This window comes from Bos grunniens, chromosome 4 (genome assembly GCF_055505025.1).
Source record: "Bos grunniens cultivar Pamir isolate PY7600 chromosome 4, Bosgru_T2T1.0, whole genome shotgun sequence".
Lineage (NCBI taxonomy): Eukaryota > Metazoa > Chordata > Mammalia > Artiodactyla > Bovidae > Bos > Bos grunniens.
The window spans coordinates 87,160,351-87,304,529 of record NC_141168.1 but is presented as its reverse complement, the minus strand read 5'-3'; the positions used below and the strand labels follow the sequence as shown (position 1 = coordinate 87,304,529).

The window sequence follows — 144,179 nt, the reverse complement described above, 5'->3', positions numbered from 1 at the left end:
GATCAAAGATGCACTTGTATATATGAGCCAGGAATTCAGGAAGGAAGTCTAGATTAGAAAAAAAAATTAGACATTGTTGGGTACAGATAGTATTTAAAGCCATGAGACCAGCTGAGATTACAGAGGGAATGAGACTAGGCAGAGAAGATTCACCGTCAGCCTTGTAGCACTCCAGTGTCAGCTGAGAGGTAGAAAGAAGAGGCACAAGCTGAAGGACACTGAGAAAGAGTGACCGGTAAAGCCGAATAAAATCCAAGAAATATGTGGCGTCCTGGAATTCAAGTGAGGAAAATGTATAAAGGAAGAGAGAAAGATAAATCTGTCAGCTGCTTGAGTTTGTTAAGTCAGATAAGGACAAAAAATTGACCTTTGGAGGTAGCACGGTAGAGGTTATCAGTGACTTAACCAGGGCAGTTTTTGTAGTGTGACAGGTCAAACTCCTGATGAGTGTGTTTCAGGGAGGACAGGAGGACAGGAAATGGAGAAAGTGATGGAACTCTTAGTAGCTTAGCTGCAAAGAGGAGGAAAAGGCAGTGGCAGTTAGTAAGAAAAGCGGGGTCAAGAGAGTGTTTTTTAAGATGAAGAAACAGGGGTGGTCCAGCAGGGACAGAGAAGTTGACAGGCAGGAGAGAGGAGGAATCATGTCTGCTGAAGAGCTCATTCCCGAGGGGCTGGGATCCACAGCATCCAAGTACAGATGAAAGGACCGGTTGCAGATAAGGGCACGCATGGGTAGTTCATTGGAGAAGCTGGTTCATTCAGGGAAGGCGGGTGCTGGGTGCAGATGCTGGGCAGTGGGTAGGTGTCACGGCGGGAGATTGTGGCAGTTCCCTTCCAAACACTGTGACTTTTATCAGTGAAATAAGAAGCATAGTACTTCAGCAGAATGTGAAGACATAAAATGACTGAAAGATACTTGAGGGAAAAGGAAGCGTGAAGCAACGGTCTGACACAGTGGAGGAGTGAATAAGGAGACAGTCGCTATTGGGCAGCAAAGGCGGGAACACGCCAGTGGATCAGACAGCAAAAACTGTTCTTATGAAGCTTGCATCCCTCAGAATGGACAATAAATAATAAGCATTGTAAATACATTACATATATAGTAAAGGATCACTTAGTTTCATGGTGGGACAAGTCAAATGGTTTTGTGTCTTTCTTTAGCCATGCTCTGTTGCATGGTGGAAGCTTGCAGTATTTGGATAATTTAAATTAGCCAGAGTTGTGGTTTTACCAAGAAACCTGATAAAGAGAGAAGGCAAGGGGTTGTGGATGTCTGCAAGATGAGTGGAAGACAGCACACCAAAATAGGAACAGTTAAAATATGCTAAGATCAATGAATTGGAGGAAGAAGATGTTTTAACCATCCACTACATTTGACCCATCTTCTCCATCCCCACTGCCCTGCACTAGTTAAAGTGGTGGCTAAGAATACAGGCAGGATTAGAATTCTGGCTCTGTCAGTTATAAGATCTGTATTCTCTTTCACTTTAATTTTGTTTATCTCTGTCCAAAATGTATTGCCTTAATCACTATCGTTTCACAATAGAACTCTTGATATCCAGTAAGGCAGATCTCAGGTGCAAAGAGCTGACTCACTGGGAAAGACCCCGATGCTGGGAAAGATTGAAGGCAGGAAGAGAAGGGGGTGACAGAGGATGAGAGGGTTGGATGGCATCACTGACTCAATGGACATAAGTTTGAGCAAACTCTAGGAGATAGTAAAGGACAGGGAAGCCTAGCGAACTGCAGTCCATGGGGTCACAGAGACTCCAACACGGCTTAGCAACTGAACAACAAAGGCAAATCTCTGAATACTTTTCCTAAATAAACGTGAAATAACTTCTCAGGAAAAAAACGTTGAGAAAAGTTATCACTGGCAAAAGGAAGCACAGAGCATTCTTTAGGTAAAAGGAAAATGATCCAAGATAGTGGCTCTGAGATGTAGGAAGAAATAAAGAGAAAGAAAAGGATAAGACATTGTATAGATAAATCTAAATGACAATGACTATAAAATAATTTCTCATAAGGGTCATAAAAGATAGAAAAAAAAATTAAAGTACATGACAGTGAGTGAGTGAAAGTCTCTCAGTCATGTCCAACTCTTTGAGACCCCATGGACTGTCCATGGAATTCTCCAGGCAAGAATACTGGAGTGGGTAGCCTTTTCCTTTTCTAGGGTATCTTCCCAACCCAGGGATTGAACCCAGGTAGTAATGTATAAGTAAGAGGTGGGTAAATGAGGTTTGAGAATTTTAAAGTCTTTGCATTGGCCTGGAAGATGAAAAAGTACCACTGTTTAGTCAAAGATAGGTCATAATCTCTAGGAAAGAGTTAACTGTTAAATAGAAAATGAAATATGTACTTATTAAATCAAGAGAAAAGAACCAAAGAATAAAAATAGTCCCCAAAAAGCAATAATTAAGATTAAAAAAGAAAGAACTAATGGAACATGTAAAAGAAGTAAGATGGAGGGAAGGACATTAACTCTACATCAATGAGAACAAAGCAGGATTATCTCAATATCCTACCAACAAAAGAAAGTTGAGATTTCTTATAGCCTGAGTGTCATGGAGAATTCTCCAGTTTATCACAGTGGCTTAAATACTGTTTTTTAATGAATAACAGATGGATGCACCAGATAAGGTTGTTTTACTGTTATTAGATAAATGTAAAAGTAGCCCTTGGAATGGGCTGTAACACAGGCAAATACATGAATACAGTCATGTGGGCGAGGCTTCTCTCTCCCCACACACAGGCCCCAGACACAAGCAACATACGATGGACGCTTTTTATAGGAACAACTTTATGAACTGACTCTGACAGGAAAATGTCATGTTCCTGTGTGTTGGTTTTTGTTTTTTTTTTTAGTTCAGAAGCTTCCTACTTTCTCACGTGTCTACCTTTTCACTCCCCCAAGATGTCTTTTATAGAAACTGAAGAGGCTACCATCTCCTTACAGGCTACTGAGCTTTATAATGTTCTCCTGTCACCACCAAGCTTTCTTTCAGCTCAACAATTTCAGTTGCTGTAATTGTAGAGTATTTTTAAAATAGTGATCTGACCACCTGTTAGACTTGTGAAGAAGAGGAATTCTGGTTGATCAAAGAAGAGAATCCTCCTGATTGTGGTAGATGGGCTAAGTCCATGAACAGAGGAGCCTGGTGGGCTACTGTCCACAGGGTCGCAAAGAGTCGGACACGACTGAGCGAGTTCACTTTCACTTTCAGGCTAAGAAGAAAAAACTTTTTTAGGAAAACCTGTAAATAAATTCATTTCTAATAATTCTAGAACATGCCACAGTTCCAATCAACTCTTAGTCATCTCTTCAAGTCAGGTTCTGCCTAGCTCAAGGTGATATGCAGAGCAGGGTAGAGATAAGTGGCATATTTTAGAGTGAGTGCTAGAGCTCCTGGCTCTTATCCCAGTCTCTCCTTATCAGCCTCTTCTGATCTTGTAACTATTAATACTAGGTACCTCTTATATGCCAAGGACTTTACACACATTATACCTAATCCCAATAACACCTCAATTTTACGGTTTCCATAAAAGTAAATTGCCTAAGGCCAGTAAGTGACACAGGTGAGATTCCAAGGTCTGCCGACAGCACCTCCTCTTGTAGGATGCTCTTTGTTAATTTTCTCTGGGAACCCGAGAAAGCCACGGGATGACTTCTGTGTTAATAAGACAGCAGGAGCAAGGCCCAGCAGGTAGCCCAGCTACCTGGTTGGGAAGAAGGGAAGCCACGTTTATGGAGTGTATTCTGTTTCAGGCTCAGTACCAGCTCCTTCTACCTTCTTAGTTCATTTATTCCTCACAGTGACCTCACAAGGGGCGTGTTTTATCCTCAAGTTACCATATGAGGAAACTGAGGCTTAGAGAAGCGAGAGTGTCCAAGGTGACATAGCTAGTAAGATAGGAAGCTCTGAGTTTGGATCCCACTGGCTTCAAAGCTATGATAACATGCTGCTCCCTGTTTTAGATTTTCCTTTAGGAAGGAGCCTGGTGGTTCATGAAAAGGGATGAGAAAACCACACAGAGGATTCCCGTGTGAATCCTACACCTAGAGCGCAAGGTGTAGAGACACCTGAGCACAGGGAGAAGTGCAGGATCAGAGCAGGATGCCAGGAGAGGACACTGGAGACTGGACCCTGGTCCTGAGGACGCAGCCACAGGCGAGACTCGACCTCTCTGGGCTTCAGTCTCCTATCGGAAAGGGAGTGGAGGAGAAGCGGTTGAATTTGGCGATTTCTAAAGCCCTAAAGTTTAGGCCGATTTCCAGCCCTAAAGTTCTGTGCCTCTAAGTGTTGAGAAGGCACCGGCTGCATTATCCTGCGAAGAGCTTAATGCGATGTTTTTGGGCGGCCCTGCCCTGTCCTCAGCATCCCAAAAGACGGGTGGCTTCGGTGCCCCCCGGGGAGCAGACCCGGGGATGCAGAAGCAGCGGGAGGCGAGCCTAGGGGTCTCTCGTGTCCCTCAGCTGCCCCATCATTGGTGAGCATGTACAAACTGTCCCCCGCAAGGCTTCAAAAAGAAAACTGCACTGAAGGAGTGTGACAGTCACTCTGGAGGGCTCGAGTGGCCCGCCAGGCGAGGCTTTCGGAACACCCAGCGGCACCAGGCTGGTCGCGGGGCTTATCGGCCGCAGCTGGCTCGGGGCTGGCTGCTCGCCGGGGGTGGGCGCAGCGGAGGGCGGCGCGCTGGGCACCCTTCCCCGCGGGGTGTGCGGAGCGAGCCTGGCGGCTGGAGCGCCTCCTCTGCCCGGGGCCGTGGCCCCGGCGGCTTCAGGAGGCGTCGCTGGGGCCGGACACTCTCGGGGAGGGGCGGGGGCGGGAGCGAGCAAAGTCCCAGGCCCCGCAGCCCCGGCGCCCAGCGGCTCGGCCGGAGACAGGCGCAGTCCCGGGTGAGGGAAGCTCGGGAAGGTGGGCTCCCGGCGGCGGGCAGCGTGGCATCCGCGCGGTCCTCCCGGGTCCCGGCGACCAGTCTCCTGGCCCCGAACCCCGGCGGGGTGGGGAGGGGGGTGTTGTGAGGAGGCTGGGCGACCTCCCCAGGCTGGGGCTGGTGCCCCTGGACCTGAGACTGGTTTCTCCCCAGGCGGAGATGGATCCAGAGGTGGGAAGGATCGCAACATTCCGGATCACCGAGACCAGGGAGGACGGATTTGAACTGGGCGTCAGCAGGTACATCACCCTCGGCCACCGCTTTTCTGCTTTTCTCGTTACACGCGAGTCAGCAGAGCCACATGGAGCCGAGCAAAGAAGTTGAGTGGATGATGCCTTTGGCCTTTGTTTTGGAGTTTCCTTAGAGTCTTTTCTGTGGTTCTGACTTTACCCAAGGAATGTCACTGAGGCTTCTTTTGCGACAGGCTGGCTTTCCTGGTGGCTCAGTGATAAAGAATCCCTCAGAGACGCGGGGATCCCTGGGTTGGGAAGATCCCCTTGAGACGGGCAAGGCAAGCCACTCCTGTATTCTTCCCTGGAGAATCCCCATGGGCAGAAGAGCCTGGTGGGCTACAGTCCTCTTGTGGCAAAGAGTCAGACACGACTTGGCCAATAAACACCACCAGGAAAGAGAGCATGGTTGAAGGCGCCCCTTCCCTTTGTGCAGGGCCCTTCCATGAGCATGTGTGGTGTAACACTCCTTGCATTATGGAGCTCACGACTTTTCCAGAAATCTCTCATAAGCATCGTCTGATCTTCCGGGCTTAAAGAGCATCAGACCCCTGCTGTTGATGGTTGTGCGTTTTAAACAAGTGTAGTGAAGCAGGCAGCTCCTTCCTCCACTCATTATTCCTCTTCCTCCTCATTTTACCCGCCTTCCTCTCAGCTCTCCGGTTCCCTCTTTCTCCCCTCTGGGGGGTGAGGGGTGAGGTGGGGAGGGGAACCTTGAGCGGCCTGGGGCGGGTTACCTGCGCTTCCAAAGAAACTGTTGCTCAAATGCCAGGGGGAAACCTCTGCCTTTCTCTGCTTGCCTGTCTTTCTCCTTGTGCTGGCTCTTTGGCCCCAAGGGCCCTTGTCACTCTCACTTCTCCACCTTAGTAGGGGCAGAAGCAATCAGTAAGTGGCATGCTGGCTTTGTCCCTCTTTCACTTTGAGGACAGTGAATCGTTTTTGCCTTCAGCGTCAAAATTTATGAGTCTGTTGTGGTCTCTGAGTTCATGCCAAGCCACCCAGAACCAATTGACCTGTGTCATCCAGTGATCACCCAGAGGGACAAACTTATCAGGTTCTGTAGTGGGTCCTCAAGCTGCAAGTGGCCTGATTAGTTAACAGAGAACATGCCTATCTGGTGGTTAAACCGGGGCATTATTTTAGCCTGTTAATTTCTTCATACAATAATCTTGCTTTATTTCTTCTACATACCATGGTATTCATTCACAGAATATCTAGTTTGCCCTGTGAAATTGGAAAACCCATGGATGGTATTTTTTCTTCTAGAAAAATGTGGTTTTCATTCGCTGGCAATTTAGGCTGGAATTGACTGTGAATCTATAAATAGGTGGCATTTTCTCCAAGAAGTCTATTTCTCTGTTGCACAGGCTAAACATTGGTGAGTGTACAGAGGGGTTACCCCTGCAAAAGATGTAGTAACACAGCAGAACCCAAGAAGTTCTCAGAACCGGGGCTCACAGCCTTGTGTTGGGAAGAAGACAGTTTAAAGAGTGTAAAAGACTAAGAAAAAGTTAAGATTATGAACTTAAGTGTAATGAGACACACTTTTATAAAAAATGGACCAAAACTTGCATGCTAAAGAAGTTCAGCTCACTTCAGTGGTCCAGGGAAAACTGAGTTCCATGGTTGTTGCGATCACGCAGTTTCGCCTGTCACATTCTTGTGAACATATTTCATTGCAGATGTCAGTCCTTTGATTTCAGAAAATGTTCCAGATAGTTTGGGATCAAGTCCTGTGAATAAAACTTTACCTGGAAATTTAAATAAATGCCTTTAGGTAAAAAAAGTCTGCTCTCCTACAGTTAGCATTTATTTATTATTGAGAATAGATGTAAACAATACATATGCTGAATAGTAGTTGCTAAAATCTTGCAAGTAGTCTTTATATGCCATGGAATTAAAGCCCAAGATACATAAAAGAAAAATATTACATCAAATTCCATCTTCCTGCCTAAGGGGAGAACCAGATTATGTTTCATTCCATACCCAAGACTGAAGAAGCAACAGCATTTCCAACCTAAAACCAAATTAATAGCCTGTGCTTCTGAGACAAATTATCACCAAAGGGCATCAGATATCCCAGACCAGGAAACCAGGGGCACTCTTGGGCTTTAAGTAATATAAAGTTAGATCTATGCAAATATGTGATCATTTGTGAAAAAGAAGCATCCATAAACTCTTTTCCCAGGGGCACTTAGTCCTTCAAACAATTGTTAGCAGGTAATGAATGCTATGGGAACACGTTAATTAAGCCTAAAGAAATCAGGAGTGCAAAAAAGCAATTTTAAATAGGGTAGTTAAGGTAGGTCATATTGAGAAGGCAATATTTAAGCAAGAACTTGAAAAAAAAAAAAAAAAAGAGAGAGCTGTGTGGCATATATGTACCCCTCCCAGCAGAGGTAATGCAGACCCTGTGGGGGGACGTGTTTGGAGTGTTCACAGGACAGCGGAGGCAGAGAGACCTGGGTGTCTGGAGCAGAGCTGGCAGGAGTGGGAGTGGGCACTGTGCTCAGAGAGGCAACAAAGAATATCATGTGGGGCCGGAGAGGCCAGTGTAAGGATCTGGCTTTTACTCTGAGAAAAGTGGAAGCCACTTGTAAGCCTTTGAGCAGAGTAGCAGCATAATATGACCTGAGAGTTTTTTTTTTAATTTATTGAAGTAGAGTTGATTTCCAATGCTGTGTTAATTTCTGCTATACAGCAAAATGATCCACTATTCATATATATATGTATATATTTGCACACACATTTTTTCATGTTCTTTTCCATTATGATTTATTACAGGATGTTGATATAGTTCCCTGTGTTCTTCAGGAGGACCTTGTTGTTCATCCATCTTATGTGTAATAGCTGGCATCTGCTAATCCCAAACTCCCAATCCGTCCCTTGCCTCTTCCTCCTCTTTAGCAAGCCTGTGACTTGTGTTTTTAAATGATGACTCTGAGTATCGTGTTGTGGATAGACTGAAGTGGGCATAAGCGGAAGTGGAGAAACAAGGCAGGAGTTCTCTGGGCTGTTAGGATAGTTATGAAAGTGGCGAAGAGTGAGTGAACTCCAGATGTATTTTGAATGTAGAGCTGACAGGATTTCCTGACAGCACTCCCTGTAATCATTCAGAAGAGTGGCCTTTACTAATTTTAGATCAATATGTACCTTTTTAGCACATGAAGCATTAACTGATCTTGCAGACGTTGTTGACATGGTCATCTTCCTTCTGTGCATGCGTGCTGCAAGGCAGGTGACCATTCCCCGGTTATCCAGAGATTCCTATAGTGCCTTGGACAGTTACCTTTGCACTTGGTCATTGCCTTACACTGCGTGTTAAACTGGATAATTTCGACAGTTTGTGGACATCACTCTTTTACATTTGAAAATATAATATTCAAATATGGCAACTACTTAAATTTATATTCAGTTGACTGTGAAATATTTTGTAAGAGTTTTTAAATTCAAAAATTTAAATTTTTTATATATAAAAAATATATATATATTTTTTTACAGCAGCCAAGCTAAGGAAAAAATGAAGAAAGTAAATTTGATTGGACCATTAACATTGGTAAGCTGTGAAATACTAAGTTTGAATCAGTTCTGCCTTCATTTATGTTTGATGTCTTGGATCTGTGGTGAGAAGTGCTTTAAGCTTGTCTGTAGGCAGCAGCAGATGTCCTGGATTGGCTCATTGTATTTAATGGCCCACATTCTCAAGGTGGATGATAAAGCAGGTAGGGATAGGCTGGCTGGGAGAGCAGAGCTAACTGGTGTACCGCGAAATTGAAGTTAGGACTGGTGTTTGAAGCACCATACAAACCAATTAATTTCAGAAAAATACATCTCTGCATCTTGTTTCTCACACACACACACAAATTTACCTTAAAATAAACTTGTGTACAAGGAGATTGTTAACTACAGAAAATTGTAAATGCTTAAAAAATCTATGTTCACATTGGACTCCAGGGAAACTGATTAAATATGAAGTTAATATTACAGATTCAGATATGTTTATGATAATTCTCAGTGGTTTTCCACCAGTCCAGGGCAAGCCAACATATTTTTGGAAGAAGTCAAATCTGTTTTTCATTTGTAATATGTCTTAGAGAGGGGACCCAAGAAAATGTTTGCCCACTTTTGGTGAATAGGATATGTTTTAAACTATGACAGCCATTATTTGATAACAAAGAAGTTGGAAAAAAAAAAAAAAAAAAGCATGTCATCTGAAATCTCCAGTTTATTAAGTTTCATTCTCTTCTCCCTTATGCTTGTGACTTTTGTGTTTAAAAATCTCAGTAAGGGTAACATCTTTTCAATTCAGTACTTTAGAGACTAAATTGTTTGTAAAACTAAATCTGGTTTTAATGCAAAGGTTTTAAATCTGCCTCTTTCAGAAAACAAAATGTCACAAACCTTAAAGTAGAAACAGAAATTTTCATTTGAATTTGGAAGTTTAACCTTAAATATAAATGTAATCTTTTTCACTCTCAATAGATTTTTTTTGCTGCTGTTCTGATTGAGGTTCAGAATAAAACTGCATTTTAATAGGAGTTAGGCATTCAGGCTTCTCTGATGGCTCAGATGGTAAAGAATCTACCTGCAAAGCGGGAGATCTGGGTTTGATCTCTGGGTTGGGAAGATCCCCTGGAGTAGGGCATGGAGTAACCCACTCCAGTATTCTTGCCTGGAGAATCCCCATGGACAGAGGAGCCTGGCGGGCCACAGTCCATAGGGTCGCAAAGAGTCGGACACGACTGAGTGACTAAGCACAGCACAACACAGAAAGGCCTTCTTTTGTTGAAAAACCACTGAGAACAGATCTAGGTTACTTAGGATATTACTGTGAAATTCCTGGAATTTTCACTGAAGCTTGGTGACAATAAAATTTTGTTTCATTAATATGAGAAACTTTTTAATTGAGGTGCAGTGAATATATTACATTACATGAGTTTCAAATGTACTATGAAGAGCATTTAAAACTTTCCTCAGTGGGCGGTTCAGCTGCTCCCGGCGCTGTTGTTTGGGCTTCTGGAGGGGCGTTCTCTGGAGGGCCGCCGGTGCAGGCCGCAGTGACAGGGCCGCTCACCGGCGGCCCTTTTAAAAAAAAAAAATAAAATAAAATAAAAAAAAAAATAAAACTTTCCTCAGTTTTACGTGGAGAAGGAAATGGCAACCCACTCCAGTGTTCTTGCCTGGAGAATCCCAGGGACGGAGGAGCCTGGTGGGCTGCTGTCTATAGGGTCGCACAGAGTCAGACACGACTGAAGCGACTTAGCAGCAGCAGCAGAAGTTTCCCATAAATATTTGAAGACAACACTGCATGTCAACTTGCTCCTGTGCTTGAGCTGTGGCCCAGAAACTCAAGTGCTCTATCTCCCTTCCCCTCCGGCCACTAAGGTGAACCCTGGGGACACTTTTGTGCCAATTTAAGGGGCCCTTCCCCACCCGCTCTGGACTTTACCTGCCCGCCTTGTTTCATTCCAAGCTCCACCTGGCTTCCCACCCTTTGTCTCTCTCAACACTCTTGCTTGCCCTGTGTTTAATGATGGAATTTGGTCTCCCAGACTGAACTTCTGGAAATCCCTGAGAGCAGTTGGCACACCGCCCCCCGACTTTATGCTTTAACCTCAGGGTGCCCCTGCATGGTGACTCCCTCTAACTCAGCCTCCACTCTCAAGGACCATCTGCCAGCCTGACTCATCACCCATTCTCTTGATGATTGTTCCTTCTTTGTCCCCCAAAGGGAGTGGGGTGGGGAAATGGGCAGAGATAAGGGTTAAAAAGATGAGAGAGATGTGAGGGACAGAGGGGAGAGTATAGAAATGGAAAACTGAGAGACGGGAGATGTAGTCTGGAAGGCAGAGGACGAAAGAAGAACAGAGAGAGAGGCATAGTTTCAGTCAATCAGAAATGGGGAGAAAAAGTGGGAATTTGGAGAGAACTCAAAAAGGTGGTGAAGGACAAAGGGTTTTTGGAGTATTATGACACTGATTGGCTGGTTAGTTCTTCAGTGTTGTGCACTTTACTGATATAACTACTTCCCTCTATAAGTGATAAGTTGAAGTTGCTCAGTCGTGTCTGACTCTTTGTGACACCATGGACTATTCAGTCCATGGAATTCTCCAGGCCAGAATACTGGAGTGGGTAGCCTTACCCTTCTCCAGGGGATCTTCCCAACCCAAGGATCGACCCTGGGTCTCCCACATTGCAGGCAGATTCTTTACCAGCTGAGCCACCAGGGAAGCCCTCTATGCTGCTGCTGCTAAGTCACTTCAGTCGTGTCCGACTCTGTACGACCCCATAGACGTCTGGCAGCCCACCAGGCTCCCCTATCCCTGGGATTCTCCAGGCAAGAACACTGGAGTGGGTTACCATTTCCTTCTCCAGTGCATGAAAGTGAAAAGTGAAAGTGAAGTCGCTCAGTTGTGTCCGACTCTCAGCGACCCCATGGACTGCAGCCTACCAGGCTCCTCCATCCATGGGATTTTCCAGGCAAGAGTACTGGAGTGGGGTGCCATTGCCTTCTCCGGGAAGCCCTCTATAGATGGTACTAAATCCAAGATAGTTGGTGTGGCCACCAGGCCTTTTAGACCTCTCTCTAATATGCTCTGTACTGTGTGCTTAGAAATTCCACCAATTGGAGTTCCCTGAGGACTCATGTAGTTTCCAGTCATGCTGCTGTTCTAAGCCCCCACCTCCCCCACTTTCTCTGCACTCCCCAGTTCTTCTTCGATAATTCCCCCTTGTCCTTCAAGATTCTACAATGAGTATCATCTCCATAAGCAAGACTTCCCTAAAGCACACACCCAGGCACTCCTTAAGTTTCTTGCCCTTCACTATTGATCTGTCTTCCAAAAAGCTAACTTAAGCCTCTTAAAGGGGCCTTATCCTCAAAACCCAGAATATCCATTCCCTCTCCACCCTTTATAATTCTCTGTCTGAAATATTCTGAATGTCTTTTTAAAGGATGTATTATGTGTGTGTATGTAACTGAGATCAACCCCTAGCTGTTTCTAATTCACTACCTCAGGAGCTCTGGAAGAGCAAACAGTATTTCTTAATGAAACCAAATCTTAGTCCCTTCTGATTATATTGCAATCACTTACCCAAATAAGACACTGATTAAATGAAATTAGAATTTTTTCCACACAGATACAAAATGAATAGAATCTTGAAATTACTCTGTCAATGATTTGAATTGAAATTCTCTTTCTTCCCTAATACATTTATTTGGAATGGTTACTGACCTTAAAGAAAAATCCAAAGAACATACACTGTGAAAAAAGAGAAATTCTGTTATACAAACTAAGTATTCTTATCTTTTCTTTCTTTCTTTCTTTTTTTAGTTTCGATACTCTGATTGGCAGGATAAATTATTTATGTCTTTTGGCACTATCATGGCCATAACTCATGGATCAGGTCTGCCCCTCATGATGATAGTATTTGGAGAAATGACTGACAGATTTGTTAATACTGGAGGAAATTTCTCCCTTCCAGGTAAGCATTTCTTTAATTAAGATATGTAGATGTATAGATATATTCCTGGCGTGCTGCGATTCATGGGGTCGCAAAGAGTCAGACACGACTGTGCAACTGATCTGATCTGATAGATGTATTCATTTATTTAACTGAGTGAAAGATTAGAAATTGATTTTTCTATTCATCATCTGCTTGCTTCATGGTTTGGACATCTGGGTAGCTTCAGATATCACAGAAGGAGTTTTAAAATTCTCAGTAAAATTCCTCAAATAATCAGTTAAATTTCAACAAATAAGTGTATGCTATTGGACTTTAAGTATAGAATAAGGAAATTTCCAGAAAGCTTTGTATTTCAATAAAGTAAGGAAGTCACTCTGCTTGAGGATGGTGGAACCATAGCAGAGCATGTCTGCACAGTGTCCATTCAGTTAATGACTATTGATGAGCTAGCTTCAAAATAGGAGAAGGCAATGGCAACCCACTCCAGTACTCTTGCCTGGAACATCCCACGGACGGAGGAGCCTGGTAAGCTGCAGTCCATGGAGTCGCTAAGAGTCGGACACAACTGAGCGACTTCACTTTCACTTTTTACTTAAGGCAATGGCACCCCACTCCAGTACTCTTGCCTGGAAAATCCCATGGATGGAGCAGCCTGATGGGCTGCAGTCCATGGGGTCACTACAAGTTGGACACGACTGAGCGACTTCACTTTCACCTTTCACTTGCATGCACTGGAGAAGGAAATGGCAACCCACTCCAGTGTTCTTGCCTGGAGAATCCCAGGGATGGCAGAGCCTCGTCGGCTGCCATCTATGGGGTCGCACAGAGTCGGACACGACTGAAGCGACTTAGCAGCAGCAGCTTCAAAATGCATCAGTTGGCATGGCAATACTTCTTAGCTGTCCTCAGCTTGTGAGTCTGTTTTTTATTTTTTCTTCTTCCCCTCCCCCTCCCCCTCTCTCCTATTCTTCTTGCTAAAATGACACCTACTTTCTGTCTCTAGTATTTGGATCAACAAGTTTGAGTGTTCCTTAACAGAGCACTTTACTAAAGAGTGAATGGATTCAGTATGAGAATGATGTGCTTTGAAACTCTCCCAAAGGACTAAAATTACTGGAGTGCCAAAGGAGTCACATAAGTTCATGCCATCTGTACGAGGGGCTATGTCAGCAGCATTGGAGTGAGGTTCCAATGGACAAAGTTATTTTCATATTAGACAGACTTAGCATAGAAAGGAAGATAGCCATGCTTTCTACCCAGCACGATGGCTCAGTTCCTCCCTAGAGACCTACGGGCACTAGCTGGAGACCGAGTGGAGCCCTGCTGCTTGCAGATGGGGGATGTGAAGGAGACGGCTAATAAAGGAGAGGCAGCTTCCACAGTAGAGACACCCGAGAGGCAGTAGACTGTATTTAGATGACACTCAGGAAGAGTTTCCAGTGTTCACTGTTGAGAGCTACATATTTGGTTAGCATTGCAGGGCTTAGTTGTAATTACCTAAGAACATGATTGCTTAGTTTATACAATAGGATCTCTCTACATGAATATTGATGAATACTAATACCTTTTAGATGTCTAGTAGAAGCATCCTTTGAATAGTTAAAGCACACTCCTACAAAAATAGTTTATTTATTCTCTAGTACTACTGTCTCTGAGAAGAACCTCTTTATAACAAAAATAATAGAAATCTTTCATAGTGTGTATCATGTGCTAGGTCTTATTCTCAGTGACACATGAAGACAACTGAGGCTTGGAGAGAATAAATAACCTCCCCAAATTTTACAGCGTTAGGGCAGAATTCACTCAGGTCTTTCTACATCCATACCACGCTCATGACTGTACACATTATACTGCCAATGTAAGTGCTGTACATTCTCCTTTAAAAATTGTGTCTGGGAAAGTTTTAACTGGATTACTTGTATTTGACCAGTGGCCAAAACTTTAACACAAATATTGTAAAGAGTAAGATAGGATAGTTTAAAAAGTCTTTAAGGAAACTAGGAATTTTTATTTTCCTTTTACTTCTTATAAGCTTTATAGATGTATAATACACACACACAGAACAGGAGGATGCCCATATTAGAATCTATCAATCAAAACTGGCTTCAATTTAGGATTTTAAAAACTCAGCTGAATGACTGGATAAACAAAAGTTGTTACATACATACAATGGAGTGTTAAAAAGCCTAAAAAAGGAAGGAAATTTTGACACCTGCTGTAACATGGATGAATCTTGAGGACATTACGCTAAGTGAAAGAAGACAAATATCAAATTATTCTGCTTATAGGAGGTGTCTAGAGTAGCCAAATTCATAGAAACAGAAAAGAAGATAGTGGTAGCTGGGGGTGGAGGATAAGGAAATGGGGAGTTGTTTAATGGGCATAGTTTCAGTTGGGGAAGCTGAAAAAGTTCTGGAGATTGATTTTACCATAGTGTAAATATATTTAGCACTACTTAACTATACACTTTAAATGGTTACGATGGTAATGTATATCTTATCACAGTTAATTTTTTTTAACTGGATGCAATGTACTTATCCCAGGCAGGTTGACATTTGGTCCAGTTTTATTAGTCCCGTTTTGGTTTTTGCTAACACCAGAGTAATTCCACAGCTTCCTTATTTGGAGAAGTCTGCTTATTTTTAATGTGTTTCTAATTATGCAACCAAATTGCTTTGAAGCTGGAATGGCAGACAGGTGCCACGTATTGTGCCCAGGGCCAAATTCAAGGTCTTTCTGGGGAATGGCACGAGCGAGTCCCCTGCAGACCTGTGACCGCTGGAGTGATATACTCACCAGAGTTGCCAGCTGTTTCGGTGACCTCCGAATTAAATGACACTTGGTTCCCTACAGCCACGTTTGTCGTTAGGCAACTTGATTGTCTTGGAGGGTTTGGAATGAGAAGTCCCTCAAATGTTATTATGCCAGTGTCCACTCTTCAGGTTTGTACAAATAATATTCCCATGGCTCTTAGGAGAAAACGAATTGTTGCATTTCATGCTCACTCTGAATCCAGACAGCTCTTTGATATGTTTAGGTTTGTAGAGTTTAGCCAAAGTCATGGGGGTTGAGAGCTGGTAGAGCCCTCAGGTGTCCCTAGCTGAGCTCGCTAGCTCGTCTCACCGAGATGATGTTTGTTTAGAGTCTGTTCTTTAGAATTGTTGGATTCTTGGACAGCAAGACTCAATGGGAGCCAAATGAGACGAGAATGTTAGAAGAAAAAAAAAATGGTTTAAATCACAAGAGGGTCTGACAATGAGTTATTGTGAACAGACTCCATCCTTGTCAACAGAATAAAGTCTCCGTGGCAAGGTTGTTCCCTCACAATGACTCAGTTGTGCAGAAACTATGCGTAAAACATTCCACATCCAAACCTTAAGAATGGAGTCATAGGAAACAGGGTTTCTACAGAGTATTAGGAACTTGATGTTTTATGCCAAGTCTGTGTGGCTGTAATAATGTAGGAGGTTGTGTGGAGAAATTGATACACCCTGCGTGCCCTTGCATTGCCACGTAGATGAAAGGAAAAGACATTTTTGAGCCCCAGTTACCTTGACTTATTACCCATACTGCTAAAACTGCCTGGACATCCACCAATTCTGTCTTGTGCTGAGTGTTTCTGTGTAATATTAATAAAAGAAGTCCTGGACCGAATCAAGGGAGGCAGACATCGATTTACTCTGAGACTCAAAGTGACAGCACTCCTTATTTAGTGTCTCTTTGAGTGTTCCTTAAGGGATGCATTTATTATTTAGGCCTGTACCTGAGCTGGGGGCAAATTACTTAACCTCTATAATCCCTACTGTTATCACCTTTGAAAGGTAGGCTTGCTGATGGAATGGAATGAGATGACTTATGTCAAGTGTCTGGAACATAAACACTGAGGGGAAACTAGCTGTAAGAACTTGAAAATGCAACAACCACTCTTAGATTCTGTTTCCTCATCTATAAAATGTATGGAATATATGGGAACTCTCTAAAATTAAAAAGCAGCTTTAGAATTTCCCATTTCTTTGCTATGGGAGGCATTTAGGCAGAATAGAGAAGGAGTTCTCCATCCTGGTATATTAAAGTCAATTGGAAGCAATTTTTAGATTATCATCTAGACTCAGCTAGAGGTTCTGATTCAGCTGGTCTTGGATGGAGCCTCAGTTCAGTTGCTCAGTCATATCTGACTCTTTGCAACCCCATGGACTGCAGCACACCAGGCTTCCCTGTCTATCACCAACTCCTGGAGCTTACTCAAACACGTCCATCAAGTCGGTGATGCCATCCAACCATCTTCTGTCGTCCCCATTGGACACCTATATATTTTTCCACCCACCCCACGTGATTCTAACAGGCAGACAGTGCTGTGAGCCACTCAACCAGGTAACTCCTTGAAGATTGTTTGTGAGGCTGAAGCCCAATATGTAGCATCTGGAAGACCAGATAGCGGCCTTCTCCAGATCGAATCCCGTGAGATTTCTAGATCTAGCATTCCAGATTTCATCACATGACTCTTCAAGGAACACATTCATACACATTTGTCACACCTTGGTCCTCTGGCAGCAGAAACTTGGTTTCCTAGGGGCTTTAGGGCTTCTAGGGTTGCTCACCCAGAATTAGATTGCCATTCTTGGCCTGGGACTCTGAGAAAGGAGCAGGTCAAGTTTGTAATGTATGTAGATTTTTATTTCTTAGGAGGGAAGATCAGTTTGAGTTATAATATTGGTGTTGGAGGAGAGAAAAAGTCACTTTAAGATTTCACCTGTTTTCTAAGTTCAGGGGGAAAATAGCCCTGCACTCATAATCTGTAGGTTTCCTGTGGTTTTGAACAATGATTTCTGCACATACTTCAGCTTTTGCACAGCTTGTCTGCCTCTCATTCCAAAGACACTTCCAACGTAGCTATCGAAGGTGCCAGATTTATGAACTCAGGAAGCAAATGAGCACACAGAACTGAATGGATGAGAACAGAAGTGAAATAGAGTCTGCTTCCTCAAGGACCTAGTAGCTGATAACGAGCTAGATCAATAAGCAGAAACACTTTGCTATGAACATCTACAGAAAGAGCAATCCTGAGGGAGAAATTATGCCACCATTGGGGCTACAGGCCTGGTAATTGATCCTGACGGTAGGTTAAATTTAAAATAAATTTCTACCTCATCGCCCTTTGGAAGAAGATAAGCGTGATAACACAGCACCCAGAAAATGTGACCTCAGGGCTGTTTGCCCGTGATAAAGGAGCAAAGCCTAGTTTCTCTCCGGGCATCATGGTAAATGTGCTTTTCCCATCAGTGCTGTGGTAACACTGTATCCTGTTACTCTGCGAATGCAGTAGGTATGGGCTGTTTTCTTTTTATGTTTTACTCTGTGTCTGTTAAAGAAGTGAAAATAAGCCATTGCCACGTGACTCAGTCGGTGTGGTATAGTGTCGGGTGCTGTATGAGGAGCGTTAGGACTCTCAGCCTACTTACTATCATAACTGAGTGACTTTAAGTGAGTTACCTTATATCCCTGTGCTTCAGTTTCCTCATCTGTAAAACAGGAATTTATGATATAGCCCTACCGGTATAGTCCTACCTATGGAATTGTGAAAATTAGACCATGTGATGCGTGTATAGTATTCAGAACAGTGCCCAGCATATAATAAATGCTCACTGGATCCTAGCTGTTACTAAAACATGTGAACCAGAAAAGGCACATTGACACTTTTATCAAAATTAGTTCAAAGTAAAAGACCATTTCCTTCCAGTTAATACTGCTTTAAACATACCAGTTTACAGGACAGCTAGTAACCAAGACAAGGAATGCAGGACCCTGACGGATCACCAGTGATCCACTGACTTATCTTTGAGCAACTCAGTGATCTTTCTTGTCTTAATTTTTCTCCCTTTGCCATGAATGTAATTCAGACTTTCCATTATTTATGTTGTGAGGAAGCATGTAAGGGAAACACACACATATAGTAATGTAGAATCAAAAGAAGCAAGTATGTAAAGCACTTTGCACCACTAAGAAAAAAGCGCCTATTAAATCCTGTGTTTCTATGTGGACCATTTCTTTTTTCTTCCTCTGCCTTCTGTATACCCTTCATCAGCTCCTCTCTGCTGCTCTAGGAAGCTGTGTTGCTAAAGGCCCGAGGCCTCTGGTAGGGGGGCAGCACCTGGGAGGGAGGGCTTTACTTCCCCAACTGGACCCGCGATGGACCTAAACCCCAGGGCCCTTTACGTGGGCCAGAGGGTAAGAGTGACTTGAGAGTGAGGGAAAGAGAAAAAGATTTTAAAAACCTGGCAGTGCCTTTCAAAAATGTCTTATTTTTTTTATTTTTATTTTTTAGTGAATTTTTCACTGGCAATGCTAAATCCAGGCAGAATTCTGGAAGAAGAAATGACTAGGTAATTGGCTAATATATGTATATATCATATGTACTTCTTTATACTGTGCTTTTAAAAAATATTTTATTTGAAAATAATTTCAACCTTATGAAGAGTTATAAGCATGTACAAAGAATCCCTGGATATTCTTTAGCTTTTGTTAGACTCTTTATCCTATTGTTTCCATTTATACCCCCTCCCCTGCCATTTAAAGTAAGCTGCGCAGGGGCCTTCCCTGGTGGTCCAGCAGTTAAGACTCTGTCCTCCCAATGCAGGAGGCCTGGGTTTGATCCCTGGTCAAGGAAATAGATCCCACATGCTCTTACGAAGACCCAGGGCAGCCAAAAGAATAAATAATTTTTTTAAAAAGTAAGTTGCCCAGAGCATGTTCCTTTACTTATAAATACTTGATTGGTTCCAAGAACAGGGCATTCTCTTCATAACCACAGTACAGCTATCAACCTCAGTACATTTCATATTGATACAGTACTTTGACCCAGTCTACCATCTGAATTCCAGTTTTGTCTGTTGATCTAATACTGTCATTTACGGCATTTTCCCCCTTTCTTCACCTTCTTAATAGAAATCCCCAAAGCCTGTCACATAATGTTTGTGTTTACTTTTCAATTAATGTTGCCGACTTAAGTGAGTGCTGTCTGTTGCCGTAGCGGCCTGAAACGAAAATATATTTGAGAGTAATGAAATTGAATTTATATTTCTAAAGATACTAACCTCCCTCCAATTTAGTTACGACTACACTCTGAGTTGATTTGAATTCATAACATTTTAGCATTGTTTTTAAAAAGTCTTTCAACTTCTGCCAATCAGGAAGAGGGCTTTTTGTTCTCTGTGTAAACAACATGGGAAAAACTTACACTCAGAGCCATTTTGCATGTTCAGCCTGTTTATTCCTGTATTTGCAATGTGGTGAAGCTTTTCAGACAGTAAGACATGCAAGTCTAGAATGTGAATTATGGAAGAGTCAAATTGTGTCTACAGATGATCAGTGTAGGTTTAAAAGTGACTCATGAACACCACTGTATGTTTGCAGTTAAGCACACAACTTTATTTTACCTTCGGCTGATAATTCAAGTGGACAGATTGGCCACTGTTCTATTATAATGTCAGAAAAGAGAAAAAAAATTGTATGTGTTATAATGTCCTACATGGTCTTTGTGATCTGTCAGTAAGTTTATTAATTTCCAATTCTGCATATTTCTCTTGCAAGCATAAAGACTCTATTTAAAAGAAACTTTTGAATTGTTTTCCAGATATGCATATTATTATTCAGGATTAGGTGCTGGAGTTCTTGTTGCTGCCTATATACAGGTTTCATTTTGGACTTTGGCAGCTGGCCGGCAGATTAAGAAAATTAGGCAAGAGTTTTTTCATGCTATTCTACGACAAGAAATAGGCTGGTTTGACATCAGTGACATCACTGAACTCAATACACGGCTAACAGAGTAAGTATGTTGTTACCTACACGTCCGTAAAGAAATTAACTACTAGCTATGTGCAAACTTGTCAAGGGAAGATTTTAAATGAAAAAAAGGTTTGCTCAATTAAACATTTGGTGTGTATTGGGAATAGATGATCTGATAGCCATCTCTAGCAGTTACAGCCTATGCCACAGTGCATTTTCCTTACCTGATAGGTTTTTTTTTTTTTTTTTCTGGCCTCAATTATATAAGTAGGTGTATTTGAGTACTGAGCTTACATCCTTTGGGGCTTCCTGGTAGCTCAGACAGTAAAGAATCTGCCTGCAAATGCAGGAGACCCGGGTTCTATCCCTGGGTTGGGAAGATCCCCTGGAGAAGGAGATGGCAACCCACTCTAGTATTCTGGCCTGGAGAATCCCATGGACAGAGGAGCCTAGCAGGATACAGCCCATGGGGTCCCAAAGAGTCGGATGGGACTAACACACACACTCACATCCTTTACTTGTTTCTCTCTCATGGACCTTATCACAGGCCTGACAGATATTAAGATGGCACTCCAGTAAGATGGATGAATGAGTGAATCAGGAATTGAATGAATTCATAAAGAGACTTCTCTTAGTTCTTGTTGACTCTTCACTTATTCAACAAACAATTGAAGGCTTGTTAAACACTGTTCTAGATGTTTGTGATTTAACAGTGAATGAGGCAAAGATCTCTGGCCTCTTGTTGCTTATGTTCCAGCAGTGGGTGATAGATGATTAGCGTTTTCTGGCTGGAGATCCTGGCGAGAGGGTAGTGAGCAAATGTCCAAGAGGAAGGAGGATCAGGGCATTTTGGGCCTGGTTGACCTCCATAGGGACTTCAGATCTGCCACTGGACATTTTTGACCTGAGAAGTAGCATGTTCAGACTTCCATTTCCAAAGGATCACTCTGGCTGCTGTACTGAGAACAGAGTGGGTTAACAGTAGCACCACGGGTAGAAGGAAGGAGCCCTTCCTTATTCCTGCTGCTGCTGCTAAGTCGCTTCAGTCTCTGCGACCCCATAGATGGCACCCCACCAGGCTCCCTGGGATTCTCTGGGCAAGAACACTGGAGTGGGTTGCCATTTCCTTCTCCAATGCGTGAAAGTGAAAAGTGAAAGTGAAGTCACTCAGTCGTGTCCAACTCTTCGTGACGCCATGGACTGCAGCCCACCAGGCTCCTCCGCCCATGGGATTTTCCAGGCAAGAGTACTGGAGTGGGTTGCCACTGCCTCCTTATTCCTACTTTCAAACAAATTGAGACATATGTGCAAAATGCTAATCCTTCTCTAATAGGATTAACTAACTGAACAGCATCAACTTTTAATGATACTAACTTCCCAGAAGTGTGAACTAATCCTGAATTTCTTCCTTTGTACAGTTTTTAGGTGGGGAAAGTGTCATTCAAAAGGCTAAGACTGCGAGAGGGGCTTGCGGGCATCTGAACGAGCTTTGCCTGTGTCTGTGTTGGTTAGATGTTTGCTTCACGTTTCTGACTGAAGACCTCCTGCCTGTAACCACTTAGGTGTGATCTTTTTTAGTGACATCTCCAAAATCAGTGAAGGAATTGGTGACAAGGTTGGAATGTTCTTTCAAGCAATAGCCACGTTTTTTGCAGGATTCATAGTGGGGTTTATCAGAGGATGGAAGCTCACTCTTGTGATAATGGCCATCAGCCCTATCCTGGGACTCTCTACAGCTGTTTGGGCAAAGGTATGTGAAACATGGGCATGACCATATGTGTTAACTGACACAGATAGAGTTATCTTCAAGATGCAGGATTCTGGTTACATGTTGTGCAGATCTATGTTAAATGTCATTCGAAACTGCGTGCAGAAGGTTGTGGTTAATATGGTGCTCTAATAGGGAAGATTATTTTTAATGTGATTCAAAATGTCAGATACGGGACTTATCTAGTAGTCCAGTAGTTGAGACTCTGAGTTTCCAATGCAAGGGATGTGGGTGTGATCCCTGGCTAGGGAACTAATATCCCACATGCTGCATGGCCAAAAAACGAAAGCATCACAGTTATTGCCTCAATTACAGTTTTTGCACTCTTATTTTTTTTTTTACTTGTTTTAAAATCAATAAAATATTATTGATTATTTTTATTTTGTATGATTATTTATTGGCTGCGTCAGGTCTTAGTGGTGGCACATGGGGTTTTTGTTGTGCTGCACGGGTTTCTCTAGTTGCGGTGCACAGACTTTTTTTTATAATTGTGGTGGGTAGGCTCAGTTGCTCAGTGGTATGTGAGATCTTAGTTCCCTGATGAGGGGTTGAACCCCTGTTCCCTGCATTGGAAGGCAGATTCTTAACCTCTGGACCATCAGGGAAGTCCCTGCACTGTTGTTATTACTTTGGGTAAATCTCCTGGCATAGTAATTTAAATTACATAAATCTTTATGTCCCTATTTAAGGAAACATAATTTAAAAGTTACATCGCTCAGTTAGTCACTCAGTCGTGTCTGACTCTTTGCGACCCCATGGACTGCAGCCTGCCAGGATCCTCTGTCCTTGGGATTTTCCAGGCAAGAATACTGGAGTGAGTTGCCATTCCCTTCTCCAGGGGATCTTCCTGATCCGGGGATCAAGCCTGGGTCTCTTGCATTGCAGACAGATTCTTTACCATCTGAGCCACTAGGGAAGCCCAATTTAAAAATATAACATAACTTCAAACTATTGCATGAATATCGAACATTTAACTAAGTTTGGATTTTCTGTTTAATTGTGATGGTTACATGGCACTCTGCCAATTTTGTCTTGCAGTAAAATCCACATAACCTGTTCCATTTCAGCCAACACTCCAGGGTTGAGAAATTTTACTGGCAATTTTTGCTCATTTTGGGGTTGATTATTTACTTAATAGACGACTGGCGTCTCTTGTGTTTCGATTCTTCCTTTAGCTTTCTCCTGCAGCGTCTTGTTTAGCCATCTTATCATTCAGTAGACTATCCGTGAGTAGTATCTGGAAATGTGGTTTTCAAAGTGATTAAAAATCATTACACAATAATAATAAGGATGGTGAATCCTTTCCAAGCAGTAAGATTTTAGTTTAGTTTGCAATCAACAGAGAAAAAAAGGTAGTAGATGTGGAACTCAACACTATTACCCAAAACACTATCTAGTGAATTATATGTGCCTTTCTTTTCCTCACTCTGTTACTGAATCAAGTCTAGCTGCTTGAAAAAAATCATTACTTGCAAAAGCTGGTAGAAAGGAAAGTTGCTTTTAATCAGAATGCTGGCAATCTGGGGGAGGTGGTGGACTCAGTGTCCACCAGAAACCTCCAAAGATTCCAAGATCTCCAAAGATTCTGTTACTCATGAAATATTTTAAAGGGGCAAAGGAAAGCATCTCAGTTAATCATCGTAACAGAGGGTCAGAGTCTACAGTACTCCCCATCATGCATACCAATGAGTAGGTGCAACTTCTTGTGATTTTTCTTTAAATGCTATCTCTTTACACAGTTTATTCATGAGATTACTGAAGGGGAAGCTAGGGAAGAGATCTGGTCATTTGTTAATGACTTACTCTTTATTTCTACATCTTTGATCTATGAAAAGAACCAACAAGTTAGGTGAAGTATTGTGTGATCAAAAGATTTGAAAGGGGGACTTCCCCGGTGGTCCAGTGGCTAATGCCTTCCATTACAAGGGGTGCCATTTCAATCCCTGTTCGGGGAACTAAGGTTCTACATGTGGCCAAAAATTTTTTTTAAAAAGAAATTGTGCTAGGGCTGGAGACAAGCAGAGCATGGGGATGATTTGTTTAAGGTTAGTGGCATGACAGATGAAGACAGAGAAATCAATAGAGAGAAAATAGTAGTAGATGTAGACAGCTTTTTCCTGCCCAGAGCTATTTACAACTTCCCTGGGGAGGAGTTCATTAAGGCAGATCACACCTAGCCTTTGTAGGGGAATGGAAGAAGCTGTTGGATGTGGTACACTGAGTGATGTTTGCTTCATATCTACAGTGTTTGGTAAAGGGCAGTGTTTGGGAAGAAAAAGTAAGTTGAAGAGTTGATCAGAGTGTCTTTTAACTTTTTTTCCCTATTTGAAAGTCATGTGTTTGTCTTCTTTCCAGATACTCTCAGCGTTTAGTGACAAAGAACTGGCTGCATACGCAAAAGCAGGTGCCGTGGCGGAAGAAGCTCTGGGGGCCATCAGGACTGTGATCGCTTTTGGGGGCCAGAAGAGAGAGCTGGAGAGGTCAGGAAGGTCCTTTGTCCACTGGCTCAAAGAACTCACTTTTATTACATTTTGCTACTTATTCTTTTGTGGTATGAGGCTACAGTCCATACGGTCACAAAGAGTCAGACACAACTGAAGACACTTACAGCACACAGGCATGCACACGTGTCTACGGCTTTCCTTTGCCTAATATAAACCCCTTACCCACAAAACATATTCACCCTTTATTGATGGCTGGAGGTTGTCAGACTTTACAGCAGGGTTCTGACCATTTTTGGCTACCCTGGCGGCTCAGATGGTAAAGAATCCGCCTACAATGTGGGAGACCTGGGTTCCATCCCTGGGTTGGGAAGATCCCCTGGAGAAGGGAATGGTAACCCACTCCAGTATTCTTGCCTGGAGAATCCCATGGATAGAGGAGCCTGGTGGGCTACGGTCCATGGGGTCGCAAAGAGTTGGATGTGAGTGAGTGACTAACACTTATACTTTCTGAACTTTTTATAGTCCATGGACTTCTTTGAAAGTCTGATGAAATCTATGGACTTCTTCTTAGAATAATGATTTTAAATGCCTAAAACAAAATACGTAGGCTTACACAGGAAACCAGTTATAGTGAGGCACAATCATCAAAACATTTTTAAAGTTGTGATACAATAAATCCATGCAAATAGATGGGGAAACAGTGGCTGACTTTATTTTTCTGGGCCCCAAAATCACTGCAGATGGTGATTGCAGCCATGAAATTAAAAGACGCTTACTCCTTGGAAGGAAAGTTATAACCAACCTAGACAGCATATTAAAAAGCAGAGACATTACTTTGCCAACAAAGGTCCGTCTAGTCAAGGCTATGGTTTTCCCAGTGGTCATGTATGGATGTGAGAGGTGGACTATAAAGAAAGCTGAGTGCCGAAGAATTGATGCTTTTGAACTGTGGTGTTGGAGAAGACTCTTGAGAGTCCCTTGGACTGCAAGGAGATCCAACCAGTCCATCCTAAACGAGATCAGTCCTGAGTGTTCATTGGAAGGACTGATGGTGAAGCTGAAACTCCAATACGTTGACCACCTGATGCGAAGAGCTGACTCATTTGAAAAGACCCTGATGCTGGGAAAGATTGAGGGCAGGAGGAGAAGGGGACGACAGAGGATGAGGTGGTTGGATGGCATTCCCGACTCAATGGACATGGGTTTGGGTGGACTCCGGGAGTTGGTGATGGACAGGGAGGCCTGGTGTGCTGCTATTCATGGGATCACAAAGAGTCGGACATGAATGAGCAACTGAACTGAACTGAACTGAAATCCATGCCTCTATTTTTAACCTATTGAATATCAAGAACTAACTATAGGTCTAATACCTACTGTAATTCCAAGTAGGTCTGTGGGTAAAATGTATTTCAAGATATCTGTAAAAAGTAGAACATGATATGAAAATGATCTGGGATTTCTATTGGCAACACATTCACAGTTACTGCTGACCCTACAGAGGCTTGTTGCCTGCACTGATAATCGAAGGAAATGCTGAATTTTGGTTAGGGGTTAGCAAAGTTAAAAGTGTAAGTTTTTCCCTGGTCAAATTCCTTAACCAGGGATTCCAGGTCGAGTGCCTCTGCTCTAAGGGGAGTTGATAGACAAAAATGTATGGGCCAGAACAAACCCCCTAATAAAGGCTATTCAATTCTCCAACCAGTTTTCTTTAAATAATAACATACCCTAATATAACTGAAGTATGACTCCATGTAAAATATTTTCTTTTGCCATTCTGCGGGACTCCTGATACCCCCGACTCTATGAAAGGGAAATTCTCTGGAAATTCTCCAGCCTTGAAAGCAAAGGTTCCCCACTCCCCTCTTTTTCATTTTCTGTTTTTCTATTCCTTAAGTCCTCTTGACAGCCAACCTGTGCCTGGTTCTCTAACCTCTTCCTTTTTCTCTCTCACTGCTGCTTCCTGCACACAATAGCCCACACACCTCAGGATGTGAGTGTAATCAGTGCCGCTTCATTAGCTACAAAAGGCAAGCCATCTAAGCGAAGGTAATTACAGCATGTCCATCCTTGTCCCCAGAATCCATGTCATGTTGGGGCTGATATAAACCTCCCTGCCTGCACCTTGCAGCCGGGCCACCTGGGATTCAGCACAGCACTGGGCATGGGGTGCCAGCTGTCTCCCCAGGGATGCAGCTCTGCTAAGTCAGTGCGTGGCTGAACACTGAGGAAAGAACACTGGAGAGTTAGGTGCTTTAAGTAATTAAAAGATATAATTTTGGGTGGCTGGATGCATTTTAAAAAATGAATAAATTCTCAGCATCTTATTTGGTTAAACTAAAAAAGATATGATGTTGTTTGTTTTTGTTAGAAACATTCTAATGGATGTGATATAAGTTTCATTGTACATCCAGTGCATTTTTTCTTTTGTGACTTTAAGGAGCCAAAATTAAATGTTATACACTCTCTGCATCTAGCATGGGATGAAAGGCTTAACTGAAATTGATGGAAAAATCATTGTTATTTAACAGAACCATTCTAGACATGTGTACCTGTATGTCAAATCCCAGAAGCCAGTAATAATAGATTTTACTTAATATTTAAAATTATGGTTACAATAGAATGAGTGGTATCTAGGAAGAGATTAAATTCTAAAACAAAAGCAATAATAAAAATAGGATTTATCAGATTTTGCCAACTATGTGCCAGCACGGTTCTAACAACTTTCTGACATTGTCTGTCAACCTCACAGTCATCTAGCAAGGTAGGCATTAGTAACTCCATTTTATAATACCATTTGCAGCAATATGGATTGACTTAGAGCATGTCATCCTAAGTGAAGTAAGCCGGACAAAGACAAATATCCTATGATAATACAGAGCCTGGAAAAAATGATACAAGTGAACTTATTTCAAAACAGAAACAGACTCACAGACATAGAAAACAGACTTACGGTTACCAAAAGGAAAAGGAGGGGAGGGGAAATTAGGAGTTTAGGATTAACATATACTCGCTACTCTATAAAACAGGTAAGCAACAAGGACCTACTGTATAGCACAGGGAACTACACTCAATATATTGTAATAATCTGTAAGGTGAAAGAATCTGAAAAAGAATACATGTGTGTGTGTGTGTGTGTGTAGCTGCATCCCTTTGTACATCTGAAACTAACACAACACTGTAAATCAACTGTACTTCAATTTTTAAAAAGTAATTCCATTTTACAAGTGATGCAAGTAAAATCTAAAAAAGTAGAGTAAGAAACTATATCCCATAAGTAGTGACCTCTTTATACCCTATACCCTGGCTTAATCAAAAACAGAACAAAACAGAAACCAAAGCGAAGCAAAAAGGCAAAGACTGGAGTATAAGTACACAAACAGATAGAATTCCCATCCCTTTCCCAATGGGGTAAGGCTTCCCTGGTGGCTCAGATGGTAAAGAATCCGCCTGCAGTGCAGGAGACCCAGGTTCAGTCCTTGGGTCAGGAAGCTCCCCTGGAGGAGGAAATGGCAACCCACTCCAGTACTCTTGCCTGGAGAATCCCACGGACAGAGGAGCCTGGTGGGCTGCAGTCCGTGGGATGGAAAAGAGTCAGACACTACTGAGTGACTAACACTTTCGCTTTCACCCAGTGGGACAGCAGAGAAGATAAATTAGCCTGTCTTGAGAATATAACTGCTTTAAGAGTCCCAAATAGTGTTTGCAGTTTACATTTTGGTGTCACTCCTGGTGGGCTTGGTTTCTCTTCTTCCTCCTTAACCTTGACTTGTGATGCTAGCCATGAAGGTTGATGGTGAGGTTCTCCCAGGGTTGGGAGTTCAGTCCTGGATCAGCTATGGGAACATTGCTGGGACTTGTGGGGACTGAGGGAGATGGGTCCAGGCCAGTAGAGAAAAGGCTCAGATGGGATCTGGTCCAGGCTGACCCTGCATTGGTTCAGTTCCTGGGAAGCTGGGTGTCTCCATGGGTTTCTTGGTTGATGGTTTTTGTCCCTTAAACCTCTAGCTGTCCAGGAGGGGTATATTGCTAAGATTATGTATTCTCAGGGTTCAATCCCTTGGTTGGGAAGATCTCCTGGAGAAGGAAATGACAATCCACTCCAGTATTCTTGCCTGGAGAATTCCACGGACGGTGGTACCTGGTAGGGTACAGTCCATGGGGTCACAATGAGTAAGACACGACTGAGCAACTTCACTTTCACTTTCATGGATTCTTACTATCATATTTCCCCCTTCATTTTCTGGTAGGTATCAGAAACATCTAGAAAATGCCAAAAGGATTGGAATTAAAAAAGCTATTTCAGCAAACATTTCTATGGGCACTGCCTTCCTGCTAATATATGCATCGTATGCACTGGCCTTCTGGTATGCATCCACTCTAGTTATAGCCAAAGAATACACTATTGGAAATGCAATTACAGTAAGTTGTTTTCCTAATATTTGTGACAAATCTGAAAAATTGTTTATCTATCTACCTCTTCTTTCATTTTCCTCCTTTTTGAAGGATGAACCATGGTTCTAACCTTTTTACTTATGGCATATCTTTGCTCAGTCCTGTGGGCAGAGCTGGGCTTCTAGAATACACAGAGCATCACAAGTGGTTAGACCAATTGAGAAACATATGGAGCATATAAAGAAAGATGGAAAGAATTTATTAATGAACAAATATCAATTGGTACCATCTTCATTGTGCCTGTGATTTTCATTACATAAAAAAGTAGACATTATTATACATAGGTCATACTATGAAAGAACATTGAATTTGTATCATATTGGCTATCCAAATACAAGATGAAAAGTGATTTTAGTCTTTTTTTCTTTTACAAAATGAAAATAGGTTCATTTTATGATTAGAAAAATTATACATACTAGTTATACAAAAGATTAGAATACTTTTAAAAATTAGAAATTACTTAAAATTAGAATTACTTATGATCTAAAAATCCATATACACTTAATGATAACTTTTGGTGTTTATCTTCCAGATTATTTTCTGTATATGGGTTTTTTTCTCTTGAAACCTAAATTGCATTATGCATATTTTTTTGTAAATTTTTTTATAAACTAGCAACATATTGCGACCTTCTTTCCATGTCAGTGATGGTCAGGACAACACGTAACCATTCAACTAGCCATGTTTTAAAACCTGCACTTGCCTGTCTTTCTAAACAGAGGACATGGAACACAGTTTGACCCCTTGATGATGACTTAGGGGCATTATGGAAATTTATCATTTCAGAATGTTCTCTAGAGTGGTACCTTCAGACCCCCATTGAAGTGTTGAGGGCTGTTTGGCTGGATGAGGTTTCATCACTGCAGAGTCTGTTTTTTCTCATGTTAGTCCCCTCTCCTTGTCAGCTTAGAAGCACTCCGCCTCTCTTTACGTCCTCATTTGCTAAATTTTACAAAGCGGGGAGATTGAGAATGACTCTGGCATTCATCCTCTCTGGCCTGGTCTCCCCATTTGTTGGGTGTAGACAGTGACTTCTCCCAAATAGGGGAGCAGAGTGACTCCCATGATGCAGGGAGCCCAGTGATGGCCTCTTCATAAAGACCAAGAACTCGAGTGTGTTAACTTTCTAGCATTGCTTCTGGTAGGGACTTTTTTTTTGCTCTCTTGCTGGTCCTTCTCTGTATTGCAGATAGTAGATAGATATTTGAGTTCTGGTATGTTAAGCATTATTGTTATTTGTCATCTTCTGAGAAAAGCCAAACTATAAGTAGATGTTTCACCATGCCCAGAGAGAAAGGAGTCATTTCTCTTCATTTAGGTTTTTCTCAGTTAATGTATGCTAATAACCTGGATTCCTGAAACTACAGTCTTGACTTTTCTGTATCAATTTGTTTTCCTAGTGAAAAAAAAAATGAAGGGAAATGTGTTAAGTTTGTGTGCTATAGTACAGACTAATTGTGTAAAGGAATTATTAATGCACACAGATGTGATTTATAATGCATGAACTGTTACTTTTTAATGTTAAAAATCTTATCAAAATATGTGTGTGTATATATATATACATATACATATATATATATAAAACATGGCACTTTTTAAGGAAAGTTATATGGGGCCAGAATCTACCTGTTTCATTTTGAACATTGTGTGTAATTCCATGCATAGTTAGAGAAAATAATTTAGTACTGAATAATACTGACAGAAAATATTTTCCTCTGGTGGCAATGGCTTCAGAATCAAGGCAACAGATTTGAAAAATCTTTGTCATTTTGTCTAAGCCCAGGAGAAGAACAACCAATAGTTTGACAAGATAGATGAAAAAATATTTTTGAGGTTGAAGAAACCCATTTGTGCAACAAAATTTACCTTGTAAATTTTGCTCTTGTGCTGAAAAAAATTTTCAAGGGATTGACCTAATCTTGACGCTTTGGTGGCCTGTGTTCCAAACACATGTGTGTGAGATGACAGTGGACACTGGAATGGGACATGTGACTTTCCCTTGTGTTCTTTTGCTCAGGTCTTTTTCTCAATCCTGATCGGCGCCTTCAGCATTGGACAGGCCGCTCCCTGTATTGATGCTTTTGCCAATGCGAGAGGAGCAGCATATGCAATCTTTGCTATTATTGATAGCGTGAGTCATTTATTATTTTTAATGCTGAAAAATTTTTTGAGGCCTGGATAATTAAATCTGGCTTTATGTTAAATGTCCTGTAAAAATTAAGTAACATGAAAAACTTCTGCTTATTAATGAATACAAGCAAATGCCTCTTTTGAATATTTGTGAAAGTTTGAAAAAAATACCTCTTTTTCAAGGTTAATTATTTGCATTATATTCTGAGTCTGAGAACTCACAGGATCCCAAGATCAGTAATCAAAACCAGCTCTAATTGATGAGGAAACTTTTTTTGGTTAAGCCTACACTTGACTATTTGTAACATTCACACTGGTTCCGAATTAAAGAATCAATACAAAATAATAATAAAGAATAGAAATGGGATTTCAAGTGAGGAATAAATGAGGTTAGGAGTGCTTATTACTGTGCCTGCCTCAAGTTAGGGTTTAATAAATTTAAGTTTTGAGTTAGCCAATTGGGGAATAAAAGGCAGAAAGTGCTAAGAACTTTTATAAAGGAGAACAGGTTTTTTTTTAAAAAAAAAAAAGAATTCTGTCTCCAATAAACTTTATTTTAAAGAAAAAATATTTCTGAATGCTTATCTTTAATCAAACAGCACTGATCTCATTTGGGAAAGTGCATCTGAACTAGTGTGTTATTATTAGAGTTCAAAGCAAAGATGTTTGTCTTCCTAGTTTTTCTCCTTTTCTCTTTCATTTTGTAGCCAGACTGAGAACATTATGCTTTGTAGACAGGATGAGTGGATGGAAAAATGATTGGTGGACCAAAATTGATAGTATGTTTTGCTGTGGGTTTCCCTCTCTCAAAAAAAAATGATCACTGTATATCTGATATAATTTTGAATCAATTGTATTGCATAAGTTATCCTGACTGAAGTGAAATAAAGAAAATCATTTTGACACATTAAAGGTGGTCTCTGCATTTACACAGAGAAAATGTTAACTAGCTAACTGAAATGTAATTGTCTAGTCCAAGCAATTGCTGTTTCATTAATCTAAGTCATGAGAAAATTGGTCAGCTTCTGCATATATTGAAAATTTACATCATTCCAAACTAACTTGTCCCTAACCAATTGTTCAATTTTCTCAATCTAGTCCATCACACTTATTGTTTAGGAATAAGCTAATTTTCACTAAATGCTGAAATACCTGGATATATCAATTATAGTATATTTTGTAATTGCAGTTGTAGGAATGTACATTTAGAAAATTTATGATATGCCAGAAACTTAAAGTGAAATATCATATGAAATGAAAATAATATATCCCTTATGTACTTTTTAAGAGAAACCTATTTTCAGAGAAGGAATACTTCCTTATACACATAAACACAAACATACAGACACACACACACACACACACACATACAGTCTTCAAGTTGGGTTCTGACTCACATGAAGGGAATTATGCTTTTCTGGGTCCTGTTTTTGGCATTGCTGAGGCCTATTCCTTAAAAATGCAATTGTTTGTCCTATGATGGAATAGCCATTGAATTTTGTTTTGTTTAGGATCCTAAAATTGACAGTTTTTCAGAGAGAGGACACAAACCAGACAACATCAAAGGGAATTTGGAGTTCAGAGATGTTCATTTCTCTTATCCTGCTCGGCCTGATGTCCAGGTATTATAAGTTATATTTATAGGAATTCCTAATTCAGATTGATTGTTTAATCATCTTCAGGAATCCACAGTCTCTATTATTTTGATATGTATGTGCCTTTTCCTTTGGGGGTTATAGTCCCTTATTTAATACTATTTTTCCAAATTTAAAATTGAGTCAGATTACTTCTCTTTCAGGCTTTTGATGTGAAGTGCACTCTTTTTCTCTCTTCCCTTAAAGATCTTGAAGGGCCTCAACCTGAAGGTAGAGAGCGGGCAGACGGTGGCCCTGGTTGGGAACAGCGGCTGTGGGAAGAGCACAGTAGTCCAGCTGGTGCAGAGGCTGTATGACCCTGATGTGGGGAGTGTAAGTGGGAAGAACCCCGCTCTTCAAAATGGGAAGCTGGGTATCAAATAGCCCTTAGAAATTTTTTATTCGGTAACATATTTGCATGTGAATCCAATTTTGGTTAAAAAAAGAAAAAGGCTATGGAATTGCAATGCATCTGGATAAGATCTTCAAACCCTTGGGATATTTTGACAAATGTAGTCAAGATGATAAAATTCAAAGAAGCTAGACAATGCTCTCCTCTGTTCCAACTAAGCTTTTCATAATCTACTATGTCACTGGAAAATAGTCGTCCAAACCACCGAGAGGATTATTTTTAATGACTTACTGAGTTTGGTTAAAAATGTTCCACATTAGTAATTGTCAATAAGCTTGTGTTCGGGGTCACAAGGAATCTTAGGACAGTAATTAAATTCATCAAAGACAGTTGAGTTTTCTTCAGTGTTGGAATATCTGAAGGGGAAAGTGGAACAGTCTCCATGAAACTGGGGACGTGAGAAACAGTAACGGCCTAGGGTATAGTTTTTTGATCTTTTAAAATTTTTATTATAAATTGAAACTTACCGAAAAGTTGCAAGTAAGGAACTCACATATACTCTTCACCCAGATTTATTCATTGTTTTTATTTTGACCTACTTGCCTTATTATCATCTCTTTCTTACTGCATGTTTGTGTGTATGTATAAGACACACCACAAACATACATACCGGTTATTTTCTGAACCGTTGAGAGTAAGTTAAAGATGTTATGGCCCCCTGACCCTTACATACATTAGAATATAATTTCTTTTTTTTTTTAATGTTATCGGATTATAGGTTGTTTTACAATGTTGTATTCGTTTCAGGCGTATAGCAAAGCAGAATGTATTTTCTGAGAAGACAACATTCTCTTACTTAATCACAAAACAATTATCAAAATCAGTAAATTTAACATTAATACAATAGGGGCCCACAGTAAATATTCAAATTTCCTCAGTTGTACTGACTTGAGAACATTGAGTTTACCTGACATTGAAATGTAGTATAATTATGAAAACAGAAGTTTACAAGTTACACAGAAAAACAAAAAAACACAAAAAGGCATTAATATAGGACAGAGATTCTAGGATATGTGAATTATTCACTTTCTTTAATAAAATTAACAAAATTTCTTTGAAAAATCTGATACACCAAGTAGGAACATGGGCCCCTTCTCATTTCCTAAAGCAAACTCTAGGTTGGTTGAAGTATAAACACTTTTCTTCATTTTTAAAAAAGAACCTAGTAAATACTTACATTGAGGATAAGCATTTCAAAACATCTTATTTTAAAAATTACTATTGGAGTAATACATTTTTAAAAGAAAATACATGTCAGGAAAAAAGTCTTCAGAAATTCTGTAACTCAGAGATATTCACTGTTCACATTGTGATTTAAGTTTGCTTACTGCTGAAATAATGGAAAAAATGCCCAGTGATACAGCTGATTGATTCAATTTTTCCTTAAACCTCTCTTCAATAAAAATCAGTAAAGCTATAGTTTAAGACAGAAAGAAATTGGAATGAAAAATTTATGATATATAATAAAACTATTATATTACTATTTTATAAATTAATATGAATCTATCAGAGGCTATGAACATGCACATCTTTTGAGAATAAATGTAGATTTGTAAAAATGAGTCAAGAAATGCTCAATTTCACTTATATATGAATTATATATAAGCTACACCATACAATTATTAATTAGAAAAGACAGATTAATATGATAAAAGCCAGTAAATTACAGTGAAGCAAATATATATTTATATATTCCTGCTGCCACTGTGAATTATTAAAAATCTTTTTAAAGAGTTTGTTCAACCTTTATTCAGCAAATAATAAATACCCAAAATTTGCCAGTTATTGTATGAGTTAAGCAATTATTACTGGAGAAGAAAAAATAAAACATACTCTTCAGTCTGGTAATTCTGTCCTTCTACTATGATTGTCCTTCAGTGTTCTTTGCACGAAGCCAAATATTCAGCAGGTGGGAAATGCTGAAGTACATTATGGTATTGATATATTATGTAGAGTAAAACATCATAATGCCATCAAAGTGATATGTAGACTAGGTAGGTAAATGGACAGTTAATTCAGATTTAATAACGGTAAGCAAAATTCATAGTTATGCCAAAATACATAACTCAATATATAATCATTTATGGAGAATATTCCATCCATGAAAAACAGTATACATAAGATAATAAAATCAAAAGAGAGAAAAGATTTTATTTTTAGCCTTGTACATTGCTCTTTATTTCCAATTCCCATTTCTAACCACTGCTGCTGCTGCTGCTGCTAAATCACTTCAGTCGTGTCCAACTCTGTGCGACCCCATAGATGGTAGCCACCAGGCTGCCCCGTCCCTGGGATTCTCCAGGCAAGAACACTGGAGTGGGCTGCCATTTCCTTCTCCAATGCATGAAAGTGAAAAGTGAAAGTGAAGTCACTCAGTTGTGTCCGACTCTTAGCGACCCCATGGACTGCAGCCCACCAGGCTCCTCCATCCATGGGATTTTCCAGGCAAGAGTACTGGAGTGGGGTGCCATTGCCTTCTCCGTCTAAACCACTGAAATAAGTTAAACATTAGCTAAGGTTTTTTTTTTTTTTTTTGCCTTGTCAGCAAACAGATTTTATTGAGCTATATTCTAAAAATAATATGTAAAGTTCTGATAAGGATTATTTAAAAGATGGTTTTACCAGTGTTGCTGCTGCTGCTAAGTTGCTTCTCCAATGAATGAAAGTAAAAAGTGAAAGTGAAGTCGCTCAGTAGTGTCCGACTCTTAGTGACCCCATGGACTGCAGCCTACCAGGCTCCTCCGTCCATGGGATTTTCCAGGCAAGAGTGGGGTGCCATTGCCTTCTCCGTACCAATGTTGAAAACACCCCAATTAAACTAATAGATTCCAAAGTATAAATTGAATGGTAATAATTTAAATAAAAGAATAAAGCATTCAAAATATAAGATCTTTATAAACACAGCAAGCAGAAATAGCTGATAATCCCATTAAAGTGTCTTTTAAAAGAATAAAGATATAAATTACTGCTGCTGACTTTTAATATTATGTGAGTGCTAATGAAGAAACTTTATTATCAGGAATTCCCTGGCCGTCCAGTGGTTATCACTCAGCACTTTGACTGCAGTGGGCCTGGATTTGATTCCTTGCTTGAGAACCAGGATCACGCCAGCCAAGTGGCATGGCCAAAAAAAGGAAAGAAAAACTTTTATTAGCACCATTTTATTTACATGTCATGTGGTAAAATAATAAATAGCTCACTCAGTTTGTATGGATCCATTGCATTTATTGTTATTTTTTTTTTAATTGGTGGATAATTCCTTTACAATGGTGTCTTGGTTTCTGCTGTACAACTTGAATCACATATTAGCTAAGGCTTTTTTGGTAACAAATGCTTTCAATGTCAAATGGTTTAAAATATTTAATGGAAGTATCTTGTTTCTTCAGATTATCATCGATGGGCAGGATATTAGGACATTTAATGTAAAGTATCTGAGGGAAATAATTGGAGTGGTGAGTCAGGAGCCAGTGCTCTTTGCTACCACCATTGCTGAAAATATCCGTTACGGCCGTGGAAATGTCACCATGGATGAAATAAAGCAAGCTGTGAAGGAAGCCAACGCCTATGAGTTTATCATGAGGTTACCACAGGTAAAGCCTCTGTTAATTTAAGTGCCCTCAAACTTCATGCCACCGTGTTCTTTCTTCAAAGTTTAAGCTAATAATGTTTGAGGTTCCAGGTTGTCCAACTTTGCTAGGTAAGTCCCTTGAATTATCCATTTGGAGGGTCAAGGAGTGTAGCTTGGTACACTGACTCATAGGAAATTTTACACAGAGTTTGTGTTAGTTTTTTAGAATGTGAAATGATTTATTATGATTTGTGACTGATTACGCTAGTCAAAATGAAGCGCCCTGTTGTCTTCCATGAATTCCTAGACTCCATAGCTTTTTCTATTTGAAATATTTCAAGAGCTCTACCACGCTTTCTGTTGTAGAAATTTGACACCCTGGTTGGAGAGAGAGGAGCCCAGCTGAGCGGTGGACAGAAGCAGAGAATCGCCATCGCCCGGGCCCTGGTTCGCAACCCCAAGATCCTCCTGCTGGACGAGGCCACCTCAGCGCTGGACACGGAGAGTGAAGCCGAGGTTCAGGCGGCCCTGGATAAGGTCAGTGGGTCCTCAACGCCTGAAGGACCAGCCAACTGAAACTGTATTGAAATTCTTACCAGTGCTTTGCGAGCCTAGGCTGAAAAACATGGACCTGAGAGCAGATGCAGCTCTCCCGTGGGCTTTTTTCTAACGAGTTACTCCATGTGGAGTGCAGTCGGTTAACAATGTTGTGGTAGGTTCAGGTGCGCAGCAGAGCGACTCAGCACTTACGTATCCATGCATCCATTCTCCCCCAAACTCGCCTCCCATCCAGGCTGCCACATAACACTGAGCAGAGTTCCCTGTGGGCTGGTTATCCATTTTAAATACAGCAGTGTGTACAGGTCAGTGCCATGGGGCTTTCTTTCAGGGCACTTTGCAGAGAGACGTGGGCAGCCCATTTGCTGGCTTGCTTTCTTGGACCAAGATGCAGTTATCCCCCGGTCCAGGCCTGTGCAGTGAACTGCTTAGCTTTGGGGGTTTTGTTTGTTTGCATATAGGTTAGGACTTTGATCAAAAGTTCTTGCGGTAAAATGTACAAAGAAAATTCTGATGACTTACCCAGTGGTCCATCTGAAAAGCAGTTCAAAATACTTGCCTTATTTTGTAGCAGTACATCATCTTTATCTGTTCATAAAAGTGAATGAGTGATTCTCTGGAAATAAAGTTCAATTTTTGTGTTTCTTTAAGCATATAAATAAGGAATATATTTCAAGGCCGCTGAACTCATGGGCCTGGCTCAGTGTTTCTAAATCTCTCACTATCGTCTTTACTAAGCTGAAGCTTCACAGGATGAACCTTATCTTGGGACACTTTCAAGGTTAGTGCTGATGTCATCTGTCAGAACAACACAGTATAAAAACTGGAGTCAGATGACACTATGTAAATAGATTTCAAACACATAAATATCATAAACATTTTTGACTTCAGAAAGTTTAATCATAAAATGTGCAAGTTACTTAACAGTCTATCCAAATTGCCTCTTGAAATTTTGTTTTTCTGAATTGACCTACTTTATTTTTCAGTTTTTATTGAAATATAGTTGGTTTACAATGTGGCATTAGTTTCAGGTGTACAGCAAAATGATTCAGTCGTACATATATATGTGTGTGTATATATATTATATATCAGATATATATATATATGTCCTCTTGAAATTATACAGATGAGCTGTATAACCTTATTTTCTCAGGAAAATGTATACTTGAATCCTAAGTAAACACAACTGCCTTGTGTGCTATAAACTGTAGTTAATTCAGGCTTTGTGGTTTATCATGTTAACATTTTGGCTTATTTTATATAATGGAATTTAATAATTAATGAGAAAATACAATATTCTCTCATTATGAGAGAATATGATATAAGAGAATTATGAGAGAATATGATATTCTCTCATAAATTATTCCTCATAAATTTTTGTACTGAATTACCCTGCTTTCATGTATATTAAGTCTCAAGGAACCAAAATATAATACATAGGGGACTTATATTTGGTTGGTTAATTAGAAGTGACTTAAATCAGGAAATCATAAAAACAAATACATGCATTCATTAAATAATTGATTTAAAATGTGTCAGAATAGATTTTTTTTGCATACAGTTATGTACGATAAGAGAGATTTATGGAACAAAGTCCTAGTCAGCCCTAGGACACAGGTCCTAAAACTTTCTAGGGTGTGTACATTCAGGACAGTAGCCCTTGCTGTGCTAAACAAACAGAATTACTGACAAGTTTTTTCATGATGTGAATTCTGTCAGCAAAAGTTGTATCCTTGCAAGTTTTAATTCATATTTGGATACATTACTTCTTTGAATTTTAGCAATTTGTGTTGGCAGACACAGAAGCTATAAGGCCTCTTGAAGTCTATGCTTCGGACATTGAACAAGCATTCATTCCTTTACAGCTTTTGCTCAAAACTAGTCACGTGGCCTGCCCAAATTTGAGGAGGTGGAAAAATACAGTCCATCTCTGAAGGGAATAGCCCTAAGGTGTTTGTGGCCAAGTTTTATCTACCATAGTTGCTACAGATGGTTTATAATCTACCGAATCGACTCCATACATTGCAAGATAACTGATATGTTTTTCAGACAATAAACTATGTCTTGAAGAGGGAAGTCCTTCATTATTGCGTTGTCCCCAGTGATACTGGTCAGTCAGTTGGCTGGTCCACCTGGTTAAAAACCAACTGTCTTAACAATGAAAGTTGAGTTCTGTAATTCTCTGTCCTTGAGGAGCATAAGGATGTAACACTGTTACTGTTTTTCCTCTCTGATTACCTAGCCTGGAAGCAGAACATTTTCCTTCTGTAGCCCCTTTCCACATTCATCACTGTCTCTTGTCTGGCACCATGCTGTTGTACTTAGCTATTTATTTGTATGCTTTCTCTCTCTCTCCCCTAAGAGGCAGAACTAACAAAAGGCTCATGTTTACTCTATAACACCCACTCCAGTGCCTGCACATAGTAAAGCCTGAATAAATTTTTACTGAATTGATTACCATGGTCTAGCTCATTGAATAATGCAGTTCTACATTAGAAAAAAATAATTAATGACCATATCCGCTTTTGGCTCAATAGATAGCAACTGTTCTTCAAAATAAATAATAGGTTTTTCAGTATAAAATCTTGAAGAAGACTAGAAAAGCAGACTTGATATTTTGATTTTTTAAAGAAAGTCAATAATCAAAAAGTTTTATACCTGTGTCCCTCTTCTACTCATAGTGTTTCCATACTGGAGGGGCAGGAAAAGAATGAAAATAGTGATTTAATGAAATGATCCCTGAAAGTTTCCATTTGTGCTTCTCCCCCCACCCAGAAGTCAAGAAGCCTAATAGATGAGCACTTCCTCTGTTTGGGCCTACCTTTCATTCCTGTGCTGTGAGCTTAATCACACAGTCGTGTCCAGCTCTCTGTGACCCCAGGCACTGCAGCCGCCAAGCCCCTCTGTCTTTGGGATTCTCCAGGCAGGAATACTGGAGGGGGTTGCCAAGCTGTCCTCCAGGAGATCTTCCCAACCCAGGGATCGAACCTAGGTTTCCCGCGTTGCAATGGGATTCTTCACCATCAGAGCCACCAGGGAAGCCCACCTGCACATCCAAAATTAGAAGTTTCAAATTTAATAGTTGTTCTCCTTGAATCCAGGATATTTGTTTGCCAGTGTCTTGTCATCGTGGGGGTGTTTGAAAATACCCTTTTGTGTCGAATCTCCTCTACCCTAGCCAAAATTCTTTGGTCAAGGATGACAGTGGCTAACTTTGAAATTCACAAATACATACTTTGTTTCTCCTGCACACCAGTCATGTACTCACGAGTCTGACTCCCAATTCCCTTGTTTTTAAAGTTGACATAGCATTAACCTATTGTTATCATAATGATAAACCCAGCCACTGTTAGCAGTTACTCATCACTGTTAGTATATAATTAGATTGATCAAATTATTTCCTATATACCTTATCATACATGGACAAAGCTGTGCAACTTCCTTATTAGTATATCAGTAAAGATTTATGAAGGTTTCTTTGGGGCCCAATTGCTAAAAATCAAAGAACAGTCTTAAATGTTGTCCAGTAGACTTATGCTCTAGTCTCTGTCTTTTTATGCTTTCATGTGTGTTAGTGTGTGCGCACACGTGTTAGTCACTCAGTTGTGTCTGACTCTGCAACCCCTGGTAGCTCAGATGGTAAAGGGTCTGCCTACAATGCAGGAGACCCAGGTTCGATCCCTGGGTCAGGAAGATCCCCTGCAGAAGGAAATGGCACCCCACTCCAGTACTCTGGCCTGGAAAATCCCATGGACTGAGGAGCCTGGTAGGCTACAGTCCATGGGGTTGCAATGAGTCGGACACGACTGAGTGACTTCACTTCATACTTCATACTTCGTACTTCTGCAACCCCATCAATGGTAACCCCCCAGGCTCCTCTGTCCCTGGGATTTTCCAGGCAAGAATACTGGAGGGGGTTGCCATTTCCTTCTCCAGGGCATCTTCCTAACCCAGGGATCAAACCTGGGTTTCCCCCATTGCTGGCAGATTCTTTACCATCTGAGCTACTAGGCTGTTTTATATTTTTTGAAACATAATTGATTAATCTGATTATTAGTATAAGGCCTGAAGAAGAAAGACCACATTATTTTTTTTTCCAGGTGGCTACACAATTGACTCAGTACCATTAATCACATAGTCTACTTTTTCTCAACTGAAAGACAATGCATATTTATCACACACTAATTCTTTAAAATGTATGTCTATTCTGGACTCTCTGTATGGTTCTGTTTATCAAATTTTCTGTTTATGTGATAGCTTCCCCTGGATTTTATTGTTTTAATTGCTGTAGCTTTTTATGTTTTAGTATCTAGTGGAGATATTACCCAGACACTTATTAACTTTTTCAGAATTTTTGTGAATGCTCTTTTTAAAAAGATTCATATACCATAAGTTCACCCTTTTTAAATGCACAGTTCATCAGTTTTTAGTATTAATATATTCACAAGATTTTACAACCATTTGCATGATCTCACTGCAAAATATTTTCATCATTCCAAAAAAAAAAAACAAACCCTTGTACCCCATAGTACTCACTCTCTATTCTACTCTCACCCTTGAGCTTGGCAACTGCTAATCTTTCTCTCTCTGGATTTTCCCATTCTGGACATTTCCTATAAATAGAATCATACAAGGCATGGTCTGTTTTAACTGACTTCTTTAACTTAGTGTCATATTTTTAAGGTCCATCCATATTGAAACACGTATCAGAATCTCATTTCTTTTCCTGGCCCAGTGCTATTCCATTGTATGGATATACCACCTTTTGTTTCTCTTTTGATCAACTGAACATTTGGATTGTTCTCACTTTTTGGCTATTATGAATCTAGCCTCGCATTTTTATGTTTTTAACTGCTTAGGTGATTTGGGCCACGCCCTAAATACCATCCTAACAATGTGGTTTTATTGCCTCAGAGTAGGTAGGTAGTGGTCTTAAGAAGTTGTTAGTCTAATAGGGTAATGAATATTAAAAAGAATAACTATTGTTGATGACGTAACGTGAATAATTTGATGGACATTTTCCAGCCCATTCATTAACCCATCAAGCTAATGACATGTGAGCTCACTGAACTACTTAGGGGGTGATTTGTAGATTTCAGTATCCATAAAAACCATCCAAAGTATTTGTTAAAAATCACAGTTACTGGCCCCACTCCAGAGTTTGTGACTGAGATGGTCTTTGAACCATAACTTAAACCATCCAGACCTCAGGATATGTTTTCGCCTAAGGTACCTGCACGTAGTCCATCAGAATTATAATCACAGTAATTACAGAATTTCAGGCACTTCAGAAGAAATCATACAGAAGTGCTCTGGAGAAGGCCTTATGTGGCAACAACTTCTGAACATGCTTCTGCTAAAGTCTTTAGCATATCATATAACTCAGAAGCAGGGCTCCTCACGATGGTATGAAAACATTAGAGAAACTCCAGAGTTCTCCATCTTCATCCTGGGGGATTGGCCTCCTGTCTGGTCCAGAATTTAAGTCCCTTGTGTCCATTCACATGTGAATGATGTGAGAGATGTGAGAGGCATCTCTCACATGTGAGAGATGCCTTTGTGCCCTGATCACACAGGGATGGTGAGCTGCTCTCCATCAACCACAGACACCCCCGTCTGCCTGCTTCATTGTGTGTTAATCAACAGTGCAAGGACGGTGTAACCCTGCTCCCCTTCATGCCTGTCCTTTTCCCCTCTAGGCCAGGGAAGGCCGGACCACCATAGTGATAGCTCACCGACTGTCTACAATCCGAAATGCAGATGTCATCGCTGGGTTTGACGATGGAGTCATTGTGGAGCAAGGAAGCCACGGAGAACTAATGAAGAAGGAAGGGGTATACTTCAGGCTTGTAAACACGCAGGTATCTGCTTCTTGGGAAGTTTTTGTGTTGTTTTTTCCTTAATATGATATTCTTTCTTTATTAAAATATCAAATAGCTAATGCTGTACTGAGAAATCAGAAGTATCAGAAAGATGCCACGCATACATCTGAGACTTTAATTCACAGTCGTTGAAAGAATCTTGAAAGAGAAAGGTGGGGAGGGGGGGAAATAAAAGACAAGGCCAAAAACATTTTGAACTTGTTGTTTAGGACAGTGATTCTTAATTGCCTGTTCAAACTAATGGGTCCTTCCCCCAGTAGATTAGGGATGTTCAGAGTGGTGGTCGGGGTAAGAGGCTGATGCTAGGTAGTTGGGAGAGGTCCTATGAGACCTTAAAATACTTCCCAGATCATCCTAATGAAGCCAACAGCAAGATTCATGGCTCTTGGAAGTGAATAGTTCAGTGTTTTGTTTTTTGTTTTTGGCTTGCGAGATCCTAGTTCCCTGACTGGGGATCAAACCCTGGGCCCACAGGAGTGAAAGTGCCAAGTCTTAACCTCTGGGCCTCCAGGGAATTCCTGAGTTTGGTTTTCCTTTAAAACAACAACAACAATAACAACTACTCACTCTGTTTCCTACAGCGGGTTCTATTGATAATTATTGATTTGCCTTATTATTGAAATTAGTCACGAGCAATTTTTCAAAATAAATAACCGAAAAATATTTATCCTGTAAACACAATTCTTCTATTTGTAAAAGTTTATACATTTGCTTTGATAACTATAATATGTACATATTTTTGTTATTTTTCTTCACATTTCAAATACACACACTCCAAATACTATCATTTTATATGTCCTCAGCAGTAATTACATTAATGTGTAATAAACTGCTTGATCATTTCTCTAAAATTGACTATGTGGCTTGTTTCTAGTAATTCTTTGTTCTAAATATTGCCCTTTGGGAGCACGTGGTGGGGAGGGGGGTGAGGGTGGGTTCCAAAAAAGTAAAAAATTTGTTTTGTTTTCTGACAAGTAATTAACTCCTCTGAGTTTCAGTTTCCATATTAGAAATACAAAACCTACCATGTGAGGCTGCTGCAAGGTTAAGAAATAAGCACCCATTTAGTTCAGTTCAGTCGCTCAGTAGTGTCTGACTCTTCACAACTCCATGGACTGCAGCACGCCAGACCTCCCTGTCTATCACCTACTCCCAGAGCTTATTCAAACTCATGTGCATTGAGTCAGTAATGCCATCCAACCATCTCATCCTCTGTCATCCCCTTCACCTCCCACTTTCAATCTTTCCCAGCATCAGGGTCTTTTCAAATGAGTCAGCTCTTCACATCAGGTGGCTAAAGTATTGGAGTTTCAGCTTTAGCATCAGTCCTTCCAATGATCACTCAGGACTTATTTCCTTTAGGATAGAATGGTTGGATCTCCTTGCTGTCCAAGGGACTCTCAAGAGTCTTCTCCAACACCACAGTTCAAAAGCATCAATTCTTTGGCGCTCAGCTTTCTTTATAGTCTAACTTTCACATCCATACATGACCACTGGAAAAACCATAGCATTGACTAGACGGACCTTTGTTGACAAAGTAATGTCTCTGCTTTTTAATATGCCATCTAGGTCGGTCATAACTTTTCTTCCAAGGAGGAAGAGTCTTTTAATTTCATGGCTTCAATCACCATCTGCAATGATTTTGGAGCCCCAAAATTAAAGTCAGCCACTGTTTCCACTGTTTCCCCATCTATTTCCCATGAAGTGATGGGACTGGATGCCATGCTCTTAGTTTTCTGAATGTTGAGCTTTAAGCCAACTTTTTCACTCTCTTTCACTTTCCTCAAGAATCTTTTGAGTTCCTCTTCACTTTCTGCCATAAGGGTGGTATCATCTGCATATCTGAGGTTATTGATATTTCTCCCAGCAATCTTGATTCCAGCTTGTGCTTCTTCCAGCCCAGCATTTCTCATGATGTACTCTGTATATAAGTTAAATAAGCAGGGTGACAATATACAGCCTTGACATACTCCTTTTCCTATTTGGAACCAGTCTGTTGTTCCATGTTCAGTTGTAATTGTTGCTTCCTGACCTGCATACTGGTTTCTCAGGAGGCAGTTCAGGTGGTCTGGTATTCCCATCTCTTTCAGAATTTTCCACAGTTTGTTGTGATCCACACAGTCAAAGGCTTAGCAATAGTCAATAAAGCCGAAGTAGATGTTTTTCTGAAACTCTCTTGCTTTTTCGATGATCCAACAGATGTTGGCAATTTGATCTCTGGTTCCTCTGCCTTTTCTAAAACCAGCTTGAACATCTGGACGTTCATTGTTCACATATTGTTGAAGCCTGGGTTGGAGAATTTTGAGCATTACTCTGCTAGCATGTGAGATGAGTGCAGTTGTGTAGTAGTTTGAGCATTCTTTGGCATTGCCTTTCTTTGGGATTGGAAAGAAAACTGACCTTTTCCAGTCCTGTGGCCACTGCTGAGTTTTCCAAATTTGCTGACATATTGAGTGCAGCACTTTCACAGCATCATCTTTTAGAATTTGAAATAGATCAACTGGAATTCCATCACTTCCACTAGTTTTATTTGTAGTGATGAGCACCACCTGAATATACTAGAAAAAGTACTTTAAAAGGTATGTGAATTTTGTCTCAATAAAGCTGTTAAATCATTTTTTTTAAGCACCTAACACAAAATAGCGGAGAAGGCAATGGCACCCCACTCCAGTACTCTTGCCTGGAAAATCCCATGGACGGAGGAGCCTGGTAGGCTGCAGTCCACGGGGTCGCTAAAGTCGGACACGACTGAGCGACTTCACTTTCACTTCTCACTTTCATGCACTGGAGAAGGAAATGGCAACCCACTCCAGTGTTCTTGCCTGGAGAATCCCAGGGACGGGGCAGCCTGGTGGCTACCGTCTATGGGGTCGCACAGAGTCGGACACAACTGAAGTGACTGCTTAAATTTAAGCAGTCGCAGTAACACAAAATAGACGCCTGACAAATAATAGTTACTTGTCCTAAACTTGAAGGTTACATCCATCTGGACACACAACTCAACATTTTGTTCTTCTTCTAGATTTCAGGAAGCCAGATCCAGTCAGAAGAATTTAAAGTTGCACTCGCTGATGAAAAGCCTGCCATGGGTTTGACTCATCCCATAGTTAGGCGTTCTCTTCATAAAAGCCTGAGGAGTTCCCGACAGTATCAGAATGGCTTTGATGTCGAAACCAGTGAACTTGTAAGTAGTTTTTCAATTATCTTTCATTGTTTAGTTTTGTTGGTGAAGTCCATAGCCTTGCAAGTACATTGTAGGCACAGAAGATTCCCACCATGAGCCATACTCTTCTTAAAAGAAGGAAATATCCAATATTAATTGTACTTGTCAAAAATTGAAATCAATTCCAATTAACAATGGATTTCCAATGAAAAGGGAGCCCAAAACATAGCCTTTGTGCTTAGATGCTTAAAATTAAAATAAGATATTCATTTTTGAGATCCAGAGTAATACAGGGCTCATCTAAAGTAAGAGGCCCTAATATTTGCATAATCTATTATGTAGGATTACTTTTGATTGTCTATGATAGGAAACCCAGAGTAATATCAATTTAAGAAAAATAAGGTTTTATTTCTCTTTCACATTAAAAACAAACAAACAAAAAAAAGACTTACAGGTAAGAAACCCAGGGTTACAATGGTAACTCCACCATGGTTACCATGGACTCAGGCTCGTTTCATACTTATTCTCATTATCCTGGCATGTAGCTTTCATTCTCAATAATCTAAAATGACTCCAGAAGCTCCAGCCATCACATCTATGTTCCAAGCAGCAAGAAAAAACAAAGATTTCCCAGACATCTCATACAGTACTTAAAAACAAAAAACAAAAAAAAGCCTATGTCATTGGCCATAACTTAATCACATGTCCATACTTAGCTACAACGGAGAGTAGAAAACTGAACCTTTTTGCTATATGCATTGCTACTCTGAGTAAAACTGGAATTCTTACTAGGAAAAAGGACAGAATAACCAGAAATAGCCAAAGTGTACACTCTTTAATATTTCTCACCTGAAACTTTGGGATTTTTTTTTTAGATCAACATCTTACACTTTATAATACAAATTTTTACACAAATCACATGTTTACAGTACAAAAGGCAAAGGATCTCAAGAGAAGTAACTGGGTTGATATTAATTCAAGTTAACAGAAGCTTTTATAATAGAAAGGGAACACATTCCAAGAAAAGATATTTTATGATTTTAAGAAACGATTTAGGAGTGTATTTTGATGTTATTTGGAGAAGGCAATGGCACCCCACTCCAGTGCTCTTGCCTAGAAAATCCCATGGATGGAGAAGCCTGGTAGGCTGCAGTCCATGGGGTCGCTAAGAGTTGGATACGACTGAGAGACTTCACTTTGATGTTATTCCCTGATAGCTCAGTTGGTAAAGAATCTGCCTGCAATGCAGGAGACCCTGGCTTGATTCCTGGGTCAGGAAGATCCCCTGGAGAAGGGATAGGGTACCCACTCCAGTATTTTTGTGCTTCCCTTGTGGTTCAGCTGGTAAAGAATCTGCCTGCAATGCAGGAGATGTGGGTTCGATCCCTGGGTTGGGAAGATCCCGTGGAGAAGGGAAAACGTACCCACTCCAGTATTCTTACCTGGATACTCCCATGGACAAAGGAGCCTGCTGGGCTACATCCAGTCCAGGGGGTCACAAAAGAGTTAGACTTGACTTAGCAACTAAGCAACAGTTAATAAAAGCCGAGTGTATTTTACTCTTGTGTTGGCCTGAAGAAACTGATCCTCCTGAGAGTTCATTGCGTCTGTTTTTCCTGCCCACGATGTTATTCACTGCAGAGATAAGAAGGGCTCTTTTAGCAGTCTCAATCTTGGTGTATTTATGGAAAGAGAATAACACTGTATTATTGTGGTGCAATATTATTGTAAGTAAGATAAAGAGTTTCTCCCTTTTTGGCTGTGAAGAATTTGCTTCTCATTTTCTCATTTGTCTGGATAGTTACACTGTTACATCTTTAGAGTCTGGTATTTTAGAGGAGAACTACTCTAGGAGAAATGCAAAGTGGGGTAGGCAGAAAATGCCACAATCAATATGACTGTCCTTGGTGCCATCATAGAGGGATAAATGGTGTGCCCAGGGAGAGGGGGAGATTAAATCTGATTAGAAGGACTGTTTGCTTGTGAAAAGCAGCCTGAGCTCCTTTATCAGGCTGGAGGCCAGGTCTAAAAGATAGTGCTAACTAGGGAGGGAAAAAGCCCCTAAAATACAGAGGAGGGGGGTGGTTTGAAAGCAAAGGGCTGAATAGAAACTATTCCTATGTTCTCTGTTTTATAGAGACACAAACGTGACCTATTTAAACAACTGTAAGGCCATGGGTTTCCATAGGCACTAATGGTATCAAGTTACTGTGAAACCACCTCTATAATTCAGAATATTCTCCTTTTTATTTTTATTTTTGGGCAGCCCACACAGCCTGTGCAATCTTAGTTCCCTGACTAGGGTTTGAACACGGGGCCCTTGGCAGTGAAAGTGCTGACAGAGTCTTAACCACTGGACTGCCAGGGAATTCGCTAGAATATTCTCCTTTATGTGACTTAAATCCCTCATGTTTGACCAAACATCAGGTTCAACACTTGCTGAGAAGCTGGTATGTGCCAGGCATTGGGCTGTTTCTAAGGAGATAAAGTGTTGGTCATTCAGTTAGTCTCTCAGTTGTATCCAACTCTTTGCGACCACCATGCACTGTAACCCACCAGGCTCCTCTGTCCATGGGATTTCCCAGCAAGAATACTGGAGTGGGTTGCCATTTCCTTCTGCAGGGGGATCTTCCTAATCCAGGGATCAAACCTGGGTCTCCTGCATTGCAGGCAGAGTCTTTTCCATCTGAGCCATAGTGAAAGCTAAGTCATAATGTTGGGGTCACATAAGCCAAGACATCTTAAAACAAAACAAAGTCACAGAGATGTGTAAACAAACAAACGGGGGGAAAGTCACAAAACAAGCTATGAAGCAGAAGTCTGTAGGGAATGCAGAGTAAAGTTAGTCTGCCCTACCGTTAGTAGTGGTGAAAGAAAAGCGCGTGGGTACTTTAGTTTTGTGAGTTAGGATATGACAAGGATAAGATGCAAGGCAGGGTTCTGGGCTGAGGAGACCAGGCCCAGGTCCTCAGATGAATCACGGTGTCTTGTGTTGGTGAGGACGCTTAACCGGTCTATTCGTGGGTCTTACCTTGTGTGACCCCAACATCATGACTTGAATTTTAGGGCATCTGGTGCCCAGATCCTGCTTCCGCTCACTTGCTGAGGCTGGGATAGGGAGAGGCTGGTCACACTGTGAGGACTGCTTCTCGGGTGATGGACTTCCCCAGCTCAGGCTGTACAGTCCATTTGCTGTCGTTCAGTCACTCGGTCATGTCCAGCTCTTTGCAACCCCGTGGACTCCAGCATTCTAGCCTCCCCTGTCCCTCACTATCTTCCAGAGTTTTCTCAAATGCATGTGTATTAAGTCAGCGATGCCATCCAACCATCTCATCCTCTGTCGTCCCCTTCTCCTCCTGCCTCCAATCTTTCCCAGCATCAGGGTCTTTTCCAATGAGTGTCTTTCTTCACATGAGGTGGTCAAAGTATTGGGGCTTCAGCTTCAGTCCTTCCAGTGAATATTCAGGGTTGATTTCCTTTAGGATTGACAGGGACATAGTTGACATCTTGTCACATCCTGTCTGACCCTCCCGTGGTCTGCTGTGGCCTAGTCATTCCCTCCGCCCAACTTGTAAGTTCCTGGAGGGCAGGCCAGGCCCTCTCCGGGTCCACACTCTGGTGCCTGTGGTGTTTCTGCCTGTCCGTCTTGATGTGTGTGTGTTCTAGGACGAATCTGTGCCACCGGTGTCTTTTCTGAAGATCCTGAAACTGAACAAGACAGAGTGGCCCTACTTAGTGGTGGGAACCCTGTGTGCCGTTGCCAATGGGGCGCTCCAGCCGGCCTTCTCGGTCATCTTCTCAGAAATGATAGCGGTGAGTGTGGAAACACCACTGGATGGCCTGAGTGAAATCACTCAACCACGAAATCAGTTCTCATGCCAACCCGGTCCACTCTGCAGTAAGGCAGCCTCCAATGAACCTAAGCCAAAGGCTTTAATTCTCTGTTGAGGAAAGCCGTGAGGCAAAAGAAAACGTCTGCCAGTTATGCTTTCAAGGAAATTGGAAACTGTAAGATCCCTGAAGAAGGAAATGGCAACCCATTCCAATAATCTTGCCTGGAGAATCCCATGGACAGAGGAGACTGGCAGGCTACAGTCCATGGGGTTGAAAGAGTCGGACACAACTTAGCGACTAACCCCCTCAAAAGATCCCTGAAGGAGGCATTCTGTTCACTCTCTTCATTCAGGTGAACTGGTGTCATGCTGTGATCCCCACCCTGCTTGTGGAGAGGAGATGCTCACCTCACAGGGTGGTTGGGTGGTGGGGATGGGGGAAGAGTTCACGTCTCAAGGGTTTAAGAGGCCAGGCTCTGGGCTCAGACTGGCCTCGCCATTTAATTGCTGTGCTAAGTCGCTTCAGTCATGTCTGACTCTTTGCAGCCCTTGGAGCCCAGCAGGCCCCTCTGTCCATGGGATTCCCCAGGAAAGAATACTGGAGTAGGTTGCCATGCCCTCCTCCAGGGCACCTTCCTGACCCAAGGATAGAACTTAGGTCTCTTACGTCTCCTGCCTCTTAAGTGGGTTCTTTGCCATTAGCGCCACCTGGGAAGCCCCAGATGCTGTGCAAATGCTTCACCTTGTGGCACCTCAGCTGTTCATCTGTAAAATGAACCTACTCCTGGAATGGCTGATGATTAAGAGATGATAAAAACTATAATCCAATAAAAATTTTTAAAAAGAGAGATAAGTAACGATTAATATACAGAAAGCATTTAAGAGTGTCTACCTCAAAGTGAGTATTGAAAAGTGCTATCTACTACATCATTGTTCAGTAATCCTTACAAGGCTTGGAGAGGCTGAGACACAGGAGGAAAACTCCTACAATCCAGTTGTTAAATTCCCTGAGGGATGTTTATCAGAAGTGATCAGAAATATCTAAGGCTCCATAAAATCCAACATTTATATTTTATGTCCTTAGTTAATCTCTAATGTTATTGGATAGAATTTTTGTTAGAGTTGAATTATTCCCCATCATATAAAGAATTTATTATGCTTCTGAATTGGAACGTTGGTCTACAATTAAGACCACAAATTAAAAAATAAATGAATTAGGGAGAACTCACCAACTGTTTTTACAGTACAGAATAAGGCAATCCCTGACTCTCTTGCAATTCAAAAACAGTGTGGGCTGTATTTATATGGGGGACCTCTCCTTGGTGTCAAATGGAGCTTTTGGAGATTGAGTAGAAAACAAAATAAACCAAGTCCTGCCCCTAAACAGTTTACTTTCTATTGGGACAGACGCATAACACACACACACAAAACAAGTATATTACATGTCACAGGATCGCAGGCATTTTAAAAGCACAGTCAGGCAGTGGAGGGGCCTGCAGTGGGGGTGCGGTTTCCTGCAGTTTGGTCAGGACAGACCTCTTTGGGCCAAGGGCCTGTGGGGTGGGGGGAGGCAGGTGAGGGGCGGAAGGAGTTCAGGCAGAGGGAGCAGCAGGTGCAGAAGAGGAGGAATAAACATGATGGTGTGCAGCCACACACATCCACGTGCAGTGCTCCAGCCATGGCAGTAACCACGCACAGTGAGTCCTCTACATACGAACCTTCAGGTTGTGAACTTGCAAAGATGCAAACTCACATGCCAGGTCCTGTATGCCAGCTGTTGCACTATGTACTTTACAGGGTTCTGTACTATAAGATTAAAAATATTTCCTTTATTTTTGTGTTCATTTTTTATGTATGCATTTGCGATAAGTATTAGAAACTTGTTTCTATGCAGCTGATCGTATTTGTTGGGGTATCTAGGCTAACTTTGTTGGATTTACAAAAAAAAAATTGGACTTATGAACCTGCTCTTGGAACTGAGCTCATTCATATGTAGGGCACTTACTGTGTTCCTCAAATTCATGGAGACAGGAAGTAGAATGGTGGGACTTGATGGCTAGGGGCAGGGTCGTGGAAGTCCCTGTTGAATGGGTCAGGATTTCATTATGGATGATGAAGACTTCTGGAAATGGATGGTGGCGAAGGTGGCACAACAGTCTGAATATCCTTAACACCACTGTGTAGTACACTTAAATATGTTACATATATTTCACCACAGTTAAAAAAAAAAAACCACATATTCAAAACCTAGTTTTTAAAATGGGATGCTCAAGCCATTGTTTCTGGGAGGAATATACAAGGTTCATGTAATCCAAGTGGGTATTTTAAATGTTCTCTTGTAGATTTTTGGACCAGGAGACGATGAAGTGAAGCAGCAGAAGTGCAACATGTTCTCATTGCTTTTCTTAGGCCTGGGAATTATTTCCTTTTTTACTTTCTTCCTTCAGGTAGGTATCTGTAATTTGATCTTCTTTATTGAGTCTATATTCAAGTAGAGAATATAGATTAATTATCTATTAGATTTTCATTAATTATATGTTAATATAGATTAATTATTGATTAATCAAAGTCCAATAAAAGAAACAGGTTATCCAAACTTTAGCTTTGCTGCTGTATAGCACGGGGAGCTCAGCTCGGTGCTCTGTGATGACCCAGAGGGGTGGGAAAGGGGTTGAGTAGGAGGGAGGCTCAAGAGGGAGGGGATATGTGTATCCTTATATGTATACTTATAGCTGATTAATGCTGTTGTACAGCAGAAACTAACACAACATTGTAAAGCAATTATACTCAAATTTAAATGTTAAAAAAATTTAAAAACCCTTAGCTTTGATTTGGAGTTTCCAAATCTTAGACTGAAATGAATTAGACTCAGTTGGCACAAGGCTCTTTGAGAGGGCAGAGTCCTAAGTAGTAGACATTGTGACTTCCCAGGGTGCTAAGTTACATCATGATACAGGTTGGCCCTCTGCAGACATTCATTGCCAAGAAGAAAAGAGACTTTAATTCACAGGACAACATAAGTCCCATTTAAATGCAACAAGACATAAACTGAAAAAAATCAGTACAACAGCACTCTCTTTTTGAAACCGAAAGTGTTAGTTGCTCAGTTGTGTCTGACTCTTTGCAACCCCATGGACTGTGGCCCACCAAGTTCCTCTGTCCATGAGATCATCCAGGAAAGAATACTGGAGTGAGTAGTCATTCCCTACTCCGGGGGATCTTCCCGACCCTAGGATTGAATCTGGGTCTCCCGCATTGCAGGCAGATTCTTTACTATCTAAACCACCTTACTTTTTACATAATATCAAATAACTTCTCTGATCTTTTCCTCCTTAATTGATGAACTGTTTGAAAGAATGCACATTATATTGCTTTTAGATATTTTAGATCTGGCGAAAATGAACTAGTAAACTCTGATTGTACTTGTCTACCTAGACTTTTACCAGTGGCTTTTTGTCTCTTTAACTCAGTGCCTTTCTAGTACAATCCATTAAGTCCACAAAATATTTCCTAGTCACGCCTAGTGTGTTTTTCTTTTGCTATTGTTGAGCCAGTGGTAAAAGTAAGCCAAGCTTTTTGTTTAGAGCGATTGCCTTGCTGGTGGCAACTCAGTGTCCAATGTAGCCACAAGCCCCAGTGTGTTAGGGAGTGGAGCTAGTTACAAACACGTGCTGCACCAACAGTGGACAGATGGCCAGCCCTTGAGCAATCTGCCAGCAAAGGTACTCTAGGAAATTGGCGAACTCTAGGCCTGGACTCCGGAGGCACTGACCACCCATCCTCTCGGCTTAGTGATATGTGCTCCCAAAGAGCACCCCACATGCTTCCACCAACACTCAACATGGCTGGGGACCCATCCCAGGGCCCCAGAAGCAAGCCCAACTGTGGACATCTGGGCTGCTCTCTATAATTAGAAAGAGGGACGTGTCTGGCAAGGATGCTGGGAGAAGACAAGTAGACTGACCATTGGCTGATCTGAGAGCAGGCAGAGCTGTGATGGGGAAGCAGCAAACTCACTTGGAGCCAGGACTAGAGACATCTGTCTACACCTGGGGTCCCCAGCCTCCAAGATCTAATGCTTGATGATCTGAGGTGAAGCTGATGTAATACTAATAGGAATAAAGTGCACAATAAATGTCATGCTCTTGAATCATCCCCAAACCATCTCCCCACCCCATCTGTCAAAAAATTGTCTTCCATGAAACTGGTCTCTGATGCCAAAAAGCTTGGGGACCAATTTTTGTTGTTTTTCAGCCACTCATTCATGTCTGGCTCTCATGTCTGACTCTTTGCAACCCCATGGACTGCAGCATGTCAGGCCTCCCTGTCCTTCACTGTCTCCCAGAGTTTACTCAAACCCATGTCCATTGAGTCGGTGATGCCATCCAACCATCTCATCCTCTGTCACCCCCTTCTCCTCCTGCCCTCAATCTTTCCCAGCATCAGAGTCTTTTCCAATGAGTCAGCTCTTCGCATCAGGTGGCCAAAGTATTGGAGCTTCAGCTTCAGCATCAGTCCTTCCAATGAATATTAAGGATGATTTCCTTTAGGATTGACTGGTTGGATCTCCTTGCAGTCCCTGGGACTCTCAAGAGCCTTCTCCAGCAACATAAGTCGAAAGCATCGATTCTTTGGCACTCAGCCTTCTTTATAGTCCAACTCTCACATCCATACATGACTACTAGAAAAACCATATCTTTGACTAGATGGACCTTTGTTGGCAAAGTAATGTCTCTGCTTTTCAATATGCTCTGTACTACAGGAGCCAAAATGCATCTCAACATAGAATTTTGTTACTTGCATTGAAGACCATTTTGCTTCAAGCAAAGAACACTCTGAAGGTTGTAATTAAGATGGTATTATTATGCAGATGACACCACCCTTATGGCAGAAAGTGAAGAGGAACTAAAAAGCCTCTGATGAAAATGAAAGAGGAGAGTAAAAAAGTTGGCTTAAATCTCAACATTCAGAAAACTAAGATCATGGCATCTGGTCCCATCACTTCATGGGAAATAGATGGGGAAACAGTGGAAACAGTATCAGACTTTATTTTTTTGGTCTTCAAAATCACTACAGATGGTGATTTCAGTCATGAAATTAAAAGACACTTACTCTTTGGAAGGAAAGTTATGACCAACCTAGATAGCATATTCAAAAGCAGAGACATTACTTTGCCAACAAAGGTCCATCTAGTCAAGGCTATGGTTTTTCCAGTGGTCATGTATGGATGTGAGAGTTGGACTAAAAAGAAAGCTGAGCGCCGAAGAATTGATGCTTTTGAACTGTGGTGTTGGAGAAGACTCTTGAGAGTCCCTTGAACTGCAAGGAGATCCAACCAGTCCATTCTAGAGGAGACTGGTCCTGGGTGTTCATTGGAAGGACTAAAGCTGAAACTCCAATACTTTGGCCACCTCATGCAAAGAGTTGAAGAAAAGACTCTGATGCTGGGAGAGATTGGGGGCAGGAGGAGAAGGGGATGACAGAGGATGAGATGGCTGGATGGCATCACCTACTCGACGGACGTGAGTCTGAGTGAACTCCGGGAGTTGGTGATGGACAGGGAGGCCTGGCGTGCTGCCATTCATGGGGTTGCAAAGAGTTGGATATGACTGAGTGACTGAACTGAACTGATTCTCACTGAGATATTGTCCCTGAGAATTTTGAAAAGAAGTCTCTTTAGAATAGGTCAGAAGCCAATTTCTAAGACACATTTAAGGATTTTGGTCTTAGGATTCTATTGCATACCAATGATTTACCAGTATATGAATTTTTTGTTTTCATTTTTTTATGGAAGTGGAGTTGATTTACAATGTTAATTTCTGCTGTACAGCAAAATGTTTCTGGTATACATATAAAAACATTTAAAAATATTCTTTTCCATTATGGTTTATCTTAGGATACTGAATATAGTTCTCTTTGCTGTATAGTAGGTCCTTGCTGTTTATTCCAGCTGTAATAGCATACCTCTAGCAGCACATGAATTTGAAGTTGGGAATTTGAGTTAGTATCTGATCACAGACTTTGTTATTTGAATAGTTGAGTCATATATAAATATAGAATTCCCTGTGAATACACATACTTGTGTCAGAATGCTTGTGATGATTAAGAGAGACAAGAGGCTTTCTTCTTGCCCAGGGCTTCACGTTTGGGAAGGCTGGTGAGATTCTCACCACGAGGCTTCGGTTGATGGCTTTTAAAGCGATGCTGAGACAGGTAGGTGTGTGCACCGGAGCAGCTTCTTCCTTTCCTTTTGAGCCTCGCTGTGCTGCCCTCTGTGCCGTGGCCCCGGGTGTTTGTGCAGGAACTGGTCAGATCCCCGCTAGTTGCTCTAGTCCTTCAGTATCCAAAGACCTCTTAGGGTTTTCATGGGAATAGGCTTAGCTAATGTAATAAATAGGGGCTAGTATGTCCTGACTTTGGGGGCTTATTTTGCAACTCCCTCTATCCACATGGATACTCTCACTTCAAGGATCTGTCTCTGTTTTCTGGATTCTGTGCAGGCCCTGAGGAGTCACTTGAGACTCCAGGATGCCTTTCAACAAAGGCAACAGTGGTTGGCAGGGGTTCTGCCCAACAGTTGACATGACTTACTATGGGCGTCACCAAATGTTGACCATTGAGTTTTGTTGAGCTCTTCTTCCATGTTAATTCACCTGTTGGTTCACTCAAGCGTCGCTCACTATGTACCAGATGGTGTGCTGGTCTTTGGGACTATCACATGCATTGTCGGCCCTGTCGGGAGGGTGACAGCTTAGTGCAGGACTTTGTGGGAAGATGTGCAAACATGAATTCTCTATTTTATAGAGAAGGCTTAAGAGAGGGCCAGAATACTATCCATGTAGTCGACAGGAATTGATGACACTCTGGTTCACAGGAGGGCACAGGGCTTGTATCATATTTTGTGTAAGACTTTTTTCAGTGTCTTTTAAACTGTTTCTATGTAGGGAAAATTATTTTATATGAAACTAAAAGATTCTGTGGATGAAGGGCATATAATGAAAATCACATCTAAGACTTTAAATTTTTAGAATTTATTTATTTATTTATTTTTGGTGGCACCGAGTCTTCATTGCTGTGCAGGCTTTTCTCTAGTTGCTGCAAGAGGGGCCTACTCTGTACTTGTGGTCCATGGGCTTCTCATGTTGCAGTGCACAGACTCTGGGGCACACACGGGCTTCAGTAGTTGTGACTCCCAGACTCCAGAGCACGGGCTTGATAGTTGAGGTGTGCATGCTTCACATTGACCCATGGCATGTGGGATCTTCTTGGACCAGGGATCAAACTCATCTCCTACATTGGAAGGTAGACTCTTTACCACTGAGCCACCAGGGAGGCCCTAAGACAGACTCTTTAATCCTTGCTTCAAATAAACAAAACTAAGCATGGTGAGAAACCAGGGCTGATGATCTCATGCCTAGAATTTACAAGAAAGAGCCACGTCCAGCCCAGCTCCACCACCCTTTGTGAGAGGAGTGGCCCCATCAGGGAGCGGGTGTTGGGAGCACAGGCTGTGAGGAGTGGGTGGATGGACCCGCAGGCACCACGGTCTCAGGTGAAGCTGGTAGCGAGCTTGGTTGCAATCTGCATAAGCCCTGCCCCCATTGCTGTGCTTTCCGGGCACAGATGGGAGGGGTCCTGTGGGCTCCCAGTGTGTGCTCAGGGCAGGGACCCAGGCTCCCCATCACATGGGAGGTCTCACCTAAACTCCAACACCCAAGTTCAGAGTGGGTACTTCCTCAGCATTGAGAGTTTGAGCTGTTTCATCCGATTTTTCTCTGCTTGTTTTAATCTGGAACTAATTTAAAGGTGTATTGTGTGCCTTAGGACATGAGCTGGTTTGATGATCATAAAAACAGTACTGGTGCACTTTCTACAAGACTTGCGATGGATGCCTCCCAAGTCCAAGGGGTATGTAGACCTCATTCTACTACTGGTTTTCTTTAACTTGGTTTGGGATAAACATATGGCATAGCTGCCACTGTTAAGCTGCCTCAGCTGCAAATAACAGAAAACTCAAACTTGCCTGAACAACAAAGAGGAAGGTTAGACTTCAAGGCTGATGGATCCATTGGCTCGCAAGTGTCCACAAGGACCCAGGACTCTGTCTGTTGACTCTGAGCAGCTTTCAGTCCTCAGAATTGGCTTCACCCTGAGGCTCCTTCCCTTGTGGCCACAAGGTAGCTTCTGGGAGCAACTGGAGCTATAAGCTTCCTTGTTTTCCATCCAGTGAAAGAGAAGGCATACCTGGACCTCAACCACCAAACGAACACCCTTCCTGTAAATCTAATTTAGGTTAATTTGGGTTACATACCCAACCCTGAACCAATAACTGGCTCAAGAGGGTGCTGCCTTCTCCCTGGCTTTCGCCCCCAGCCTTGGAGCTGAGGCCTGTTACACAAAGCTCATTGCTTCTGCACAATGCAAGATGTCACCTATGATGTCCCTATGACATCCCTCATTTTCTGATTGGTGGAAACAGTACTTCATCTTTATGAAGGCTTTCCAGGGTATGGTCTCTTAGGATCTGTACCCTTTGCAACTGATGGTCTCTTGGAGCTCATGAACCTCCCTCTTATACATGTGAAGCAAACAGGCTTTAAAATGACCAGAGTGTCCGAGGTGTATTTCCTCTTTAAACATTGCCTTCAGGAAAAAGTGTATGTACCCCATAGCCTCTCCCCAAAGCAGAGCAGTGATGACTTGGTTCTGTGATGCTGAATTCATGTGGTCAGGAAAGGAGTGAGAGTTGAAAGGCACAGAGAGAGAATAACCTGCAGAGCCTCCCAAGTGATGCATGAGACTACTTTGGGAACCTGATGCAAAGAGCCAACTCATTAGATGCTGGATAAGATTAAGCACAGGAGGAGAAGGGGGTGATAGAGGACTAGATGGTTGCGTGGCATCATAGACTCGATAGACATAAGTATGAGCAAATTCTGGGAGATAGTAAACGACAGGGAAGCCTGGCATGCTGCAGTCCATGTGGCCACAAGAGTTGGACATGACTGAGTGACTAAACAATAACAATCTTGGGTTTATTGTAATGAAAGAGAGCAAATGTTAGCACAGGCATAAATCCCTGTCTCATGGTTTTGAATCAGGAGGCTGAAGGCTGTAGCTCACAGGTCTGAAACTTAAAATACAGCTCCCTCTCTTCTTTTGCTCATCCAGGCCACTGGGACCAGGTTGGCTCTGATTGCACAGAATACAGCTAACCTTGGAACTGGTATTATCATAGCATTCATCTACGGTTGGCAATTAACCCTTTTGCTGTTATCGGTTGTTCCAATTATTGCTGTATCAGGAATTGTTGAAATGAAATTGCTGGCTGGAAATGCCAAAAGAGATAAAAAGGAACTGGAAACTGCTGGAAAGGTGGGTCAAATAAGGCTTCAGCTGATATAAGTATGGTTGTTAAGACATGGGTTTTATTTGATTGATTTGTTACAACATGCGTGTTTTGATAATGTTAGTGCTCTCCACAACTAATGGTGGTCAACACTGAAGATGAAATATCTTACTGTGTCAATGCCTAGAACTTGAAAATGGGATAATTAATGTAAAACTTTTAGTGTATAGAAAGTGCTATATTCAGAAAATTTCTGAGTTTTCAGAGTTCGTTTTATGTTTTACTTTGTACACTGATGCCACTGTTAGGACAAAGGTTACCCCTGTTTTACAGATGAAGAGTCCTTAAAGAAGAGAAATATACGTGTATTGTTCTAAGTAGACAGTCCTGTTCTTGGTTGTGATTTCTGTAGTTAAGCTAGGCAGCCACCAGAGGGCAGTAATGCTCAGATTTGTAATGGCAATTGGGTACATGCTTAAACTTGGACCTTACTTTGAGCCAGTTATTGTTCTAAGTATTTATATTTCCCAACTCATCCTCACAAGAATCCTATGAGTCGAGTACTAATGTTCTGCCAATTTTACAAATGCGGAACTCAAGAATGAAACAAGTTAAAGGCATGGCTGGGATTCAAGTCCTGGTCTACTTCAAAGTTCTTTACTATATAGCCTCTTCATATGGGTTTAAATGTGTCTAAACCTACATTTTATTTACACATACATGTATTTAAATGTAAACGTAGACAACAACCAGGAATTTTTTTACCCTTACTTATGTAAACATTATGCTACATTGAAACATTAAGAGGTGAAGAAATAGTGAAAATTGTGATGTAGTTTCTATAGCACAGCATTTGCAAAACCTTTTCACAGACAATACTGCCTAGGCCTTAATACAGTTATAGTTACTCGAGGTGGGGCAGATAGCATGCCTCGCTCATGGGGAAGAAGAGCAGTCAGCATGATTCCCAGCCTTCAGCTCTCAGGTATCCAGAGTCCTGGAAGACCCTCTTGGCTGCTGGCCGTGCCTCCTTTATGGCGTCATTTTCTTGTTTCGTTTGTCACCACTAAACACCACCCCACAGTGCTTGTCTCCTTTCTCCTGAACCCTACTGCTTTTCACATTTCAGAAGGGAAATTGTCAGTAGGTAGAATGCACATCATTTTTTCTTAGACCAGTTACATGGAAGAAAACATCTTGAATCTAGTTAACAGAGCCTTACTTCTGTTAAAAATGGCTAATGACATTGAGAGTTGCCAGAGTTTTCTGGCAGGAGCAGGGCTGTTAGAACAGAACAGCTCGGCAAACAAAACGCCACCCTTGATCATCCGTCCTGGCCTTGTAACCGCTCATTATATCATACTGGAGAAGATCCCCCACTTCTCTGGCCTTCAGTTTTCACTTATATAACGTGAGAAATTGTACCAGATAATGTCACAGGTTCCTTTCAGCTACTACTCTGTTGTTTCAGGGATAAGAGGATGAACAACTCACATTGACCAGTCTGAAATACTTTTAGTAGCTCCTTTAACCTAATAATGGTTTTTTTTGTTGTTATTTTTTTAATGAGAGGTTAGAAATTGTAAATGTTAATTATCAGCAATTCAATCATATTTCAATTCGGTTTACTCTGTCAACTCCTGATTAACCCAAAATGAGGGTTAGAAAGGTCTTGGAATTTCTGCCCCCACCCCTGCCTTCTGCTCTTCTGCCACATCACTGGTTTGGTTTTTTTTTAAGTTTTCATTGACCTCTGTGCAGATTAGTCATGGTTCAGGAACATGGGGACTTGGGATAATTTCCCATTTTCATTTTCCAGAAAAGGCTTAGCAATGAGGGTGTTGGTTGCTGGACTGGGAAGAGGGGAAGGAGGCTGTTTAGTCACCCTCTTGACTCAGGCTCTGCCTGCTGACTGAGATAAGGGGCCTACTGAACCAGCATGAATCCTCAAACCACTTAATCCAGGGACCAGAAAATGAGAAGTTGAGTGAAAATCCTAACATCTAGTTTCTCCTTGTGTAAATTACAAAGCAGGGAAAGTAGAAGAGCATAATGGGTTAAGAGCAGGAACTTGGCATCAAATAGCCTGGTAGGGAATCCTGTCCCACCTACTCATGAACTCTGGAGCCTTAGGCAAGTCACTTCTCTGCTCTGTGCCTTGGCTCCTCACCTGTGCAAACAGGAATAAGAACACGGACCTCACAGGGTTGTCACATGAGGTAATATCTGGCACAGAGTAAAAGCCAATCTGCATTCTCTATTCTGGAACTTCCAAGGTGGTTCAGCGGTAAAAGAATCCACCTGCAATTTGGGAGATGCAGGAGATAGGGGTTTGATCCCTGGATTGGAAAGATTCCCTGGAAGAGGAAATGGCAACCCACTCCAGTATTCTTGCCTGGGAAATCCCATGGGCAGAGGAGCCAGGCGGGCTACAGTCCATGGGGTTGCACAGAGTCAGACATGACTGAGCACATTTTCTATTCCAGCTGTGATTACTGTTAGATGTTTCATTTATAATAAAGATAAAAGGCTCTTCAGCTTGAAGTATTGAATATCTTTCTTTCATCGGGTTCCAGAAGCTGAGAACTGAGATAAAAGTCTCCAACCTAAGATTTCATTTTAGATTTTTGTCTCATGCTCCTTGTGCCAATGGTTTAAATGAATCAACTGCAGAACTCTGATTTAAGCCAAATAGCAGAGTCACAGACAATTAACTTCAGTCAGGGGTGGTTTAGCTGTCACAATCAGAAAACCGCTCTGGCGGATTTGGGTCAAAGGGTTTGCTATAAGGACATGCGAGAGTGTGGGGAACACAGACAGCTGATGGTAACTGCAGGGTCCCCAGCGGCTCCTCTCTTAGAGCCACTAGCTCTCTCATCTCTGAGTCTGTCTAGACATTTGTTCTGTTCCTCAGTCGCTGAATATTCAGGCCAGCTTCCTACGCATGCCCTGCTGACCTTAACCTCTGTATCTGCAGGGCCTCCCAAGTCACAGAGTTGCCTTCAAGTGCAGAAACTAAATCCAAGTGGCCTAAATCAGTCAGATGTCTGTCCTGGTTTCATCATTAAGGCCAGGTCATGGTGCTTACAACTGGAATGTTCTCAAATGAGGATAAGCATTTTCTTTCCTGTAGAAAGCAGTGTAAGAAGCAGTGTACCTTAGGGAAGAAATGATTGCACCTTCAGTAGGCCCTTAGAAATCACTTGGGGTTTCTCAGGTGGCTCAGTGGTAAAGAACCCGCCTGCCAACACAGGAGACTCAGTCCCTGAGTTCGGGAGATCCCCTGGAGGAGGAAATGGCAACCCCCTCCAGTATTTTTGCCTGGAGAATCCCATGGTTAGAGGAGCCTGGCAGGCTACAGTCCATGGGGTCACAGAGAGTCGGACACGACTGAAATGACTTAGCATGATTATCTCTTCTAAGATCCTTACCCTATAAAGAAAGCAAAGTCACAGAGGGGTTGGACTAAAGCCAGTCAAGTAACTGCCTGGTGGCAAGGCTGGGAAGAGAATTAGGTTTCATGTCCAGACCACTGTTCTTGCCCTAAGCTGCTCTATGTCTCAGCATAGGGCATAAGAAGGCTTGCCCACCATACATAATAGCACAACCAGTGGTGCTTTTAAGATGCCCCAGGATTCTCACAGAGCTTGTCATGAATAACACATTATGACCATGCTCTACAAACTGAAGGAATTGAAAACTCATCAATGCAAGCTTTGGAGTTCTTTGGACCTAGCCCTGAGACTTATTTATATATAATATATTATATATATAATAAATACATGTATATTTATTATTTATTTATTTCAGAAGTATTATTATTTATTATTTCAGAAGTAAAAACCCCACTTCTAATCCAGGTCTGTTCTATGTTACAGATTGCAACAGAGGCAATAGAAAATATTAGGACAGTTGTATCCTTGACCCAAGAAAGAAAATTTGAATCCATGTATGTTGAAAAATTGTATGGAGCTTACAGGTAATGAGCATATGATTGTTACTAAGAACCTTGTATTACTGATTGCAATTTTTAGGCTGAATTTTTGATTGCAGTTTTTATTGCTGCTGCAAACAATGATATGATTATAAGGATGACCTTTTTTCAATAATTATCTCACTGAAAACAAGCAATTTTTTGATGCAGTTGGACTATAGGATTGGATTTTTACATCTCTTATAAAAATAGTACAATTGGGTCTCTGAGAGCTAACAGGAACAGAGGGCTGCACAAATACATTTTGTTTTTTTTTTTAACCAGTGCAGGCAACATAAACAACCCATCTGGTGATTCAGGGTAAATATTCTTTTAGGTAGTTCCTCAAGCCTTTATTTTCTTTGGATTGTGTAAGATTAAACCAAAGATGAGACTTGCTTTGGGGTTAAAGTGTTCTCTAGATGAGGGCCAGATCCAACCTATCCTGAAAACAAAGACACACAGTCTGTTTCTCTCGTTTATTTTTGAGCAACTCAACAAACCTCCAGCATCTGTTTGCCACTTGTTTCCAACTAGGGCCCGTTCTCACGAATGGATATATTTTAGCACTAACAGAACCGAACACAAGCTGAATCACAACTTTGTGGACTAGAACAGTGGTTTTGAACACTTACATATTTGGACAGAGATAGTTGTGAATTTCTCAGTGTATCCACCTTCTTAGTTATGCATACTTCACATAGTGACATTTTTCTGTCCCTTTGATGTTTGACATACATGTCAGGAGCACTGTAAATTGTTCAGTACCATTAAGTATTGTAATACTATGCTTACAGCACATAAGTTAAACTAGCCAAATAAGTAATACTTTGAATTTTCCCTCTTGCCAAGTGCCTTCCTTCTAATCTGAAAGTAAATGAATTACTATTCTTTTGGAGGATTTATAATAATGAAGTGTAATAAAGTAACGAAACTAGTAGAGGAAAGCATGAGGTCTAATTAGAAATGGTGTAGAACAAATTGTGTTTGGGCTGGTGGGATCCAGTTCCAGGAAGAAGTTCTGGTGTGCCTGTGTGGACCTCACTGACCCTACTTTTCTGAATCCAAAACAAGAACAGACTATAATCCAAAACATAAAAGACTATAACTAGTCACAGAAGACGAGATAATAATATTAGACAATCGAATAGACAACTCAAACTTTAGTCTTAACTCTGACATCCTTTATTTTTGACACCACAATCATGTTTATATCATGTGTTGAATGTCTGAATTACTAGATATTCATGTGTAATAAGAATAGCAACTATCATTTGAACATCCTCTGTGAGCTAGGTACTGTGCTAGACATTCATATTGTCTATTTAGATCTCAAAGCAGTTTTGTATATCCTGGTCATCCCCCTCTTACAAATCAGAAAACTGATATATAGAGAGGTTAAATCACCTCCTCTGATTATAATTGGGAGCAGAATTTAATGGGTAGACTAAACTTAGAAGCTGTGCTGTTTGTATAACCCAGTGTTAAAGAGGCTGAAGAGATGGTTACAGATATATTAATTTGCTTTTCAGGAATTCTGTGCGGAAGGCACATGTCTATGGGATTAGTTTTAGTATTTCACAAGCATTTATGTATTTTTCCTATGCTGGTTGTTTTCGATTTGGTGCCTATCTCATCGTAAATGGACACATGCGCTTCAGAGATGTTATTCTGTAAGTAATCTTTTAAATTTATTGAGATTATTCCATAACAGAGCTTCAGTAGGTCTATTCAAAAGTTTGTAGTAGACTGAAAAACTAATTTATGATGAAGCCACAGAGTTGAATCTACTCTAGAAATTGGATGTTGTCAGTACTCCAAGGATAGTTTCATTTATCGAGTGGACTGAAGTCAACCAAGCTAGTGAACACAATCATAAACCAGACTTCTAGTAATACATAGGACAGGAGGATAGCCGGTATTCTCAATGTGGAAATAAAACATAGTTAGAAAACTATGAGAGGTTAAATAGCTTACCATTTATGGGCAACCAAAGATGGCCTTGCCAGTGGGATAGGAATGCATGACTGAAATCTGGGAAAGACTCTCTTCCCTAACCAGAGCTGGGATGACCCTGCCCACTTTTGCCTCTTAGCCTTCCTATTGTCTTGGTTTCCAAGGCTAACCAATGGTCTTTCAAAGTATGCCAAATACATTCAATTAGGTTGCAGTCTAGTCTTGCCAAGGGGAAGCTATTCTTTTAAGATCACTTGGGATATTTCTGGTGTGATGGGATGATTTTTAAAGCAGTAGCAAACAACTTAAAAAAAAAAACAGGGTCAAGACAGACAAAGCAAAAGAGTTTACAAGCTGTTCTTTTGTTTTCATCCAAAATTAAAATAACCATGAAAAAGGAATATGTATCTTTGCATCAGTCAGGATCCTAGCAGGGACAAATGGTCTTAACAAAGTACAGGGTCTCTCTAATTGGGAGAGTAGCATTGACATATATAAATGACCATGTATAAAATAGATAGCTAGTGGGAAGCTGCTGTATAGCACAGGGGGCTCAGCTCAGTGCTCTGTGATGACCTAGAGGGGAGGGGTGGGGTGGAGGAGGGAGCTCAAGAGGGAGGGGATATATGTATACATTGTTGTACAGCAGAAACTAACACAACATTGTAAGGCAATTATCCTCCAGTTAAAAAAATTAACGGTCTATTTTTAAAGGTGTGAGATGTATAACCCAGCAGCAGTGCCTAGCTAGGAACCACCAAGATGTTACTTAGCCTAAAGGGCAAGAAGAGGGAGGGATTTTCAGAACCCAGCATGCGGTATTGGGGGGAACACCACAACTGTCCACCACAACACATGCCCTGGCCCCTCTCCTCCAGCCTCCATCCCTGCTATGCTGGTCTTTGCTAAACGCCATCAGGAGCCAGAGGAGCAGGAAACCTTTTGATGCAGACCCTGTAGGTCAGCCTCCAAGGCACAGAGGAAGGAGGATGGCGTCAGGTAGAGATGGAGAGTGGAAAGTGGTTTCAGAGAGACAGATGCAAACAGCCAGTTGGGAATTACCACTCGGAGTATGCATACTGTCTAGAAAAATACCATCGAAGAAATTGGGCCTGCTTTTGAAAGCTGTCTTATTTTTATCTTTAAAATGTTAAATTCTGGGTAATTGAAAGATAGCCTTTAGTCTTTCATACCAAGGCTGCATTGCAGGCTCTATAGGAAGGCCAGGCAGCTAGCTATGGGTGAGCTGTTCATCTCTCTTTGAAAATTTGATTTTTGGTAATCAACCTTCTCAGGTATTTACATGAATACTCTACCCACCATCCCCAGCCTCGTGTACTTAAAACACACTTTAATAATTAGGTTTATACTTTGCTGCACAGCAATAATTAACGCAATCTTGTAAAATCAACTATACTTCAATTTTTTTAAAAGAATTTAAAAATAGAAAAAAATTAACTTACAAACCAAAACAAGAAGCCAAGTGCCACGATACCCAGTCCAGAATTATCTAATCTGTATCAGGGTACAGAAGCAAAGCAGAGAAGATTCAGTGCATGGAGTTTGATTCAATTTGATTGAGGTTTTTTCAAGCTTGTGGAACTTCAGTCTCACTTATTTGACTGTAGCTCAAAGAGACAATACAAACAGCTTAAAAAAAAAAAAACACCTTAGAAGTTTGGGGGAAATTTTTTTTTAAGTTCTCCATTATTATTAGAGATCTTCCTACACTCCTCTTTCTTTGGGGAGCTCTGATGCCAGAAGTAAATAGCTTTGTAAATGGCACTAATTGTAAAGAACCCACCTGCCAATGCAGGAGACATTAAGGTATGCAGTTTCAATCCCTGGGTCAGGAAGATCCCCTGGAGGAAGGCACAGCAATCTACTCCAGTATTCTTGCCTTGAGAATCCCATGGACAGAGGAGCCTGGTGGGCTATGGGGTCACAAAGAGTCGGACACGACTGGGCAACTGAGCATGCACACGCAGATCTCAGAATCTTTAGTTCTTCCTAGAAGTTATCGTCCATATCCATTCTTTTAACTGGAGAATAGACCTTTGGTTAAGACGATTGCTTTTTTGAGGGTTGTAGCAATAGATATTTTACTTATAAGAGAAAAGCTGTTTGTAGTAAAGGCTTATTTTGCCTAATAAGAATTCTTCAAGCATAGTGCCAATGATTATCATTTGCCCAGTGGAGAGGTGGGGAGTGGGGGTGTGGAAGCCACTGTCTGAAGGTTAGGGCTGTAGAGTCAGGAGGAAGTCTCGCTCCTGATCTGGTCCTGATCAAGTCCCTTCAGCACCCAGAGCTCCAGTTCCCTCAACTCTAAACTCAGTAGAATTACCTGAGAATTATCAGTAGAATTATCACAACTCGGATTCTCTGATCAGGAACTTCTGGAGAGAAAAGGACTTTACAAAGTTCCATGAAATCCAGGAAATGAGAAGTCCTGAAGGAAGTCAGAGCATGCTTAGTTGTGTCCAACTCTTTGTGACCCTATGGACTGCCACACGCCAGGCTTCCCTGTCCTTCAGGATCTCCCAGAGTTTGCTCAAACTCATGTCCATTGAGTCGGTGATGCCATCCAACCATCTCATCCTCTGTCATCCCCTTCTCCTCCTGCCCTCTGTCTTTGCCAGCATCAGGGTCTTTGCCAATGAGTCAGCTCTTTTATATAAACTAATTTTCAAAATCCCTCTGCTTCCATCTAGGGTGTTCTCAGCGATTGTGTTGGGCGCCGTGGCTCTAGGACATGCTAGTTCCTTTGCTCCAGACTACGCTAAAGCCAAGCTGTCTGCAGCCCACTTATTCAAGCTGTTTGAAAGACAACCTCTGATTGACAGCCACAGTGAAGAAGGCCTGAGGCCCGTGAGTTCCTTGCTGTCTCATGAGCACTTAGTTAATTTTTTCCTCAAGGTTTTCTGTCTGCTAGATCATGTCGACAGGAAAAAAAAGAAAAAAAGCACAATGTGAGAGTTGTGAGTTAAGTTCTATTTGGGGCAAAATGAGGCCAATAGCCAGGAGACAGCACCTCAGATAGCTCTGAGAGACTGCTCCAAAGAGGTGGGGGGAACGTCAGTGTTCCATTTGATTTTACTGAAGGGGGTACCTGCCGTCAGGCACATGTTTTGGCAGAGGTTTTCTGCTAGTCACAAGTAACAGATGTCTCTGCTCATGATTTTAGTGCTTTTCTAGTTATGAGATGATGCAAGAAACTGGGTTCATAAAATTCTCTCCTGAAAATGTCTGTCTGCTGGCCTGTTCTGCCAGTGTTTTCCCAGAGTATAGGGTGCCTCATTCCTCATCTCCGCCCTGAACTCCTTTCAGGGGGTGTTGAAGGTCAGCGGCTGCAGCAGTTTGTGGCTTAGCCCTTGTAGATGAGAGGCAGATGTCAAGTGGCAATCGTAATCACAGGATACATTTGTAGTGATTACGCTGACACTGACTTCACTAGCTTTGTGATAGTTACAGGGCCAATAATATTTGGCCAACTTTCCTGGCATTTTCAAATTTCATAGGGGGTTGCAAGGATTCTGAAGTTGAGCACATCAAAAGTAAAAAAAAAAAACAACAACCAAATATCCAGATGTACTAGAACTAAATAATTTCCATGAAAATTGAGTCATCTGCAGGGAAGGTATGTGGCTTTAATACTGTGAGTAACTGCATTAGCAATTTGGCTTTCATCACCTAGTATAATGCTGCTGCTCAGTCACTTCAGTTGTGTCCGACTCTGTGCGACCCCATAGACGGCAGCCCACCAGGCTCCTCTGTCCCTGGGATTCTCCAGGCAAGAACACTGGAGTGGGTTGCCATGTCCTCCACCTAGTATAATGACTGTGTTATAAATGGTAGGACGGCTACTTTATTCAGTGTAGGAGGATAAAATTACTGCGCCAAGTGAATGAGTTAAAGAGGCCGCAGGGTTTGAGTTAAGGGCTATCCACCAAGACTGCTCTAAATCCCCACCCCTTTGAGCCTTGAACTATTGACTTGGCTTCTGCTGCAAAATTATTTGGGAACGCTAAGTATTTGTCTTCAATGACCCAGAAATTTTGAGTTTAGACAACAACACTACAACTCTCTCTACTCTAACCTGAACCCCTGGTTCCCATATTCATTTTGTATATATAACAACTCTAAAATATGACCCTCTTTAACCTGTAGCCCTGGTTCCCATCTTTATTTTATAACAACTTGCTACCAATACTAACTGGTGCTACTACTTGTACTGAACACGGATTTTATGTTACTCTGCTGTAGTGTCTGTTAAAGCCTCCTTGAATTTATACTTTTTATTCCAATGATTTATCAGACTAATTATAATAGCAATATAAACATACCTATTTTTTAGGATAAGTTTGAAGGGAATGTGACACTTAATGAAGTTGTGTTCAACTACCCCACCCGGCCAAATGTGCCTGTGCTTCGGGGGCTGAGCCTGGAGGTGAAGAAGGGCCAGACGCTGGCCCTGGTGGGAAGCAGCGGCTGCGGGAAGAGCACGGTCGTCCAGCTCCTGGAACGATTCTATGATCCCTTGGCTGGCACAGTGGTGAGCATGCTTTCTGAGATCAGTTCAGTTCAGTTCAGTTGCTCAGTCATGTCCGACTCTTTGCGACCCCATGAATCGCAGCATGCCAGGCCTCCCTGTCCATCACCAACTCCCAGAGTTCACTCAAACTCACGTCCATTGAGTCGGTGATGCCATCCAGCCATCTCATCCTCTGTCGTCCCCTTCTCCTCCTGCCCCCAATCCCTCCCAGCATCAGAGTCTTTTCCAATATGTCAACTCTTCTCATGAGGTGGCCAGAGTACTGGAGTTTCAGCTTTAGCATCATTCCTTCCAAAGAAATCCCAGGGCTGATCTCCTTCAGAATGGACTGGTTGGATCTCCTTGCAGTCCAAGGGACTCTCAAGAGTCTTCTCCAACACCACAGTTCAAAAGCATCAATTCTTAGGCTCTCAGCTTTCTTCACAGTCCAACTCTCATATCCATACATGACCACAGGAAAAACCATAGCCTTTCTGAGATCAGTAACCTGATTTAAGGCACTATCGGGCAAGACCTATAATCTTAATGAAAAAATGACCCCATTCTGTGGATCCCAAACTGGTGCCCACAGTCAGACAAATATATGGGTAGAGTATCTGGAACTGAGTGGAGTTCAGAAAGGACTGAGTATGAAGTTGATCTCTACCCCACCCTGGGCCCTTTGCACCAGCCGGATCCCCGCTGCGTGAACATACATTCGCTTCCTGGGTTATAAAGGTAACCACACACTCCTGCCAGAGTTCTAAGCAGATTCCCAGACTCCCTCCCCTCCCTTCTGCTTGGCCATCTCTCTAACCCTGAATTTGAGGCTCTCTTTGATCCTTACCTCCAGGCCTCTAATATTTGGCTTTTAGCATTGATGTTGTTGGTGTCTAGCCCCTGGCCCTCTTCGAGCGGAAGTGTGGCTCTTACCAATAATGCCTGCATCTCCCATTACCTTGGGATGGTACCCACCGATCTGGCCCAGGGAGCCAACCCGTGTAGACAGTCACCAGAACGTTAAACCTTCTTGAGTTGTTTCTTTGGGGGAAAATCTTACGTTTCCACTATTACAATTACTGTGAAGATATGAATATGGGCAAACCAGCTCAACAGTGCTCTGCAGATATGCTGTGCTAATCCTCCAGTGGGGATTTCTTTCTTAAAAGGCCAAGACTAGTTGGACTCGTGTATTTCTTCACCGTGTCCTTTGCACTGTGGAAGCTGTTTCCTCACTTAGCACATCACAAGGCTCCTCTAAAAGCATCAGGCCTTCTGCTTCCAACAAACAAAAAATAAAACCACCACCAAAGATAAAGATCCTACTCTTGAGCTTGTCCACTTTCAGCTGAGCTCTTGTCCTGTGTGTTAGTCAGTCAGTCCTGTCCAACTCTGTGACCTCATGGACTGTAGCCCACCAGATTCTTCTGTCTGTAGAATTTTCCAGGGAAGAATACTGGAGTGGGTTCCCACTCCCTTCTCCAGGGGATCTTCTCGACCCAGGGATTGAACTCCAGTCTCCTGCATTGGCAGGCAGATTCTTTGCCATCTTAGCCAACAGTTAGGGTAGGTGAAGACTGCTAGTTCTCAGGGGAAAGAGAGGTGAGGTGGGTAAGACAGGAGATAGCAGCTTTCAGAATGTGGGGCCCTGCTACTGATCTGCTTTTCTTCCTGGTGTGCCTGGAGAAGGGGCACAGTGTCAAGGTGAAAGGTCAGAGCTGATCAGGCGACAGCAGATAGAAGTAGGACACTGCAAGAAAAGCAAAATATAGCAAGCAATTATCTTCAAGGATCTATTTTCATTTACCTAATTGTATGTTTTCCTTACAAAATCAGTTTTGCCTTCATGGTTGAGAAAGAAATTAAAAAAACAAAAACCACACTTCATTCGGAATCAATTCTTTTGGGTAGATTTCTACTGAGAGAAGAAACCTCTAAGAACAGTGTTTCCAAGCCTAGACTGCTCTTTTTTATTTTATTTCATTTAATCCCCACAGTGAACCTGCTAGGAAACTCCCACTTGATAGAAGGGATACAGAAAAAAAAAAAAAAAAAGTAGGACACTGCATTGCTTGCTTCTTTTTTTTTTAAATTAATTGGCTCAGACTGTTAAGCGTCTGTCTACAATGTGGGAGACCAGGGTTTGATCCCTGGGTCAGGAAGGTCCCTGGAGAAGGAAATGGCAATCCACTCCAGTACTATTGCCTGGAAAATCCCATGGAAAGAGGAGCGTGGTAGGCTACAGTCCATGGGGTCGCAAAGAGTCGGACACTACTGAGCAATCTTCACTGTAATTTTAATTGGAGGCTAATTACTTTACAATATTGTGGTGAAGGCAAAGGATGGTACACTTGCCTAGATGAAGGCAGACAGGAACAGAGAGAGTAATGTGGAAAGACAGGGCCAAATGTGCTACCATTTTCCGAGGTAGAATAAGAAAGGGATGGCTGAGTTGCTGTAAAAAAAAATCTTTTTGTTGGCTGTGTGGGCCTTACAGGCTCTTACTGTGTAAGAGCTTACAGGCAGTGAGGCTTGGTATTTCACAAGCTGCCGATGTCCATGTGCCACAGTCTCTTAGTAACATACTGCTCAGTTTTTTTGTTGTTGTTTTTGAAGTCCTTCTTACAGTTTGTGGGGTTTGGTTTTCAGCTTCTAGATGGTCACGAAGCAAAGAAGCTCAACGTCCAGTGGCTCAGAGCCCAACTTGGAATCGTGTCGCAGGAGCCCGTCCTGTTCGACTGCAGCATTGCTGACAACATTGCCTATGGGGACAACAGCCGGCCTGTAACCATGCCTGAAATTGTGAGCGCAGCCAAAGCAGCCAACATCCATCCTTTCATTGAGACCTTGCCCCACGTAAGTGAGCTGGTGACTTCCTGGATGAGGTCGGAATCAACTGCACACCGTGTTCCTCCTCCAGCAGGTCCCAGAGTTGGCCTCTGTACTAGCACTGTGACCTTGGACTACACACTGAAGTCCATGATACCAAGTTTCCTTATTGGTAAATGGAAATATTAGTTGTGGTGTTTATCTTGTACCAATGTCATGGAAAGCAAGTGAGGCAATTGTTAAGTCACGTCAAACTGTTTGCTGTGGGCTGCATTTGCACTAAAGCTGTTTGCTTTGTCCCTTATGGCACTTTTCTAATGAAACATTGTATTTCGAGGTAATCACAGATTCACATGCAGTTGTAAGGAATATGGAGATCATACGTACCTTTGACCTAGTTTTCTCCAATGACATCTTGCAAAAGTGATAGAGTATTGCAACCATGATACTAAATTGATACAGCCCGCTGACCTTATTCAGAATTTGCCGGTTTTGCTTGTGCGCATTTGTACCCATGTGTATTTAGTTCTCTTCACTTTTATTGCCTGTGTAGACTCACATCCACTGCTCCAGTCAGGATATGGAACGTTTTCATCACCACAGATTCCTCATGTTACCTTTCTGTAGACACACCCCTCCTTCTTACTCTCTCTCCCCACAACCCCTGGCAACAAACAACTGTTCTCCATTTGTGTCATACTTTCAGAATGTTATATAACCACATGAGATTAGCATTTTCACTCAGCTGTAAATCCCTGAAGCTCTTGGGTATGGACTGTAGTTCATGCCTTTTTATTACTGAATCAGATGGATATTTGGTCTGGATGGCCTTTTAAAATTTTTTATTGGAGTATAGTTGGTTTACAGTGTTGTGTTAGTTTCAGGTATACACAAAGTGAATCATATATATATATATATGATTGTACATTATGTATATGTGTGTCTCCACATACACCCAACTTTCAGATTCTTTTCCCATAGAGGCCATTACAGAGTATTGAGCAGAGTTCCATGTGCTGTACAGTAGGTCATAATTAGTTCTCTCTTTTGCATATATAGTGGAGTGCACCTGTCAATCCCAGTCTCCTAATTTAACACCCTCCTCCCCATTCCTCCCTGGTAAGCGTGTTTGTTTTCCACATCTGTAACTCCATTTCTGTTTTGCAGAGAAGAGAGAATGCTCCGATCACTGTTGGTGGAAACGTAAATTGGTGCAACCACTATGAACAGTATGGTGGTTCCTTAAACTAGAGCTACTGTACGACCTGCAGCTTTTTAAACGAGTCACCTATTGAAGCGTATTGAGGTTGTTTCCAGTTGGGTTTTTTAGAGTAAAGCTGCGATAAGTATTTGTGTACAGGTTTTAGTGTGAACCTGAATTTTATTTCTCTGGGATAAATGCCCAGGAGTATAACTGCTAGACCATATGGTGATTGGTTGTTTAATTTTATAAGAAATGGCTAAACAGTTTTCTGAAGTGGTGTTGCCATTTCACATTCCCACCAGCAGGGATGAGGGATATAGTTTCTTTGAATCTTTGCCAGCATTTGCTGTTGCAACTTTTTTTTAACCATCCTGATAGGTACACAGTGACATTTTATTGTGATTTTAATTTGCATTTCCTAATGGCAGAGGATGTTGAACATTTTTTATATAGTTATTTGCCATCTATATTTCCTCTGTGATGAAATGTCTTTTCATGTATTTCATGTAAAAATGCCTATTTTCTAATTGGATTGTTTTTTACTGTTGAGTGTTGACAGATTTTTATGTTCTACTTACTAGTAAGTCCTTTGTTGGAAATGTAGTTTCCAAATATTTTCTCCCAGTTTGTAGTTTTTTTTCATCCTTTCAACAGGGTCTTTTGCAAAGCTTAAGTTTTTAATTTTGATGAGGTCCCAGTTCATCCTTTATTTCATTTTACAGATTGTGCTTTTGATGTCAAGTCTGAGAACTCTTTGTCTAGGCCTTGGTCCTAAAGATTTTATCCACTATTTTCTAAATTCATGGTTTTACAATTTAGTTTTCACTATCCACTTTGAGTTAATTTTGTCATGACTGTTTTTCTTTAGTGCTTTATTTCTTTGGAGAGGATCTGTACTCTCCAATTTCCAGTCCCCAACACTCCCTATTTATTACCTCATTTAGCTTCCATCCTCATTAGTATATAGTGTATATATATTATATATAGATATATATAGTATATATCCTCATTAGCTGCCATCCTCATTAGTATAGTGGTGAGTATCCCCGCTTGTTGCACGGGAGACTGGGGTTTGAGTCCCCGATGGGCAGGCAACACAACCTTGGGGATTCCCTGGTGGCTCAGATGGTAAAGTGCCTGTCTGCAATGTGGGAAACCTGGCTTTGATCCCTGGGTTGGGATGATCCCTTGGAGAAGGAAACAGCAGCCCACTCCAGTACTCTTGCCTGGAAAATCCCATGGACAGAGGAGCCTGGTAAGCTACAGTCCATGGGGTTGCAAGAGTCAGACACGACTGAGCGACTTCACTTTACTTTAGCTGCTGTGACTATAGCCAAATTGCAGTGAAATCAATACGGATTTGAAAACTAAGGTAAGAATTCAGTGACACAATTTTCTGTTACAAGTAATTTAATCTTATATTGCATGCTATGTATGTATTTTTTTCTCTTGATTACAAATTCCTTAAGGGTAAGAACAGAGGCAGATTCATATTTATACTTCCCACAGTTCTACCATAACAGGTAGTCAGTAAATATTTAAGTGAATGAATGAATTTAAAAAAGAATAAATTAGGCTCTGTGTGGGTCATGTGAATATTTTAAATTAATGATGTTGAACATTGACATGTAACCATTTTAGGACTCCAGTGACAGCAGATGAGGCTTCCCTGGTGGCTCAGATGGTAAAGAATCTGCCTGCAATGCAGGAGTAAAAGAAAGTGTTTGTTAGTTGCTCTGTTGTGTTCGACTCTTTGTGACCATTTGGGTTGTAGCCCACCAAGCTCCTCTGTCCATGGAATTCTCCAGGCAAGAATATTGGAGTGGGTAGCCATTCCCTTCTCCAGGGGATCTTCTGACCTCAGGATGGAACCCAGGTCTGTTGCATTACAGGCAGATTTTTTTTTTACTGTTGAGCCACCAGGGAAGCCCATGCAATGCAAGAGACTTCAATCCCTGGGTTGGGAAGATCTCCTGGAGAAGGGAACTGATGTTCAGATAATGATAGGATTTGGACAATTTGTTGCAGGATATGAAATGAAATGAAAACTAAGATCATTAACATTCTAGTTTGATTTTGAAAATGAATGTCACATTAAAAAAAAGTAAATGCACAACGTCGTGGTTGTTATAGAAACTTTATTATTATTTCCTATTATTTTTTCCTATAATTAGAACTGTCAAGTGTTAAGAAGTAAAAGTTTATTCAATATACTATTAGGATTTTTTAAACTAGAACTTTACTAACTCTATTAATGGCTAACTTGCAGAAATATGAAACAAGAGTGGGAGATAAGGGGACTCAGCTTTCCGGGGGACAGAAACAGAGGATTGCTATTGCCCGAGCCCTCATCCGACACCCCCGCATCCTACTGCTGGATGAAGCCACGTCAGCACTGGATACTGAAAGTGAGAAGGTATGGCTTCCCACTTCACATCCCACTTAATTTATAAAACAAAACTTTTTTGTGTAGTCAATCATGAAAAAAATAAACACAAACAGCTCAATATTTTTAAAGAACTCTGGCCCAAAAAATGGACAGAAGTCCTAGATATTGTTCAAAGAAGACATACAGATGGTTAACAAACGTATGAAAAGATGTTCAACATCACTAATTATTAGAGAAATGCAAATCAAATCTACAGTGAGGTATCACCTCATACCAGTCAGAATGGCTATCATCAAAAAGTCTACAAATAATAAATGCTGGAGAGGGTGTGGAAAAAAAGGAACCCTCCCACACTGGTGGTGAATGTAAACTCAGACAGCCACAATGGAGAACAGTATAGAGGTTCCTCGGAAAACTAAAAGGAAAGTTAGCATATAATCCAGCAGTCCCACTCCTGGGCATATATCTGGGAAAAAACTTGGTTTGAAAGGATATATGCACCCCAGTGTTCTTTGCAGCACTGTTTACAATAGCAAAGATATGGACAGAGGAATGGATAAAGATGTGTACACATGAACAATGGACTAATAAAGCATAGAAGGAATGAAATAATGCTATTTGCAGCAACATGGAGGGACCTAGAGGTCACCATACTAAGTCAGTCAGAGAAAGAAATACCATTAAATCATGCAAATATGGAAGCTAAAAACAATACAAAAGAACTTATTTACAAAACAAAGACTCATAGACATAGAAAAAAAACTTATGGTTATCAAAGAGGGGAGGGATAAATTAGGAGTTTGATTTTAAAATATATATGCTACTATATATAAAACAGATAACCAAGAACCTACTATATAGTATAGGCATTTTATTCAACATTTTGTAATTATCTATAATGGAAAATATAAAAAAGGATATAGTAACTGAATCACTTTGCTGCATACATGAAACTAACACACCATTGTAAACTATATTTCAATAAAAATTTTAAAAGAGGGGTAAGCACAAAAAAAAAGGAAACAAATGTAGACAGCAGTTATTTTGAGGTAAAATATTTTTATTTCACCCCTTCCTTCCAGAATTTTCCAAATTTTCTAAAATGATTAAATTTTATACACAAAAAAGTACTTTTATTGCACTTTTTGTTTGAATGCCATAGCATATTAATAATGGAAAAACTGGGAAATAAAACATTCAAAATTGAAGCAGTTAGTTTAAATTATTTTGTGACTGGTTAGAAAATTTAAAGATTGTGAAGATTATTTAGAGAATACATTTTTATTATAAAGAACATAACTATATGCAAGACGGACTATGTAAAACTCAATACATAAAGCTAAAAATTCAAAGATGACATAAGAAATGAAAGGTAACTTTCTTTTGTATAGATGGTAAAATATTTGGATTTCCTTATTTCTCTAATTTTTAAGGTAAGGCTTCTGTTCTGATTTATTAATAGATTGTCCAAGAAGCCCTGGACAAAGCCCGAGAAGGCCGCACCTGCATCGTGATTGCTCACCGGCTGTCCACCATCCAGAACGCAGACTTGATAGTGGTGATTGAGAATGGCAGAGTCAGGGAGCACGGCACACACCAGCAGCTGCTGGCACAGAAAGGCATCTATTTCACCATGGTCAGTGTCCAGGCTGGGACACAGAACTGATGAACTCTTGTTATAGTGTATCTTAAAAATAAATTCCGACAAGTTTTTCTGACTTAGAGACTTCTTTTATAAGTCACCATAAAACATAGGTATATCTTATTCGAACTTGGAACATCCAATTTGGGGTTGTCTATTACAGCTTTTGACATTTAGTTGTTAAAAGTAACATCTGGCTTGATGCAGTATGAAAACAGCCCGGCTATGAGTTACCAAAAATGTATGGAGAGAATATTACTCACCATAAAAAAAAGTAACACCATTTGCAGCATCATAGATGGACCTAGAGATTATCTTAATAAAATCAGTCATTATCTTACTGTTTCTCAGACAAATACCATATATTATCACTTATGGAATCTAAAAAAAAATGATACAAATGAACTTGTTTACAAAACAGGAAAAGACCCAGACATAGTGAAAGGGGAAGAGGGATAAATTTGGAATCTGGGATCAACAGCAACACACTGCAGCTGCTGCTAAGTCACTTTAGTCGTGTCTGACTCTGTGCGACCCCACAGACGGCAGCCCACCAGGCTCTGCCATCCCTGGGATTCTCCAGGCAAGAACACTGGAGTGGGTTGCCATTTCCTTCTCCACAGAAACACACTACTATATATAAAAATAAACATCGAGGACCTACTGTATAGCACAGGGAACAATATTCTATATCTTGAAATAATCTATAATGGAAAAGAATCTGAAAAATAGACATGAAAATAATGGACTCACTTTGCTGTATATCTGGAACATTGTAAATCAACTATATACAAATAAAAAAAGAAAGTAAAAAGTTTAGGTATATAAAACTGTACATTGAAGATGTAATCCGATCCCTATCAAATTATTCATGACATTTTCCACAGAACTAAAATAATCCTAAAATACTTATGGAACCATAAGAGACACAGAATTGCCAAAGCAATTCTTTTCCTTCAGGAAAAGAACAAAGCAGGAGGCCTAACCATTGGCACAAAAACAGACATATGGGTCAATGGAACAGGACAGACAGCCTAGAAGTAAAACCACACACCTACAGTCAATTAATCTTTGACAAACAAAGCAAGAATATACAATGAAGAAAAGACAATCTCTTTCAGCAAGTGGTACTGGGAAAGCTGGACAGCTTCATGTAAACCAATGAAGTCAGAATTCTCCCTCACACTCTAAGTGAAGATAAAGTGGCTTAAAGACAAACATAAACATTACACCATGAGACTCCCTAGAAGGGATCATAGGCAAAACATTCTGACATAATTCATACCATTTTTTTTTTAATTTGGCTGCACCAAGTCTTAGTTGTGGCACGTGGGATCGTCTATCCTCACTGCGGCATGCAGGATCTTTTTAGTTGCAGCATGTGGGATCTAGTTCCTCAACCAGGGATTGAGCCTGGGCTCCCCTGTATTGGGAGCATGGAGTCTTAGCCACTGCACCACTCGGGAAGTCCCCATACTAGTGTTTTCTAGGTCAGTTTCCCGAGGCAACAGAAGTAATAACAAAAATAAACAAATGGACCTAATCAAATTTACAAGCTTTTACAGAATGGGAGAAAATATATGCAAATGATGTGAACAACTAGGGACTGATTTCCAAAATGTACAGCTCTACAACTTGGTAAACAAACAACCCAATCAAAAAATGGCCAGAAGTTCTAAACATTTCTCCAAAGAAGACATACAGATCACCAACAGGCATATGAAAAGATGCTCAACATTGCTAATTATTAGAGAAATGCAAATCAAAACTACAATGAAGTGTCACCTCACATCAGTCAGAATGGCCATTAAGAACTCTACAAATAACAAATAGTGGAAAGGGTGTAGAGAAAAGGGAACCTTCCTATACTGTTGGTGAAAATGTAAATTGGTACAACCACTATGTGGGGAGAGAAGGGCAGCTCAAGAGGGAAATGATATATGTATACTTATGACATTTATGACATTATTATTTATGACATTATACATATGACATGATATATGTATACTTATGACATTAATGACTTACGACTTATGACATTTCACATTGTTGTACTGCAGAAACCAACACATTATAAAGCCACTTTCCCCCAATTAAATATTTTTTTTAAAAGAAAAAAAAAACCCAAATGATTCTGTGTGTGCTGACAATCAAGTCAACACTTGTACTAGTGAGTATAAAGGTCTTGACTCAGATTTCATCTTTGTAGTCTATATTAACTCTTAGTTCAGTTCAGTTCAGTTGCTCAGTCGTGTCCGACTCTTTGCGACCCCATGAATCGCAGCACGCCAGGCCTCCCTGGATACATCAAATGCCATAGAGGCCAACTCTGAATGTTTTCACAAAGGAATAACAATGGCAACCAGTCATCAAAACCAGAACCTATGAAAATGTAACCAAAAAAGGACATATATTCTACAACCAGTGCACTAAATGTATTGTAATATTTGTGGTAGGTTGCTACAAAATGGCCCCCAATAAACCATGCCCTCTTGTGCCCACTCATGTACATTTACCAAATCATTTACAAATTACTTTGCTGCTCCTCTTACTGTGAGGTAAAACCTTTTCCCTCCTCCACTTGATCCTGGGCTGCTCTGGTAACTCGTTCCAGCCAAGTGCACACAAAAGGGACATCATATGACTTCAACGTGACTTCAGAGCCTAGGCCTCAAGAGGTCTTTCAACTTCTACCCTTCCCTACTAGAACATTTCCACTGCCCAGTTCGGAAGTCCAGGCTAGAATCATGAATGATCAAACACCATGCAGACAAGTCCCAGCCACTATGGCCTCAGGCAGGCGTGAGGCTGTCTCAGGCTTTCCAGCCTCATCCGCCTACCTGGTACGGGCGGCGCTGTAACTCAGGCAAGACAGCAGCACAGCCGTGCGAGTGGGCTCAATCCACTGACACATCATGAGATGACCACCTGTTTTAAGACAGGAAGTTCTGGGGGGATTTATTAGACAACAAATATGCAACTGAACAGAAAGTAGAAGGCCACAGAGGAATGAATCACTCAAACACAAAACAAGAAGCTATATGATTTTGAAAATTTTATTTCCTGAGGGTAAAAACTACAAAACTGGATAAAGGAAAAAGAAATCCTGAGAATCTGATTTAGTATTCAATCCTTGTAAAGTCATTAAGTTTAAATATAAGTGCTTTAAGTTCATGTTCACAAAACTAATTATTGGGTTGGCCAGAAAGTTCATTTGGGTTTTTCTGTAAGAAAAACTATGGAAATGCTATGGAAAAACCCAAACAAACTTTGGGCAATTCAATGTAAGGATATAATAAATTTGTGGCGGTTTTTCGTATGTGTCAGAGGGTGTAAACCTCCTTACTACAACCTAATTCTGTCCAACATAAGCTTTTAGATTAAATTGTAGTGGTCTTTCCCAAACATAGTAGGCTTGTATCCCTGTGGTGAATGTGGAACCACTGATTTCAGGGAAGTTAGCATCCAATCATGTATTTCATATCCTTTGGCAACTAGGAAATATTAAAGTGCTTGAAAGATGGACTCTACGATGATGTCCAGAAAGAAGACTTATTACCTACTTAGGTACCAACAAAGATATCTGAGAGTTAGATTTGCACTGTTAAAATCTGTAGATTGGCATTGTTGAGGCTGATCTTAAACTATGCATAGTTCTATAGTCATATTGTAATTTGTATTGCTGCATCAGAGGAAGCTTAAAAATATTTCTACTTTCTATGTCAGGATAAATTTTGAGAGCATGATTCTACTGATCTCTACATTTAACAAGTTTCCTTCAGTTAACATCCCTTCCTGTCTCACAATACCACCCACTCCTGGCACCCAATTATATATTTTGGTAAGTGCTTAATAAATGATTAGTCTCTAGAGATGAGGCGTTTCCATCAGTTGCATCATATCATAGAAAGCATGAAAAACCTGCTGAACTAGCTTCTCTGCATCAGTCTCTGGACATGATTTCCAGGCTGAACAGGACACAACAAACCTGTGAAGTACAAATAATAAATGATTAAGTACAACACAATGTCAAATGGAAAAGGCTCCAAGTGGTGACAGTGAAGAAAGCCATGACCTCTGTTCCACCTGCCTATTCGTGTATGAAACAGGATTGCTTGCTCACTGTGGGTAAATGTAGCCTGACACAATAGAAAGTAAAGCCACATTCTTCCATATAGCACAACTCCTAATTTACCTTGTAACTAGAGCCTAAGTAAGGACAAAAGGGGACAAGAAACTATGCAGAGCTCAAGGGTGCTCTGGAGTTAGGTCTTAGTGTGCTAAATAAACTCGCCTTTTCCTATAAAGACCTTTCTAACATGCCACAAATGGGATGAGTTAAATGAATTCATGCCACTGTCTGCAATAAAACTTGAACTATTTTTAAAGAATATTTGAAGAGAGTAAACAAAAATAATAAAATAGAAAAAGAAGGGTAAGAGGAGAGAAAGGCTGTTTCTAGAAAAGCCAGAGAAACTCTCTTGAAGCCAAGATATGCCCTCCACACTATGTTCTTCTAGAAGCTCCTGGTGAAGAAATCCCCTATGCAGTAGCTGATAAAGGTGGCCCCAGGAAGCTGAAATAAATAGGAAGAAAGCCTGGCTCTTCGAGGGCTCAGAGCAGAAACGTGGTTACTAATTAATTTTCTTGTAACTAGCTTTCCCCTTTACAGACACACAAATTTTCTACACCAAAACATGCATTATGCTCAAGTTAAAATCAAAATATTGTATAATATAAGTCTGTGGATGACCATGCGATTTTCACATCACTGAAAATTAAGACAGGAAAGTAGTTATCTTTGACATGTACTTTAGATTAAGCAGAATGACATAAAAACATGTTCTGGCCCACTATATAATAATGAAACCAATGTTTGAGTGGATTATATTTGCTGAAAGATATATAGGAACCTACAGAAAGTCCTGCCTTGCTTTCACCGGTGATTCATGATCAGTAGGCATTTTCTAGCTATACTGTACATACACCTCTCAAATATTTAGCAAAAGCTAAGTATTTCTTCACAAAGAGTAACAATTTCTATTTATGTGTTAAATTTTTTTTAAAAATTCAGTTATATTTTTAAACTATAGAAAGAATAATCATTCCTACATGCACAATTCACCAAAGAATATACACAGATGCCAATAAACAAAGAGAAAATGTTCTGCTTCATATGAATTCAGGTTAGGTTATATTTTCCTATAAAAATTTGTATAGACTGCTTTATAATGCCTAAAGTTGGCAATGATATGATAAAATAAGGAACACTAATTATCATATTATTATTTGTAATGAGAAAAAGTGAAGATAGTAGGGAAGTGGTTTAATTATGGAAATCCATAAGACTAAACCTCAGATACGCAGATGACATCACTCTAATGGCCAAAAACTAAAGAGCCTCTTGATGAAGGTGAAAGAGGAGAGTGATAAAGCTGGCTTAAAACTCAATATTCAAAAAACTAAGATCATAGCATCCAGTCCCATCCCTTCACGGCAAGCAGAAGGGGAAAAAGTAGAAGCAGTGACAGATTTTCTTTTCCTGGGCTCCAAAATCACTGCAGACAGTGACTGGAGCCATGAAAGTAAAAGATACTTGCTTGCTCCTTGGAAGCAAAGCTATGGCAAACCTAGACAGTATATTCAAAAGCAGAGACATCACTTTTCTGACAAAGGTCTGTATAGCCAAATCTGTGGGTTTTCCTGTAGTCATGTACAGATGTGAGAATTGGACCATAAAGAAGGTTGATGCTTTCCAACTGTGCTGGAAAAGACTCTTGAGAGTCCAATGGACTGCAAGGAAATCAAACCAGTCAATCCTGAAGGAAATCAACCCTGAGTATTCATTGGAAGGATTGATACTGAAGTTCCAATACTTTGGACACCTGATGCGGAAAGCCAAATCACTGGAAAAGACACTGATGCTGGGAAAGATTGAGGGCAAAAGAAGAGGGCAGCAGAGGATGAGATGGTTGCATGGCATCACTGACTCAAGGACATGAATTTGAGCAAACTCTGGGAGATAGTGAAGGACAGGGAAACCTGGCATGCTGCAGTCCATTGGGTCACAGAGAGTCAGACACAATTTAGTGACTAAACAACAAGACTAAATATTACTCAACCAAAAATACCTCAAAGCATATTTAATGGCACTGAGAAATGGCTGAAATAATATTGAGAATGCAATTCACAAAAAAATAATTATAATATGATCTACATTTATAAAAAAGTATACGCTATAATCAATGCACATTATACATTAGAAAGATATGTCATGTCTTATAACAGAAACGTTAAATTTGTTCTTATATTTTTCCATATTTTACAAAATATTTTTAACAATGAGCATGAAGTACACATAAAATAAAATGCTATTTCAAAAATAAACTAACTTTCTCTAGGTCGTACATTTTCAAGCTTAACAATGAATGAAAAATTCCTTTCAGAGAATTTCCATGTATTTGGGGTATATACACAGTAATGACTCAGAAATTGAGTACACCTTGAGCTCTGACTTGTTTTCTGAGCTCCAAACTCATATATCCAACTGCCTACTGGCATATTATCTTGTATATAAATACAAATTATAATTAATTCCTGTATTAGCAGAAATTTTGAAGTGATCATGTACAAAACGAAATTATTACTTCTACACTAACATGCCCATTTCCCCTCTAATTTTCTCCATCCCAGTAAATGCCACCATTGGAATCAGTAATCCATCAGTAAGTCTTACTGGTTCTACCTCCAAAACATCTCTCAAACCTCTCCATGCTCTCCACCTTCAGTATCAGCTGCCTTGTTCAACATACATACCATCCATGCTTCCTGATTTCTTTCATCTCATTCTTGTTCATATTACTATCTACCTAATTTATTCTGCATATAACAGCCAAGGGTCCTTCTCAAATGTAAATACAACAAGTTTAACTTTAATACTTAAAATTGGTAAAATGCTTCCCGTTACTTTTTGGAGGAAATCCAAACTCTTTACCATGTTACAAGACCCTACATCAATGGAGCACCCCAACCAAATCAGTACCTTCAGGAATACTGCTTCCAAAGCTCTTCAGGTAATTCTCAGATGCACTAGGGTTGAGAACACTGCCCTTCCTACCAGTTTTAGCTCTGGTCTCCCCCTCTTCTATCTCTTTTTCTACTAACTTCCCACTCAATTGTTAATGTATAGCCATACTGCCCCTTAATATTCCAAGCTCTTCCCTAGCCTCAGATTTGTGTGCTTCTATTAAACAACAAAGTCACTGGGAAATAGGAATGAGCACAATGTGTTGAGCTGGAGATTCAAAAAAATTAAAAATCATGTTCTTGCAGGCTTATATTCTAGGAAGTAAAGATAGATAATACACACACACACACACAGACTGGGTGGTTATAAATGTTAAAATACAACAAGTGTGTGTGGAGAAGGGGGACTGCTATTTTAGATGGTCAGGGAAGGTCTCTCTGATGAGAGCCTTTGAAATAAGGGGGTTACCTTTGCACATACTGCAGGGAAGAGACTACTAAAAGGAGGAAATCACAACTGTGAGGGCCTCGAGGATAGTGCTTTCCTGGCAGGTACAAGGTAGCCTTTGTGGCTGGAGTGGAGGCAATTAGAAGCACTGCAGGAGACAAGGTCAGAGAGGCAGATGAGAGCAAGATCATGAGGTCTCTCAGGAGGACTCTGGATCTCGTGTGACTGAAAGGAAAAGCCCTCGGAGGATTCTGAGTAGGAGAGTATGACCTGGGTTCCATTTGGCCATCAGGGCTGCTGCGCAGAGAATGGTCTGCAGGGAAGGAAAAGCGAAAGCAAGAAGAGCACGGAGGACCTGCTGCAGAGCGAGCAGGGGACAGATGCTGGAGGGCTGTCCTCCTAGCAATTCATTTGATGAACTCCTTCACACCCTCGACATCTCAGCCTCATGAGCCCTCCTCAGACACGTCCCCTGACCACACACTACATAAAGCAGTGCTCTGTCTCCCTGCCAGCTTGTTTCTATGACCACACTGACTCAATAATATTCATCATTATTTGCAGTCACCCTACTTATTTGTTTCCTTTTGTTCCTATTTCCCATGTAAAAACTACAATCTACAAGAGAGGGGATCTCCTCTGTCTTGTGTCCTGAGCACACAAAACAATCTTCGGCACATTATAAGTTCTCACTAAATATTTCCTGAATGAGTGAATGGAAGTTCCGTCCCAGGATCATGAAAAATGTATTTTTTCAAAAAGTCAAAGACCTGAGGCATATATGGCCTAAACTCTTAACCCTGCATGCAAGGTGAGATCCACAACTTGCCAGGAAATATGTTACAATCTTCAGGTTTCTCTGTATGTGATGATGATTTTTGACTTCTGACTATTACAAAAAAGGATAATAAGATCTATGTTTAAACTTTATCATTAATTTATAAATTAATGTATAGAAACTGCAAATATGACTATGGGAATATGCCATCTAAGACTTAGATGTCAACAAACACAAGCACCTCGGGTATACACAAACCACGCTTGACATGGAGGCAGATAATAAAATTTTGAAAAAAATAATACTGACTAAATTCTTTAAAAAAGGAAAAGTAGAGAAACAGTATTTCAGAAAGTGAAACATGTCAGACAAACCATTACTTCCATTTTTCACATTCCACCTGAAATGCCTCTAAGCCTGCTCTCTTCTTATTCACACAGTGCTAAATGTAGCCTCGTTATGTTAATTCCCTGACCCAAGCTCTTACAAAAGAGACAGCCAGATGCTATGAACAGGGACTTTCCAAGTCTTTGTCAATTCTTAATTATCTTGTTCTCCACCACTCTTTCTCTTGCCAGGTTTTAGTATTTTCTTTCTCACTCTTTCCAAAAATTTAAGTCAAACCCCATACAATAAAAATGAAATGCATCTGACAGGGTAAACCATCCTTTTCTGAATATAAGTTAATTTACCTTGTCTTTTTTGGTATCATTGCTATTGTCTATGACTGTACTAACCACCACATATGTATAGACCATCAGTTTTTACCTGAACTTAGCATCAAATACCTGAGGTAGAACAAGTGTACTGTAATATGTGTACTGATTTTGGAGGATGATGATGACATGGTCACCGAGTCAATCTTGAAATGGTGTTGTGCACAAAACACCTCAAGGACTGATTTCACAAAAGTCTCAAAAGCAGGAAAGAGAGACTAATTATGCACCAAACACCTAAGTGGTAAAAAATAACTGCCCATGGAGCAAGTGACAGATGATAACATCAGAATCATAGTGGAGGGAAGACATTCAAAAAACGAAAATGAGCACAGTAAGAATAAAAAAGAGCAGCCTTACCTGTCATCTCTGATATGATAGAAGAATCCATAGCCATTGTGCACCATGGGAACCATCACGCCCTGGACTCTTAAATAACCAACCAGACTGGTTGAGAGAACAAAGTTTCCACCTCCTCCACTGCACAGCACAAAGAAAGGATATTTTACTAGGCTTACAGAGGCTTGTTTCTGAAAAGCTTTTAACATCCAGGAAGAAGAACTGCTGAGGTGACAAGACACCACTTTATGTTACCTCCTGGAGAAGAGGGGGTCTGTGAAGAGTTCTGGAACAGGGAGGCCTTCCTCCTTTGCTATGAGTGAGAGGCCTAAGAGATGACGGTCAAATCCTGCAATAGAACCCCAAACTTGAAGTTAGATAAGAGTTTCCTGCACAAGAGAATTTTTTTTTTTTTTTGAGTGACAATAATTCCAGTGTAAGTACCTTTTCCAGTTGAACAATCTTTCATCATTTTATTATGTTTTGCAAAAGCTTCTAACATCATGTGCTTCCGCTCAAGAAGCTGTATTAAAAATCAAGAGATACTTTAATAACAAACTGTACAGAAACCAAACGGAAAAACCTGAGCTCAAAGTAATTAGAATTTGGGTAATTCAGAAGAGAAAAAAGAAAGATTTCAAGAAAGACCTTAAGACACATAATTTTTGTGTCGTTTTCTGCACTTCTATTGCCTTTTTTAAAAAAATATGTTTTATATTGGGGTACAGTTGATTAACAATGTGGTGTTAGTTGCAGGTGCACATCAAAGTGATTCAGTTCTACATATACATTTATCCATCCTTTTGCAGATTCTTTTCTCATTTAGGTTATTATGCTCAGAATACTGAGCAGACTTCTCTATGCTTTATAGTAGGTCCTAGTCGGTTATCCATTTAAAATATATCAGTGTGTTCATGTCAATTCCCCACTTCCAATCTATCCCTCCTCCCAACCCTTACCCTCTTCCACTGCCTTTTCCTTCCTATATGCTCCGAAACTTATTTCCTTTCCAGAACAAGAAAATAGGAACTTGTGGGTAGCACTAAAGTGATATTAACAAGTATAAAGACAAAAGCAATTATGATTGCAAAACGAAAGCATAGTTGTACAAAAAAGATAATTAAGCAGCTCCATGAAATTAAAATAAGGTAACACATATATAACTAGGTGCTTTCCTGGTGGCTCAGTGGTAAAGAATCCGCCTGCAATGCAGGAGACAGGGGTTCGATCCCTGGGTCAGGAATATCCCCTGGAGAAGGAAATGGTCACCCACTCCATTATTCTTGTCTGGGAAATCCCAGGGACAGAGGAGCCTGGTGGGGTACAATCCATGGCGTCGCAAAGAGTTGGACACAACAGTGACTACACAACAATATATAACTATAACTATGTCTATCAAGACTAAAGAAGCAAATGCAATACCAAAACAGCAGTGGGAACATACCACCCTTTTGTGGTAAATGCTTAAAAGTAAGTATAAAACAAAACAAAACATATAAAGCTATATTGGTTCTAATATTAAAAAAAAAATCTCATTTCAAAAACGTTCAACCACATCAAGAAAAGTTTCCTTGTAAAGGCGTTTGGGAACAGTCTGCATTGTATGAGTATTATCTAAAGGCAGATCAACAGTAGTGAAATACTCAAGGTGTGGGAAATTATTTTGCCTCGAAGATGACACAAATGGGCTTATCAGGTCTTCCCTGTTTCTTATTCTCTCCAAGGGCATACTTCACTGGCAAATGAAGAAATGTTTGACAGTTTCCAGGAAAAAATGTTTGAAAATATTTTACTGATTCAGGGATTTGAAGAAGTTAGTTATTCAAGGGTCATGTTTCCTTTAGAACAGACAACTTATCTTAATTTTTTTTCTTTTTGAATACTCACACTGGTAGAAGGATTCTGCATGGATTGGCACCAATTGACTGCTTCTACTGTACATGGTCGCACAGTCTCTGTACGGCCATGATAAAATAATCTTGTCATAGCTGTTTCATAGCAGCAACCAGGACTATGAGAAAAAAGAAAAATGAAAGAGAATGTATTATGAGAAAGAAAACACTATAATGTTACTACAAAGAGTTTACCTAGTAAAGCTGGCTTTAGTCAGAGATTAAGTTCTATGATATACACTGCAATTGAGATTTTCAATAACAAGAGGCTATTTTCAACAGCCAAGAGCAAAAACTACTCAGGCCTAGTATAACATATGTTTCAAAGGCGTGCCTGCCGTCAGGTTGTATGCTTTGGTGTCTGTGGTAGGTGGCCTCTAAGATGCATCCAGTGGTCCCTGCCTCCTGCTCCTAATGCCCTGGTATAACCCCTCACGCTGTGTGTAGGATGGTCTTGGTGTCTTCTTTCTAACAAAAAGAACAGGACAAAAGCAGTTTGAAGTCACTTCTGAAATCAGGTTACAAAGTGAGCTCTCTCATGCGCTTTCACTTCCTCACTCTGAGGAAAGCCTGCTGCCATGCTGGGGGCTGCCCTGTAGAGAGGCCTCTAAACTAGAGCTTGGGAGGAAAGGCACCTTACTAATAACCACTTGAGTCTAGACACAGATCCTCTTGCAGGAGTGCCTTCAGGTGGGGACACGGCACTGGCTGACACCCTGACTATAGCAATGAGGTCAGAGGCATCCAGCTAAGCTGCGCCTGGCTTCCTGACAGACAGAAAATGCGAGATGACAAGGAAGTGTTTGTTGTTCCCAGCTACTAAGATATTGGGTAATTCGTTACATGGCAATAGAGAATACAGTGTGCTTGGCCTTTAGTTCCCTCATACAGAGCTCAAATGACTGTAAAATTAAGTAAAAGCATTATTTAATAAGTTCCCTAGGGCAGGGGTCCTCAAACCTCTGGGATCCAATGCCTGATGACCTGAGGTGGAGCTGATGTAATATTGGAAATAAAGTGCACGATAAATGTAATGTGCTTAAATCATGTTGAAACTCTCCCCCTGCCTCCCCATGGAAAATCTGTCTTCCACAAAACCAATCCCTGGTGCCAGTAAGGTTGGGAACTGCTGCCCAAGGATGATGACTATTTTCCTCGGTTGGAGAATGATATAAATGATATAACAATTTTCAGTACAAAGCTCTCTTTCCTGGTGATAGGAATTCAGTCAAAGCAATAAAATGGAATTAGAGTAAAAGGTCTGAAAGTGGGCACTGCTGCTGCCACCGCCACGTCGCTTCAGTCGTGTCCGACTCTATGAGACCCCAGAAGGGGTCAAACACTTTTTTATTTTTTGGTCATGCCACACAGCTTGTGGAATCTTAGTTCCCTGATCAGGGATCAAACCTGGGTCCATGGCAGTGAAATCACCAAGTCTTAACCACTGGACCACCAAGAAATTCCCTCAAATAGTTATTGGGCCTCCTCTGTTCAATGTTTCTATAAGACTATCTCCCTGAGCTGAAATAGTATCTTTTCAAAATGTGAATAAGAAAGTATAAGTAACAATCTAGGGACTTCCCTCCTGGCCCAGTGGGTAAGACTTTGCCTTCTAGTGTAGGGGGTGTGCGTTCAATTCCTGGTTGGGGAGCTAGGATACCACATACCTCCTGGCCAAAAAACCAAAACAGAAGCAATACTGTAACAAATTCAACAAAGACTTTAAAAATGGCTCACATAAAAAACCTTTAAAAAAAATTAAAAATAAAGGCAGTAAGAATGAATGAAAAAATATCACTACTCAGCAACTTGTAATGAAATAATAGAGATATTGGTAATGATCATCAACGGCCACTAAAACCATTAGGTAAAAATATCAGGGAGGAAACTTTATAATGGATGTTGGCTAACAACTGAACAGGATATGATAGGAAACAAATAAGATGAACTATTTGATTTACTGTTCTAAAAAATAATAAAATTTACTGATTACTATTTTTAAGTTTCCAAATCTAACTATCAGTTTATAGGAAACATGGGAGACAGAGCAACAATGCTTAACAGTTTTTTTAAAGGACAAATACATAAACTAGTAATAAAAATTTATGTCCATGAACACACAATGTAAAAAAACGTAATCTGTGACAAAATAAAAAGGACAGCACCATGATGGACAAAAGCACAGTGTATACTACTGAAACTAAGCCAGTATTATTCAAACTAGGTTGTTATAAATTTAAGATGTTAAACGTAGTTTCCAAGGTAGCCATAAAGAAAACGGCTTAAAAAATAGAGACAAGAAAGACAGGGAAATCAAAATGGTACACTACAAAAAAAAAAAAAAAATCAACTAAATACCAAAAAATGCAGGAATGAAGGAACTGAAGAACAAAAACACATAAGACCTACAGAGTACATAGCAAAAGGGCAGAATTCTCCCTCATCAGTAATTATCTTAAATATAAATATATTAAACTCTGCAAAGGTAGAGATTGGCAAAATGAACAAAATCACAGTCTATATACTATCCTCAAGAGATTTGCTTTAGATATGAAAACAGTTCAGTCACTCAGTCGTGTCTGACTCTTTGCGACCCCATGAACCGCAGTATGCCAGGCCTCCCTGTCCATCACCAACCCCAGAGTCCACCCAAACCCATGTCCACTGTGTCGGTGATGCCATCCAACCATCTCATCCTCTGTCGTCCCCTTCTCTTCCTGCCCCTAATCCCTCCCAGCATCAGGGTCTTTTCAAATGAGTCAGCTCTCCACATCAGGTGGCCAAAGTATTGGAGTTTCAGCTTCAACATCAGTCCCTCCAATGAACACGAAGGACTGATCACCTTTAGGATGAACTGGTTGGATTTCCTTGCAGTCCAAGGGACTCTCTCATCCAACTCTCACATCCATACATGACCACAGGAAAAACCATAGCCTTGACTAGATGGACCTTTGTTGGCAAAGTAATGTCTCTGCTTTTTAATATGCTATCTAGGTTGGTCATAACTTTCCTTCCAAGGAGTAAGCGTCTTTTAATTTCATGGCTGCAGGCACCATCTGTAGTGATTTTGGAGCCCAGAAAAATAAAGTCAGCCACTGTTTCCACTGTTTCCCCATCTATTTTCCATGAAGCGATGGGACTGGATGCCGTGATCTTCGTTTTCTGAATGTTGAGCTTTAAGCCAACTTTTTCACTCTCCACTTTCACTTTCATCAAGAGGCTTTTTTTTAGTTCCTCTTCACTTTCTGCCAGAAGGGTGGTGTCATCTGCATACGTGAGGTTATTGATATTTCTCCCGGCAATCTTGATTCCAGCTTGCGCTTCCTCCAGCCCAGCGTTTCTCATGATGTATTCTGCATACAAGTTAAATAAGCAGGGTGAAAATATACAGCCTTGACATACTCCTTTTCCTATTTGGAACCAGTCTGTTGTTCCATGTCCAGTTCTGACTGTTGCTTCCTGACCTGCATATAGGTTTCTCAAGAGGCAGGTCAGGTGGTCTGGTATTCCCATCTCTTGAATTTTCCACAGTTTATTGTGATCCATACAAAGGCTTTGGCATAGTCAATAAAGCAGAAAGAGATGTTTTTCTGGAACTCTCTTGCTTTTTCCATGATTCAGCGGATGTTGGCAATTTGATCTCTGGTTCCTGTGCCTTTTCTAAATCCAGCTTGAACATCTGGAAGTTCATGGTTCACATATTGCTAAAGACTGGCTTGGAGAATTTTGAGCATTACTTTACTAGCATGTGAGATGAGTACAACTGTGCAGTAGTTTGAGCATTCTTTGGCATTGCCTCTCTTAGGGATTGGAATGAAAACTGACCTTTTCCAGTCCTGTGGCCACTGCTGAGTTTTCCAAATGTGCTGACATATTGAGTGCAGCACTTTCACAGCATCATCTTTTAGAATTTGAAATAGCTCAACTGGAATTCCATCACCTCCACTAGCTTTGTTTGTAGTGATGCTTCCTAAGGCCCACCTGACTTCACATTAGGTTAAAAATAAAAGGATGAAAAAAATGGTAACCAAAAGAGCTGGAGTGGCTACAGATTTTTTTTTCTATTTGGAGTGGCAGTATTATTATCAGACAAACTGTATTTTAAGTGAAAAGCTGAATGAGACAAACAGGACATTATGTACTGATGAAAGATATAACTCATCAAGACATAACAACTATAAAAATGTATGTACCCAACAAGAGAGTTCGAAGATACATGAAGCAAACTCTAACAGAATTGAAAATAAAACTAGACAGCTCTACAACAACAGTCACAGACTTCAATATCGAACTTTCAATAATGGATAAAACATGTAGACATAAGATCAACAAGGAAACAGAAGCCTTGAACAACACTGTTCAAGCCTTGAACAACAACTACACCCAAAAGACAGTGGCTCAAAGGTAAAGCATCCACCTGCAATGCAGAGATACAGGTTCAGTCCCTCGGCTGGGAAGATCCCCTGGAGAAGGGCATGGCAACCCACTCCAGTATTCTTGCCTGGAGAAACCTATGGACAGAGAAGCCTGGTGGGCTACAGTCCATAGGGTCACAAAGAGTCAGACACAACTGAAACAATTTAGCATGCACGTGTGCAAAAGACAGAATGAGAATAAGCCACTAATAGTAGAATATAAATTCTTTTCAAGTACACATGGAACATTCACCAGGATAGCCATATATTAGGGCACAGAGTAACTCAATAAATTTAAAAAGACTGGAACCATACCAAGTATCTTCTTCAATGACAATAGGATGAAGCTAAAAAGCAACAGAAGAAAAACTGAAAAATTCACATATATGTAGAAATAAAACAACACACTCTTAACCAACTGGTTGGGAAGAAATCACAAGGTATATCAGAAAACACACTGAGATAAATGAAAAGCAGAACAGAACTTACCAAAATTTATAGAATGAAGCAAAAGCACTGTTCAGAGGGAAATTCATGGCTCTAAATATTTATATTAAAGAAGAAAATCTCAAATCAGTAAATTAACTGCACACCTTAAGGAATTAGGAAAAAGAAGAGCCAACTAGACCCAAAGCCAGCAAAAAAACAAATTAAGATCACAGTAGAGATAAACAAAATACAGATATGAAAAACAAAGAAAGTGAACTAAACCAAAAGTTGATTCTTTGTAAAGATAAACAAAATTGACAAGCTTTTAGCTCTACTGACTAGAAAAAAGGGAGAAGACATCAATTATTACAATAAACTATGAAACAGAGGGCATCACTACTGACTTTACAGAAATAAAAAAAGCACCACAAGAGAACATTTTGAACAACCATTTACAATAAACTGGATGAAGTGAAGTGAAGTCGCTCAGTCGTGTCCGACTGTTTGTGACCCCATGGACTGTAGCCTATCAGGCTCTTCTGTCCATGGGATTTTTCAGGCAAGAGTGCTGGAGTGGATTGCCATTTCCTTCTCCAGGGGATCTTCCCAACCCAGGAATCAAACCCAGGTCTCCCGCATTGCAGGCAGACACTTTACCGTCTGAGCCACAGACAAATTCTGAGGAATACACAAATGACCAAATCTAACTCAAGAGAAAATAGAAATACGACTGGACGTGTAACAAGTAATGAGATGAATCAGCAATCAGAAACCTCCCTACAAAGTTAAGTTCTGGATCAGATGGCTTTACTGATGAATTCTAAATTAAAAAAAAATCAACCACTAATCCTTCTCAAATTCTTCCAAAAACACTAGAGAGGAGGGATCATTTCCTTACTCATAAAATGAGACCGGCATTACCCTGATACCAAAATTAGGCAAAAACACTGTAAGAATAGACACTACAGACTGATATTCCTTATGTCTGAAATCCAAATATTATCACTCAGTCACATCTGACTCTTTGTGACCCCATGAACTGCAGCCTGCCAGGCTCCTATGTCTATGAGATTCTCTAGGCAAGAATACTGGAGTAGATTGCCATTTCCTCCTCCAGAAGATCTTCCTGACCAAGGGATCAAACCCATGTCTCCTATGTCTCCTGCATTGCAGGTGGACTGTTTATACGCTGAGCCATCAGGGAATAGATGCAAAAATCCTCTCCAATTTACTAGAAAATTGAATTTAACAGCAGATTAAAAGGATGATACAGTAAGTCTCCTACATATGAACCTTCAAGTTGCCAACTTTCAAAGATGTGAACGTGTGTTCACATCAATCATGTAAGTTAGTTCACATGTCTGGTGTACACTGTCATGAGCATGCATCCTCTGCAAGTGGTTGTTCAAATTGCCCTCCGTCTCCTATTGCTGATGATCCTTCAGCTCCACCATCTCCCCATCTCTGCCTCCTCCAGTCAGTAATTCTTCTTGTTCACTCAATGCCAGCCTCCATATGCCAGCTGTTGTACTGTACTACTGTATTCTTCAAGGTACCGTAAGATTAAACGTTTTATTTTTTGTGTTTGTTTTTTATATATTATTTGTGTGAAATATATAAACCTACTACAGTACAGTACTATACAGTTGACTATGTTAGTTGGGTACCTAGGCTAACTTTGTTGGTCTTACTAACAAACCGGACTCACAAATGAGCACTCAGAACAGAACTCATTTGTATGTAGGGATCTCACTGTACACCATGACCAAGTAGGATTTATCCCAGTAATGCAAGGATGGTGCAACATAGGAAAATCAATGTAATACACTACATTAATAGAATGAAGAAAAAGACCTACATGATAATCACAATTGATACAGCAACAGCTTTTTATAAAATCTCGTACTCTCCCATAATAAAAAGTGAACAAAGGAATTTCCTCAATATGATAAAGACTTATGAAAAACCCACAGTTAACACGATACTCAGTGGTGGAAAACCAAAAATTTCCCAGCTAAGATTAATAATAAAGTAAGGATGCCTGCTTCTGCCAATTCTATTCAACATAGTACTGGCTGTTCTAGCTATAAAGAAAGAAATAAAAGGCATCCAAATCAGAAAGGAAAAACTGAAGCTATCTCTATTCACAGATACCTGGTCTTATACATGGAAAATGCTAAAGAATCTACAAAAAAATTGTTGGAGCTAATAAATGAATTCAGTTTTTTCACGGTATGAAGTCAACATGCAAACATCACTTGCATTTCTATACACTAGCAATAAGTAATCTGAAAAGTAAATCAAGAAAACAATTTACAATAGCATCAAAAAGAACACTTAGGACTAAGTTTACCCAAGGAGACAAAAAGACATGTACACTGAAAACTAGAGAAGCCAGTGCAATGAGAAGTCCGTGGACAAGGGGAGGAGCGAAGATGGCGGAGGAGTAGGACAGGGAGACTACTTTTCCCCCCACAAATTCATCAAAAGAACATTTAAACGCCGAGTAAATTGCACAAAACAACTTCTGAATGCCGGCAGAGGACATCAGGCACCCAGAAAAGCAGCCCATTGTCTTGGAAAGGAGATAGGAAAAAATATAAAAGACAAAAAAAGAGACAAAAGAGGGAGGGATGGAGCTCCATTCTGGGAAGGGAGTCTTAAAAAGAGAGAAATTTCCAAACACCAGGAAACACTCACTGCCGAGTCTGTGGAGAGCCTTGGAAGCACAGAGGGCAACATAACAGGGAGGAAAAATAAATAAATAATTAAAACCCACAGATTACGAGCCCAGCGGTAACTCCCCCAGCACAAAAGCAGCGCAGACGCCTGCACCCGCCACTAGCAAGTGGGGGCTGGGCAGGGAGGCGCGAGCTGCATCACTTAGAATAAGGACCTGGCCTGAATGCCCTGAGCGCTATCTGAGCGAACTAACTTGGGCTAGCAAACCAGACGGTGGGATAACTACCACGGGAAAAGCCAGCCCTAACCTAAGACACCGCCAGGCCCGCGCACGGAACAAAGGACTGAACAGAGATAGCCGGCTGCAGACCATCCCCCTCTGGTGACAGGCAGCCAGAGTTGGAAGGGGGCAATCGCAGCCCCAGAGAGACATGATCTACAAAACTGTAAGCAGGCTTCTTTGCTAACTAAGACTTCTTGGGGTTCTGGACGGTCAACATTCACCTGAGAACGTGCGCCGGTTGTACACCCAGAAAACTAAGCGGCAGGAATGGGGGAGGCGATAAGTCGCAGCGACTGCACTCGCCAAACACCTCATCTCCTGAGCTGCTCGGACCTGGGAAGGGCACAAAACGCAGGCCCAATTGAGTCTGTGCCTCTGAGGACTACCCGAGCGCCTGAACCTGAGTGGCTTAGACCTGGGAGGTGCATGCAGCCCAGGGCTGCCCTTGGACGGTTCCCGGGGGAGCAACCTAGAGCCTGAGCAGTGTGGGCAGGAAGGGCACACGCGCCCTGAGCGAGGGCAAACCCAGTGTGGCTGAGGCACTGCGAGCACACGCCAGTGTTATTTCTTTGCAGCGTCCCTCCCTCCCCACAGCGCGACTGAACAAGTGAGCCTAAAGAAAAAAAAAAAAGTGTCCACCACCGCCCCCTTTGTGTCAGGGTGGAAATCAGACACTGAAGAGACCAGCAAACACAAGAAGCTAAAACAGAGGGAACCCCCTGGGAAGCAACAGGTGCAATAGATTAAAACCCTGTCATTAGTACCAACTACACAGGAAGGGGCCTATAGATCTTGAGAAATATAAGCCGGACCAAGGAACTAGCCGAAAATGAACTGACCCCACTCACACTGCCCACAACACCACCAGAGAAAGTCCTAGATATATTTTTACTATTTTTAAGACCATTCTTTTTTAATTTTTAAAAAATTTTAAGTCCTCTATTACTCCTTTAATTTTCACTTTTATAACCTACTATTACTTTGCAAAAAAAAAGACCCTATTTTTTAAAAAGCAAACTTCATATATATTTTTTTAATAATTTTTGTGACTTTTTTTTTTCCTCTTTTTTTTTTTCTTCTTTAACATTGTATTTTTGAAATTCCAAACTCTACTCTAGATTTTTAATTTTTTCTTTTTGGTATTTGTTATCAATTTTGTACCTATATTTTTTTTATAATTTTTGTGACTTTGTTTTTTTTTTCTTTTTCTCTTTCTTCTTCTTCTTCTTTTCTTTAACATTGTATTTTCAAAATTCCAAACTCTACTCTAGATTTTTAATTTTTGCTTTTTGATATTTGTTATCAATTTTGTACCTTTAAGAACCCAATCTTCAGTATCCATTTTTACTTGGGAGCGAGATTACTGGCTTGACTGCTCTCTCCCCCTTTGGACTCTCCTTTTTCTCCACCAGGTCGCCTGTGTCTCCTCCCTAACCCCTCTCTGCTCTACCCAACTTTGTGAATTTCTGTGTGTTCCAGATGGTGGAGAACACTTAGGGAACTGATTACTGGCTGGATCTGTCTCTCTCCTTTTCATTCCCCTCTTTTATCCTCCTGGCCACCTCTGTATCTTTCCTCCCTCTTCTCTTCTCTGTATAACTCCGTGAACATCTCTGAGCGGTCCAGTTGTGGAGTGCACGTAAGGAAGTGATTACAGGCTAGCCTGCTCTCTCCTCTACTGATTCCACCTCATCTCATTCGGGTCACCTCTAACTCCCTCCTCCCTCTTCTCTTCTCCATGTAATTCTGTGAACCTCTCTGGGTGTCCCTCACTGTGGAGAAACTTTTCATCTTTAACCTAGATGTTTTATCAATGGTGCTGCATAGAAGGAGAAGTTTTGAGACTACTGTAAAAATAAGACTGAAAACCGGAAGCAGGAGGCTTAAGTCCAAACCCTGACTCCAGGGAACTCCTGACTCCAGGGAACATTAATTGACAGGAGCTCATCAAACGCCTTCATACCTACACTGAAACCAAGCACCACCCAAGGGCCAACAAGTTCCAGAGCAAGACATACCATGCAAATTCTCTAGCAACACAGGAACACAGCCTTGAGCTCCAATATACAGGCTGCCCAAAGTTACTACAAAACCATAGACATCTCATAACTCATTACTGGACACTTCATTGCACTCCAGAGAGAACAAATCCAGCTCCACCCACCAGAACACCGACACAAGCTTCCCTAACCAAGAAACCTTGACAAGCCACCTGTACAAACCCACCCACAGTGAGGAAACGCCACAATAAAGAGAACTCCACAAACTGCCAGAATACAGAAAGGACACCCCAAACTCAGCAATATAAACAAGATGAAGAGACAGAGGAATACCCAGCAGGTAAAGGAACAGGATAAATGCCCCCCAAACCAAACAAAAGAGGAAGAGATAGGGAATCTACCTGATAAAGAATTCCGAATAATGATAGTGAAAATGATCCAAAATCTTGAAATCAAAATGGAATCACAGATAAATAGCCTGGAGACAAGGATTGAGAAGATGCGAGAAAGGTTTAACAAGGACCTAGAAGAAATAAAAAAGAGTCAATATATAATAAATAATGCAATAAATGAGATCAAAAACACTTTGGAGGCAACAAATGGTAGAATAACAGAGGCAGAAGATAGGATTAGTGAATTAGAAGATAGAATGGTAGAAATAAATGAATCAGAGAGGAAAAATGAAAAACTAATTAAATGAGGACAATCTCAGAGACCTCCAGGACAATATTAAATCCTACAACATTCGAATCATAGGAGTCCCAGAAGAAGACAACAAAAAGAAAGACCATGAGAAAATACTTGAGATAATAGTTGAAAACTTCCCTAAAATGGGGAAGGAAATAATCACCCAAGTCCAAGAAACCCAGAGAGTCCCAAACAGGATAAACCCAAGGCGAAACACCCCAAGACACATATTAATCAAATTAACAAAGATCAAACACAAAGAACAAATATTAAAAGCAGCAAGGGAAAAAACAACAAATATCACACAAGGGAATTCCCATAAGGATAACAGCTGATCTTTCAATAGAAACTCTTCAAGCCAGGAGGGAATGGCAAGACATACTTAAAGTGATGAAAGAAAAAAGCCTACAGCCCAGATTACTGTACCCAGCAAGGATCTCATTCATATATGAAGGAGAAATCAAAAGCTTTACAGACAAGCAAAAGCTGAGAGAATTCAGCACCACCAAACTAGCTCTCCAACAAATACTAAAGGATATTCTCTAGACAGGAAACACAAAAAGGGTGTATAAACTCAAACCAAAAACAATAAAGTAAATGGCAACGGGATCATATTTATCAATAATTACTTTAAACGTAAATGGGTTGAATGCCCCAACCAAAAGACAAAGACTGGCTGAATGGATACAAAAACAAGACCCCTACATATGTTGTCTACAAGAGACCCACCTCAAAACAGGGGACACATACAGACTGAAAGTGAAGGGCTGGAAAAAGATTTTCCATGCAAATAGAGACCAAGAGAAAGCAGGAGTAGCAATACTCATATCAGATAAAATAGACTTTAAAACAAAGGCTGTGAAAAGAGACAAAGAAAGTCACTACATAATGATCAAAGGATCAATCCAAGAAGAAGATATAACAATTATAAATATATATGCACCCAACATAATAGCACTGCAATATGTAAGACAAATGCTAACAAGTATGAAAGGGGAAATTAACAATAACACAATAATAGTGGGAGACTTTAATACCCCACTCACACCTATGGATAGATCAACTAAACAGAAAATTAACAAGGAAACACAAACGTTAAACGATACAATAGACCAGTTAGACCTAATTGATATCTACAGGACATTTCACCCCAAAACAATGAATTTCACCTTTTTCTCAAGCAGACACGGAACCTTCTCCAGGACAGATCACATCCTGGGCCATAAATCTAGCCTTGGTAAATTCAAAAAAATTGAAATCATTCCAAGCATCTTTTCTGACCACAATGCAGTAAGATTAGATCTCAATTATGGGAGAAAAATTATTAAAAATTCCAACATATGGAGGCTGAACAACATGCTGCTGAATAACCAACAAATCACAGAAGAAATCAAAAAAGAAATCAAAATTTCCATAGAAACAAATGAAAATGAAAACACAACAACCCAAAACCTATGGGACACTGTAAAAGCAGTCCTAAGGGGAAAGTTCGTAGCAATACAGGCATACCTCAAGAAACAAGAAAAAAGTCAAATAAATAACCTAACTCTACACCTAAAGCAACTAGAAAAGGAAGAAATGAAGAACCCCAGGGTTAGTAGAAGTAAAGAAATCTTAAAAATTAGGGCAGAAATAAATGCAAAAGGAACAAAAGAGACCATAGCAAAAATCAACAAAGCCAAAAGCTGGTTCTTTGAAAGGATAAATAAAATTGACAAACCATTAGCCAGACTCATCAAGAAACAAAGGGAGAAAAATCAAATCAATAAAATTAGAAATGAAAATGGAGAGATCACAACAGACAACACAGAAATACAAAGGATCATAAGAGACTATTATCAGCAATTATATGCCAATAAAATGGACAACATGGAAGAAATGGACAAATTCTTAGAAAATTACAACTTTCCAAAACTCGACCAGGAAGAAACAGAAAATCTTAACAGACCCATCACAAGCATGGCAAATTGAAACTGTAATCAGAAATCTTCCAGCAAACAAAAGCCCAGGTCCAGATGGCTTCACAGCTGAATTCTACCAAAAATTTAGAGAAGAGCTAACACCTATCCTACTCAAACTCTTCCAAAAATTTCAGAGGAAGGTAAACTTCCAAACTCATTCTACGAGGCCACCATCACCCTAATATCAAAACCTGACAAAGATGCCACAAAAAAAGAAAACTGCAGGCCAATATCACTGATGAACATAGATGCAAAAATCCTTAACAAAATTCTAGCAATCAGAATCCAACAACACATTAAAAAGATCATACACCATGACCAAGTGGGTTTATCCCAGGGATGCAAAGATTCTTCAATATCCACAAATCAATCAATGTAATACACCACATTAACAAATTGAAAAATAAAAACCCTATGATTATCTCAATAGATGCAGAGAAAGCCTTTGACAAAATACAACATCCATTTATGATAAAAAAAACTCTCCAGAAAGCAGGAATAGAAGGAAAATACCTCAACATAATAAAAGCTATATATGACAAACCCACAGCAAACATTATCCTCAATGGTGAAAAATTGACAGCATTTCCCCTAAAGTCAGGCACAAGACAAGGGTGCCCACTCTCACCACTACTATTCAACATAGTTTTGGAAGTTTTGGCCACAGCAATCAGAGCAGAAAAAGAAATAAAAGGAATCCAAATTGGAAAAGAAGAAGTAAAACTCTCACTGTTTGCAGATGACATGATCCTCTACATAGAAAACCCTAAAGACTCCACCAGAAAATTATTAGAACTAATCAATGAATATAGTAAAGTTACAGGATATAAAATCAACATACAGAAATCCCTTGCATTCCTATATACTAATAATGAGAAAATAGAAAGAGAAATTAAGGAAGCAATTCCATTCACCGTTGCAATGAAAAGAAGAAAATACTTAGGAATATATCTACCTAAAGAAACTAAAGACCTATATATAGAAAATTATACAACACTGGTGAAATAAATCAAAAAGGACACTAATAGATGGAGGAATATACCATGTTCATGGATTGGAAGAATCAATATAGTGAAAATGAGTATACTACCCAAAGCAATTTATAGATTCAATACAATTCCTATCAAGCTACCAATGGTATTCTTCACAGAGCTAGAACAAATAATTTCACAATTTGTATGGAAATACAAAAAACCTCGAATAGCCAAAGCAATCTTGAGAAAGAAGAATGGAACTGGAGGAATCAACCTGCCTGACTTTAGGCTCTACTACAAAGCCACACTCATCAGGACAGTGTGGTATGGGCACAAAGACAGAAATATAGATTAATGGAACAAAATAGAAAGCCCAGAGATAAATCCATGCACCTATGGACACCTTATCTTTGACAAAGGAGGCAAGAATATACAATGGATTAAAGACAATCTCTTTAACAAGTGGTGCTGGGAAAACTGGTCAACCACTTGTAAAAGAATGAAACTAGAACACTTTCTAACACCGTACACAAAAATAAACTCAAAATGGATTAGAGATCTAAACGTAAGACCAGAAACTATAAAACTCCTAGAGGAGAACATAGGCAAAACACTCTCTGACATACATCACAGCAGGATCCTCTATGACCCACCTCCCAGAATATTGGAAATAAAAGCAAAAATAAACAAATGGGACCTAATTAAACTTAAAAGCTTCGGCACATCAAAGGAAACTATAAGCAAGGTGAAAAGACAGCCTTCAGAATGGGAGAAAATAATAGCAAATGAAGCAACTGACAAACAACTAATCTCAAAAATATACAAGCAACTCCTACAGCTCAATTCCAGAAAAATAAATGACCCAATCAAAACATGGGCCAAAGAACTAAATAGACATCTCTCCACAGAAGACATACAGATGGCTAACAAACACATGAGAAGATGCTCAACATCACTCATTATCAGAGAAATGCAAATCAAAACCACTATGAGGTACCATTTCACGCCAGTCAGAATGGCTGCAATCCAAGTCTACAAGCAATAAATGCTGGAGAGGGTGTGGAGAAAAGGGAACCCTCTTACACTGTTGGTGGGAATGCAAACTAGTATAGCCACTATGGAGAACAGTGTGGGGATTCCTTAAAAAACTGGAAATAGAACTGCCTTATGACCCAGCAATCCCACTGCTGGGCATACACACCGAGGAAACCAGAAGGGAAAGAGACACGTGTACCCCAATGTTCATCGCAGCACTGTTTATAATAGCCAAGACATGGAAGCAACCTAGATGTCCATCAGCAGATGAATGGATAAGAAAGCTGTGGTACATATACACAATGGAGTATTACTCAGCCATTAAAAAGAATACATTTGAATCAGTTCTAATGAGGTGGATGAAACTGGAGCCTATTATACAGAGTGAAGTAAGCCAGAAAGAAAAACACCAATACAAATAGTATACTAACACATATATATGGAATTTAGAAAGATGGTAACAATAACCCTGTATACGAGGCAGCAAAAGAGACACTGATGTATAGAACAGTCTTTTGGACACTGTGGGAGACGGAGAGGGTGGGATGATTTGGGAGAATGGCATTGAAACATGTATAATATCATATATGAAATGAGTCGCCAGTCCAGGTTCGATGCACGATACTGGATGCTTGGGGCTGGTGCACTGGGATGACCCAGAGGGATGGTATGGGGAGAGAGGAGGGAGGAGGGTTCAGGATGGGGAACACATGTATACCTGTGGCGGATTCATGTTGATATATGGCAAAACCAATACAATATTGTAAAGTTAAAAAAAAAAAAAAAAGTCCATGGACAGCAATGAAGAGTAGCTGCCGCTCTGTGCAGCTAAAGAGAGCCCATGCACAACAATGAACACCCAGCTCAACCAAAGATAAATAAATTTTAAAAACATAAAGTACATATTCTCAGATAAAATTTTAAAAAGATCAAGACACTTCCACTTCTGCTTAGGATGTAGAAAGTCACAAAATACCATCTCTCTTATCCTAAAAATGAATAAAGACTAGATTCCATAAAACTGTATCTTTTCATGAACCCATTTGAAAACAGGCTTCAAGAAAACCAAGTGATCTGAATTTCAAAGCATGGCAAACCTCTGTAAGATGAGAACAGGTACTTCAAAAGTATCAAGGTAATGAAAAACAAGGAAAGACTGTCAAAGCGTCACAGACGGAAACCTAACAACACTGCTGATGAAAGTACCAATTAAGGCACAGTGCCAAGTGGGGAAAAAACCTCAGAGGAAACACTGGGGAGTTACAGTAGAACAGCTAGAGTAGAGATATCCCCTTCGGCCTCTAGACTCTGAAAATGGAGAAGGATTGGTCCTCACCGTCCATGAAGTCTGTAATAGGCCAACTGAAGTGCCAGCTGAATAAATGTATCAGGGTGAAGCTGCTTCTCCTTGGTTAGCTTTTTGCCAAAAGACGTAAAGGCATATACCACAAGCTGGAGATCGGACACCTAACAAACAGAATTAAATGGGAAGAGTGAACATATACCCAAGGAGAATACCCCCAAAGATAACCAAATTATCATTAGCATTAAATGAATAAAACAGAAATAAAGGTATTAAAAGCTATAACTTCTAAATGTTTTATGCCATCATATGTGGATGATAGCCAAATATTCATACAGAGTAGTTAAAAGATAAAGTATTAACTATCAAAGAGAAAAGTGAAAAATCTACCTGCTTGAAATACTGGGCCTTAGCTTGGTTGATGTCATTTAATACTTTTTCATCCACAGTGAAAACAAGCTCCTCTGGAACCGGTATATCCCGTACTTTTTCTGAGCCCTGAAAATACGGAAAACTTAAAAATACTGTATCTATAAAAATATGAGGCGAAAAGGGAGGAAATAATTTTTTCTAACATACCTTCCATCTTCCTTCATTCTCAAGAATGTTCTCATCAACATAATAGCAGACTTTTACCAGAACCATTGCATCAAAAGGAGCATGCTAAAATGAAACCATACAAGATTTTGAATACTTTATGTAAGTTAAGACTTGACCCAGTATTTTATTTTCATTTTTGCCCCACTCTTAACACACAAGAGCAGAATTCTCATATGCCTCAACTCATAATGATAACGATAGGGATATTCTACAGTATAGTAAGTAATTGATGTATTTTATTTTCTGAGAAAGAACAAATATTTAAAGTCAGAAGCACCTAATCAGGGCTCTTGAAGTAATGGGAAGGGATGTAAAGTAAATATGAATCATAAAGAGAAAACAATTGCTATTTGTACTGGAAGTTAAAAGAGGTATACACATAGGGTTCAGGATGGGGAACACATGTATACCTGTGGCGGATTCATTTTGATATTTGGCAAAACTAATACAATTATGTAAAGTTCAAAAATAAAATAAAATTAAAAAAAAAAAAGAGGTATACACATATACCTATACAATGGTAAAATGTTAAGGAATGGTGAGAGCACTGTGAAAAAGCAGATGGAGCTGCCAGTGACAGCACAGGTAACAAGACTCACCGGTCATGGACAAACCCTTTTCTAACTGCATCTCACAACTGCACAGTATTCTGTAGCTTTACAATGAATTTTCACAGACATTGCATATATTATTTCACTGAGACAATAGTGTTAAAATGCAGCCAGTAAGAAGAGCAATATTGAAGTGCCAATACTTTGGCTACCTGATGCAAAGAGCTGACTCATTGGAAAATACCCTGATGCTGGGAAAGACTGAGGGCAGGAGGAGAAGGGGGTGACAGAGGATGATATGGTTGGATGACATCACTGATTCAATGGACATGAGTTTGAGCAAACTCTGGGAGAGAGTGAAGGACAGGGAAGCCTCGCGTGCTATAGTCCATGGGGTTGCAAAGAGTTGGACATGACTGAGCAACTGAACAACAACAAACGCGATCTCCACAAAACCCTCTAACAAAGAGAAGACAAAACAGTTGAAGCCAGGATTTTAAATCCAGAGAGGGAAATGTGATTATGTAGTCCAAACCACATATTCTAGTACCAACATAAGAGAGCAGCAACATGACTCTAAATTAAGAGCAAGTTAACTTTACAGTATATATGCTTTAGTAATAATGTTTTATATTAGGTTAAATAGTATTTTCAGTAATCATCTTGGGTTGCAAGAGTAACCTACATGGAATTTTGAAAGCCTATTATCTAGTGAAGACCATCAGATCAATTTTATAAATATATGGGGGATAATGCATACACATAAAATGTGTCCACACACTTTACTGAAAGAAAGCATCTCAGTTGTACAAAGACACGTGCTCATTATAAGACCAATATTTTCATCCCAAAATAGAAAATATGATTAAAATTACCTTCTCCTGAATTTGAGCAAACCGCAGGATATTGCTGCCATCAGTAAAAATCAAAGTAGTACAAGGTGGTAATTTTAGGGGGCTGGGAGTGAGGGAGGAAAGCAAGAAGATAAACTCTTGATGATGGGAGTAACTTGACCCTTACATAACAATGTAACACTCGGTTTGGACAATTTAACACACAGTGAAATAAAACTCTTAAAATGAAAGTACCAAGTAAACACTAGAAAAATATAAATGTAAACAAACCAGAAGAGAGAGCAGGCAGAGGGGAAAAATGGTTATGAATAATATTAAGCTCAGTTTTAGAATGTGGAGACAGGAAGAGACTGTTAGGAGGATGAAGGCAATGTGAGATGAGCATGAAAAAGAGGGACATCCTCTGCATCCGACAAGTCAAGGAGAGATGGAAGGAAGAAGCCAGAAGGTTGTTAACTACTTTACAAAGCACAGTTTCCAGGGAACAGTGAGGCTATCAACCAGACTGAGGTGGTTAAGAAGAATCAAACAAGGAGCCAAAGAGGAAAAAGCTGAGGCAATTAACAAGAAATCTTTTGTCAACAGGGGACTCTTAAGGAAGAAGAAAGACAACTGTTAACAGACATTCTGTTACCTGCACATCAACCACTCCACCTTCTTTGGCAGTAACAACTACTTTATTTTTCTTTAGGCAACCAGCGCACATCTCTGTGGTGGTTTGAATGAGTGAGTGATTCTACTAGCGGGTCCCAAGGTTTGGCATGTGACCCAGGCCAGGTGGACTCCCTGGAACATGCACAAGATTCACACAGGCTGATACAACCAACGAGCATTATTCTCAGGTCTTTTGCTGGAACCAGAGGGGTTAAAAAAAAAAAAAAAGCTGGCTATTTCCATGGAGAACAATAACCTACTAGGAGAGCTGTGAAAACATGAGACTGTAGGTAAAACCATCACGTGGTACCTTCTACATAAAAATAAAGCTGAGGCTAGGAAAGTGATGCCAAAAAATGTAGAATTTTCTAATGAAAGCATTTGGACACTGGAAGTCAGCCTAACCCAAATTTAGCTGTACCCCATGCCATAAATACCTCTGTAAGGTAATGACAGTTTGATTTAGGTTTCTATCACCTAAAACTGAAAAAAATTACTGATTAATACAACTACTGAACCCAGATCAACATTACAGGTCTTTTTAGTATTTTACAGTCACTAAATCTTTGGGAGGAAAGCCCCCAAACACAAACAAACAAAAAAATCTATCTCATACTACTTTATACCAAGTCACATACTTTATGAAAAGTTACATAACAAGATTATAAATATAGATTGCAATCCTGACTTAGGTTGATTTCTTCATTTTCTTGGTTCATAGACTTCCTGAATGTCCATCAGAAAATGGCAGGGTAGAGATGATAAAGACAACCATAGGAGAACAAAAGAGAAAACAAGTTGTGTGTGTGTATATATATATATTTTATAAAGAATGTAAAAAAAAAATGCTATCCAGTACCAGATATTTTAATATCCAGAAGTAAATAATGTTCCAAAGATCCTGTGTCATTTTTTTAACAAGGTTACAAAATTACTAGGTAAATGTACAAATATAGCTACATACATTTCTCTGTGCACAGAACATATACATAATGCTATATCTTTTTAAATGTGTTGTAATTTTCAACAAGTAGCAGTAGATTTTAAAAGAGCTTCTACTACATAAAGATACATGCAAATTCCATTTTACAGGCACACATCAAACTGTTAGCCTAACTACAGACGAAAATAACTTGTCCTATACTGTTTCCACTGAGAATTCATAACTAAAATTTTTACTCTAATGCCATAAAGCTAAAAAATGATTTATTATCCTGCCACAGGACAGCCTAACTATTGTAGATTACTGCCACTCATTTAACTGAAAAGAGTAAAAGGGAAAAGTAACTTCAGTAGTTTACTTACATCACAATTACTGCCAAATACTCCATTAGAAAAGGCAATCAAGTTATAAGATTTGTCACCCCAGCGTACTGTTGGGTCTCCATTAAGAATCTTTGCACAAACCTAAAATAAATTTATTATTTCAAATTAAAAGAATCTTAATATTGGTTTTTAAGTATTTGTATCTTAAATATACACAAACACACATGATCTCACTTTTCCTCTCTTCAGGTAAACCAAATTTAATAAAATAATAGCTATTCTCAAGAAATAATAATTTAGGTCCTGACTATTTAAATACTCAAAATCTAAGAAATTCTACCAGAAAAGAGGATGGGACAATATTCATGAATGTTTAGAGAATATCAAAGTGAAAGGACAAGGTGTTTGCAACTTTAATAGGATAAGAAGCATTGATAAGGTTAGTCATGAAAATCTAGTTACAAGGAAAACATTTCAAGAATTCATATCCCACTAAGCCAGTTTCTCAAATGGTAGGTTTTGGCCGTAGTGAGTCAGGAAATCACTGTAAACATCTTTACAAAAAGAATAACAATAGAACATAAATATCAGAGTATATCACAGATAGTCAAAGTAATTACTGTTTTGTGAAACTTCTATTATGTACATACTTGTGTGTGTGAGCGTATGTGTGTGTATTTAATGAGCAGCAATCTAAATACGTCTAACTGTAGATTGCAGCAACTGAGCAACATTTAATTAAAATATATTCTTCAAGCTTGTTGATTCTACTTTTAAAAAAGCAGCTAACGAGGGAAGAACTGTTTCCAAACTACAAGATTTTTCAATCCAATATTATTTATTTCTCTCATTTAATACTGATGGATGCAAAGATTCTGAGATTCCTACAAATACGAATGCTTCTCTTTTATTTTTTTCCCAGGAAATGGTAATGTCCCAGAAAAAAAAAAATAAAACCCCAATTATCCTTAAACTCACTAACGTCAGTGTGTTCTACAAAACCAAATGATAAAATAAGTCACAAGAGTTCTGTAATTCTTAGGACAGACCTCACCAGCTAAGGTATCAAGGCCCACTGCTGTGGGCTATAGGTAGGTTTTCATGTCACCTTGGGTTTGAAAAGCTCATTTTCCCCCATGCCTTATGCAAATTTTCTGTATATATAATCAATGGAAAGGTTGGGAACCACTGCCATGTGACAAGCATGTGACAAGCAAATAATACTCATACTTCTTTAAACAACATATAAGATCTGTCTAAACAGCTTTGCCGCTGAGATGGTAAAGCATCTACCTACAATGTGGGAGACCCAGGTTCAATCCCTGAGTCAGGAAGATCCTCTGGAGAAGGAAATGGCAACCCATTCCAGTGCTCTTGCCCAGAAAACCCCATGGACAGAGGCTACAGTCCATGGGGTCGCAAAGAGTCGGACATAACTGAGCGACTTCACTTTCTTTCTTTCTAAACAGAGCTGAACAATGTGGCAAGGATTTACAAAGCATTATTTATTTATGTATAATCTTATGATATGTGTGTATGTGTAGCTAAGAAAAGGTTTTAAAAGCTTGCACAAATATTTATATTGTATGACTTAGTATTTGTGCTTTCTTTTCTTAGCTACCCCATTCTAAGATAAAAGATGTTTCCAAAATCTAGGAAACAATTGTTTTCACGATTATGTTTCAAGGTGGTTTTACAGGTGTATACTTCAAACTAAGTTGTATACATTAAATATATACAGTTTTTTGCATGTCAATTATACTTAATAAAGTGATTCTTTAAAAAAAAAAAAAATTCTTCTCATGTTCAATTTACACAAGAGTTCTCCAGAAAACTCTGTGGGAAGAAATAAAACAAGGGACTTTCCTGGTGGTCTCATAGTTAATAAAGTGATTCTTTAAAAAAAAAAAAAATTCTTCTCATGTTCAATTTACACAAGAGTTCTCCAGAAAACTCTGTGGGAAGAAATAAAACAAGGGACTTTCCTGGTGGTCTCCAAAATCTAGGAAACAATTGTTTTCACGATTATGTTTCAAGGTGGTTTTACAGGTGTATACTTCAAACTAAGTTGTATACATTAAATATATACAGTTTTTTGCATGTCAATTATACTTAATAAAGTGATTCTTTAAAAAAAAAAAATTCTTCTCATGTTCAATTTACACAAGAGTTCTCCAGAAAACTCTGTGGGAAGAAATAAAACAAGGGACTTTCCTGGTGGTCTCATAGTTAAGAATCCATCTGCCAACACAGGGGACAGAGGTCTGGCCCTTAAGTGGTAGCTACTGAAGCTCGTGCACCTAGAGCCTGTGCTCCACAACAAGAGAAGCCAGTGCAATGAGAAGCCCACACACAGCAACCAGAGTACATCCCGCCTGCCACAACTGGAAAGAAAGCCTGTGCAAAGCAACAAAGACCCAGCACAGCCAAAAATAAATAAATTCTTTAAAAAAAAAGAAATAACAGAACAAGATAGTTGAATACCTGAGAATAATCTTCTGGTGTAACATGTGGACTGTCATCATCTAAACAAAATACCAGTAAACTGCTCTGAATTTTTTCTAATATAGTCAGGTTCTCTGGATTAAGACTAATCAAATATTCTCGTGCCTAAAGGGCAAGAAGAAAAAATAAAATGTTACAAGTTAAATATAAAATAGTCAGAAAACCTCAACAGGTTTTTGAAAAGTTAGAGAAAAGGTTCATCAAGAAAAGTGTAAATTCAACGACCTCTGTGATGAGTCCTGAACAGGTTTTCTTCTTCAAAAGCATGCCTAGTCCCTACATTTGTGCTACTAAATGTATAAAGGTATAAAATTATGCCTGCTTTCCTGGGTGCTCAGACAGTAAAGAAAATGCCTGCAAGTCAGGAGACCCAGGTTCGATTCCTCAGTTGGGAAGGTCCCCTGGAGAAGGAAATGGCTACCCACTCAAGTATTCTTGCCTGGAGAATCCCATAAACAGAGGAGCCTGGTGGGCTACAGTTCACAGGGTCACAAAAAGTCAATGACTGAGTGACTAACCACACATAAAGTTATGCCACCCCTAGATTTTCTGCTTGTTCAATATTGTACAATGTATTTAAAAACTGCTTAAAGCTTAAAGCCGTCTGTCCATTTGTCTTTATTTCCAAGGGCCAGCACGTCCTTGAGCTGAGTGTTTGAAGTTTAAATGTAAACAAAATAAAAGTATATACTCTCCCCAAGTCTAAATTATAGTTAATAATATTGTACTGCATATTTGAAAGTTGCTAGAGAGTAGATCTTAAAGTTCTCATCACAAGAAAAATATTTTTAAATTTTCTGTATGGCGATGGACATTAACTAGATTTACTGTGATATTTCTCAATAGAAACAAATACTGAATCCTTATGTGTATACCTGAATATAATGTTGTAAGTCAATTGCACCTCTAAAGAAAAGAAAAATGTAAATTATAACCTTAGCCCATCGAGTTCGCTCCTCAGTAGTTAACGCTGCTACCCCAGGTCCGTTGGGTTCACTGTGGCATTTCTTTTGGATGTATGTCAATTGCCTTTGGAAGATTAAATAAGGAAGATTCAAAAAGAGCAGAGGCAGGAGCACTAGCTACTTTGGCCTTTCATAGGTTACAAAGTTTATTAGTATTTAAGTGTTTTAATTTAAATATTATCCAAAGAATAATACTGTATTCTGTATTATCCAAAGAAAGGGATTATGGTCTCTACAGCAATGGAGTTATCTCCTACACCTTTTTTTTCCCCACAGTGATTATGTGCCTATTAATACCATCAGTATACTTGACAAGAGCTTAAGCAAATAAATTTTGTTTGATATAATTTATACTTTCAAAAGGTACATGCACTTCCAAGATCCAAGTAAATGCCCTGCATAATGGAGAAGTTTAAAAATATTCTGGTACATAATCTCACAAATATCATATACATTTTATCTAACTAAAAACTACGTGAATATATTAACAGAGGACTTATTCTATACCCAATTAATACTTGGGTTTAACCCCCAAAATAGAAATACCATGTAGTTTTAAATATTTTCACATGTGCCACTGTTACTTAAAATCATTAAAAAGACTATTCAGTTCAGTTCAGTTGCTCAGTTGTGTCCAACTTTTTGCGACCCCATGGACTGTAGCTCTCCACTCCTCCCTGTCCATCACCAACTCCTGGAGTTTACTCAAACTCATGTCCATTGAGTGGGTGATGGCATCCAACTATCTCATCTTCTATCGTCCCCTTCTCCTCCCACCCTCAATCTTTCCCAGCATCAGGGTCTTTTCAAATGAGTCCGTTCTTTGCATCAGGTGGCCAAAGTATTGGACTTTCAGCTTCAGCATCAGTCCTTCTAATGAATATTCAGGACTGATTTCCTTTAGGATGGACTGGTTGGATCTCCTTGCAGTCCAAGGGACTCTCAAGAGTCTTCTCTAATACCACAGTTCAAAAGCATTAATTCTTTGGCACTCAGCTTTCTTTATAGCCCAACTCTCACATCCATACATTACCACTGGAAAAACCATAGCCTTGACTAGAGGGACCTTTGTTGGCAAAGTAATGTCTCTGCTTTTTAATATGCTGTCTAGATTGGTCATAATTTTTCTTCCAAGGAGCAAGCGTCTCTTAATTTCATGGCTACAGTCACCATCTGCAGTGATTTTGGAGCCCAAGAACATAAAGTCTGTCACTATTTCCCCATCATTTTGCCATGAAGTAATGGGACCAGATGCCATGATCTTAGTTTTCTGAATGTTGAGTTTTAAGCCAACTTTTTCACTCTCCTCTCTCACTTTCATCAAGAGGCTCTTTAGTTCCTCTTCACTTTCTGTCATAAGAATGGTGTCATCTGCATATCTGAGGTTATTGATATTTCTCCCAGCAATCTTGATTCCAGCTTATGCTTCATCCAGCTCAGCATTTCTAATGATGTACTCTGCATATAAGTTAAATAAGCACGGTGACAATATACAGCCTTGACGTATTCCTTTCTCTATTTGGAACCAGTCTGTGTTTCATGTCCAGTTGTAACTGTTGCTTCTTGACCTGCATACAGATTTCTCAGGAGGCAGGTCAGGTGGTCTGGTTTATTGTGATCCACATAGTCAAAGACTTTGGCATAGTCAATAAAGAAGAAATATATGTTTTTCTGGAACTCTCTTGCTTTCTCAATGATCCAACGGATGTTGGCAATTTGATCTCTGGTTCCTCTGCCTTTTCTAAAACTAGCTTGAACATCTGGAAGTTCACGGTTCACGTACTGTTAAAGCCTGGCTTGGAGGATTTTGAGCATTACTTTGCTAGTGTGTAAGATGAGTGCAATTGTGCAGTAGTTTGAGCATTCTTTGGCATTGCCTTTCTTTGGGATTGGAATGAAAACTGACCTTTTCCAGTCCTATGGCCACTGCTGAGTTTTTCAAAAATATACTGGGTTCACCAAAAAGTTCATTAGGGTTTTTCTGTAACATCTTGGCCAATCCAAACAACGCTATGGTAATCAAAACAATATGGCACAAGTGACACTCATACAGGTCAATGGAACTGAACAGAGAGCCTACAAATAAATCCACTTACAGTCAACTGAGGTGCCAAGGAGACCAAGAATATATGGGAAATAGAAAGCCCCTTAAGTAAACAGTGTTGGGAAAATCACCACATAAAAAGAATTGAAACTGGACCCCTATCTTATACCTTACACAGAAATCAATTCAAAATAGATTTAAGGCTTAAATATTAGACCTGAAACAATAAAACTCCTGGAAGAAAATATGGGAAAAAAGCTTCCAGACATTAACCTTTTGCAATCATTTCTTAGATATGATACCAAAAGCACAGGCAACAAAAGTAAAAATAGACAAATGAGATTACATCAAACCAAAAGCTTTAGCACTGTAAAGGAAATAATGAAGTGAAAGAGCAAACTACAGAATATGAGAAAATATCTGCAAACCATATATCTGGTAAGAGGTCATGGAACCCTCACAATATAATTGCAAAAAACCCCCAAACAACCTGATTTAAAAATGGGCAAAGGAACTGAACAGACATTTCTCCAAAGAAGATATAAAAATGGCCAAGAAATACATGAAAAAGTACTCAACACAACTAATTATCAGGGAAATGTAAATCAAAAGCACAACGAGATATTCTCTCACACCTGTCAGAATGACTACTATCAAAAAGACAAGCAGTAACAAGCACTGATGATGATGGGGAGGAAAGAGAACCCTTCTGCACTGCTGGTGGAACTGTCAATTGGTGCAGCCACTATAGAAAATTATGGAGGTTCCTCATGAAATCAAAAACAGAGATACTATATGATCCAGCTGGAGAAGGCAATGGCGCTTGACTCCAGTACTCTTGCCTGGAAAATCCCATGGACGGAGGAGCCTGGTGGGCTGCAGTCCATGGGGTCGCTAAGAGTTGGACACGACTGAGCAACTTCACTTTCACTTTTCATTTTCATGCACTGGAGAAGGAAATGGCAACCCACTCCAGTGTTCTTGCCTGGAGAATCCCAGAGACGGGGGAGCCTGGTGGGCTGCCGTCTATGGGGTCACACAGAGTCGGACACGACTGAAGCGACTTAGCAGCAGCAGCATATGATCCAGTAATCCCAGTTCTGTGTACATATCCAAAGGAACTGAAACCAGGGTCTCAAAGAGACATCTGCATTCTCATGTTCCTTGCAATATTATTCACAATAGCCAAGAGGCAAAAGCAACTTAAATATTTAATGATAGATGAATGAATAAACAAGATGTGGTATAAACATACAAATGGAATTTTATTCAGCTTTAAGAAAAAATTCCACTGTTTGCAACAGTGTGAATGAACTTGATGGACACTATCCTAAATGAAATAAGCTAAACACAGAAGAAACACTACATACTATCACTTATATGGGGAATCTAAAATAGATAAAACTCTTAAAAGCAGAAAAGAATAGCGGGTGCCAGGGGCTGGGCTAAGGAGAAAATGAGGAGGCATTAGAATCCACTTGCAATGCAGGAGACCCTGCTTCGATTCCTGGGTAGGGAAGATCTCCTGGAGAAGGGATAGGCTACTCACTCCAGTATTCTTGGGCTTCCCTGGTGGCTCAGTCAGTAAAGAATTTGTCCGCCATGCAGGAGACCTGGGTTCAATCCCTGGATTAGGAAGATCCCTGAGAGGAGGGCATGGCAAACATGTATTACATGGCACTCCAGTATTCTTGCCTGGAGAATCCCCAGGAACAGAGGAGCCTGGCGGGCTACAGTCCGTGGGGTCACAAAGAGTCGGACGGGACTGAGTGACCTAGCACAGCACTGCCAAGTGATACAAAGTTTCAGTTATACAACATAAGTCAGTCCTAGAGACCTATTGTACAGCATAGTGCTGTAGTTAATAACACTGTATGACACTCTTAAAAATTTGCTAAGAGGGTAGATCCTAAGGTAAGTGTTCTTACCATTAAAATTTTTTTTACAAACAAAGAGAGAAGGACACCTTTGGGGGTGATGAATATGTTTATGGTATCCATTTTGGTAAGTTTAATCAATGTATACTTATCTCCAAACTCATCCAGTTGTACAGAAAAAATATGCACAGCTTTATATGTCAATCATACTTCAAAGGTGGTTTAAAAATAACTTCTCTATTCATATTGTAAAAAGAGGTATAGATTTGATAACTGTAATTACCCCTCTTCTCTTTCAATTTGACTATCTATGGACTTTTCAGTACACATGCAATTTTTGATATTTAAAAGCACAAAAATTCGTATTAACAATATTTTAGAATCATACATATTTTAAAATATTTTATCCTTGATATTTCCTCAAAATCTGCCTTCATTACTTTCCACTCATTCTTTAATTTACTGTAATTGGGTTTTGTCCTCCAGTGATTATCTTGAAAATGTGTTTCTGAATATTAGCAATGGCATCCCATAAGATCTAGCAGCTTTATCTCAGTCTCATGTTTCTCTTTATAAAGTCCTTTACCACCCAGGAGTCAATCTTGAAATTCTGTGTTGGCTTTTGTAGCACTGTTACATTGTGGTCTTTCTAACTCACTGACTAATGGTCTTTTTCACTGACTGTTGTTCTCTGCTGCTGCTGCTAAGTCGCTTCAGTCATGTCCGACTCTGTGCGACCCCAGAGACGGCAGCCCACCAGGCTCCCCCGTCCCTGGGATGCTCCAGGCAAGAACACTGGAGTGGGTTGCCATTTCCTTCTCCAATGCATGAAAGTGAAAAGTGAAAGTGAAGTCGCTCAGTTGTGTCCGACTCCTAGCGACCCCATGGACTGCAGCCCACCAGGCTCCTCCATCCATGGGATTTTTCCAGGCAAGAGCACTGGAGTGGGGTGCCATTTCCTCTATCCACCATCACATGTATGTCTTCCCAAATTTCCCCTCACTGGCCTCCCCCAACCTCTTCTACAAGTTTCTTCTTTGGTAATTTCACCCACTACTTGAATAGCTTCAATTATCACCTTTACCTAAGAGGCAACCAAATCTCTAACTTTAACCCTATTTTCTCTCTAAATTTCTAGTACCAAATTTCCAAATGCTTGTTGGATATATCCACCTCAATTTCTGCCAACATTCCAAATTAAATATACATTTAAAAATTATCTCCCTGACCTCTTCCTACAAATTAAGACAAAACTGATCTTAGAAGAAAACATAGGTATCTCTTCATGACTATGAATTAGGGAATGGTTTCTAAGATATGACAGTAAAAGTACAAATAACTAAGGAGTAGATAAACTGAACTCTATCAAAACTAAAATGTTGGCCCTTCACAAGCAACCATGAAAAAAGTGAAGTAAACACTAGAATGGGAGGAAAATATATGTAATTTATGTATATGATAAGGGACTTACATCTAGGATATAGAAAGAAGTTTTATAACTCAATAATAAAAAAGACAAGTAACCCAATTAAGAATTGGTAAAGAATTTGAACAGACATTTCTCCAAGTTGTTGTTCAGTTGCTAAGTCATATCCAACCCTTTGTGACCCCATGGACTGCAGGACACCAGGCTCCCCTGTCCTTCACTAACTCCCAGAGTTTACAGGCATAGGTACATGAAAGTATGTTCAATCTCGTCATCATGGAGACACAACTGTAAACCACAATGAGATCCTACTTCATACTCTCTAGGATGGCTACAATCAAAAAGGCTAACAAGTACTGGTGAGAATGAAAATAAATTGGAACCCTCAAGTACCACTGATGTGAATGTAAATGGTGCACTCATACTGGAAAACAGTTTGGCAGTTCCTCAAATGGTTAAACATAGAAGTATGATCCAGCAATTCCACTCCAAGGAATACACCCGTGACAAGTGTCCACACAAAAACCTATACACAGATGTCCACAGCAGCATTATTCACAGCAGTCAAAAAGTCAAAACAACCCAAATGTCTATCAACTGATATATAATTAAATAAAATGTGGTCTAGCCATAGAGTGCATTATTATTCAGTAAAAAAAAAAAAAAAAGGAAGTACTAATAAATGCTACCAGGAGTCTCCAATCCCTGTTAGGAACCAGGCTACACAGCAGGAGGTGAGCAGTGGGTGAGTGAGCAAAGTTCCACCTGTATTTACAGTCACTTCCCATTGCTCCCATTTACCACCTGAGTTCTGTGTCCCGTCACATCAGCAGGGGCATTCGATTCTCATAGGAGCTGTCAACTGCGCATGTGAGGGATCTAGACTGTGAGTTCCTTATGATGCCTGAGGATCTCAGGTAGAGCTGAGGTGGTGAGGCTAGCTAGCTCTGGGGAGCAGCTGCAGATACAGATTATCACTAGTGAAGAGGTCCGACTGCATAGAGATCATGATAAACCAATTGCTTATGGACTCATATCAAAACCCTATCAGTGAGTGACAAGTGACAACCGCATAATTATTTCATTATATAATGTGATAGTAATAGAAATAAAATGCACAATAAACGTAATGTTCTTGAATCATCATGAAACCAGTGCACATCCATAGAAAAACAGTCTTCCAGGAAACCCAGACTCTGGTGCCAAAAAGATTGAGGACCACTGACACGGAGGACCGCCACAACATCTATGAATGTTGAAAATGTAAGGTATACTAAGTGAAAGAACCTAGACAGAAAAGGCCATTTAAGAGTCCATTTATGTGAAATGTCCAGAGAAGGAAAACCATAGAGACAAAAGGTCAAGTGAAACAGACAGAAAGGCTACCTCAGGCTGGTGGGATGGGAGTGTTGGGGAAATATGAGAAATGTCTGCTAATGGATGGGTAAGAGTTGGGGAGCAAATGGGGAATTACTGCTTATGAGTTCAGGGTTACTTTGAGGGGTGACAAAAATATTCTAAAGTTGATTGTGAAGATGACAGCACAATTCTGAACATTCTTAAGAAATGCTGAAATATATACTTTAAATGGGTGAACTGTGTAGTATGTGAATTGCCTCAAAGCCAGTATTAAAAACAAGAAAAAACTGAAAATTGAAAGGTTACTTCCTCTTCTGTTATAATACTATCTACTTACTCAGTAATAGCTCCCTTTCTTTCTAAATCCAGTTACCAATTCAAATTAATTTTATCTCCAAAACTTTTTATGCATTTATCTTTTTAAGAAAAATTTAAATTGAAGTATAGTTGATTTACAACATTGTGTTACTTTCTGATATACAACAAAGTGACTCAGTTTTATATATTCTTCTTCAGATTCTTCTCCATTATAGTTCATTATAAGATATTGAATATAGTTCCCTGTATCATACAGTAGAATCTTACTAGTGGTTTTGAACAGTGTTCCATATTCTACAGTCCCAACCTCTAACTTCTTTCCTGGATTACTGCAAATTTTAACACATCTCTTTTGAGGCACCAACTCATAAGATTCAGAATCTGACCGATCTATCTTATACTACTAATATGTATCTTATGTTTCTAAATAAAATTTCCTAATGCATCGCTATTGCTGTTGCTAAGTCGCTTCAGTCGTGTCCGACTCTGTGCAACCCCATAGACGGCAGCCCACCAGGCTCCCCCGTCCCTGGGATGCTCCAGGCAAGAACACTGGAGTGGGTTGCCATTTCCTTCTCCAATGCATGAAAGTGAAAAGTGAAAGTGAAGTTGTTCAGTCGTGTCTGACTCTTAGCGACCCCATGGACTGCAGCCTACCAGGCTCCTCCATCCATGGGATTTTCAGGCAAGAGTACTGGAGCGGGGTGCCATTGCCTTCTCCGTCCTAATGCACAGAGCTGGCCTAATCACTCAGTTCACTCACACATCCACACCCATACCTTTCTGCTTTGTATTAAGCAGAGGGTATTAAAAAAAAAAAAAATCTGGTAAGTAATCTCTTTGAGCTCCATCTGAAGGTGAAAATATAGAAATAAATGACTTCAATACAATAATCAGTATAATAGAGATAAATAAGAGGCTAAGTCCTTGGGCCATGAAGAGAGGAAAGGGAATGGGAAATTATGAAATAAGACATAAAATAGGAAGTAGTAAGCCGGTGGTGACATGTGAACAGAAACAAAGCGCGAGGAGCAATTCTTACTTAAAAGGTGGACAAGGCAGGGGACGGCAGTCCAATAGAAAGCATGAGCACATGCAAAGACTACAGATAACCTAACACATCAGAACTGCAAGCAGAGAAACTGGGTAGAACAGGATGCAGAGGGAGGAAGAGCAGGACAAGGCTGAAGGGACAGGCGAAGGTCAAATCGCGACCACAGTTTAAAAAAATGAGACTGTTAGCTAGACCTCAAGGAACTACTCAAGAATTTTAAGGTAAGATACGATCAAATATGAATTTTTAAAGTCACAGGACTGATGACTGTAGAGAATGTAGGGAAGCAAGAAAACCACCTGTGAGGCTGAATCAGAGTTAACAATCTGAACAAACAAGGCTTTTATTTTAATGGAGAACAGAAATCCAAGTTTTTATATGAATAAAAACAGAAATCCATGTTTATGTGAATTCTCCTGATTTTTAAATAGCAATTCAAATTCTCTGTTATCCAAGCAAAACAGGCTACAGGCTGAATTCAGACCACAAATCACATGTATGCAGTTTCTGAGAGAGTGGCTTTCAGTAATCCAAGTAATAAGCCTGATCTAATTCTTTTATGTCAAATTTGGAACAAATTTTAAAATACAGCTGAACAGACAGAAAGATTATCCAAGAAACAAAAGCAAAAAAAACTAAAAAACGGATCTTTTTTGTCTATATCAAAATTAACAATGCCTGCTGAAGTACAAAAAAAGTTTGCTAACTGGAATGAAATGTTTGCAACCCATATAACTACTAAAGGATGAGTGCCCAGACATATAATTGCTACAAATCAATAAGAATTTAAAAATAGCAAATAGAAAAATAGGCAAAAGCAACTCACTGAAAATATGAGTGACCTATAAACATATAGAAATATATTCAATTTCACTAGTTATGAGGGATATGTCAATTCAGGCAACAATGAAAACCATTTTTCATGGGTCAGTTCACCATATTTTAAGTTTAATTATACCATGTCATCAACCACGTAGAGAAGTAGGTATCCTCCTAAAACACTAGCAGGAAACATAATGCTGCTATGAATGACAATCTGACTTTGTTTAAAAATTTAAAGGTATGTATCCTATGATCCAGAAAGTACATTTCTAATGTCAATACATAGATATTTTCTCACAAATACACAAAGAGGCATGCTGGAAAATGTTGACTGTTTTTTATAGTAACAAACGCAAACTACGTCAATGGGTACTAAAGGAGAATGGTCAAACTATATAGTATGACCATTTGGTGGAATTCTATATGACAGTTTAAAAAAGTAAGGTTGATAATGTCTACTCCAGTATGAATATATTATTGTCTTATTATTCATTGTCTTATTATTCACTAAAAGAAATGAACTGCAGAAAAATACCTAAAATAAAATTATTTTCTGGACTTCCCCGGTGGTCCAGTGGTTAAGAATCTGCCTCGAAATGAAAGGAACACGGGTTCAATCCCTGGTTTGGGAAGACTCCACATGCTGTGGAGCATCTAAGCCCATGCATCGCAACTATGGAGGCCTGCACACCCTAGAGCTTGTGTTCCGCAGCAAGAGAGATCACTACAATGAGAAGTCCACACACCACAATGAAGAGGAGTCTCTACTTGCCGCAACTAGAGAAAGCCTGAGCACAGTGACAAAGACCCAGCACAGCCAAACATAAATTGACTATTTAAAAAAAAACTATTTTTAAATACACAAAACTACCCCTTTCCTCATGACACATGCAAAAATCAATTCTGCTGCTACTGCTAAGTCACTTCAGTCATGTCCGACTCTGTGTGACCCCATAGACGGCAGCCCACCAGGCTTCCCGGTCCCTGGGATTCTCCAGGCAAGAACACTGGAGTGGGTTGCCATCTCCTTCTCCAATGCATGAAAGTGAAAAGTGAAAGTGAAGTCGCTTAGTTGTGTCCGACTCTAGCGACCCCGTGGACTGCAGCCCACCAGGCTCCTCGGTCCATGGGATTTTCTAGGTAAAAGTACTGGAGTGGGGTGCCATTGCCTTCTGCGAAAATCAATTCTAGGCAGACTTTTAACGTAAATGTGAAAGATAAAAGAATGAAAGTTTAGAGCACAATGTAAGAAAATATCTAACAATGTGTTAGTAAAAAAAATTTTTATGGAAGTCCAGACACTACAAAACTCATAGAGGAAAATCTAGGTAGAACTCTAGATGACATAAATTGCATTAATATCCTTTATGACCCACATCCTAGAGCAATGAAAATAAAAACAAAAATAAGCAAATGGAACCTAATTAAACTTAAAAGATTTTGCACAGCAAAGGAAATCATAAATAAGATGAAAAGACAGCCCTCAGAATGGGAGCAAATATTTGCAAATAAAGCAACTGACAAGGGATTAACCCCTAAAAATAAACCCCTAAAAATAATCAGCTCATGCAGCTCAATATTAAAAAAAACAAAAAAACAATCAAAAAATAGGCAGAAGACCTGAACAGACATTCCTCCAAAGAAGACATAAAGATGGCCAACAAATACATGAAAGCATGCTCAGTTCAGTTCAGTCGCTCAGTCGTGTCCAACTCTTTGCGACCCCATGAATTGCAGCACGCCAGGCCTCCCTGTCCATCACCAACTCCCGGAGTTCACCCAAACTCATGTCCATCGAGTCGGTGATGCCATCCAGCCATCTCATCCTCTGTCGTCCCCTTCTCCTCCTCCCAGCATCAGGGTCTCTTCCAATGAGTCAACTCTTCGCAAGAGGTGGCCAAAGTATTGGAGTTTCAGCTTCAGCATCAGTTCTTCCAATGAACACCCAGGACTGATCTCCTTTAAGATGGACTGGTTGGATCTCCTTGCAGTCCAAGGGACTCTCAAGAGTCTTCTCCAACACCACAGTTCAAAAGCATCAATTCTTCAGCGCTCAGCTTTCTTCACAGTCCAACTCTCATATCCATACGTGACCACTGGAAAAACCATAGCCTTGACTAGACGGAGAAAGCATGCTCAACATCCCTAAGAAATGCAAATCCAAACTACAATGAGGTATCACCTCACCAATGAGAATGGCCACCATCAAAAAATCTACAAACAATAGATGCTGAAGAGGGTGTGGAGAAAAGGGAACCCTCTTGCACTGCTGGTAAAAATGCAAACTGATACAACCACTATGGGAAACAGTACGGAGGTTCCTTAAGAAACTAAGAATAAAACTACCATATGACCCAGCAATCCCACTACTGGGCATATACCCTGAGAAAACCATAATTTAAAAAGACACATGTACCCAGTGTTCATTGCAGCCCTATTTACAACAGCCAAAACATGGAAAGAATTTAAATGTCCATCAACAGATGTTAGGAAGATGTGGTGTGTGTGTGTATATATATATACACACACACACACACAATAGAATATTACTCAGTTATAAAAAGGAATGAAATTGGGTCCTTTGTAGTCATGTGGATGAATCTAGGATCTGTCATACAGAGTGAAGCAAGAAAAACACACACTGTTTATTAATGTATATATATGGAATCTAGAAAAATGGTACTCTTGAACCTATCTTCAGGGCAAGAACAGAGACAAAGACATAGAGAACGGACTTATTCACATAGAGGGGGTAAGGAGAAGGTGCGAGGAACTGAGAGAGTAACAGTGACATAGATACACCATGTGTAAAACAGCTAGTGGGAAGCTGCTGCGTAGCACTGAGAGCTCAGCTTTGTGCTCTATGATGATCTAGAAGGGTGGGAGTAGGGAGCGAGGTTCAAGAGGGAAGGGATGTATGTACAAACACAGATTCATGCAACTGTACAGCAAAAACTAACAACACTGTAAAGCAATTAATACTCCAATTTTAAAAAATTAGAAAAAAATTTCAACAGTACACAAAATGTATAATCCATATGGTAAAATATTGATATACTGGACTACATTCGAATGAAGAATTTCTGATGATCAAAGAGACACTTTGAAATCCATGAAAGCCTCATATCGAGAATGTATTAACGAACTCCTACAACACTCCTACACTAGTGGGAAGTGTTTATCAGTACAAATACTTTGGAAAACTGGCATGACCACTGAAGCTGAACATACACATAAACTATGACTCCCCAAGTCCTCTCCTGAGTGTAATGAGACAGAAATGCATGCATGTATACATCAAAGACTTATACAAGAATTTTTACAGCAGCACTTTTTGTATTAATAAAAATTGCAAGGAAGCTAAGTGATTACACTTGAGAAGGGGGATTTCTGGTATAAGGGGTGTAACGGAAATGTTCTGTATCTTGACCTGGGTGCTAGATGCATGAGTATTTAACTGTGGACTTCTGTGTGTGCTTGTGTACAGGTTTGTAATGCTCAATAAAAATAATTTAAAATATATACACATACATACAATTTTAGAAGACAAACCAGAAAATGTGAACAACTGACTGTATATTAATATATTAAAGAATTCTTGTTAATATTTTAGGAGAAGCAAGTCATTAGGTATGGTAATTTTTTATGTTTATGTTTTTAAGAGTCCTTATATCTTAGAGAAGCTTACTATTTATAGTGAAAGGATATTACGTTTGAGATTTTTTAAAAATAATCTGTGGGGGAGTTTCGGGAGGGGCACAAGGAGGTATAGCTGAATAAGACAATGAATTTATAATAGTTGAAGCTAGGAGTTACTATAATAGCTGTTCAATCTAGGGGTGACTACATGGAGGAGCTTCATTATATAATTCCCTCTACCTTTGGGAATTTTCCATAATGCTAACTTTAAAAATATAAACATCCAAAATAATACTCTGCTTGCTGTTTAGTTGCTCAGTCATGTTCAACTCTCTGTGACCCCCACAGACTGCAGCCCACCAGGCTCCTCTGCCCATGGGATTTCCCAGGCAAGAATGCTGGAGTGGGCTGCCATTTCCTGATACAGTAGTATATGTACATACTGTATATATATAAAATACATATTGTGGGCTTCCCTGGTAGCTTGGACGGTAAAGAATCTGCCTGCAATGTGGGAGACCTGGGTTCGATCCCTGGGTTGGGAAGATCACCTGGAGAAGGGCACAGCTACCAACTCAGTACTCTGGCCTGGAGAATTCCTTGGACAGAGGAGCCTGGCAGGCTACAGTCCATGGGGTCACAAAGAGTTGGATATGACTGAGAAACTTTCACTTTTAGTACATACTATATGTAAAATATACATATATATGTTCTTTTTAAAAAAATCTGTATGTGCATGTAAATTCATTGCAATAGGTTTGAAAGGACAGAATACACCATGCTAGCAATAGTGATTAATTTTGGGGCAGCGAATGCGATGAGTAATGTTTGTAATGTTTATCTTTTCTCCAAGGAGAGTTTATTCATATACAATGAGTAAAATGAAAAGCTAATTTAAATTTAAAATAAAATAAAAATAGGCTTTTAAAAATTAGCATACATAAAATTCTTATTTCTCACCTTACTGTCACTTTTTAAAAGGTAATGTTGAACTTTTTTTTTTTTTTAACTCAAGTAAAAGTTTAAAACCTAATGAGACCCAAGAAAGTAGTTTGAAAACCTCTGAATCTCTGGTGCAGTCATCAGATATCCTTCATGCATTACATCAAAGACAAAAACTCGGCCTCGACACAACACTGCAAGGTGACTTGGGGAATGTCCTTCACTCTCTGGGGGGGGAAAAAAAGAAAACACAAGACTCAAATCTCTGAAAGCAAGAGTAAAGCTGCATATTTATATTCAACAGAAGACAATCATTCCTCCAATATTTTATTTATCATATATTCATCAAATATGTCACATGAATAAAAACACTTTAATAAGGTGATAAAATTTCAGTTAATATGTCATAAATACATGTTCTTGAAACCTATGTAAAACATTTAGATTTTCATGTTTCAAATTCTGTATACTTTAAGAATCATATAAATTCCATACTACTACAGGGCTTTCTAGTTTTATTTATGGATAGGCTGGGAGGGGGAAAGGGTTGCAGAGAAGTCCAAGAGGAGAGTTATTTAAGTTTCTTTGGGGGATTCGTTTACTGTTGATTTATCATCAGATTATTAAACTGCAGTAATATCTAGCTAGGATTTCTCAGTAAACTATATTTTTCAGTAGAATAAGGGTACTTTATGCTTGAGTGGCAAGAAGAAAGAATTTTGCCCAATTGTAGTGTTACTAAGGCTCTGATAACACCTGGTAAGCCACTGACAATTGATTGTATGACTCATTTGGCACACATTACCCAGGAACTATTTGTTTTTTTTGTTTGTTTTCCTTTTTATGAAATATTGGGTATATTCCCTTTGCTGTACAGAACATTCTTGTATCTTATTTACTTTTGTTTTGTTTTTTTATTTTATTTTTTAACTTTACAATATTGTATTGGTTTTGCCATATATCAAAATGAATCCACCCCAGGTATACATGTGTGCCCCATCCTGAACCCTCCTCCCTCCTCCCTCCCCATACCATCCCTCTGGGTCGTCCCAGTGCACCAGCCCCAAGCATCCAGTATCGTGCATTGAACCTGGACTGGCGACTCGTTTCATATATGATATTATACATGTTTCAATGCCATTCTCCCAAATCATCCCACTCTCTCCCTCTCCCACAGAGTCCAAAAGACTGTTCTATACATCAGTGTCTTTTTTGCTGTCTCGTATACAAGGTTATTGTTATTGAGATTTGTAAATAACAGACTATTCTGACTTAGTCCCATTTTTCAAGTACTAGGCTCTGACAAGGGTCTTCCTATATGATCTCTGCCTCCTCCCTCTCAAAAAAGGAAGGAAGAAAGTTAGGAAAGACATACACTGCCATTGGAAGTAAATTTATTGGTTGATATGTACAAGGAAATGTGCTAAATGCTTTACACATGTTATCTCATGATATCTACTCATTAGCTATGAGGAAGAACTATTTCCTGAAAGCACTATTATTTTTCCTCTTATATCCTCTTTCCTCAAGTCCTCTTTCCTCGGAGCTGGGGTATGTGTTTTCTGTGTCCCTCATGGCTATTTCCAAACCATTTCTTCCCCTTCATAAACCTCCACATCCTTTTACATTTACCATCACTACCTTTTATTGTCCTCTACTACTTAAAATTTGGCACTGTATAAAGGAAATAAACCTGAGGCCAAGTTAACACTTGAGGAGACGAGAACAGAGGGTGCTACCTAAGGATGAGCATCAGAGGTTATATCTGAGCAGAGACCAAAGTAAAGTAAAAGAGCTAACACAGAGATATGTGTAGGAAGAGAGCTTCAGGCAAAGGAAACAGCAAGTGCAAAGGCATTAGGGCAAAATGAGCTGGTCTGCTTAAAGGGAGAAAAAGGTCAGTGCAGCTGCAGCAGAGAGAAATGAGTAGAATGGCAGAAAAAATTGCAGCCACATCCTATGGGCCTTAGAAAGGGCTTGCAATTTAAAAAATGATGGAAAAGAAGCCAATGGAAGGTTTTAAGCAGGACAGTAATAATATCATCTAATTACTACTTTACAAAGGGCATTCCAGCTGCCATATGAAGAAGGGATTATAAGCGGGAAGAGAATATATATCAGGATCAGAGTTAGGAGGTAACTGAAGTGGTCCAGGTGAGAACAACCAGAGAGGTGATGGTGGCTTTGACTAGGGTGTGACATTGAAAGAAAGCAAGGGGTCAATTTTTTCTTTTTAAGATGGGACATATTACAAATCTGTCCAACCCAGTAAAGAGGGAAAATTGTTAATGCAACACAGAAAGAAGGATAATGCAAAAGCAAGGCCCTTGATTAAACAAGAGGTGGAGCCCAGGACATCATGCAGAAGGGCTATCCTTAGGAATCAGAACAGTTCATCCGTCTTTATAGAGAGAAGACAAAGTATATGAATATGTAATACTGCACTGCAAGGAGGCTGCAAAACGGGCTAACATTTGAATGAATATGTTTCTATGACTGCTGTAATAAATTACCACTAACTTAGTGGTAAATCACCACTAACAAGAAAATTTTATTGTCTTACAGCTCTGGGGACTACAAGTCTGAAATGTGTCTCTCTGGGCTAAAATGAGGGTTGTCCCTGAGTCTGGGTTCCTTCTGGAGACTGTAGAGGAGAATCTGTTTCCTTTGATTTTTCAGCCTCTAAAGGCTGCCCATATTCCTTCTTGACTCAGAGCTCCATTCCTTCATCTTTAAAAGAATTTTTTAAAAAATTTTTTGGCTGTGCTACACAGTTTTCATGAGAAACACTGGACTGGAAGAAACACAAACTGGAATCAAGATTGCCGGGAGAAACATCAATAACCTCAGATATGCAGATGACACCACCCTTAGGGCAGAAAGTGAAGAGGAACTCAAAAGCCTCTTGATGAAAGTGAAAGGGGAGAGTGGAAAATGTTGGCTTAAAGCTCAACATTCAGAAAACGAAGATCATGGCATCCGGTCCTACCACTTCATGGGAAATAGATGGGGAAACAGTGGAAACAGTGTCAGACTTTATTTTTCTGGGCTCCAAAATCACTGCAGATGGTGACTGCAGTCATGAAATTAAAAGACGCTTACTCCTTGGAAGGAAAGTTATGACCAACCTAGATAGCATGTTCAAAAGCAGAGACATTACTGTGCCAACAAAGGTTCGTCTAGTCAAGGCTATGGTTTTTCCTGTGGTCATGTATGGATGTGAGAGTTGGACTGTGAAGAAGGTTGAGTGCCGAAGAATTGATGCTTTTGAAGTGTGGTGTTGGAGAAGACTCTTGAGAGTCCCTTGGACTGCAAGGAGATCCAACCAGTCCATTTTGAAGGAGATCAGCCCTGGGATTTCTTTGGAAGGAATGATGCTAAAGCTGAAACTCCAGTACTTTGGCCATCTCATGCGAAGAGTTGACTTATTGGAAAAGACTCTGATGCTGGGAGGGATTGGGGGCAGGAGGAGAAGGGGACGACAGAGGATGAGATGGCTGGATGGCATCACTGACTCGATGGACGTGAGTCTGGGTGAACTCCGGGAGTTGGTGATGGACAGGGAGGCCTGGCATGCTGTAATTCATGAGGTCTCAAGGAGTCGGACACGACTGAGTGACTGATCTGAACTGATCTGATCTGACACAGTTTTCAGGGTCCTTAGTTCCCTGACCAGCGATTGGACCCAGACTCTGGCAGTAACAGTGTTGAGTCCTAACCACTGGATCAGCAGGGAATCCCTTCCACTCCTCCGTCTCTGATGCCATCCAGGGAGGATCATAACTTCCTCATGCTTCCACCCCTTGGCTCTCTCCGCTTTCTCCTTCTTCACTTATACCTAGTGATTACTCTGGGCCCAGGTGAATAATCCAGGATAAGCTCCCTATCTCAAGCTCAACTGATTGTCAAATTTAATTTCATTCTCAATCTAATTTCCGTTTATTATTTAAGGTAACACATTCAATAGGTTCCAAGGATTAGGAAATGGACATTTCTGGAGATCATTTAGTCTACCTGCCACATAGGTTAGCAACTTTGATGATAGAACCATTACATTTGTTGAGAAGTAAAAGAGTTCATTAGCTAGGAATAAAGATGGAGAAAGTCATCAAACAGTCTTCTCTGAAAGTGAGAGAATATCCTGACAAAATACAGCAAGGTAGTGCTTCGGATCCACTCGAGGCTGAGAAAAGTGGTGTTTTGTGGATTCCTCTGGCCAAGTAAACTACTAGGGCAGACACCTTTAATATGTGGAGTAAAAGCAGAAGACTAACATTTACACAGCGTTGAGGTGGGGATGGAGAGGAGGAGGGAGCGGGTGAGCAAAGGTTTGAATGTATTTAATATATGCTAGGGAGTGGTAAGAGTAAAGAATCACAGAAAGATGTGAAGATTTGGCAGTGGGGAGGGAGAAATGAAAGTGAAGAACTGCAGAGTCACTGGATTTTAAGTCAAGATGTCAAAAAAACGACTGAGGTAGACCTAAAGGAAGTGAGTTGTGAAGAGAAAGTGGAGGTCAGAGTGAGATGCCCACAGCTGCACTGTTAGAGATGAGTTTTTTCTATTATAAGCAAGTCTGGGGCATGGCCATGGTAGTGGTGGCTGCTTGAGAAGGAGTACAGATCCCTAGAGGAAGGAAAGAAAGGAGAAGAGGAGCCATGGGTCATCCACACATGGAGGCTGAAGTCAGCAAGGATGCGACTGAGATAATAATGGAGAGACAGACAGTGAGACAGGTGCTAAACCGATCAATGAAGGAAGGAAAATGATCAAAAAGGACGTCACTGGGACAATGACGAGCAGGGATGACACAGCCTGCTGGCATTTCTTTTTTCTTCAAAAGCTCAAACTGTAAGGAAAAAGATAAAAACGGAAAGTGCAGTGGGAAATAAAGACACCGACATCTTCTACTTGCTCTTTAGTAACAAAGTATAAGAGAAAAACAAAGTCTCCATTTGAGAGGGTCACAGCAAAAGTCTAAAAAAAAATAACCAGGTTTCAGAAACAGCAGCTTTCAGAAAGGAAAGGAAAGGGGAGCTTTCAGAGAAAAGGAGGAGGATCCAAAAAACCCAAAAATGGATTTTGCTGGCCATGAGTTCATGAAGCACAGCAGAAGAGTTCAGGGAAGCAGTGGAAGGTGGGTCACAGCAGTGAGAATCTTGGGTCAAATTAGGTTATGCCCTGCTCTATGAATCCAGATGACAAGAGATGCCATTCAAAGTCTGAACTGCTTGGGCAAAATGAGGTGAACAGGATGAAAAGCAAAACTGAATTAGCCTTAATTGTCACTTAAGGAAAAAAAAAAAAATGGTCACTTAAGGGGTAAGGAACCTGGGTCAGAAGATCCCCTGGAGGAGGGAATGGCAACCCACTCCAATATTCTTGTCTGGAGAATACCACGGACAGAGGAGCTTGGAAGGCTACAGTCCATGGGATCACAGAGAGTCAGACATGACTGAAGCAACTTAGCATGCACACAAAAAAACAAAAAACAGCAAAAACCTCAAACGAGGCCTAATTATTGCTTCGTTACTGAAACTAGCCTCTTAGCTGCAGTGGCTAGCACACTGTTATCCCCATCAACACGTAATTTCTTCAATTTTCTCCTTAACCAGAGTAGGTTCCATACCCAGCATTATAATTTCTCCCTTGCAAAAATCCTTCACTCCCTCTTCCACTGTTGCTGCTTAAGAAAAAATACATGATACCATATAGTCTAACTTTAAACCCATAAACACACATTTCAGCACTGTTTAGGTACCCTACCTTTGCACAGAATGTGTGCTTTTCCCATTTTCCAAAACGACCATTTCGAACTATCAAATGATACAATGCAAGCATTAGGTTTGTATCAAACCACGTAAGTCACAGTTTCAAAAAAAAATCCATTCCCATAAATTATTTCCAGCTAAATCACTATGGCTAAAAGATAAGGTTCATAGAAAGCCTAGTCTTTCTATGACTAGGCCAAATCAAAATCCAATAAAACTAGTCAAAATCCAGTAAGAAATATTCTTCGAAATCATGCGTTCCATAACATCACGGGATTTCCCTGCCAGCTCAGTGCTTAGGACCTGACACTTCCACTGCTGTGGGCCTGGGTTCTGTCCCTAGTCAAGGAACTGCGATCCCGTAAGGCACATGGCACGGCCAGCAAGAGAGTACATTCCACAGCATCACAGAAGAACTGCAGCAAAACCACCCAAATCCTGGGGCTTCCCTGGTGACTCAGCAGTAAAGAATCCATCTGCCAAAGTTGGGGACTCGAGTTCAATCCCTGGTCTGGGAAGATCCCACACGCTGAGGAACAACTACACCCATATGCTGAGACTACTGAAGCCCCCCCTCGCCACAACTAGAGAAAGCCACACGCAGCAACAGAGACCCAGGACAGCCATAAATACAATAAATCTTAAAAAAAAAAAAAAAACTATCCAAACCCCAATGCTTTTACCAGGAAAAGTACAAATGTTTTCTACTTACCAGTCCTAAAATAATTAATAATTGAATCTCTAGTAATTCCTGGAATCTTGCAGGTGGAAAACAGCATTCGGAATTGATTCATATCTAGAGGAGTATTTCCAACTTTTTCAACAGCTAACTTTTCTCTATTAAAACAAACAAACAAAAGTATATTGGCCAAGAAATCATTACAAAACTTTTAAACCAGTCACACCTATAGTATTCATCCCCAGATGAGTAAATTAAGCTTCTCAACATTTTGCCACCAGAGACTTTGGGTAAATATGTAACTGAATTGACAAAACTATCCTTACTTTCTTAATAGCTGCCAGTAGTTCAAGTTATGCCAAAGACTTATACTTCCTCTTTCCAACTGTGTGCCTTCCTTTGGAGGCCAGTAGTGTTCAATATGGCTTGCAGGACCCCCAAAGTTGACATTCAGTTGTGATGGTATACGAACATCCAGGTAGGCAACATTCAGCCACCACTCTTCCAGCTAAAAGAAATTAAGAACATCAGCCTAATGCTATTGATAGTATTAATACCTGAAGGTGTAACTGCTGAGAAGGAAAAAAAGCTCTATTCTTTTTTCTTTAATTACTTTTCAATACTTAAAAACATGTTTGATTTTAAATCATTACAAATAGTAAAAATGCTATTTTGATCATTTCTTTCTTTTGGAATTATGGGATCTGAATTAAGTACTAGTCAAGTTTAACTACATTATCAAAAACATGAAACAAGAAAGCACTGAAAGAAACACCTTCAGACAGAGCATATTAAAACTACCAATATCCAACAAAGCACTCTAGGTGTGTTTTCTCAGAGTACCTGTTCACAACTGCAACTGAATCTCATGTGTAAGTAAGTGGGTCTCATCAAATTACCTGGAGCTCTTTCTGAAGAATTTGATGTTACAAACTATAGTCAGTCATTCGGAAAAATATAAGTGAAAAGGATACAGGCAGAACAATGACTTTTTAACCTTTACCCTAATTTAAAGTCACTGAAGGCTCAAAATTGAGAAAAAAGGAATCTAGACATATAAACTTGTATTATTCCATTATAGGTATCTAAAGGACAATAAAAAGATCAGCTTGCTTTTTATTTCTGAAACTAAATGATAGTTACAAACATTATTTCTAGACTAAGGCAGTATCTTAAATTACGAAAACTCATCCTACAGGAGTAGTTAAGATGAAAAATCAAAGAAGATTCCTTGTGAAAAATTACTGAGATCTTTATACCAATGTTTCCTCAATCTACCCAGCTGAAACACAGAATACCCATAACCATTCTTCACTCCAGTTTTCTAATGGCCCTTTTCTCCTGTGCACTGTATAAATATTTGCACACTGTAAATGTGATATCTATTTTAGTATTTGGGGCTTTATTTTTAGGCTATGATTATCTGGACAAAATGTTTTTCTCAAACATGGTCTAAAGATGACCTGCATCAGAACTGCATAGAGTAGTTAAATAAGGATATCTGGGCACCCTTTCCAGAGATACTGAATCAGAATCACTGGTCCCAGGAATTCTGCATTTTACCAAGTTCCCCTACATAATAAGAGGAACCCACACACAATACTTAAAACTCCCCAGAGTTAAACAATTCATTCATTCTTTTGGATGATAAAAGATGCTGCTGCTGCTGCTGCTGCTGCTAAGTCTATTCAGTCCTGTCCGACTCTGTGCGACCCCAGAGACGGCAGACCACCAGGCTCCCCCGTCCCTGGGATTCTCCAGGCAAGAACACTGGAGTGGGTTGCCATTTCCTTTTCCAATGCATGAAAGTGAAAAGTGAAGGTGAAGTCGCTCAGTTGTGTCCAACTCCTAGCGACCCCATGGACTGCAGCCCACCAGGCTCCTCCATCCATGGGATTTTCCAGGCAAGAGTGCTGGAGTGGGGTGCCATTGCCTTCTCCGTGATAAAGGATTCTATAGTATATTTCTACAGTAATAGTATTCTACAGTATATTCTACAGTAATAATTTTAAAATGAAAGCTAGATACACATTTACTTTTCATTAAGTATCAATATTCTAATAAATACAATAACATAAATACCCAGTTTCTTCTTCCTTTTGCTCTTTGAAGTAATTTCTGCTGCAATTTTTCTCCAATGCCATTTTGAAATTTCTGGACAATTGCTTCAGTATTCTTATATTCTTCCTCATTTGCAAATGGCTTTACTGTAAAAGGAAAAAATACGCATTAAAGTATTTAGACATCAAGTACCACAAACTCACCTCAATTATTATTACTTACATAAATCTTGACTCAGTTACATAAAACACTTATGTATATACTAGAGCAGTCCACTAAATTAGAGTTTATAACATGAAAATGGCTGAAAAGCAATAATGCAAAATATGTCAAAAAATAAAAGAGTGGATACTATGTAGTCTGATAACTATTTCTCCCAAAATTATTTTAAAATCATTCTAGACAATGATAGTTAAAATGACACACAGGACTATCACCTAGCCATTACTGTGAGAAATCTCGCTAGCCATTACTGTGAGAAATTAAAGCTTCTTTCCATTAATGTTCAAGCAGAGCCTTAAACATTATGAATGTAAATGCAGCGTATATGTAGATTTAAGTGTAAAGCCTTCCCAGAGCAGTTTAGGATCGCTTGTGGCCAATAACGACTTTCTTCACGAACACATACACAGAATACAAGGTGCCTAGTCCATGAAAACCAAGTGTTCTGAAAATTAAGCTATAGATGAAAGTAGAAATCCCTTAATTAGAAACCAAGGGACATTAATATCTTCCTTTTGATTTATTTTTGCCTCCTCAAAATTTTAAAGTTAATTTAAATAGCTGCATTCAGAGAGCACAAGTGAATAATCAGAAAGTTTTTTTTAAAAAAAGAAACTAGAATTCCCAGATGAAAGTAGGTGAGAAAAAAAAGAAAAAAAAAGTCAGAGTCTTCCAGTTAAACAAAGGCAACCAAGTTCATAAAGGTATCTTCACTTCTAGTAACTCACTAAAATGAGAATTACTAAAAAGGTGTAAGTTTATAAGGACAAAGCACATGAAAGAAGAGAGGACAGCAGAGAGGTTAACATTTTACAAATTAGGAAACGTGTGGGGAAATGGTGACTGACCACAGAATGGACGAAGTACCCACAGCCTAGGGAGTAGAAAGAAGTGGGAGGGTAAGGAGGGCTTGGTGCAAACCCAACAAGCAAGCCAAGTCCTGCAGTGGAACTCTAGGAAGGTTCAAGAATTCATGACACACAGACTTCTAAAGATAAGGGACAATATGAGGCTGAAAACAGTATAACTGCTTCAATGCTTGTAAAAGCAGCTGACAACCACCCCACCCACAGCCGTCCTTGTGAATCTCCTACACTCCAGAAAGCCAGACAACTTCCTCCCTCCCAATAGCGTTATAAATATGAAGGTTTACCCTTAGGAGAAGTTGTCCCAAACTAGCAAAATACATTGATTCCAGCTCACATTTTAAACAGAGGGTTAACAATGAAAGTGTACACTAGAGCAATGATCCCTCCTGTCTCTTCCTCCACTCAGCTCTCCAAACACTAGCCATCAGGCTTCTGCCTTCCTAACAAAAGATGAGAGAATTCTTCTTTGGGGAAAATATCAGTCCAAGAGAAAGGAGGTTGGGCATTTGCTGCTGCTGCTGCTAAGTCGCTTCAGTCGTGTCCGACTCTGTGCGACCCCATAGACGGCAGCCCACCAGGCTCCCCCGTCCCTGGGTTCTCCAGGCAAGAACACTGGAGTGGATTGCCATTTCCTTCTCCAATGCATGAAAGTGAAAAGGGAAAGTGAAGTCGCTTAGTTGTGTCCGACTCTAGCGATCCCATGGACTGCAGCCCACCAGGCATCCCCGTCCCTGGGATTCTCCAGGCAAGAGTGCTGGAGTGGGCATTTGGATATGTCCTAATAGAACTTCTAGACCTCTGCCCTATTACCCTCTATGGCTCATTATAAGGCCCACAGGTCACCAAGGTCTACTCACACACTCAGAGCTCCGCATAAGCTTCTCAGGATCTGACTCAAATGTGAATGACAAAGGATTGCCACATATTAGAGGAAACCCCTTCATGTAGGAGTCAGACCAAAAAAGGACTGATGATACCAAATATTAAGTGGACCAAAAAGGGACAAGTGGCTCAGAAGGTAAAGAATCTGCCTGCAATGCAGGAGACCTGGGTTTAATCCCTGGGTCAGGAAGATCTGCTGGAGAAAGGAATGGCAACCCACTCCAGTATTCTTGCCTGGAGAACCTCATGGACAGAGAAACCTGGTGGGCTGCAGGCAATGGAGTTGCAAAGAGTCGTATATGACTGAGTGACTAACACTTTCACTAATAAAATGAAAGGAAAATAACTTTTTAATTAAAAGCTTTGCCCAGAAGAACGAGATCCAAGTAATAGGAGCTGCTCTCAGAAAGAGAGTGAAAAAAAGAGAGGAGAAAACTACAAAACAAGTGATACTTTAAAAATTTCTGGGTGGATTGTGCAGGGGGAGGGAGGCTCAAGAAGGATGGGATACACATATAATTATGACTGATTTGCTTTGTTGTATGGCAGAAACGAAAACATTATAAAGCAATTTTCCTCTAATTAAAAAAAAAGAATAACTTCCTAGAACTGAAGAACATAACTTTTTAAACAGAAAGGACCCACTGAATGTTCAACGAAATAATGAAAATACCTATACATCATGGTACATCACTGAGATATTCAGAACAGAGATAAAGAAATGGTTTCCAAACACAGCTAGGGAGTGAAAAACAATGGGTCACATATAAAGGGTCAAACACCAGAACAGCATCAGGTTTCTCAAGAGAAACAGACAGTCCCTTCAAAACTTAAGGAAAGTCATGTCATTTCCAACCCCAAATTCTATACTCAGCCAAACAATCAAGCATGAGTAGCATAAAAACATTCTTTTCCTCCCAGACACCCTTTCTCAAGTAGCCTCTAAAGATGCACTTCAAAATAAGCAAACGAAACGAGGAAACCGAACCCAGGAACCAGGGAATCCAACACAGGAGAGAGAGGTGAAGAGAACCACCAGAATGATGGCTACAGAACCTCCAGCCATCTTGAGAAAAGTAAACACTAATTCCAACAAGAAGGTAGGGGGCTCCAGGAGGGATGTCTCCAAGAAGAAATGAAACTGAGTGACTATCTTGTGTATTTAACTGGATTCAGGGATTTTAGGTGTAGTGAGATATCTGGGGTGAGTGAGTTGTAGATACAAAGCAAAGCAAGCAAATGAAAAATGAGGAAAAACCAAAAAATGCAGCCGAAAGGTAATTCCAGTACTGTCCACTGAATGGTTCACTTGTGAATAACTGCATATCCCCAAACCCTCAATGGTCTGGTAAATTATTTTGGGGAAAGTGAAAGTGAAAGTGAAGTCACTCAGTCATGTCCGACTCTTTGCGACCCCATGGACTGTAGCCCACCATGCTCCTCCGTCCATGTTATTTTCTAGGCAAGAGTACTGGAGTGGGTTGCCATTTCCTTCTCCAGAGGATCTTCCCGACCCAGAGATGGAACCCAGGTCTCCTGCATTGTAAGCAAGATGTTTTACCGTCTGAGCCACCAGGGAAGTCCTACTTCGGGTAAATCCAGATTTAAATCAGGTGAACACTAATTTAATTGCAGATGGTGATTTGGGGCAACAGTGAGAAAATTAGAGGGAAAATGTGATATGTTAGATTGCATAAATGTTGAGAAATGAAGCTGGAGGTTAGAGGGGTGTAGGAGAACTAAATCTTGATCTTTTTAGGAACTAACATATAATACCTACAACTAAAAAAATCTAAGAAGGAGTTGTATATGCTTGTTAGTTTAAATCTGGAGATAAACAACACAAGAAGTAGATATTTGAAAATGCAGTGCAGGAAACAAGGCAGAGGACTACTTGTTATTGTAAACCTAATAGTACTACCTGGCTTTTTAACTATGGAAAAATTAACATGAGAGAAAGACAGAAATGTTTTGGACATTTTAAGGATACTTTTAATTATCATGAGCCTAGAGGACAAAGACTTCCCTGGTGGCTCAGAGGTTAAAGCGTCTGCCTACAATGTGGGAGACCTGGGTTCAATCCCTGGGTCGGGAAGATCCTCTGGAGAAGGAAATGGCAACCCACTCCAGTACCCTTGCCTGGAAAATCCCATGGACGGAGGAGTGTGATAGACTACAGTCCATGGGGTCACAAAGAGTCGGACATGACTGAGCGACTTCACTTTCACTTTTCACTTAGAGGACAAAACAATTAGACCCTCATCAACTTCTGACAATTTCACAGTTAAGCTGCTAGCAATATTAACATACATTAAAAGATCACAAACATACCCGATTCAAGGTATTTTTTTAATGATTCTTCAAGTGAAGGAACAGGCAGCGATGGAAGGGAATCTTGGTACTGAAATGTCCTTTCTTCAGTTGATTTAGCCAGTTGATTTTCCATGATGCAGTCACAATAGGCACACTATAGAAAAAAGCCCTCATAATTAACTCCCATAAATATTATACTAGTTTCAATCCACTACGTCAATATTTAGGGATCACAGTATATCTAGGACTTGGTTCTAGTCCTTAGGAATTCACAGATTTGCCTGAGAGAGAAAATCAATTAAAAAAAAAAAAAAAACAGTCTCAAATTGCTAGAGATCAAGGAGTGATCCTCAAGATCACTATATTTTTTTGAGCCAAGTATTGCAGTAAGTGTGATAGAAAATGTATCATCTCCTTCATCTTCATTCTATGAAAAACGGCATTCACTGCCATTTACATAAGAAGTCAAATCTTAGAGATTTAGTAAATTGCCTAAGATCAAACCAACAACTCAAATACAGATCTGTTTGACCATAATCTTCCTCCCATACCTGATAGTGGGAGAGGGGACTTACAGTCAGTCTAAATGGGTACGTAGAATGCAGATGTATAGAAAAGGATAATGGACTGAGAGAAAGAAATTTCAAGAGGAAAATATGAAGGTATGGAAGAGTCATTAAATCATAAACTTACAAAATATTACAGAATGCATAAATCAACAGAATGCATAAGTCATACAACAAGCTGCTGTAACCTAATTGTGCAGTGAGGCCTACACAGAATGATCGAGTATCATGAAGCAATCTTGAACATTTTCCAGATGTATTAATTTTCAGAGAAATCAAAGTAACACAAAATGTGAATAGAAAAAGAAATTCCTCAAAGAAGCCTTTAAAATTATATATTAAAATGTGCTCAGTCACTTCAGTCGTGTCCGACTCTCTGCGACCCCACGGACTGTAACCTACCAGGCTCCTCCGTCCGTGGGATTTTCCAGGCAAGAGTACTGGAGTGGGGTGCCATTTCCTTCTCCAATATATTAAAATAGCAGCTGAGAAATCAAGGAACAGTAATATTAAGAATTTCCTGGCCTTTCAAATACTACTTGTTAAAACTAATAGCAAAGTCAAATAGTATATTCCACTCACAGAAAGTTACAGAATAAAACATTACTTAAAAAAAAAAAAACAAAAAACAAACAAACAAAAAAAAAAACAATGGTGTGGCAGAGACTGCTCTAAGCCAATATAATTCTCACCCTTTCTTAACAGAATCCTGAGTCTCAGCTGGGTAGCAGGCCACACAGCTGTATCTCTCCTACTCTCCCTTGGAGCTCAGTATGGCTTTTAGATGTGTATGCTGCCTCCAGCTTATGCCCCTGTAAGGAACTACAGGTGTTCTCTGCTTTCTCTTCTCACTGCCAAGCAGGAAAGTGCCAACTGGACTAGCACTTTGGACCCATTTATAGGAGACAGGTATTGAGGCTGTTAGCATCTTCCTACTAGACCTGGACTCCTTCCTCTAGATGTATAAGAAAAACAAACAAAAACCACCACCACCACCAAAAAAAAAAAAACCCTTTTACTTATGCCACTGTAGTTTGGCTTTCTTTGTTAAGGAAGAAGAGCTTAGCCTACACCACTAATATAAAGAGATAATCCAAAACTGAGATACAACAAATATCCCAATTCCTCAGCTTTTTCCTATCTAAATGACTAACTGCACTTCACTGTGACCATCCATAAACATGGCTTTAGGACTAAAAGAAATGCAGATCTGGGTCCAAATGCCAACTCATCATTTTCTACTCACATGCCCTGAGACAAATAACTTTATCTGAATTTCTTTATCTGTAGAGAGGATACTCAAATAATCATTGTTAGGGTTAATTTTTTCCTTAATACCTTTGAAACTGAATTATAAAAATAATCTAGTTTTGAGACAATCACATCATGTTAAGCAGGATTTCTGTAAGTGGCCCTCTTGATTCTGCCCCCTCTAATACCCAGAACCTGTGAATATGAGATTATCACTTCTTGGACTGTGATGGTGTTATTGCAAAATTGACCTTAAAGAAGAGGGATTATCCAGGTGGGCCTAATCTAATCACTTGAGCTCTTAGGAGCAGAAAGCTTTCTCCAAGAGGTGGAAGGGTTAAAGGTGCTGTCTGGCTTTGAAAATGCACTTGCTCCCGTGGAACTGAGAGAGGCCCCAGGTGACAGCCAGTAAAGAAATGAGAACCTCGGTCCTGATGGGAAATTAATTCTGCATGGAAATTAATAACTGCATGGAAATTAATTCTACCAACAACCTCAATGAATCTGAAGATGGATTCTCCCTCAGAAAGGCCGGACCAACAAATTCATTTCAGCTTTGTGAGACACTAAGCAGTGAACCCAGCTAAACCTACCCAAACTTTGCATCTATAGAGATGCAGGTTAATAAATTTCTTTTTTAACTGTTAGGTTTGTGATAAATTGTTATGTAGCAATAGGAAACTAATACACCTGTGTAGAAAAACACGCTATTCTCTGTATACATCCGTGCCACTTAGACTCTAGGCATCTGAGACCACGACGATCAATTCCATACTCACTATGGTCTTAACTCAGCCAGAGGTACACAGGAAAAATGTGAATTATCAGATTCTTTCATGGAGGATTGTTTTGAACTCTCAATCACAAAGACTGAATAATACAATTCCAAAAGAACCTATAAATAAATGCTTTAGGAAAGTGATGATGCCGGACTTAATTACAGTGGGCCACCTGGGAGCAGTAAGATGGAAACTGAGTACAAAACAGAATCAGGAAAAAGAAGTAAAAGGAACCACATACCGGTAAACCAAGACGAGTTGTTTAGGACTGCCAAGTGCTTGTTGTAACAATTCTGTTCAGGAACCACAGGGGTATGAACTGAGCCGGTGAACTGTGGGCAGGACGAAAACAAGCTTAACAATTCCAGGAGTAAAAAATTACCAAAAACTAGTAAAAGAGGGTGGAAGACATACAACTGAAGGGTTGCTGCTGCTGCTGCTGCTAAGTCGCTTCAGTCGTGTCCGACTCTGTGAGACCACAGAGACGTCAGCCCACCAGGCTTCCCGTCCCTGGGATTCTCCAGGCAAGAACACTGGAGTGGGTTGCCATTTCCTTCTCCAATGCATGAAAGTGAAAAGTGAAAGTGAAGTCGCTCAGTCGTGTCCGACTCTTAGCGACCCCATGGACTGCAGCCTACCAGGCTCCTCCGTCCATGGGATTTTCTAGGCAAAAGTACTGGAGTGGGGTGCCATTGCCTTCTCCGAACTGAAGGCTTGGGAGGCGCCAAGTCTCATCCCTTCGGAATTCACAGCAAACACACACAAAAAGTCCATCTGCCAGAAAGCTAGATAAAAATTACTACACGGATTAACTAGGTGAATTACTAGGACAACCGCACTCCTTCCATTAGATAAGCCCAAGATTACCATGTACCTCCCGGTGCCCAGGTACCTGGTGCTGGCGATTTATCGCAGGGCTGCCAAGTTCAAAGCCTGGCACTAGAGACAGGAGGAGAGGGCGACGAGAGCTCGGAGACGCTCCCCACCAAAGCAAAGGCAGCTCCGCACACACTCTAAAAGCCACCAGGTGACAGCAATCTAACGAAGCACCACCACGGACCAGCCCAGCGGCCCAACTTCAGGAGTACTTCTCAGACCCGGGCCAGAGACAAGCACGAAGTTACCTCCGCCGAGTCCTGTCACCTCTGCCGCTCTACACCATTTAACTCTGTCCTTAACTTCTCCCCACCCCCAAAATGTTAGGGTAGAGAGGGAGGGAGCGCAAACTCTGCCAGCCAAGTAGTCCCCACCCCGCTCTGCGCTTCACCAACTCCGCTGCAGCCCCCAGCAGCACCCGCCTGCTTCCCTCACGCCCAGAGGCGCGAGAATTGGACGGAAAGCCGCGAGGGTCCCGCCCCGCGGTTAACGGGAAACGGGGATTTGTTGGGATGCCCTGAGGGTCCCGCCCCGTCCTTGAAGGGACTGAGGGCCGGCTGGGCCTGCGCTTTCTCGCGACTTGGCCACGCCTTTTTCGGGCTTTCCTGGTCCGCTGCCCGCCACTTACAGGCCTGGCGGGCAGGCCGTAAGGGCCACAGTCCGAACCCAGCGTGGCAGCGGTTTACTGCTTGCAGGTGTTGGACCACAGCGCCTCACTCGGGACGTGGCTGGAGCTGAGGGCCGGCTGCACTCCGCTCAGGTGCCTCTCTGGAACCGGTATAAAAACAAATGGCCCATTTTCACGCAAGCTGTGCAAGACTCGCTGCGCTGTTCCTCTTCGAGCCCCAGCTCCTACTTAGCAGCCGCTCTTCCCAAAGTGAAGAATTCCTTGTCATTTTTGTAACTCCCAAGTAAGAATTTATACCAGTGCCTTAAGGAGGAATACTGTCGTTCCCTCCGTGTCCTACCAAGAGAACAGTAACCACATAAATCCCCACTTGGTCTCTCTTTTGCTTCATCCACTGGGGCTGAAATTTGCCCAGCTAGACATCCTGCAGCACTGGGCTATCGGAGCTTCCCTACCCTCCCACAGGTCTTCCTGCTGCCCAAGGCCCTTGAAGCGCGCAGGGACTCATACTGCAAGCTTCAGGCTGACCTGATACCTTCTACTGTCGCACCAAGAAATGAAGTTTTTAACCCGAGGGAATTAGGCAAGTGCTAGAGAAAGATCGTAATACAATTAACATAGTTTCACAAGCAAGTCTATTTTACATTTACTCCTGGAAATACACTGCTTCAGTTTTCATTTTAAATACATTTTCATTTTTGTGAAAGAAAAGGCCAATAGTTTACAGTGATTGTGAAATGGATATCAAATATAAATAACTGGATTTCAAATTAACATGTCCGTCCCAGGTCCCAATCTTTTCCTAACTCTGTAAAATCTGACCAGAAGGAAACTGAGGATACAAATGAGTATTTGTAAGTTTGCTACAAAAATAGGAATGAGTTTGGTTGCAGTGCATCTTCTGTGCTTTCTAGTGATGTTACATAATATGTGGCAGACACACTTTTCTGATAAATGTTCTGAATTCTGAAACCTATCAGGCCAAATAAGGTTTCAGATAAGGGATTATAAAGTTGTACTGATTTCTGAAGATGCGGGGGAAAAAACTTCGCTCATAGTATTTAGATGCTATGTTCTGGATAATGTTACAATTGGCTTACAAGGATGTGGGGAAAGAAACTATCATAGTATTTAGATGCTATGTTCTGGATAATGTTAAAATTGGCTTGCAAGGTATTATTCTTAAACACAATTTTAAAAATAGTCAAAAAAACTTCAAAGTATTTTTTTCTCTTCCCTAGTGAATTTTGGTGCCTCTTACAGTTTTTGCATGTCTAATACCTGAGGGTGCCATAGAATTTAGG

General features: G+C 40.3%; 2 protein-coding genes across 12 annotated transcripts in view; one reads left to right on the top strand and one right to left on the bottom strand.

Annotated features, from left to right (window-relative positions):
- Window positions 1-78,210, top strand: part of ABCB4 (ATP binding cassette subfamily B member 4) — a 90,598-nt gene extending 12,388 nt beyond the window's left edge. The window contains exons 1-28 of one of the 6 annotated variants that reach the window (XM_086397280.1): window positions 4,698-4,900; window positions 5,092-5,177; window positions 8,670-8,724; window positions 12,503-12,653; window positions 18,958-19,015; window positions 20,266-20,457; window positions 21,996-22,167; window positions 24,541-24,665; window positions 28,877-29,048; window positions 31,099-31,212; window positions 32,723-32,833; window positions 33,053-33,178; window positions 36,644-36,847; window positions 37,192-37,362; window positions 43,083-43,244; window positions 46,288-46,449; window positions 50,095-50,241; window positions 52,604-52,708; window positions 56,397-56,474; window positions 58,086-58,169; window positions 59,433-59,636; window positions 63,489-63,589; window positions 65,116-65,256; window positions 68,251-68,407; window positions 69,894-70,091; window positions 72,720-72,926; window positions 76,373-76,519; window positions 77,955-78,210. In XM_086397280.1, coding sequence (XP_086253406.1) covers window positions 5,098-5,177; window positions 8,670-8,724; window positions 12,503-12,653; window positions 18,958-19,015; window positions 20,266-20,457; window positions 21,996-22,167; window positions 24,541-24,665; window positions 28,877-29,048; window positions 31,099-31,212; window positions 32,723-32,833; window positions 33,053-33,178; window positions 36,644-36,847; window positions 37,192-37,362; window positions 43,083-43,244; window positions 46,288-46,449; window positions 50,095-50,241; window positions 52,604-52,708; window positions 56,397-56,474; window positions 58,086-58,169; window positions 59,433-59,636; window positions 63,489-63,589; window positions 65,116-65,256; window positions 68,251-68,407; window positions 69,894-70,091; window positions 72,720-72,926; window positions 76,373-76,519; window positions 77,955-78,158 — 3,828 coding nt within the window. In that variant the 5' untranslated portion in view covers window positions 4,698-4,900; window positions 5,092-5,097 and the 3' untranslated portion in view covers window positions 78,159-78,210. Of the gene's footprint in view, window positions 1-4,697; window positions 5,178-8,669; window positions 8,725-12,502; window positions 12,654-18,957; window positions 19,016-20,265; window positions 20,458-21,995; window positions 22,168-24,540; window positions 24,666-28,876; window positions 29,049-31,098; window positions 31,213-32,722; window positions 32,834-33,052; window positions 33,179-36,643; window positions 36,848-37,191; window positions 37,363-43,082; window positions 43,245-46,287; window positions 46,450-50,094; window positions 50,242-52,603; window positions 52,709-56,396; window positions 56,475-58,085; window positions 58,170-59,432; window positions 59,637-63,488; window positions 63,590-65,115; window positions 65,257-68,250; window positions 68,408-69,893; window positions 70,092-72,719; window positions 72,927-76,372; window positions 76,520-77,954 lie in introns of those variants that run through there. The other 5 variants (XM_086397284.1, XM_086397281.1, XM_086397279.1 and 2 more) reach the window with 5 other exon arrangements.
- Window positions 78,211-81,176: 2,966 nt separating this feature from the next.
- On the bottom strand, window positions 81,177-142,679 carry CROT (carnitine O-octanoyltransferase). 6 transcript variants are annotated; one of them, XM_086397288.1, is made up of 18 exons: window positions 142,246-142,679; window positions 141,613-141,703; window positions 138,794-138,929; window positions 134,511-134,635; window positions 132,755-132,936; window positions 132,462-132,586; window positions 126,097-126,205; window positions 112,468-112,561; window positions 111,512-111,637; window positions 109,067-109,168; window positions 105,682-105,765; window positions 105,493-105,600; window positions 105,136-105,266; window positions 89,329-89,452; window positions 87,886-87,964; window positions 87,697-87,790; window positions 87,463-87,582; window positions 81,177-82,122 (listed from the first exon to the last, which is right to left on the bottom strand). In XM_086397288.1, exons 3-18 carry the CDS (start codon window positions 138,906-138,908, stop codon window positions 82,002-82,004), a joined length of 1,839 nt encoding a protein of 612 aa, XP_086253414.1. In that variant the 5' UTR covers window positions 138,909-138,929; window positions 141,613-141,703; window positions 142,246-142,679; the 3' UTR covers window positions 81,177-82,001. The 6 variants fall into 6 exon arrangements, with proteins under 6 accessions (XP_086253414.1, XP_086253411.1, XP_086253415.1 ...); XM_086397285.1 differs by having other exon boundaries at window positions 142,264-142,679; XM_086397289.1 differs by having other exon boundaries at window positions 142,496-142,679.
- Between the last annotated feature and the right edge of the window lie 1,500 nt (window positions 142,680-144,179).

Coding starts and splice junctions, on each gene's coding strand:
- CROT (XM_086397288.1), bottom strand. CDS start 138,908: ATGGAAAATCAACTGGCTAAATCAACTGAAGAAAGGACATTTCAGTAC. Junction 134,636..138,793: donor AAAAAAATACCTTGAATCGG/GTATGTTTGTGA, acceptor TTCCTTTTACAG/TAAAGCCATTTGCAAATGAG. Junction 105,766..109,066: donor TATTTGGCAGTAATTGTGAT/GTAAGTAAACTA, acceptor GTTTCATTTTAG/CATGCTCCTTTTGATGCAAT.